At 29.6% G+C, this 106,994-nt stretch overlaps 8 protein-coding genes and 1 non-coding gene across 12 annotated transcripts; 4 read left to right on the top strand and 5 right to left on the bottom strand.

The window, feature by feature from the left end:
* Positions 1 to 3,171: 3,171 nt before the first annotated feature.
* On the bottom strand, positions 3,172 to 17,792 carry LOC113377079 (ribosome biogenesis protein BMS1 homolog). Of its 2 annotated transcripts, XM_026617263.1 has the most exons (13): positions 17,505 to 17,792; positions 16,877 to 17,424; positions 16,313 to 16,613; positions 16,053 to 16,223; positions 15,343 to 15,909; positions 15,067 to 15,269; positions 14,402 to 15,001; positions 5,570 to 5,619; positions 5,289 to 5,413; positions 4,738 to 4,908; positions 4,530 to 4,676; positions 3,790 to 3,965; positions 3,172 to 3,693 (listed from the first exon to the last, which is right to left on the bottom strand). In XM_026617263.1, exons 1-13 carry the CDS (start codon positions 17,551 to 17,553, stop codon positions 3,316 to 3,318), a joined length of 3,486 nt encoding a protein of 1,161 aa, XP_026473048.1. In that variant the 5' UTR covers positions 17,554 to 17,792; the 3' UTR covers positions 3,172 to 3,315. The 2 variants fall into 2 exon arrangements, with proteins under 2 accessions (XP_026473048.1, XP_026473047.1); XM_026617262.1 differs by lacking the exons at positions 3,172 to 3,693; positions 3,790 to 3,965; positions 4,530 to 4,676; ... (1 more) ...; positions 5,289 to 5,413; positions 5,570 to 5,619 and adding exons at positions 8,885 to 9,406; positions 9,503 to 9,678; positions 13,313 to 13,459; positions 13,521 to 13,691; positions 14,071 to 14,195 and having other exon boundaries at positions 14,352 to 15,001.
* A 192-nt stretch (positions 17,793 to 17,984) lies between these two features.
* LOC113376586 (pre-mRNA-processing factor 6) lies at positions 17,985 to 22,558 on the top strand. Its single transcript, XM_026616554.1, has 10 exons — positions 17,985 to 18,103; positions 18,188 to 18,332; positions 18,436 to 18,495; positions 18,572 to 18,698; positions 18,856 to 19,270; positions 19,383 to 20,221; positions 20,416 to 21,051; positions 21,704 to 21,988; positions 22,134 to 22,244; positions 22,310 to 22,558. The coding sequence occupies exons 2-10, from the start codon at positions 18,238 to 18,240 to the stop codon at positions 22,532 to 22,534; spliced, it is 2,793 nt and encodes a 930-aa protein (XP_026472339.1). The 5' UTR covers positions 17,985 to 18,103; positions 18,188 to 18,237; the 3' UTR covers positions 22,535 to 22,558.
* Positions 22,559 to 27,275: 4,717 nt separating this feature from the next.
* On the top strand, positions 27,276 to 29,910 carry LOC113375534 (trichohyalin-like). Its single transcript, XM_026615466.1, has 2 exons — positions 27,276 to 29,775; positions 29,891 to 29,910. The coding sequence occupies exons 1-2, from the start codon at positions 27,276 to 27,278 to the stop codon at positions 29,908 to 29,910; spliced, it is 2,520 nt and encodes an 839-aa protein (XP_026471251.1).
* Positions 29,911 to 32,546: 2,636 nt separating this feature from the next.
* LOC113376510 (centrosomal protein of 162 kDa) lies at positions 32,547 to 54,749 on the bottom strand. The gene is made up of 9 exons (XM_026616455.1): positions 54,180 to 54,749; positions 38,381 to 38,764; positions 37,228 to 37,341; positions 37,018 to 37,155; positions 36,769 to 36,907; positions 36,104 to 36,649; positions 34,086 to 34,240; positions 33,640 to 33,899; positions 32,547 to 33,025 (listed from the first exon to the last, which is right to left on the bottom strand). The coding sequence occupies exons 1-8, from the start codon at positions 54,687 to 54,689 to the stop codon at positions 33,723 to 33,725; spliced, it is 2,163 nt and encodes a 720-aa protein (XP_026472240.1). The 5' UTR covers positions 54,690 to 54,749; the 3' UTR covers positions 32,547 to 33,025; positions 33,640 to 33,722.
* Positions 54,750 to 55,230: 481 nt separating this feature from the next.
* On the top strand, positions 55,231 to 56,075 carry LOC113377439 (pre-mRNA-splicing factor Syf2). The gene has a single exon (XM_026617757.1). It carries the CDS (start codon positions 55,377 to 55,379, stop codon positions 56,073 to 56,075), a length of 699 nt encoding a protein of 232 aa, XP_026473542.1. The 5' UTR covers positions 55,231 to 55,376.
* A 221-nt stretch (positions 56,076 to 56,296) lies between these two features.
* LOC113377324 (TGF-beta-activated kinase 1 and MAP3K7-binding protein 2) lies at positions 56,297 to 77,145 on the bottom strand. 3 transcript variants are annotated; one of them, XM_026617599.1, is made up of 9 exons: positions 76,962 to 77,144; positions 62,911 to 63,126; positions 62,611 to 62,780; positions 62,240 to 62,461; positions 61,960 to 62,152; positions 59,472 to 59,696; positions 59,024 to 59,251; positions 56,656 to 56,703; positions 56,297 to 56,582 (listed from the first exon to the last, which is right to left on the bottom strand). In XM_026617599.1, exons 2-9 carry the CDS (start codon positions 63,095 to 63,097, stop codon positions 56,560 to 56,562), a joined length of 1,296 nt encoding a protein of 431 aa, XP_026473384.1. In that variant the 5' UTR covers positions 63,098 to 63,126; positions 76,962 to 77,144; the 3' UTR covers positions 56,297 to 56,559. The 3 variants fall into 3 exon arrangements, with proteins under 3 accessions (XP_026473384.1, XP_026473381.1, XP_026473383.1); XM_026617596.1 differs by lacking the exons at positions 56,297 to 56,582; positions 56,656 to 56,703 and having other exon boundaries at positions 58,690 to 59,251; positions 76,962 to 77,145; XM_026617598.1 differs by lacking the exons at positions 56,297 to 56,582; positions 56,656 to 56,703 and having other exon boundaries at positions 58,690 to 59,251; positions 76,995 to 77,145.
* A 1,285-nt stretch (positions 77,146 to 78,430) lies between these two features.
* LOC113375533 (brefeldin A-inhibited guanine nucleotide-exchange protein 3) lies at positions 78,431 to 88,364 on the bottom strand. The gene is made up of 23 exons (XM_026615465.1): positions 88,280 to 88,364; positions 87,994 to 88,127; positions 87,398 to 87,679; positions 87,170 to 87,265; positions 86,902 to 87,098; positions 86,650 to 86,829; positions 86,444 to 86,584; positions 86,022 to 86,201; positions 85,714 to 85,944; positions 85,230 to 85,557; positions 84,369 to 84,542; positions 84,032 to 84,170; positions 83,798 to 83,954; positions 83,320 to 83,494; positions 82,989 to 83,127; positions 82,731 to 82,917; positions 82,593 to 82,660; positions 82,378 to 82,520; positions 81,889 to 82,119; positions 81,640 to 81,813; positions 80,646 to 81,543; positions 79,018 to 80,516; positions 78,431 to 78,622 (listed from the first exon to the last, which is right to left on the bottom strand). Exons 1-23 carry the CDS (start codon positions 88,362 to 88,364, stop codon positions 78,431 to 78,433), a joined length of 6,030 nt encoding a protein of 2,009 aa, XP_026471250.1.
* A 3,969-nt stretch (positions 88,365 to 92,333) lies between these two features.
* Positions 92,334 to 104,443, bottom strand: LOC113375532 (protein pigeon). Its single transcript, XM_026615464.1, has 14 exons — positions 104,239 to 104,443; positions 103,406 to 103,837; positions 103,215 to 103,292; positions 102,941 to 103,128; positions 102,526 to 102,690; positions 102,213 to 102,369; positions 100,722 to 101,023; positions 100,403 to 100,579; positions 99,895 to 100,101; positions 98,931 to 99,071; positions 97,738 to 97,985; positions 96,817 to 97,031; positions 96,079 to 96,294; positions 92,334 to 92,533 (listed from the first exon to the last, which is right to left on the bottom strand). The coding sequence occupies exons 1-14, from the start codon at positions 104,300 to 104,302 to the stop codon at positions 92,391 to 92,393; spliced, it is 2,733 nt and encodes a 910-aa protein (XP_026471249.1). The 5' UTR covers positions 104,303 to 104,443; the 3' UTR covers positions 92,334 to 92,390.
* Positions 93,966 to 94,058, top strand: Trnai-uau. Its single transcript is given in 2 exon segments — positions 93,966 to 94,003; positions 94,023 to 94,058. It is a non-coding gene; the product is annotated as a tRNA-Ile (tRNA).
* Positions 104,444 to 106,994: the final 2,551 nt, after the last annotated feature.

Genomic DNA, 106,994 nt, shown 5'->3' with positions numbered 1-106,994 from the left:
AATGCAATCTAAATAAATGAGATTCGTGTCGCACAGTGTGTTAAGTTCATTCCGTTTATTTATTGTCTTATTGTTATAAATAGTTAAAAAAAGATCCATCTATAATTCTTCGTTTAAATAAGTTTTGTTCGAATTGTAGTACAGTCGGGCTAGAAAAGTCTATATTGTGTTTTAAAGTATTAATGTGGTCCGCAAGCATAGTTTTAAATTGTCTAGGATTTTTTGAATTGTTTTTAAGTTGTTGTAAACGTTTGATCAAGTTCTAGCTTCTTTCTTCTATACAATCTAGACAAATTATTTGACATAATTACTCACCCTGATTCTGCCATAAAATAATCTTGGAAAGCATAATATCAAGTAAATCTATGGACATAATTTTTTTAAAGCAATCGTAACCATAGATAAAAAAGCACGAAAATGTAAAGTACATCATTTGCATGCAACACGATAAGTTTGCACACGACTAACTAATAACTAAAGTTATTTCGACTCAGACTATTCAATTCTGATGATAATATAATAATAAAACATCTGGTATGTAAAATAAAAATATGTTAAATCTTTACTTTCTTTTTTTATGTTGATGTTATGCCCTCCAAAATTTTAGTCGTACATTTCAACATCAAAATAAACTGAATGAATGAATTCTTAATATATTATGTATTATGAAGTTATTCCAAGAAATCTTTAGAATATTTAAGCTTTAAATTTAAAAAATACAATCAAAAGGATGCAAGCGCATGTATACGCAACATTTGCAAGTTGGCCATTGATGACCATGGGAGTATTTTGAAGCGTACGTAATTAATAAGGTAACTCATAACATTGTTTTAATTGCAATGCTGATATAAATGAAAACTAAATATTATTAATGTTGAACATATTTAATTAAATGAAAAACCTATCCAGCAGGTGATTAATCACAAGAATAACAAAATTTAGAATCTGATAAACACATGAAGAAATTTCAAAAATATAAATATGAACATTCGACTTTAGTTAACAGTTATAGCAGCTGATGGAAGATTTATAAATTATATCGTTTTCTACAGTCATGATAGAATAGCAACTTTTAACTTGATTAAAAGCGATAAATCTTTACTCATTCAATTCGCAAAGACGCAATTTAAAAGTCCACGCTTTATTACGGGTTATGACACGTGAATAGATCTCCTTTATCATGTACTGAAAGCGTGATGTATAATCTAAGTAGCATGTTATTGAAAACAACAAAAATGCAGAAAATTAAAATTGTAACAATATTATAAAACGCGGTAAACTACGCACTTAGATTGCGTGGAGACCTATAGGTCAAAGGTCATTTATATATAGTAATTATAATTACTATATATAGTTTATATATATATATATATATATATATATATATATGTGTGTGTGTGTGCGTGTGTAACTTAAATATTTATTTGTTGGATGTTATACGCTTTCTTAGAAAAATCAGTCTTTCTAAAATAATAATTCAAAAGATATTCAAATCGTAAAACAGCGTAAAAAGTAAACATTAAAACCGGTAAATGAAACATTATATCATGCTATTAAAAATACACCTAAGTCTGTTTTTACACGGTCTTTTTGTACACGGTTTTGATATAACACGGTTTGAAAATTGAATATTTTTAATTTTTTTACACCAATTTATTCCATTTAGCACGATTTGAAATTTTATGTACCTAAATTTTTTTTGTCAAATTAAATTTTTGCGAAGTATGTTCATATCACAAAAAAGTATTTATGAAAGAAAAAAGTCTGAAACCATCGATAGTATCGATAGTTTGCAAACACTAGCTTAAAGATTTAAGTGAATTCCCCTTTAGCGCGTACAAACAATTTTTACTGGTCAAAGCAAATGTGAATAGCACTAATTTAATTTTTGTTCTTAAAAATTCTTGTTTTTCACCAATTTTAATAGGTTTTAGAGATTAGGAACAAATCACCCATTTTTGTATAAGATCAATGTCTTTTTTTACACGTTTTTTTTTTTACACGGATTCTTCTGGAACCAATCTCCGTGTAAAAACAGACTTAGGTGTATATAAATTATATATAGGAAATGTTTACTTTATTATCAATTTCAAGGTTTGCATTTCTGAAAGTAATAAAATAAATTTGAAAATTTTGCATATAATAATATCATAGTGAATTAAAATTTATTATTCCATAATAATTAAAATCTATATAGAATTATAAGTATCAATTAAAATAATAAAAACGATTAAATATTTACAATCTGTGAAAGATACGATGTTAAGATTCATAATAATGATTGTGAGTAAATGAGTGAATATAAAGTTCAAAGTACACAAATACGGAAGATTATCAAGAATTTTATCATTAAAATTCACGCTATGTCTAGAGTAGCACAAAATGTAAATAAACATTGCATAACTTACACAGTCATTCATTTAACTGATCTGGCAAAGCATTTAATATTTGATATAAGTGTTAATTCTCTTACACATCTATTTTGGAAATTTATTAAATCCCCAAAATTTGTGGTTTATTTATTTTTCTGATATAAAAACGATATCAAGCTTTATCCAAAAAAATGTCCTTTACTCCCATTTAGAAAACTGATAAATTTTACTGGTTGACTAGTTTCATTCAAAAAAGTTTCACTGTGATTGCATCTTTTGACTAATTTACCAATATATTCGAAACACAATTTTCAATTACCATTACAGAATTTAATTAAAATTCCTCTCAAATTTTCAAGCCCCTCCAATATCTGCAACACAGATAACACCATTTCTCTACCATTAAATTTAATTCTAAATAATACGCCCGTATGGTATATACCATGTATTTGAATAGATAAAGGTTATTTGATTTGGAACCGGTTACATGCTAATCTACATTGAAATTTTTTTGAACGAATACGCTCAATTAGGGAAGGAAACAGTTCATCCATTATACTACTGGTATGATATTTTATGTATCAAAAATGTTTTTTTTTTTTTATTAAACTGTTATTCATTTTTAATATTTTCTATTAACCGTAGCATATCTGACTAAATGCTAAATTGATAATTAGTAGTAAATGATTATTGGATTCATATGTCAGAATTAGCTGTTTTATTATAAATATATACAATTATTTATTCATATATTTAACTAAACAAATATAATATAAAAATGTTTCTATGATGTTAAGTATACATAATATAATAAATATAGCGCCTTCTCATAACATATAAAAGTCAACAAATTAAAACTCATGTGATAAATTGGTTTACCACTTTTAATTCATCCACTAATATACTATAATATCTTGGATTAAATTAAACTATATTACATGAATTACTTTCTTTTTCCTGTTTTTGTTGGTTCTTTTTGCTCCGCTTTGCTTAACTTTCTAAAAACTTGTTTCTTTAATTCCTTATGCCTGCGTAATTTTTGCATTTCCTCCATTTGCATTTCTTTTTGGTGTTTTTCCATTCTAGTGGACATTGCTTTCTTAAGAGTTTCTTGTTTGTGGTCATAAGATGTTTTGAGCATTTTCAGCATACTGTTAACCTTCTGTTCATGAGGACTATGAATAACAGCAATACGTTGTTTATCAATAGGCTTTTTGGGATCAATAGGACCACTCTTGGGCTTGTCACGGTATGGTAAAGCTTTTTGTAAACTTTTCGGTATTGACAATGGTTTAAAAACTTTTGGATCACGGTGAATTTCCTGATAATTAGTAAAAACAATTCATTATATGAACATGCCATGTAATAAATAAACTATAGAATTTGTGATAAAACTGGTGAATTGTATTATACAAACCTTATAAAGACTGTCTTCATTAGGCATATTTCTGATACCACGTTCCCTTTTCAATTGGCCAACTGTCTTCATGCCACTCCATGTATTTTTCTGACCAAGTGGCAACAATAAATTCACAATAGGACTATAAAATTGAGGAACATCAACTTTAAACCATGTTCGACAGAACACAATATCTGCAAGAAAAAATTTATATATAGATATAGAAATGTATATATGTAAATATATATATATATATATATATATATATACATATTGTATGATTCTGAATTTGATATATAATAAGATATTATTATTATATAATATATAATTTAATTATATAATTAATATAATTATTATATATATAATAAGATCAATTCAAATATTATTTATTTTTCTACAGAATAAATAATACATTTTTACTTTTTACTTTTTAACTAAACCTGATTTCCAAATAAAACCTGATATATGAATATGTGTGATTTTATTTGGAACCAAATATATGAATATATTAATATCTCCCTTCCGCTTTTTTGCTCTTGGTTTATAATACAAAAAGGCGGAAGGGAGATATTTTATTTTATATTTATATATTTTATATTTTTTAAATCCATATATGCTCCTGAATTTTTTGGTATTGCTTTAATTTGCATGGAAATAGTCATCGGCAAAATGAAAAGGACATTTGGTCCAATCTATAATATTAGTAATAAAATACATCTTTGGGTTAGTAATAAGTTAAACCTATTTATTATACTTACCACTGAGTTTTATTTTATCTTCAAATGTAGCTCGGAAGCATCCTTCAGGTTTATTTATAGCTTTCTTTATTTGTCCTCTAATTCCAGATACAGTTTTAATTTTAGCTCCTTCAAACTTTGCAACTTCTAAAGTGCTATTGAACATATCTGCAAAAAAAATTACATTACTTTGCTAATCTATTGGTGATATGTACTTTTTAATACATACCTTTTATAAATGCTGTTTTTTTTAAAAATTTCAGTGGTGTGCCTACTAATTTCAATTTTTTCATTATTTGAGTAGATTTATCCATTTCATTAACTGCACCAGTCGCAGCTATCCTAAATCCAACAGATTTTAATTCAGAATCGCTAGTGTAACTTTTCAATGCACAGAAACCTGAAAGAATGTATTAAATCTTTTTAACACATTTAAGTAAAAAAAATCCTGTAATATGTAAAATTAGCATGAAGTATTAAAATCAAATAAAGCACAATATACTGAAGTATCTTTATAAATATGCAGTTGTTAAATTACAACTCTAACAACTAGTGATATGCATTAATTCTAAATGTTAACTAGAAAACGGATATTTAAAATAGTGAAGATATACAAAAACAGTAACTTTATCTAAAAAAAAAAAAAAAAATTCTAAATTTTAATTAAGAAACTAGAGATACACTATTAAAAAATTTCGAATCAAAATAAAATCAATACATTTAAACATTAAAATAATTATTTACTAAGTTTATCAAAATTAATACCTATTATTTACAAACCTGTATTTAAAGGAGTAATTGGTCCCCAAAAATGCATATTGCAAGTAATGTAATTGGGAGTATACTTCAAATATCTATACCTCATATTATCTTCTATTTTTGAATAAATTGGCATAGTTTGAAACCTTGAAAATAACAATTACAATAGTATTCGACTACTAAATAAGTAATCAAATTATAATCAATTATAATTAATTAGTGCATAAATATTATAAATAATAGTTAAATGAAATCAAATAATAGTATCAAACAAATATATAAAGAGGAAGTTCTTAAATTACCTTCTCCACCCTAATGAAACAATTAGAGGATCAGCAGTTTTGAGGGTAGCCTTAAATCATCGATGTTTCTTCACCTTACAACTAACATATCCTACATTTTCTAGTCCCCCCCAGATATAATACACTTATGCCAGCGTTTTTTCCAATTTTCGAAGCACCCTTGATATTCACTTTTTGATATGTCCTTGAGCACTCTCAGCGATTTTCTTCAATCGAGGAAAACCGCCGTCCTTTCATGGGTCTCTTCAACTTTGGGAATAGGAAAAAGTCACACGGAGCCATATCTGGTGAATTTTTGCACTTTGCAACACTTTATTTCATTTTTTACGCAAAATTTAATACAAATTCTTTGACTTTTCAATTCTTCCATTGTAAAAATCGCCGAGCTCAGAAAAACACGTCGAACCTTAGCGACTACCACAGACAAAGTAAACAGTGAATATAGCTGAAAATTTCATCATACTTTAGGGGCATGTATACCAACACAATAAAAAAAAAATTTTGACAATCAGACACTCCAGACCCGCGAAATTTAATTATTAGTAATTCCGGGTACTTTTTGAACAGACCTCGTATATATATCTATGTTATTCGTAGACTGGTTGAAGATATAATGGAGAAAATATGAACGAATTGTGAAGTTTTATGAGAAATTTGGAAATGCTATCTAAATAAATGAGATTTGTGTCGCACAGTGTGTTAAGTTCATTCCGTTTATTTATTTTCTTATTGTTATAAATAGTTAAAAAAGATCCATCTATAATTCTTCGTTTAAATAAGTTTTGTTCGAATTGTAGTACAGTCGGGTTAGAAAAGTCTATATTGTGTTTTAAAGTATGTGGTCCGCAAGCATAGTTTTAAATTGTCTAGGATTTGTTGAATTATTTTTAAGTTGTTGTAAACGTTTAATCAAGTTCTAGCTTCTTTCTTCTATACAATCTAGACAAATTATTTGATATAATTACTCACCCTGATTCTGCCATAAAATAATCTTGGAAAGCATAATATCAAGTAAATCTATGGACATATTTTTTTTAAAGCAATCGTAACCATAGATAAAAAAGCACGAAAATGTAAAGTACATCATTTGCATGCAACACGATAAGTTCACTGTCAGTGATTGTAAATTAACAGTAATCGACTCAGACTATTCAATTCTGATGATAATGATGACATAGAATTGTATATCGAAACATCTGGTATGTAAAATAAAAATATATTAGATCTTTACTTTCTCTTTTATTTGATGTTATGCCCTCCAAAATTTTAGTCGTACATTTCAACATCAAAATAAACTGAATGAATGAATTCTTAATATATTATGTATTATGAAGTTATTGCAAGAAATCTTTAGAATATTTAAGCTTTAAATTTAAAAAATACAATCAAAAGGATGCAAGCGCATGTATACGCAATATTTGCAAGTTGGTCATTGATGACCATGGGAGTATTTTAAAGCGTACGTAATTAATTAAGTAACTCATAACATTGTTTTAATTACAATGCTGGTATAAATGAAAACTAAATATTATTAATGTTGAACATATTTAATTAAATGAAAAACCTATCCAGCAAGTGATTAATCACAAGAATAACAAAATTTAGAATCTGATAAACACATGAAGAAATTTCAAAAATATAAATATGAACATTCGACTTTAGTTAACAGTTATAGCAGCTGATGGAAGATTTATAAATTATATCGTTTTCTACAGTCATGATAGAATAGCAACTTTTAACTTGATTAAAAGCGATAAATCTTTACTCATTCAATTCGCAAAGACGCAATTTAAAAGTCCACGCTTTATTACGGGTTATGACACGTGAATAGATCTCCTTTATCATGTACTGAAAGCGTGATGTATAATCTAAGTAGCATGTTATTGAAAACAACAAAAATGCAGAAAATTAAAATTGTAACAATATTATAAAACGCGGTAAACTACGCACTTAGATTGCGTGGAGACCTAATTACTGTATATAGTTTATATATATATATATATATATATATATATATATATATATATGTGTGTGTGTATGTGTAACTTAAATATTTATTTGTTGGATGTTATACGCTTTCTTAGAAAAATCAGTCTTTCTAAAATAATAATCCAAATGATATTCAAATCGTAAAACAGCGTAAGAAGTAAACATTAAAACCGGTAAATGAAACATTATATCATGCTATTAAAAATATATAAATTATATATAGGAAATGTTTACATTATTATCAATTTCAAGGTTTGCATTTCTGAAAGTAATAAAATAAATTTGAAAATTTTGCATATAATAATATTATAGTAAATTAAAATTTATTATTCCATAATAATTAAAATCTATATAGAATTAAAAGTATCAATTAAAATAATAAAAACGATTAAATATTTACAATCTGTGAAAGATACGATGTTAAGATTCATAATAATGATTGTGAGTAAATGAGTAAATATAAAGTTCAAAGTACACAAATACGGAAGATTATCAAGAATTTTATCATTAAAATTCACGCTATGTCTAGAGTAGCACAAAATGTAAATAAACATTGCATAACTTACACAGTCATTCATTTAACTGATCTGGCAAAGCATTTAATATTTGATATAAGTGTTAATTCTCTTACACATCTATTTTGGAAATTTATTAAATTCCCAAAATTTGTGGTTTATTTATTTTTCTGATATAAAAACGATATCAAGCTTTATCCAAAAAAATGTCCTTTACTCCCATTTAGAAAACTGATAAATTTTACTGGTTGACTAGTTTCATTCAAAAAAGTTTCACTGTGATTGCATCTTTTGACTAATTTACCAATATATTCGAAACACAATTTTCAATTACCATTACAGAATTTAATTAAAATTCCTCTCAAATTTTCAAGCCCCTCCAATATCTGCAACACAGATAACACCATTTCTCTACCATTAAATTTAATTCTAAATAATACGCCCGTATGGTATATACCATGTATTTGAATAGATAAAGGTTATTTGATTTGGAACTGGTTACATGCTAATCTACATTGAAATTTTTTTGAACGAATACGCTCAATTAGGGAAGGAAACAGTTCATCCATTATACTACTGGTATGATATTTTATGTATCAGAAATTTTTTTTTTTTATTAAACTGTTATTCATTTTTAATATTTTCTATTAACCGTAGCATATCTGACTAAATGCTAAATTGATAATTAGTAGTAAATGATTATTGGATTCATATGTCAGAATTAGCTGTTTTATTATAAATATATACAATTATTTATTCATATATTTAACTAAACAAATATAATATAAAAATGTTTCTATGATGTTAAGTATACATAATATAATAAATATAGCGCCTTCTCATAACATATAAAAGTCAACAAATTAAAACTCATGTGATAAATTGGTTTACCACTTTTAATTCATCCACTAATATACTATAATATCTTGGATTAAATTAAACTATATTACATGAATTACTTTCTTTTTCCTGTTTTTGTTGGTTCTTTTTGCTCCGCTTTGCTTAACTTTCTAAAAACTTGTTTCTTTAATTCCTTATGCCTGCGTAATTTTTGCATTTCCTCCATTTGCATTTCTTTTTGGTGTTTTTCCATTCTAGTGGACATTGCTTTCTTAAGAGTTTCTTGTTTGTGGTCATAAGATGTTTTGAGCATTTTCAGCATACTGTTAACCTTCTGTTCATGAGGACTATGAATAACAGCAATACGTTGTTTATCAATAGGCTTTTTGGGATCAATAGGACCACTCTTGGGCTTGTCACGGTATGGTAAAGCTTTTTGTAAACTTTTCGGTATTGACAATGGTTTAAAAACTTTTGGATCACGGTGAATTTCCTGATAATTAGTAAAAACAATTCATTATATGAACATGCCATGTAATAAATAAACTATAGAATTTGTGATAAAACTGGTGAATTGTATTATACAAACCTTATAAAGACTGTCTTCATTAGGCATATTTCTGATACCACGTTCCCTTTTCAATTGGCCAACTGTCTTCATGCCACTCCATGTATTTTTCTGACCAAGTGGCAACAATAAATTCACAATAGGACTATAAAATTGAGGAACATCAACTTTAAACCATGTTCGACAGAACACAATATCTGCAAGAAAAAATTTATATATAGATATAGAAATGTATATATGTAAATATATATATATATATATATATATATATATATATATATATATATATATGTTTAATTTGAGTTTAATATTCGGGCGTAACATCAATAAAAATAGTATGAGTTTTTTTTTTTTTTTTTTTTTTTTAAATTTATTTATTTAAAATCCATACGTTTCGGCTAGCATCTTAGCCATCATTCAGTGGTAATCAAGTTAACTATAAAAATTGGAACTAAATAAATTATATGAAAGGAAATTTCATGGAAAAACAATAATAATAATAATAGTAATAAAACACTTACAATTTTGTATCCTAATATAGCATATGAAACCATTATTAATCCATGGTATGAGTATGTGCACATTGATAAGATATGTATTTTTTAACACAAACATCACAAATGGTAAAACACACTAATAATCATGATAACTTGACAAGTTGTCGAAACTATGTATTTACTCTTCGGAGTTTAGGATAGAAATGTCACAACTTTCTCAAAGTAGTTTTTAGCATGTGTTGATATTTTTTGGAAAATTTAAAAGGCGATGGGATTTTGTTATTTTTTAAGGAATTTTGACACGCTATTAAGAAACCACGTGTTCGTTTCGATAAGGGCCGTATTGTCATTGCGTTTATTTATGACTCTGTCGTTATGTAATTGTAAAAACAACCCCTCAGCGAATCTTCTTTTAATTGTATTCTCTTCAAAATGTAAAATTTTAGGGTTAAAAAAATCGATATTGTGATTTAAATTTTTAATATGCTCAGTTAACATTGTTTTAAATTGTTTGGGATTTTTTGAATTATTTTTGTGTTGATTAAGGCGTTTACTCAGGTTTTGGCTAGTTTCTCCAATATAAAAGAGTTCGCAATTAGAGCAATTAATTTGATATACTAAATTCCTGAGCCGGTCAAAATTGAACTTAGATTTCATTTGTGTAAAAATTGAACTAAGGGTTGCATCACAATTACACACCAACAGAATGCCACACTGTTGAAATAATTTTTTCCACGAGAAATATAAATCTTTTACGTACGGTAGGCAAATGACACCAGTATATGATTCTAAGTCTAAACGGTTTTTATGGTCTGTGAGGTCTTTTTGTTTGTTAAGAATGTAACTGCGTCTGTTATTTATGACAGAGTTGATTATGTTCGTAGGATATGAGTTGTTTTTCAGTGTGTTTATAACCAGGTCAATATTCGTGTCCCAGAAGTTTTTGTCAGATAGTAATATGGCGTGGTCTGTTAAATTTATTATTGTCGCTATTTTCATTTTAAGAGGGTGGTATGAGTGGTAATTTATGTATCGTCCGGAGCTAGTTGGTTTCTGGTACCAGTTAGTAATTAGTCGGTGGTCATTTGTACGTATTAGTCTGATGTCTAGAAAACTAATCGAATTCACTGTCTCTAATTCTACGGTAAACTGTAGTTTTTTATTAAAATTGTTAAAATTATCAGTAAATATGTTAATGTCTTCTTCCGGAATACAAGTAATGATATCGTCTACATATCGGTAATAAAAGATTTGTTTGTTATAATTATTAAAAATTTTGTTTTCTACTAATTGTAAGGAAATTTCTACTAAAGACGGAGATGCGGGAGATCCCATTGGGGTGCCAAAAATTTGGTAATAAAATGATCCATTAAATTCAAAATAGGTGTTAGAGACAATGAATTTGATGATTTCTCTAAACCAATGTAAAGATAATGTGGTGTGAAGGCTAATTTCACTCCATCCGACTAATTACTAACTGGTACCAGAAACCAACTAGCTCCGGACGATACATAAATTACCACTCATACCACCCTCTTAAAATGAAAATAGCGACAATAATAAATTTAACAGACCACGCCATATTACTATCTGACAAAAACTTCTGGGACACGAATATTGACCTGGTTATAAACACACTGAAAAACAACTCATATCCTACGAACATAATCAACTCTGTCATAAATAACAGACGCAGTTACATTCTTAACAAACAAAAAGACCTCACAGACCATAAAAACCGTTTAGACTTAGAATCATATACTGGTGTCATTTGCCTACCGTACGTAAAAGATTTATATTTCTCGTGGAAAAAATTATTTCAACAGTGTGGCATTCTGTTGGTGTGTAATTGTGATGCAACCCTTAGTTCAATTCTGTTGGTGTGTAATTGTGATGCAACCCTTAGTTCAATTTTTACACAAATGAAATCTAAGTTCAATTTTGACCGGCTCAGGAATTTAGTATATCAAATTAATTGCTCTAATTGCGAACTCTTTTATATTGGAGAAACTAGCCAAAACCTGAGTAAACGCCTTAATCAACACAAAAATAATTCAAAAAATCCCAAACAATTTAAAACAATGTTAACTGAGCATATTAAAAATTTAAATCACAATATCGATTTTTTTAACCCTAAAATTTTACATTTTGAAGAGAATACAATTAAAAGAAGATTCGCTGAGGGGTTGTTTTTACAATTACATAACGACAGAGTCATAAATAAACGCAATGACAATACGGCCCTTATCGAAACGAACACGTGGTTTCTTAATAGCGTGTCAAAATTCCTTAAAAAATAACAAAATCCCATCGCCTTTTAAATTTTCCAAAAAATATCAACACATGCTAAAAACTACTTTGAGAAAGTTGTGACATTTCTATCCTAAACTCCGAAGAGTAAATACATAGTTTCGACAACTTGTCAAGTTATCATGATTATTAGTGTGTTTTACCATTTGTGATGTTTGTGTTAAAAAATACATATCTTATCAATGTGCACATACTCATACCATGGATTAATAATGGTTTCATATGCTATATTAGGATACAAAATTGTAAGTGTTTTATTACTATTATTATTATTATTGTTTTTCCATGAAATTTCCTTTCATATAATTTATTTAGTTCCAATTTTTATAGTTAACTTGATTACCACTGAATGATGGCTAAGATGCTAGCCGAAACGTATGGATTTTAAATAAATAAATTTAAAAAAAAAAAAAAAAAAAAAAAACTCATACTATTTTTATTGATGTTACGCCCGAATATTAAACTCAAATTAAACATATATATCAACATCAAATTCAAGAATATTCAAAAATATATATATATATATATATATATACATATTGTATGATTCTGAATTTGATATATAATAAGATATTATTATTATATAATATATAATTTAATTATATAATTAATATAATTATTATATATATAATAAGATCAATTCAAATATTATTTATTTTTCTACAGAATAAATAATACATTTTTACTTTTTACTTTTTAACTAAACCTGATTTCCAAATAAAACCTGATATATGAATATGTGTGATTTTATTTGGAACCAAATATATGAATATATTAATATCTCCCTTCCGCTTTTTTGCTCTTGGTTTATAATACAAAAAGGCGGAAGGGAGATATTTTATTTTATATTTATATATTTTATATTTTTTAAATCCATATATGCTCCTGAATTTTTTGGTATTGCTTTAATTTGCATGGAAATAGTCATCGGCAAAATGAAAAGGACATTTGGTCCAATCTATAATATTAGTAATAAAATACATCTTTGGGTTAGTAATAAGTTAAACCTATTTATTATACTTACCACTGAGTTTTATTTTATCTTCAAATGTAGCTCGGAAGCATCCTTCAGGTTTATTTATAGCTTTCTTTATTTGTCCTCTAATTCCAGATACAGTTTTAATTTTAGCTCCTTCAAACTTTGCAACTTCTAAAGTGCTATTGAACATATCTGCAAAAAAAATTACATTACTTTGCTAATCTATTGGTGATATGTACTTTTTAATACATACCTTTTATAAATGCTGTTTTTTTAAAAATTTTCAGTGGTGTGCCTACTAATTTCAATTTTTTCATTATTTGAGTAGATTTATCCATTTCATTAACTGCACCAGTCGCAGCTATCCTAAATCCAACAGATTTTAATTCAGAATCGCTAGTGTAACTTTTCAATGCACAGAAACCTGAAAGAATGTATTAAATCTTTTTAACACATTTAAGTAAAAAAAATCCTGTAATATGTAAAATTAGCATGAAGTATTAAAATCAAATAAAGCACAATATACTGAAGTATCTTTATAAATATGCAGTTGTTAAATTACAACTCTAACAACTAGTGATATGCATTAATTCTAAATGTTAACTAGAAAACGGATATTTAAAATAGTGAAGATATACAAAAACAGTAACTTTATCTAAAAAAAAAAAAAAAATTCTAAATTTTAATTAAGAAACTAGAGATACACTATTAAAAAATTTCGAATCAAAATAAAATCAATACATTTAAACATTAAAATAATTATTTACTAAGTTTATCAAAATTAATACCTATTATTTACAAACCTGTATTTAAAGGAGTAATTGGTCCCCAAAAATGCATATTGCAAGTAATGTAATTGGGAGTATACTTCAAATATCTATACCTCATATTATCTTCTATTTTTGAATAAATTGGCATAGTTTGAAACCTTGAAAATAACAATTACAATAGTATTCGACTACTAAATAAGTAATCAAATTATAATCAATTATAATTAATTAGTGCATAAATATTATAAATAATAGTTAAATGAAATCAAATAATAGTATCAAACAAATATATAAAGAGGAAGTTCTTAAATTACCTTCTCCACCCTAATGAAACAATTAGAGGATCAGCAGTTTTGAGGGTAGCCTTAAACCATCGATGTTTCTTCACCTTACAACTAACATATCCTACATTTTCTTCAGCCATATTAAGTCCACCAATTAACACAGGATATGTGGGATCAAAATTTTCCACAAACTCACATGGAACGTTTTGAAAACCTAATCTTACATATAATCCTGCTCTGAAACCTTCTATCTGCAATCTCATGTCTTCATCCAAAGTTGCAAATTCTGATTTGTTTAATTCCGATTGCCTTAAAGCTTCTTCTTTCAGACTTTCATAGTAGCTATGATCACCTGTAATCTTTTCTGTATCTGGATTATCATATTCTGAATCAAATTTGGCTTTCAATTTTAATTTTTTGGCCAAGATCTCCGCTTTGGTCATATTAGTTTCTTCAATCCTGTTAGGTTTATGAACTTCATCATCCATGTCTTCATTTTCTACTGAATCATCTATTTTAGTTTCTTCGCCTATGTGTTTTGTTCCAGTTTCTAAATCTTCAAAGTCACCAAAGATTTCACTATCATCATCGCTAGCATCATCAAGTTTGAGTAGTTCTGAAGCATCTTCACTGGATTTCCATTTTCCAGTTACAAAACAATTTTGAACCAAATCTTTATTCTTGGAATAAGACATTCATATATAAATTTTAAGAAAATGTTTATAAATATATTTGCCAAATTTACCTCTAGCCAGTTTTGAACTTCATAGTGCCCAATATGATAAAATGAAGTATCAAAATTATCTTTATTATCTTTTTCACTATGATCTTTCCTTTGTTTATCAGTGACTTTGCGAAAAAGACCACCAAGTTCATCTTCAGAATTTTCATCAGCACTATTCTGCTTTCCATCATTGTCTTCTTTATTAAGTCGAGTGTTGAATATACCTATAGAAAATATTGTGGTCCATAAATATAAAATGATATATTGCAAAAAATTAGTAAATTTTGGAAAACCTACCATATACTAATTTCATTAGATTCTGTGATTTTGATTGCATTGATAAATGATCTTCCATGGCCCTTTTGGCAAGACCTTCCTTCCAATTCATTGTCATATCTTCATCATCAGATTCGCTTTCATCATCAGAGTCATTTTGATCCTCGTTTTTAGCAATGGTCCAGGGTTCATCATCAAATTCAGCCTTTTCCTGATCACTTTCGTCTAAGTTATCATCATCAGAATGTTGATTTTCATCTTCTGTATTATCATCACTGAGATCATCATCATCAGAAATTTCATCATCGTCATCACTACTGTTACCAGAATCATCTTCTTCATTATCTTGTGATGGTTTTCCATTCTCTTCATCTTCTGATGAAAGTTTTATTCTTTTGCTTTGATGTTCATCTTCATTTGTGTAATTGTTCTGAGCCTCAAAAAATTCAGAAGATTTAAGTAAATCACCATCACTAAATAACTTAAATTCAGTATTTTCAACTTGAACATCAAAAGCTTCTTTTTTCTCTATGAATGTTTTAACTAATTCTGTTTTTTCAGATGGTTGTTGCTTGTGCTGATGAGAACCTAGTTTAATATGCAATGATATTAAAAGAAAGTGAAAAGTATATTTCAATTAAACAATAAAATTTAAACAAAATAATTGATAATTACAAGAAAAAAATATGCTGACTTTTGTACTTATTTAGTTCATGAATAAAAGCTTTTACCTTGCAGTTCAATATAAACAGCATCTTTATCATAAACTATTCCTCCAACTCCAGACATAGGAGCATATAAAAGACGTTCTTTATCAACTAAACTGCGTTTCTTTTCTGCTGATGGTAGTGGACATGGATCAGGTAAGGAGCTAAGCTCATGAAGAGCCAAATCCCCCAAACCTAATTTTTAACAATATTATTACAGATATGTTATAATTACATTAATAACTAAACTAAATAAATGAATGAAGGCTATCAGAAATAAGCACCTGCTACATGAACCATATTATTTGGTTGCATAGGTGTGCCACGCACGTATCCATAGAGAACAATATCTCGATCACATTTTTTATTCAGCCGTATTTTTTCACTGTTAGTAATGTCTTCCATCCTATCAGCTAGCACGTATGAATGCGCACCTCGCCACGTTGTAGGTCTGAATTTCATGACAGATATAAAACGACCTAAATTTGTAATTTCATTTCGTAAATATTCTCCATGCAATATACCAGAAAGATAAAATAGTTTAGCTCCAGCATATATTTCTGTCCAAAATCTGTGCTTTAAAACCTAGATAAATAATATTTATGATATTATTGATATTGCAAAAAACAACAAAACAATCAACATTAATTGATCTGTTGTCTCATATATTCTAATATTTCTATTTTACATATCTATAGAAGTTTAGAAATATAAGCATAGTGCATTCTATCATTTAATACATTATTTTAAAAATAATAATTTTTATAATGATAGTATTATAAAAATTAAGATTTTGAAAGACAAACATAAAGCAGATCTGAATTAAGAAAAATTATTGATTAACATACCTTCTTTTGCCTTTTTAGCGTCTTAGCATTTTTTATCATATCTAAATGTGTAAGTACACCCATAATTTTTGGCATACCATGAACTTGACAAATATTTAAAAATTCAAAAATTTCCATCTCAAATCCAAAGCTCGCATCACAGAGCAATAATACCAAATCCGCACATTTGGCAATATCTATCATAGAATTTATATCATTGTTACATTCAATTAAAGTTATTCTCCGTTTTTTAGATGTTACCAATGTAATTGGCCCATTAATATTCGTAACAGTAGTTTTAGTGAAACTTTTGATTAGATTTTTAATGAGGGTTGTTTTTCCTACTTTTGGAGGACCGACAATTGCTATCAATACTGGTGGAGGTACATCAGGAGTTTTATCTACTGTTGGTATATGTTGCTTCTTTGTAACAATATCTTCTTTACGCCGAAATCTTCTTTCAGCTCGCACAGCCGAATTTATAGCAAAAGCTTTAGGATTTCTGTTTTTGTCATTTTTACCATCGGCATCAGGTTTATTACGCAACTTCTTTTTTACTGCTTTTCTCCCTAGAAAATTAAATCAGTATACAAAAAAATGAAATAAAAATTTTCTGTAAAATATTTTTAAATAATAAATCTTATAATACCTGAATGTGGATCCCTGTGGGCTTTCTTTTTATCTTCAGTATTTTCCATTTCCAGTCTTTATTTTTCTTCGAAGTATTTTTAAGATTTATTAACAATAATATTAGCAAGGCTTGGTCATATTTTAGGTTACCTAACCTAACTAGCACGTGTTTGTCAATATTATGATTATATATTACTTCGATTATGTTTCTATCTGATTTTAAAGAAACAAGCTATAATACTAATTAATGAAATAACAAGAAGTCATTTTTGTCACATAAAAAAAAGAAGAAAATAAATTTTTTCAATCATATTTATAGATCTTTATTTATGTAAAAACTCATAACCTGCCCCTAGCACATATGCAATCACTATTAGTGTGTTTGAATTTAGTATTAGTATTAGGTCGTTGAAAAATGTCCTCGTGCTGCCATTGTTGCGAAAATTCCCCTATCACTCTTTTTCAGGTTCTAAATTGACAGGTTCAAATTGCTGTTTATAATTTTTGTGGTTAAAAACGAATAGTAACAAAATATAAATAATTATGTATTGAGAATAAATATTGTTTGACGTGGGAGAAGTAATGAAAATCAGTTTAAAAATTATTGTCATTAGTTGTGTAAGAACTTAAATGAAAATTTATTTTTGTAATGAATTGAAGACAAAATATTTAATTTGTACGAAGTGATTATTTTGATTTCAGGTTGTATATTATGATAAATCAAGTTAGTTTTTAAATAACATTACATTAAAATGGCAAATACGGCACAAACATTGGCCAATCGCAATAAGAAGCACTTTATGGGAGTACCTGCACCTTTAGGTTATGTAGCTGGTGTAGGAAGAGGGTAATTTTTACTCAATTGTAGCTTAGATTTTATTTTTATTATCTTAATGTATTTTGGATGTTGTAGAGTAAACTAACATTTGAACTTATAACTTGCATTCTAGTGCCACTGGATTTACTACTAGATCTGATATTGGTCCAGCGAGAGATGCCAATGATGTTTCGTAAGTAATCACAAGACATTTTTTAAATTAAAATTGCTTTGCTTCTATAACATTAGATTTACATATGATTTTTTAGTGATGACCGGCATGCTCCGCCAGTAGGAAAAAAGAAGAAAAAAGATGAAGAGGAAGAGGACGATGAAGATTTAAATGACTCAAATTATGATGAATTTTCTGGCTACAGTGGTTCTCTATTCTCAAAGGTTTGAATTCAATACAAATTCATATAGAGAAAACCAAGCTAGAATAATGAGTGCTTGTGTCACTCAAATATAATAATATTCAAAACTATTACTGGAAACAGAATTCGGTTCATTAATGGTAATAGAGTTAATGTCCACCTCTTAATTTTTTTTTTAGGATCCATATGATAAAGATGATGCAGAAGCTGATGCAATTTATGAAGCTATAGATAAGCGCATGGATGAGAAAAGAAAAGAATATAGAGAAAAAAGGCTCAAAGAAGATTTGGAAAGATATCGGCAAGAAAGGCCAAAAATTCAGCAGCAATTTTCAGATTTGAAGAGAGATCTTATTGCAGTGTCTGAAGAAGAATGGGCAAATATACCAGAGGTTGGGGATGCAAGAAATCGCAAACAACGAAACCCTAGGGCAGAAAAATTTACTCCGTTACCTGACAGTGTTTTATCAAGAAATTTGGGAGGAGAATCTACTACAAGTATCGATCCTAGCTCAGGACTTAGTTCAATGATGCCCGGAACAAGCTCAGTTGGAATGTTGACTCCTACAGGGGATCTGGATTTAAGAAAAATTGGTAAAATAATATTTTTAATTAGCAATTGTAGCTATAATTATAGCATCCTCAATGATGACTAAAATTGAAGTTATATGCACAAACATTACTAAATCTAATTTTTCATTATTAGGACAAGCTAGAAATACTTTGATGAATGTTAAACTATCTCAAGTGTCAGATTCAGTGACAGGACAAACAGTTGTAGATCCTAAAGGATATTTAACTGATCTGCAATCAATGATACCAACGTATGGTGGCGATATTAATGACATCAAAAAAGCTCGTCTTCTTTTAAAAAGTGTTAGAGAAACAAATCCGAATCATCCTCCAGCTTGGGTAGCATCAGCAAGGTTAGAGGAGGTAACTGGAAAAGTTCAAGCTGCTAGAAATTTAATAATGAAAGGTTGTGAAGTGAATCCACTCTCAGAAGATCTATGGTTGGAGGCTGCACGATTACAACCACCTGATACTGCACGCGCTGTTATTGCTCAGGCAGCTAGGCATATTCCAGCATCCGTTCGTATTTGGATAAAGGCAGCTGATTTGGAAATAGAGACAAAAGCAAAACGTAGGGTTTACCGCAAAGCGTTAGAACACATTCCAAATTCTGTGAGACTTTGGAAAGCAGCAGTGGAATTAGAAAATCCAGAAGATGCTAGGATTTTATTATCACGTGCTGTGGAATGCTGTCCTACATCAGTGGAACTTTGGTTGGCATTAGCCAGATTAGAAACATATGAAAATGCTAGGAAAGTTCTGAATAAAGCTAGAGAAAATATTCCCACAGACCGACAGATCTGGACAACTGCTGCTAAATTGGAGGAAGCTAATGGTAATATTCATATGGTAGATAAAATTATTGAAAGAGCTATATCCTCCTTAACATCAAATGGTGTTGAAATAAATAGAGAACATTGGTTTAAAGAAGCTATTGAAGCTGAGAAATCTGGTGCAGTGCATTGTTGCCAGGTAAGCTATTAAATAATAAATTAATTTGATTTCTAGAATAAATTTTATATCTTGCCCTGTTTTTACATCAAAAATCATACTTCACTCATCAAAACATTTTGTACTACTGCCTATAAATCCTCTGCTATAAAATAATTTTTTGAAAGTTGATTGATTTTAAAGAAATAAACATAAATTGGTAATTTGAATTTAAGGCTATAACTAGAGCTATCATTGGAGTCGGTGTTGAAGAAGAAGATCGTAAGCACACTTGGATGGAAGATGCTGAGAATTGTGCACAACAAGGTGCATATGAATGCGCTCGTGCAGTTTATGCATATGCTTTATCAACATTTCCTTCAAAGAAAAGTATTTGGCTTCGAGCAGCTTACTTTGAAAAGTCTCACGGTACGCGTGAAACATTAGAGAGTCTTTTACAAAGGGCAGTTGCTCATTGTCCTCAATCAGAAGTACTCTGGTTAATGGGGGCTAAATCTAAGTGGTTGGCTGGTGATGTACCCGCTGCTAGGGGTATCTTATCACTTGCTTTTCAAGCAAATCCTAATTCTGAGGAAATTTGGTTGGCTGCTGTAAAATTGGAATCTGAAAATGAGGAATATGAAAGAGCAAGAAGATTGTTGGCCAAAGCTCGAGCTTCTGCTCCGACACCAAGAGTTATGATGAAAAGTGCCAAGTTGGAATGGGCACTTAATAATTTAGACATAGCAGTTCAATTATTGGGTGAAGCAATTCAGATATTTCCTGATTTTCCAAAATTATCCATGATGAAAGGACAGATTGAAGAGCAAAAAAATGACTTGCCTATGGCACATAGCACTTACACAAGCGCGGTATGTATATAACATTTAGTCAGAATATATTTTTTTTTCATTTCAATGTTTGGTTGAATGCTCAGGATATTGATAAGAGACCTTACACTTTGAATCTGAGTTCTTATTGTGGTTATTCTGGAGTACTTTTCGGCCTGCACTTTGTGGTCTTGGCGTAATGATACAGAATATTTATAAAAGTATATTTACTTGGTTTAGCTATAAATCTATTGAAATTATACATATATATTGGTGTTTAATGCAGTCATTTATGTGCTTTCTAGTCATATATTTGATGGTTTTATAAGCAGTGTACTCGAAATTAATAATTTATACTCTAATTTGATTTTCAATAATTTATTACATAGAATTTATACTCTAGTTTGATTTTAAATAATTTACATAGAATTAATTCACATCTGGTTCAAAATACTAATTGTAAGTTCTAGCAGTATTGCGGGATCACATAAAAGATATTTCATGTAAATAATTAAAAAATAAATAAAAGTTTAAACATTGTTCTGTGCATTTCAAGGAAAAACGAATTATTTTTATGAGGTCTAGATTTGTTATCATTGTACTTTTTGTTTTTCCCTATTGTAATAGTACTATGTTCATTAAAAAAAAAATCAATATTGCGGTTAGTTTATGGAAAATGTTATTGTTTTATTAGTTAAAAGTGAATCCAACCTCGGTTCCATTGTGGCTGCTACTATCTGGTTTAGAAGAGCGCAGAGGTGCTCTCACTAAAGCACGTTCTGTGTTAGAGAGAGCAAGATTTAGAAATCCAAAAAGTGCATTGTTGTGGCTGCAAGCAATCCGAGTAGAAAATAAAGCTGGTTTCAAAGATATGGCAGGAACTTTATTAGCAAAGGCTCTTCAGGAATGTCCCAATGATGGTGTATTGTGGGCTGAAGCAATTTTTATGGAACCTAGACCACAACGTAAAACAAAATCTGTAAGTTTATCTAGGCATACTTAATAATAATAAAATAAAGTGCAACTAAGTTTCGAATAATACAATAGATTTTTTTTTGAAGGTCAAGTAATCTTACTACATTTCATCTAAAATATTGGCTTTAAATAATATTATTTTATTGTAGGTGGACGCTTTGAAGAAATGTGAACACGATCCACACGTCCTGCTTGCTGTGTCAAAACTTTTTTGGAGTGAACATAAATTTCAAAAGGCTAGAGATTGGTTTAACAGAACTGTAATTATCAAATCATTAGTTAATCTTATTATTGTCATCATAAATAATACTATTTGTTATTTCAGGTTAAAATAGAACCAGATATTGGTGATTCATGGGCTTATTTTTATAAGTTTGAATTACAAAACGGAACACCAGAGCAACAAGAAGATGTTAAACAGCGGTGTATAGCTGCTGAACCTCACCATGGAGAAGTTTGGTGCAAGGTTTCTAAAAATATTCAAAATTGGTGTCTTGGAATTGAGCAAATACTTCTTTTAATTGTGAAAGATCTTCCAATACCGGTGTAAAAATGATTAATTATTGCTTTTAATATATATTTAATTGTATATATAAATATCATCTTTTTGTTTAGATGAATAAATTCTACTAACACTCTGAAATAATTTAGTAATAGATTTGTCTTATTTATGTATTTCAATTTGTTCAAAGAAATTGTAACAGTATTTTTATTTAGTGACAGACATCTAAATAAATTCTTTAGTAATGTTTTATAAATAAATTGCTTTCTTATTTTTATATTATATTTCATGATTTTATTTCATGTAAAAGCATTAAAAACAGTATTTTATAGAATCTAATTGCAAGTCAAATATGATTTTTACTAGGGTTTATACAAAAACCGACATTTTAGAAAACCGGTTTTCGAAGTTTAATTTTACTAAAAAACCGGTTTTAACCGGTTTTCGAATTTTATATAGAAAATAAATTTTTACTCGAATATTCAGTAAGTTATCCGAAAATTTAGTGTGATTTAGAGCAGTATTTGACTGAATTTTTGTATGGTTCAATTTTATAGATAGTAAACAAAATTATTTAAATTTTAATTAGTAGAACTAAATAATAATAGTTTATCTAGATTAAATAACTTTGAAAATAATTATTCGGTATTCATGCATCATTTTCGCATATAAGGATGAAAATATTTTTATGAAAGCGAAAGGAAAGTTTTCGAATAAATAAAAATTATACATTTTTAAATAAAAAAATTCGTTAAATTAAAAGAAAACAAAAAAATATTAGATACATGTTGATACATGCTGTGATACATAAATACTCTCATACTTGCGAGTAAATTATGCTTGATTGTTTTTAAAGCCTGATATTATAATTCTAATAAAGTTTTTTGTTCTTTAATTTGTGGCTTTAAGGTTTAAAACTCTTTTTTTTTAAGTTTGAGTAGAGGAAATTACTTCTTCAAGAAGAAGTCACACTGATTTAAATTAATGTATACACTATTATAAAAATCTAAATTAATATGAACAAAACCTTTCTGGGAACCATTGCAGACTGATAAGATATCAAATGATGTTGAACAGATATGATTTCAAGAATCAAAATGCTTTCATCTATATTTTATATTTGGCTATATTTGTCATTTTTCATTTATGCAGTAAAAACCGACTTTTTTCACTAAAAACCCGGTTTTCGAATTCCATAATTTTCGCCAAAAAAACGGTTTTTAAAACCGGTTTTTGAAAACCGACTAACCCTAATTTTTTCCTAAAAATGTAGGTTTGTTTCAGAACGCTCTATTGCATATTTATTATAAATAAATTGTTGAAATAGGAAAAAAATAAAAAATGTTCTTTGTTTGTATAACTTACTATTAGGAAAACTAAATATATGCATAGGTGTATTGTAACAATTGATATGGTTCTGGTGCCCTCTTTGGGGGCAATGCTGCTATATAGTACAATTTTAGCATTGCTTCCCCAAAACGAAAGGTTACCTTAGCACTCCGGTCGCCCGCTAAACTACCAGTAATTACCTGTGGGGGGTTAGTAGCTAACTATGCGAATAAGAACAAGATTACATTTATAAATAACTCTATTTAATACTTAAGAATGCATCATGTATGCATTTGTGGACATGATTGTACTTGCATAAAGTCATGTTACCTAAGTAAAATCTCTTATTCTTATATTATGGAATATATGTGGGAAAAATAGCTATAGCTTATGATTACATGATCTGACCTTAAGCTGGCCTGTCTTCTTGTGGCACCACACACACACACACAGCTAACACTAACGTATCCCATGGCGGTCGTCCATGGAATACTTCTCAGAAGGCGGTAACTTCTTAAGTGCCCCGGCCTCACAAAGCGTGTCTTCTCTGAATCCCAAAGAATTATAATTATTACGGAGTAATAATACGAAGAATATTACGGAGTAGTAGTATTGTACCCTAGGGTCGCTGTTCATTAGGCGATAATAATAATTAAACATAAATAATATTGATTATCGTTACAGTTTGTACATATAGTATATGTTGTACATGTATGTTTAAATATGCCGCATTTTGATGAAAACGATTGAACCGATTGCGATAATAACTGGATTGATTTGAATTTTTAATTAATGCGTGATTGAATTTTGGCGAAAACAGACAAAAATGTAACAGCCAATTTCCGGTAACTGGTAGCTATCCGGGCATATAGTTATGCTATATACTATATATTACCTAAAACAAAATATATGTTTTTTAAATTAAATTTTTAATAAAAATCATATGAATACATAACAAATACTAATGCAATATCAGGATATAGTTAAACCCAGTTTTTATTTAAAATGAATAAAAGAAATAATAAAAATTACCGGCAATGATACAAAATTTTTATATTACTTTTACACATTTTATTCGCAAAACTTGGATTATGATCCCATCGTAATTTACACAAAACAAAAATAAGGTCAGTACTTAAATAGAAGTTTAATTTTCAGCAACTTGACTCAATTTAAGAATTTAGACAAAATTAGGCAATGTCTTCCAGGTCTAAAAAATATAAAGATATCTTAGGATGTAAACTTTCCGACTTCCATTTCAATCTAAGGTTTTTCAGTTGAATTAATTAATAAATAATTCGAATTTACGAATGTATTCTCATAGATAGTAAAATCTGCATTGAAAAGTTGCAAAATCTTGTTTCTACAAATTAATTAATGATAATTTGAGTTAATGATATTGTATTTGATTTAGTTTTTAATATATATGATTTAACAGTCGGAGAAAAAATATATAATATAAATTATTTATTTATTTATTTATTTATTTATATATATATATATATATATATATATATATATATATAAATCATAATAAGTTATATCCAGTGGTGTGGTGCTAATATTTTTTTTGCCGGAACGCTAGAATTTAAAAACCGGTTCATAAACCGGTTCAAAAATCGGTTCTCATGTTTGCTCCGGTTCCGTTCGAAAAGGAAAGAAACAAAAATTATTACAAAACCCATTTTGTGCACATATATGTATGTTTATTACAATAATAGGAACATTTAATAAAAATTAGTTAAATGATAATTTATAAAATTCACTTATTAAATCATTTTCTGTATGTAGCGATTTTTTAAAAAACTTTTTTTGCCGGAACGCGTTCCGGCCCAAAAATGATTTGCCGGAACGACGTTCCGGTGCGTTCCGGCTCGACAACACCCCTGGTTATATCCCATTCTGGTATTAAAGGTAAAGAAATGACGAAACTATTAATTTGGCGAAGTAGATTTCGGAATGCGGCGTCCAGTTTTAAATTTATTTTAACATACAACGATTATATAATCAAATTGTAACTTTAAATAATAGAATAATGGTAAAAAGACTGAATGTGTCATTTGAAGCAAGAGGTCGTTATTACAGAAAAATCAATCTTTACCGAGATTAGATTGAAAATCATTTCGTTAAATATGAAGATTCAGTTTGGGAAAGTAAAAGTATTATTTTAGAATCAAGGGAATTGCTACCGCCGTATCTGCCACGGGGCCCCCAACGAGCGAAGCAAAAATTAATGATAACTTTACAAATAGAAAATATAGAAATACTAAATTCATAATCAGCTATGAATGATTTAATGAATATGTTTGTCAAAAAATGTAAAAAGAGTGTATATTAAATTTGAATTGTCTGTAAAGATTGAATTTTAGAAATAGATCAGATAGATAAATATTTTTTAAATTCTATGTATTGTGCATTTTTGTTAAAAATCCTTGCTCTTACTAAGGTCTCCTAAACAAATTTTCATACGATTCTAAAAAACTAATGAGAAAAAAAATGTTAGATAAAATCTATTTCAAGATATAATGCATTATGGCTAAATGTATGTTAAAGAGTTAAAAATGTCATTTTTTAAATGTTCTTTTACGAAGAAATGGCTCGACCGATTTTTGCCACTCAATCAGCACGATCTCCTATTCTAATCGATTTTTAATTTTGAATATTGGTTTAGAATTTTCAAATTAGAATTTTACAGTTTTGCAAAACTAATCAGCTTGAGTTCCTTAAAATAACTTTTAAAATTTTGAAATCGGTTCAGCCGTTTTTAAGAAAACGGCGACGAAAGTCGGTTGATATACAGATACATACTTTTTCCAAATTTGGTTATAAGAATGAATGAAAACTTCAATAAAACATCAAATTAGATTTTTTGTGAAAACATGAATTTTTATTTCAGGAAATTAAAACTATCTTATCTCAATTCAATTCACAATTATTATTACTAAATACATAAAGTTATATAGGCTGAAAAAAATGTAAATTTGATGTTATATATTTTAAGGACACGCATTTACGTCACCAAACTCCAATTTCATTCAGCTTGTAGTGTGTTCCATTGATAACGCTATTTTATAACACGGTTCATTGAATATTGCAATCAATCGTACTCAGCTGCACTTAATACGATTATAAATCGATTTAACTTACCCCAGTCTCGAAAACGCTTAGAATATGTCATCGTTTCGATTTAAGGGAATTCTAGTACGTTGTCATCAGATATATTCACAGTCTGAACTCTGCAGTCTGTAGATAACATGTACAACCCAACATTGGCAATTTCTGTGTGGGCAGATCTTGTTAAAGAAGGTGTAAAATAATTTTCCCGAAGTTGTATATAAAGCAGAAAATTGTTACCAAGTCTTCATACAGTGTTCATAAGTCCACGACGGAAGAGCAGATAGAACATTTAAAAGCAAATACAAAGTGAAATTTCAAAATATAGCATTTACAAATTATCAAAATGCGTTTATCGTATTGTGCTTCAACTATATTTCTCTACTTTTTTTTAATAAAATCTTCCATTTGTTTTTTGGCATACGGCAATTGTGACAACACGTTATCGATTTCTAATGGAAATTGTGATGAATTGGAGAAGGCTAAGACTGACTCTGAACTGATTTCTGCGGACAATGCATTTAAGAATAATGTGGGAATTTCTGAAACACGTGTTACTATGTCTCGTTATCATCTAGGTACAGAAAATAGCAGAATTTATAAGGAACGAAGTTCTCGCAGGTCAGAACGCAAAGCACGGTATTATTCGACTCAGGCCCACACCGGTCGCGACCAACGTGCTATTAACTCTGTCAGAATCATTCCCGATATAAAAGCGCGTTATGAAGAAAGTTTATTTAAACGTTCTTTACGCACGGGGCCAGGCCAACATTCAGACCAAGATTTTTTATCAAGGCGCAGAATGGAAGTAATGAGTAATGAAAGGCGAATGTTAGATGCTAGACGAAACCAGCAATTAACCAGACGCCAAGCCAATGAGATTAAGAACGAACGCCTGGAACAAACTGAAAATAATTTAGCACGGCAGAGAAGAGATGCTCAACGTTTATCATATCCTGCAGAAGGCTCTGGTAGCCTTAACGGCAACGAAAGAAATGCGAAGACTCATAACAGCATGGCTTTAAATTTGTCTGATAGAAAAGATAGTGAGTCAAATCGTTTAGTTCGGAACGAAATGAGAGACGCACGTATCGCAAATATTAGGCGAGCAGATACTCTACGCGAAGAAGATATTTCTTTACAATCTTTCTTTAGAAGATCCATATCCGCAGCGCGTTCTTCGATCGAAAGGGAGGATGTAGGCGAAAGACGATTGCAGAGCACAAATCGCAGTTTAATCTCTGTTAAGGACTATAGACTTCGAAGAATGGAAAATGAACGCGGTACAGTCACTCGACGAGCAAGAATAATTGACAATGTCAGAAAGACGCGCATAGACCATCAATCCTCTGAACGTAGTAAAGACATTCGCCAAAATAGACAAATCGCAACTAGAAGAACCGAAACGCAATTAGAATTGACAGTCCCTAATAATCGTATCTTTAATGACAACCGCCAATTTAATGAACGTCGTGTGATTAATAATAATAATAGGTTAGAATTGTTAGAAACGAGAATTCATGAACGACAGCTAACGGAAAGGCAAAGAATCGCTGCTAGACGAAATAATGCCGCAGCCACAGTTTATGATCAGAGAAGTGGCGAAAATAGACGTTATTTAAAGGATGGCAAAACTACAGAATCTCATAAAATTGAAAATTTCAATGAGGAAAGCTTAGTCCAAACAGATATGTCGCGACGTAATTCTATTAGGGGGTATAATACTGCAATGAATGTTCCGGAACGTATGTCTATACAAAATCGACGCAATTCTCGTTTGAACGACCAAGAAAACTTGACGTCGCGGCGTCGAATGCCCGATACAACCGGTGCAAATTATCGCAAAGTCATCAAATCTGAACAACAATATTTGAATCGGCATCGATTAGTGAATCCAGTAGGAGAGAGATTCGAACGACAAAAAGAAGAGCGACGAAGGAGTGAACGCGGAATAGTAAACGTAAGAAATGTTTGGGATTATAATGGGAGCCACCAATTGGAAACGCGTATGCTCTCTTCTGAACGTCGTTTGAATGAAAGAAAAGTTACTAATAAACCTCGTGTAGTTTCAAGTGAACGTACATTTGATGAACGTAGAATTTCTAACGATCTTCCAGTAAATGAAAGAATAATATATGAAAGACGAAGCATAAATGATCGTATAGATGCTCGTATGATCTCCAGAGAACGAAATTTAGACGTGAGCAGATCTATGGACAAACGTCGTATTGACACATTGTCCAATAATCGCCGCGAGAGGAGCGAGGCACGTATCGAAACGCAAACCGCTTCTAATGATCGTCGCTTGGATGAAAATATGCTTTTCAGGGAACGCCGCATGGCATTGAGCGAACGTAGCTTTGATGAACGTAGAGCAACCAAGGAAAGACAAATTAATGAACATATGCTTCCATTGACCTTAGGCAAAAAACGTGAAAATAAACACTGGTCCGCCAGTGAGCTACGCAGAGAGGAACGTAAGACTTTTGATCAACGTCGAGTTGCTGAAAAAGAGGTATTTGATGAAGACCGTTCCTCTATTAGTCGAAATACGGACAAGCGTGACACAAATACTGTACGAGGAATAAATACAAGGAAAATACCTTTGGATGCTTCTAATGAATATCGTATGAATAGACGTAAATCGACCACCGAGCGCAACGTGGTTGTAAGTGAACAACGTCGCCGATCTTCTAACGAACGTCTCGATGAACGTGGATTCGTAAAGGAGAGCCGCAAGAATGAACGAAGTTCTTTCAACGAACGTCGAACAAACGACCGTCAACCGACTACACGTCTAATTGACGCCAGGAAAATTCAAAATAATCAAGAACGTCGCTCTGATCGTGAAATTATCACTTCGAATCGTCGAGAAAAAGATACACGACGAATAGATGCCTTTGACAATATATTTAATATTCCTAACGAAAAAACTGTTAATTATGATTTCATTAATGGCAGGGCGCTGCAAATACTTCTGATTTTGATGATTTCAATGCATATGATATACAAAGCTATTGATGCTAAAACTGAAATAAGGTGAGAAAATGCAATAACAATAAAAATACTGTGAACTGTGATTTTCGATTTTCATACTATATTATTACTTTCAGGATAATTAAAATCAACTAATTAAAATTTATATTTGAAATTTCAGGTTGAAGAATGCTTTAGCTGCAGGAATACCGATGCTTAAACAAAAATTAATGTAAATTACATATTATTTTAGATAAAAGAAAACTGATGATGACGAACCCTGCTATGGAAATCTGTGAATTATAAAGATAAACTATGAAAATATTTGTAGAGATGTAAATATATATTTAATATTCAAATTCTATTATTAGCAGCTCTTTATAAAAAAAAATATTTATCTAGATGCATATGATATTTTTGATTGGAGATTGGGGAATTATATATATATATATATATATATATATATATGTGTGTGTGTACATATATACATAGATATGTATATATATATATATATATATATATATATATATATATATATATACATATATGTATGGTATACATGTATAAACATATATATATAAATAATGCAACTATGTAGTTTGAAAACATTGCTAAATTTTTCAATAATTAGACAAATATAATATATGTTTTAATTTTAAAAATATCTCTATGATGTACCTAGTTAAATATATATTAAATAAAGGAACTCTTATCAACAGATATTTTAATGTTTTCATTTTTAATCGAAATCATGTAATGATAAAAATTTAATAAAAGATTGGATTATACTATACAGTATAACGTTCTTAAGTTTGTGCCAATAATAACCTGCCCTATTCGCAAATGGAAAAATTATAAGGAAGTAGAAAATCTACAAGTAGCAGTATACATTTTTATTGGTCATTTATACACATAAATATTCATATAATTTCATGTAAAAACACAAGTTGTTTAGCTCGATATTATACTATTTATGCTAAACTATAGAAATGTAATAGATATTAATTAATAATATTTGGGAAATGGCTCAAGATACAAACACATATACTTTTTATTTTATGCATAAGTCACTGATTACTTATTTTAAATCAAATTTACTATTTAATGGTTATTGTCCTAAACACTTATATAAAAATTGTAATAAGGTGTTATATTATTTACTTATAATTGGAAAAATATATAAGCTCCTTTTGATTGATTATTGACAAAACCAACCGTTTATTTTGCAATAGAAGTAATCACAATAGCTATATTCACCTTAATCATATTATTTATTTTTAGATTAATCTAATGTAAAAGTTGGCGACATTTATATCAACATTTTATATCAGAAAATTATAAATTTCATATCTTTAGAAATTAACAATGTGGAAGCTACAAATATATCAATTAACGCACGTAAATGTTACAAAAGTAAAGAGCTTTTAAATTTTAAACAATTATTTTTTTCTAGAGAAAAATAACCGTTGAATAAAATAAATATTTGATAATAAAACATATTAAAAGTAAAAAATGTTTTGATAGACAATAAAACTAATCAAATACAAATAAAACAATATTTTTGAATTTTATTCATATGTAGGAACTGAGCAAATCTAAAGATAACTACATCATTTTAATTTAGATAAAAACAATAAGTACTATAATAAATTCATCATTATCATTAATAAAGTTCCAATTAAAATAGAATAATTTATTAATTTAAATTAGAATTAGAATAAATAATTGAGTTTGATTTATAGATAGGAATATAGATATACATACATACATGCATACATTCATATATATATATATATATATATATATATATATATATATATGCAGGGCCGGTCCTATCTTGGATGCGATGCATGCAAAAAATGCGGGCGCACGCCTTAGGTGGCGCCAAAACGAAATTCGGATATGAAATTTATAATATATGTAGTTTTTTCAATATCATTCAAAAAATATAAAACTTCTTTGCATATTTTACTTACCTTGGACGATATTTTTTAAACTTTAAAACAACAAACTGATACACGGTGGGAAAGTATAGATGAATACACACAATTCGGCTCTTAAAATAATTTAATATGAAGTACCAGTGTTATGTTTAATAATGTGAGCTAGATTTTTTTTGCTTTCTATGATTTGTTCAAAATAATAAAACGCATAAAATCCCCAAAATAAATAAGTAAAATGTTTCAAAACCCCAATATTTATTACCAATTCGTTAGAATTAAATGAAAATTTAAAAATATATTTGCAAGCAATAATGAACATACTGATATTTTTGGATGTCCGAAAAAGTTTGGATTGAAAACAAGAATTTCAAAATAGTTTTTTAGTGCCAGAACTATAGAAGACACTACTATTTGGTTATGAGCACCCGCAAATTGCCTTGATCTTCTAAATAATTTTAAAATCAATGTATTTTATGCGCAATTAGATTGTATCTAATTTTTTGTGTACTAAATGCAGGTTTATTACAAACGATTTACAAAAATTAACGTAAATGTTTATATAATTTCAAGGATACACTGTTCAAAAAGTTAAAATAATAGGGGGGGGGGCGCTAAAATAAAATTGGCATGCGGGCGCTGAGTACCCCAGGACCGGCCTTGTATATATGAATATGTACACATATATATGCATAGACACCTAGCTATTCATATATATATACACATTAGAAGTATACATGTATATACTGACATACGAGCATATATATACATATATCGGAATAGAGAGTCTCTGCACTATTTAATTGGTAAGAATATACGGCAAGTTATGGAATGAATTAACAGAGGACATTATCTATTAATAAGTATCTTAATCTATTCTATGCTTGGAGTAATGAATGCATAGTGAATGCACTTTGGACATAGCATATCAAAATATTAAATATTCCTACTTACCAGTTATATCACAAAAATATGACTAAATTCAATCAGCTGTAGTTTCTGATTTTGTTAATAATCGTTTTCTAACCTATTTATAGAGATGATCGTACATCAAACATCTCTATTCCTGTTGTTGTCACATGTTTATCCAATCTTTATCGTGTTTACCATTACTTAGTTTGGATACAAGAGTCTGCAGTGTTTTCTCGCGTTCGATCTGGCGTTTCTCAAGCGCAGAAACCTTTAATGCATTTTGAAAAATAATTTGCAGTTAAAAATTAGGTTTAAGTAATTAATTAAAAAATTTAAAAAATTGCCTGAAACGTAGTTTTTATTTTAACTTTCTGAAGAAGAAGTTAAATTTTCGTCATAAAATAAATTTTATGTTTTTGCGACGTTTCAAATCATTCTGAATAGTTTAGAAATCAAAATTCGAAAAATTATGGTTCGACGCGACAATCGGTCGATGCAATTATGATTACCAGACAAGTAATCTGGTGATTAGTTATCGGTAAAGAACGGCAGGGCTGAATATTCGTCAAACATTATAGACATACGAAAAGTGGTTGGATTTGGTATAGTGGGCTCTGCGTTTGGGCCATATAAGGTCTATACAATGCATGTCGTTTTTACTTATAAAATGATATAGTTGTTTTGATATTAAAAAATAAGACTTATTAAATATTTCCAAATATTATAAAATAGTTAAATTTTGTATTTTAACATAACTCTAATTGGATCAATCATTCTTAAAATATAATTGATATCAAATACGAATTTCGGTATATAAATAATAAAAATTCATGATTCAATAAGTAATAAAGTATTTATAATATATATAAATAAAGATAATACCTTAGTTTTGATTTGTCCCTTCAATGAAGAAATTGTGGAGTCTTTCTCGCGAATTTTATTGTGTAATGTGTGAATTGTCTTGTCTAGTTCAGTAATAAAGTATTTATAATATATATAAATAAAGATAATACCTTAGTTTTGATTTGTCCCTTCAATGAAGAAATTGTGGAGTCTTTCTCGCGAATTTTATTGTGTAATGTGTGAATTGTCTTGTCTAGTTCAGCTAATTCCCGTTCATGCGTATTCTGCAAAGCGTTCAGCTAAAAATACAATTATATATTAAAATATTTGTTGCTCAATATGCAATATATATATATATATATATATATTTAATATTGTATATTTAATAGCATTTCAAAATTAAAAAAAAAATATCATAAAAATAAAATATGATTTTTTTAAACGTGAAAAATAATAGACTTTTATGATTTTGTAATAGCACTTACATCTTGAAGTCGTTTTTCGACCAAGCTCTGATACTCCCGCTGAAGCATTTGCAAAGCACGATTTTGAATATGTTCGTTTTCATGTTTATCGGTGTCAGTGAACGATTGTGGATCATATTCTTTAGCTTTAGCTTGTCCTTGCATTTTAAGACTTGCTAAAATTTCGGTTTACTCATAATTAGTCATATTATCCTATGTTACTAAATATATCATTTAGTAACCACACCATGCATTTGCAGCTACCTATAGTCTATTGCTAATAAATACAAAGCTGTTAATAATTCATGCATATAAAAGAGTAATAGTTAACCTGAAAGTAGATTGCTGATATTACTGTAAAAATGCAAAAGCAGTACAATTATAAATTATTTAATCACTATAAATAAACATGGAAACTAAGTTCTTGGAAATATTAATAACTAGTCTGTTAAAATCTGAATTTAAACTAAATTAGTATTAAATTTTGTATATGTTTAAGTTAGATCGTGTAAAACTGATATTACATATCATTTTGAGAAAATTTGCATTATGAACCCGTTTTGTGCTAATGATATTTTGTTTAAAAATCCGTATTTAGATTAAAATTCATTAAAAACATTTGTACCAAAATTGTTGAGATGAAATAGTATTAAAAAAAATCTTACTTTAATAAATATTTTTTTATAAATATTATAACTAATAAAAATATTATAATTATTTGAGTGAACAAACTGTGTAAACTTAAGAAATTTATTAATTTGTATGACAAATATACATTTGAATTGATTCAGTTTAATAATTGTGTGTGTTATATACATATGCCTTTTTTAACTTTTCGTTGAAGTTTTCTCAAAAATGGCTAAGCTGATTTCAAAAATGTTTGACATTCTGAACAAAGATTAGCCGAGCAGTCCTTTTTTGTAATTAGCAAAAAAGCGTAAAAATTTTCGTCCACGTTTTAACCAAATATCCTGAATTGATTTTAAAAATTTAAAAACTGTACGTAATGTATTGGTCGGAATGGTGCAAATTAGTTTAATACAAAAATCAGCAGAGTCGTTTCATTATAAATAATTTTTAGAAGAAAAGAGTTGATTTGTATGAAACTTTTTTGAAGATAGAGATTATGGTCTTAAAGAATATACTAATAATAAGAATAGACTATACGAATTAGGGCCCAACGAAAAGTCGTTTAATTTAAAAAATTCGTCAAAGTTTGAAAAAATGAGAAGTGATTTAAAATTTTACCTTACGTTGACGATTTCTCGAAAACGGCCGTTCGATAAAACTCGACAAGCACTAGAGTCGTAACAATTAAATAAGGAAAAAAATGCAAAGTTTTTAGTTCAGTTTTCGTAAAAAAATCTCACCGATTTTAGAAATAAAAAACGTAAGAATGATACTAGTTGAGAATCGTACTGTTTGGTAATTAACAAAAGACGGTGTTGCAGTTTTTAAAAATACTGTTTGGTATTTACCCAATTTTTTTTGCGTTTTTGATGAAGCTAAACAATTACTTATGAATATTATAGTCCTACGAAGAGAAGTTAAAATATAAAAATCATTAAAATTTAAAATGATAGACTGCGTTTTTACAACATACAAGCTCGTGTTTGTGCACTATATACTATAATACTCAATTACTGATAGTATAAATTTGTTTAAAGCATATCACAAAAATTTTAAAACGTACTTCTTGGTTTTTAGAAAAAACTAAAATTTTATTTTCGAAATAAACAATTGAAAATTTTATCTAAATAGCAAATCTCAATTCTTATTGATTAAGTCTTATGCATAATGCGTATCTGGGAGTTTTTGCAACTTGCTTCAAGGCAAAATGGCACTTACACCTAGATATATTATACTTTACAATTCTATGACAAATACCATAATAAAAATTACTTATACTAATAAACTAAAAATCATGCTTTTATGCTGCAAAAATTTGTTTTTAATTTTATTTTCAAATATTCAAAAAATGTTCATAGCACTCATCCACAATTCATATCACATGCAAGGTATAAATCATAATAGTTTACCTTGGAGTCGTTTTACCATCTTTTTGTTCTCTTCAAGTTCCTTTAACGACTTACTGATAGTTTTTTCCTTAGCTGCGAGATCTTGTTTCAAACCTCTTATAGTCGCCAGTAAGTGTTGATCCTCCTTATTTGCTGCATGGGCAATGTTCTGTTTATTATTTTTTATGGGCTGCATCTTTTGTATAATTTTTGGAGTCTGTACCGCGACAGTCGTTTTCTTGGTCTTCGCCGTAAAATTCTGAGGTTTTGTAATAACGGTTTCAGTTTGTGTTTCCGTTTCCTTTGTCAGTTTGTTTGATGAAGCTTTATTATGCTCGTGTTGTAATTCCGAATTTATTTTTTGTAAATTGAAGACTTGCGATTCGAGATCGGCTATATGAGCTTCGTACTTAAATTGCATAGCATCAAATTTGCTCTGTACGCTCTGAAGCATGGTCTGGGATTGTGTGGTCTGAGTTTTGGATTGAGATTCTAATTTTTGAATTCTTTCTTCCAGTAGACGTCGAGCAGAATCATTAGCCGTAAGCGCAGGCGCCTTAGAAGCAACTAAAATTGTACATATTATTCTTTATACGATTTCTATCGATAAAATAGAAAAAGTGTGCAATTTAAACAATATTATTTAGTCGAAGGTATAAAACAATATAAGTTAAAGCTAAACTAACCAATAAGAGCTGATACGGAATCCGGATACTTCTTAGTTAAGATGCGTTCCATTTCTCTAATCTGTCTTTGTAAATCTGTAATGATTTTTGTTTGGTTCTCTTCAGAAGTTATCGACGCTTGTTTTACATCTCGTTCCTTCTACGAATAAAATTTGCAAAACATTATCTTATTAAGTTATTTTTACCAAATATAAAAAATTTAATTTTTAAAACAATATTTTTTTGCTTATAAGCAGATTAAATACATACCTGTAATTGATTTTGCAACATCGCATTAGCATCTCGTAGTTGATTTGAAATTTTCTTATATTTATATACCTCACTTTCAGCAGATTTTAATAAGGATTCTAATCTCGATACATCTACTTGTAAGTTATAGCATTTGGTCTAAAAAATATATACAATTTCTAAAAAACCTCCATTGAAATTGAAACACTTAATTGATTAGATCTGTCTCACCTCGAGTGCCGCATGATCACGAGTTAAGCTAGCAAAACTGACAGCAACTGAGTTATGTTGAATCTTGGCGGCCTGCAGTCGTTCTTCTAGTTCTTTCACATTTTCTTCAGATTTCTGCAAACATTATGTAAATAATTAAAAACATACAAAAATTATTGAGAAAACTTATTGTAATAATGCTTTTGTTTTTTTAAACACTATTAAAAATAGTTTAGCGAAAAACTAATACTATGCTAAAATATAATTTACGTCAGATAATAATTCTGTTCAATTAAAATTAGAATATATTTATTATTTTCCATATACAAGTTGCATTTAACACTAGGTTCACAGGAATTTCGACAATCAGCTATCTCTACGAAAACCGGCAAAATTGACGCAATGCGTATTTTCTTTAAAATAATCTATTAATTTATTTTATTAGGTTGAGCTGAACAGTACGAAGCTATAAGGCTTCGTGTAGAAATAAAATGTAAAAACTGTTAACATATCACGAAAAAATAAACATGTGAAACCAACAAGCTAAATATAGTTTTCAAACAATATTATTTGAATGTCTTTTATGACATTTAGCATGTGATTTTATTACAATTACATATAAAAATTACAGCTTCTCATTTTATTACACGATATGGCTATTTTTTCGAAATCCTAATACTTTACTGATCCGAAATATCGAGTTTCGAGTGGGGTTAATGATCTTTTTTATTAGCGATTCGATTGTATACAAAATAACATAATATAATCAAGTTTTGTGCATCTCAGACTACTCATTACTATTATATTTACTATATGAGGTCATAATATTTCAAATGAAACAAATATATGATCATTGTTTGCATAATCAGCCTACCCAGTCAATTTGACGGTTTCGGGTATACCACATATGAATATCAAAATTGAGTAAATTTATCTTCAATGCAAATATAATATCAATTAATAAAATTATGAATTTGCAAAACAAATTAGTTCAGATTAGTACTATGGTTTTTTAAAAATATCATTTCACAGTTTGAATTCCGCCAAATTGACGGGTACCGTAAATCTATTGTTAAGTGTGATCCCATATCAGTAGCATTCAATGATTGTTAAATCAAATATTTTTTCATGAATTTAAAAAAATGTTTGAAAATAACGTATTAAAATTCTATACCTTTAATTTTTTCTTATAATCATCGGTCTGAAAGTTAAGGTCTCCATCATAACTCATAGGAGATGTACAAGCGTGACAGTAGTTTGATGAATTCTTTTCCCTCGATGTTTTTTTCGTATATTTAGATTGAATAGACAAATGATCACCTATACTACGATCATTGTGTTGTTCCGGAGATGGCGCAAAATCGTTACCGTTAAACCTTTTATCAGCATATTCCGCTCTTGAACTAATTGGATTATCGATTTCCTCTACTGTACGCAGTAGTAATCTTCGCGCTTCTAATTCATCCACCTGCCCAGGCTGGTCATCGTTGTCTTCGGGCAAAGAAAATGCATCGCTTTCCGTATCAAAAGATTCATTGTTATATGTTGCAGAATTATTCTGAAAATAAAAGAGGACATTATTAATAAATATAATAAGGATGCGTCCATTAATTACGTGAGGCTTAAATGGGGAGGTGATTTCCACAATAAATCTCAAAATATCACGTGTTGAAGGGAAGGTTTAGTTTTTAAAGATTTATTTATTTATGAAGGGAAAGTAGTAGTGAGATATCATTACTGTATCTACTTTTTACCTAAATTAAACAAAAACCAAAATTTAAACAAAAATGAAGATTTTTTATGGTGTTAAAAAATTAAAAACACAAGCGGTGTTTGATGGTGGAGGAAGGTAAGCTGAAATATCTCCACATATCAAGAAGTGAAAGGAGGGGAGGGGTTTAAAAAATCCTTAGAAATCGATCACGTGATTAATGGACAAAACTTCTAGACAAACTAAATCTTGAAATAGTGGCCGCATTTAATAAGTATACACATTCGTAAATGTAAAAAAATTAAATATTTTTTAGTAATACATATTGATTAATGTTGTATTTTTTTCATTAAAATCTCAGTTAAATTTAAATCTTCATATAATATCCCAAGTCTTGTTTCACTTGCTGTTTTTATGATGGGAGCTCAAAATCTCCATCGAGTTGTGCTCAACGGGTCAAGTAACGGCAAAGACTAGTATCTTGCAATAAAGCGACTTTTTTCAAGTATTAATCCTTTAAATAATATAGCGAAATAAATTATTTCGATTGCACTATAAACAAAAATATATAACAAATTATTATATATCCAAAGAAAAGAGATATTTTAAAAAAATGAAGAATATATATAATAAAAATTAATAACTGAATATAAAAATAACTTCATTCGTTATTACTAGAAACTATTACATAATGACGAGGGATATCGATATTATATATTTTTATATTTTTTAAATACATATTTTAACGTTTTCTTCTATATTTAAAAATAATGGGGTTTAGAATTTTATACCAACGTTTTGAATCTAAAAATAAGAAAATCATAAATATCCACTTATCTATTAATTAAAAAAAAACTAAAGTAACAAAATTTAATACGCGCCCTTTTGATATACTACATTTACATAGTTTGTATTGTATTTCAATGTATTAATACAATTGAAGAAACTAAACTTAAAAATAATTATCGATTAAATAATATTGACAATATAATGCAATCAATGATAAAAAATTCTAACTTATTATTTATGTACAAACGCAAATAAATTAACAAAAATTTTAAAATGTTACTTAAATATATACAACTTGCCTACACTCGCAGTGAAAAAATTACATCTTATAAAAAATCAAAGACTTTTTATTTGACAATAAAAATGACAACATAGCAATGAAATCAATGCAATATTTGATTGCTGCACCTTATTTTTACGTTTACGTTCTGATAACGAATCATAAAGTTTAACGAATAAAATAATATGCAAGAAGATTCCCATGTAAACCAGTTTTTAATAGCACTTCTTAAACGTAGGAAAGAAAAACAAAGACGTAGTCATACTGCAAAGGTATTAATCGATATTTAATTTCAAAATATATTTATTACAATCACGTGGGTTTCCTGTCCATTTATTGGAATCACCTAAATACGTCATAAACTGTCAAACGAATCAAAAGAAAATAACATGACGTGATGGTTCGATATTATAAAGCGTCATTGTCTAGAGGCGAAAATCTAAATATTTATAACTTAACGAACCTTCCATTTTCTCTCTAAGAAGCAAATGTTAACATATAATCATATAAATATTCTTTGCACACTTTTATTAAAACATATTTTTTTACTCTCACTTTTATTTGTAAATTTTTTGCATTTGTTATAATTATTGCGTTTACAAATAAATTAAATGATATGATCAAATATTGAAAGCAAAGGTAAGTAAAAATAATAAAATGTGATCTTTAACGTTATTATAAGAAACGTTTGATATAAGTGCTCAAAATTGTTATAAGTCCATTTTCCACATATTCAGGCAAGGAATTAATTGAAATAACGAGTTACTTAATTTATGTAGTTAATTATGATTAAATAGAGAATTTAAATTTCCGGTTTACAGTTATAATAAAATATAACCATCGATCCTTTAAAGCCCGGAATTACATCAGTTCACAGAGTCACGGCACTGTCTATTCGGCCAGCATCCATTGTTTACACACTACCACAATGTATGAAGAGATCAGGCAGAAAGTATACGCAGCGCGTTGCCGGTCCAGTACCATAAAAAGTACCGATATTCCCGTACAAAGAACGATGAATCTTGACTACAACTGACTATATAAAACCATCCGGACACTCGGTCCGGTTTCAGTAAGCAACATGTCGCCGCGTTGTTCGCTATTATATTTAACGATCATCTCGTGTATTCTAGGGGCACTAGCTGCCCCCAGCGTATCGGACGAAGGAAAAGATAAAGTACATTATTTAGGGGCAACGGATGAACATCCAGTTATACCAAATTTACAGAAAAGTGATAATAGACAAGATTTACATAATGACAGCAAACCATCACACTTAGAGCCGGCTACAGAGGATGTTGCATTCGAGGACTCAGAAAAACAATTGGAAGCTTTTAAAGAAGCTTTCGAAGAGAATTCAGCTTTAGGCGCTTTGAAGAAAGTTCAAATAGTAGCAACGGACGAAGACACCGAAGTAGTAGAAGCTTTAAAAGAGCCTTCGGCTGTGGACCAACTTAAAATAGACCAAGGAATAGGCGATGTACAACCACGTGTTTACTATAGAGGAGCTCAACTGTGGAGAATCGCTTTCCACGATCAGAAGAGCAAAAATGCAGTCGCTATTCTGCACAGCACTTATTCAAATGGTAATTTATAAAATAAAATATTCTCGATTATACAAAATGTTTGTAACAGATTTCTCAGAATAGTTATCGCTTTCAATTTTGACCACGTTGAAAAATGCGAAACATACATAATTTTTTCATTAATTGATCGGTTGAAATTTTAGCGTCGCAATAATGAATTATTTGTTTGTGATTTTTGTAATCCAATTATGAAAATGGTTGTTCAATTAAAAAGTGTTATGTTTATATAATTACAATTCTTTGTGACCAAAAATTAATAGAAATAAATATCATGTAATCGTTTGAAGTTAAACTCACTTTATAATAAAATTATATCATTTTGAAAATAATTTGAATCGTTGGACGTTAGCTGGATATATAATAAAATATTTCATATGTAGAACTAAATAAGTTTTTCGTTTGATAAAGATAATTATGAAAGACATTATAAAATCTTAATAACACACGCAAAAGATGTCTAGTATAGCTCAAAAAATTTAAATATGCAAAGAACAGTTATTTATTGAAAAGATTGCACTGATAGAACCTAACGAGTTCTTAACGGTTTACTATTTAATACTCATATGCAAATGTACATAAGTCACAATATAGAAAAAAAACCTAGTTAATTGAAGTCTTACATATAACTGTACTTCAACAATAATAGAAATACAAATTTACTCTTCGCAGAATATATGAATATATATTTATATAAATATATATATATATATATATATATATATATATATATATGTAAACTTATATCTCAATATTTTGCACAATATTTTTGTAAAATATATATTATTACTCTAAAATGTGACTATTAACCAAGGCTCTGACCCACGATTCGAATAGTTTTTTTTAATTACACATCATTATTAGTTGATACTCTTATATTAAAGTTGATATAATTACTATATTATAAACACTAATAAATGTTCTTAATTAGATATATCCATGTGGGGCGGTAACGGAACCGCAATAGACGTTTTGCTGCGAGCACCGTCCGTAGACGTAGCGGCAAGACTACTGCAAGACGCTCAAGTTCCTTATGAGGTGGTCATAGAAGATCTTCAACAAGCAATAGATACAGAAAATCCACCAAGGGAAGATATAGAACATTTCCAAAACAGAAAAGGTAAAAAATAAAAATGCTATTAGAAAAACTGGCGATAGAGTTTAATGGGTCTTATTGTATACGTATTTGAAAAATAAATACTAAAAGTAATACAGGATCTGCCACATAACTTTTTATTTGTAAGCAAAAAAGCTAATTTTTTTTGTTAACCGGTCAGCCATTTGAATGAATTTATTTTCTACTATTAACCGTCAAGATTGTACTTTTCTAGCATTTTCAAAAAATAAAGTTAATTAGCAAACTTTGTATTACCTTGGCGAGAATTGATCACATTTTTAAACTAGTGGTGTGTATGGCATCGTGCCTTAAGGCAAATTGCTGGAACTTCCCATACCGTAACGAAATATGTTCGAGAAATATTAAATGTTTTCATATAGATTATTATAAATACTGTAACATTGTCTAATATTTATAAGAATTATATAAACTGAATTGCAAAGTTGAAAATATTTGTTTGAAGTATATTAGAACTTAAGTCAGAATTACAATTTAAATCTGAATTATTTTCGATATACAAAAAAAAAATTGAAAAAAAAATTTAATATTTTTTTTCCAAAAGCAATTATTCTGTTAAAATAAGCAGAAAGTTCTTTGAATCATTCAAATCGGACGCTTAGTTCTCTCAAAAACTGCCATTTTTTGCACATTTTGCTCTGTATCTTCGAAATAGCTGGGCCTGCCTTTGCCAAAAACTAATAACCACGTCTTCCAATCATTACTAATTGAATGTTTTTTAGATCATTCAAATCGGATGCTCCGTTCTCTCAAAAACTCGATTTATATTTTCTGCAGTGTTTGCTCTTTATCTCCGTAACGGCTGGTCCTGCCTATGGCAAAAACTAATCAGCACATCTCCCTATCAATAGGAATCGAATGTTTTTGAATCATTTAAATCGGTTGATCCGTAAGCCCGAAAACGTGGATGAAAAATTGTATCCATACATACATACATGCACACACACACATCAATTTTTTCTAAGGTATGCCAAAATGTTCAGAAACATTCAAAACGTCGAGAAATGCAAAAATTTTCAATTTCGATTTTTGGACGATTACAATAACTTACCTTACGGGAAGTTCAAAAATGTTATTTGGCGGCCCATGTATTACACTGGCGAGAATTGATCACATTTTGCTATTATTTCGGAAGAAATCTATTTTATTACATATGTTTATGAGAATAAAGTCGCGTGTTTTGAACATTATTTTCAGCAGTGTGCATTTTTCATACATTAGTGGTAAGATTTTCCATTTGCTTCAAACGTGTAACAAAAAAAAAGAAAAACCGTAGACTATAAATAATAAAAATAATAAATATATGTATATAATTAAGTGTACGCAATGTTTTCTTACATTGCCTTTTAATTTCTTGTATAAAGCATGGGTTACTAATCAACATTATATCCTTATTGCATGCAATAGGCCATCGGATGACATGGAAGGCATACCATAGAGTGGAGGACATGCACAGTTACCTGAATTATTTGGCAACGAGTTATCCTCAATTGTGCAGTGTGATGGACATTGGACAAAGCGTTCAAGGGCGCCCGCTACGTGTATTAAGGTCAGAATAATTCAGCCAAAATTGTAGTAAAGAACCGCATAAAAATCAAATATACCTACAGTGTCATTGATTCATAGACACGTCATCACTTTTAATGTAATGATTAAATTCTACTTTTCACTTGGAATATATTTGGTAAAGATATGAAGGTAGGCTTGTGCAAAGTATTATTTTCCACTATATCATTAGCATACTCTACGGCAAGATTTCGATAAGATGTTGGTTAACGCAGAATCGAAGAAAAATCGCTCCTCCCTGCCATAAATGGCACACCAGTGACTTTTTTAAAGTATATAAAAATGCATTCATGTTCAACAATTAGTTTAGAGTAATACGTTACGTAACAATGAAATATTTTACTTAGACATAAATATAATTAAACTACATGCATGCAGCATGTTGCTTCAAACCAAATTAAAAAAAACTCCGATATCGGAAACAATTGATCAATAAGGATCTAGAAAAGATCATAAGATCTAGAAAAGTAAGAATACACTATTGATTATAACAAAACATTTAAGCAAAATATAATGTCTCCAGGACACGTGGATGAAAAATTATATCTTGAGTAATTAATTACAGTCACACGAGTTCAATTAACAATAGTCTAACTGATCTTTATTAAACGCTAATCAAGACGATTTATAAGTGATACCTATCAAACGGTTTTTGAATAATCAGAATCAGCTCAAAATTATATGCGAAAACGTTGAGGTAAATATTTTCATTTCACTGTTTATTATTAGGAAACGGCTCGATCGATTATCACGAAAAACTAATAAACAAATAAGCATTATTGTATATTATCAATCCCTTAAGAGATGTTTTACGCATGAACTTGGGTGGTCTCTTTTTATAAATGTTACTATGGATCTGGAATTCCTCGTGTACAGTAATAATGTTGAGGTCTTTATCTTTATGTATGAGCCAATTTGGTACATATTTAGGAGCATTAGATTTGAAATTGGTGGAGCATTTTTTTGTGAAAACGTCAATGAAAGTAAAACAACATTTACATGAATATACACACATACGTTTTCAATTTTTAGGCCAAACGATTCTGAATGACTATACACGCCGATATTTATATTTCCCATAAAATTGGAAAATATAAATTTTCGGACGAAAACATAAATTTCTCCTTCGGCAATTTAATTAATTACTCGTGCGCGATAGTACGTGATGACCTTAAACAGTACTGGTCAAATTAGTATTAGACCGACGTGCACACGTACCCGCTATTTGGTCACGACGAAGAATACGTTTTATGAGACATTAGAATACATGAGGCGCCAATGGCATTATTAATTCAATGTTATCCTGCCAAGAAATTTTATCTATTCAATCGTTATTTTATTGAAATCAAAGGCCTAGTTTGTATAGTCAAAAGGTTTTACAAGAAAGAACTTATTGTTTCACAAGAATCAACCCACCATTCTTTCATGTGTGGCGATTATATTATATATAATCGCACACAGTAATTAAATTTTTATAATTGTTATGTGTGATTACACTAGGTATATAAGCTCGCAAAATAGTTAGATATAAATAGTAATGTGTGTATCTTGCAGCAATGCCCCCAAAAGGCTATTTTCGATCAAATCCGGGGCTAGGAAACCCACATTAATAAGCTCTGCTCCTTGGTTGGCTCGAAGAACGTTAACTCCTTAACTTACGATTTAGATTCGAAAATGTTGGGCCAAAGTTGTACAGTTTATAACAAAAATAAAAATAATTTCGTATTTGACAGTTTTGCATAAATAAATATTTTGTAATATGTACTTGCGATCACTGTACCGGCCCGATTATAGTACGCGGGCTCCGCTCGTCATTGTAAGTTAAGGGGTTAATAAAAAAATATTGATAATAATATAGACTATATCCTTGATTTTATAAAAAAATATTTACCTTAGAAATAATAAATCCATACAAACATATTTTTAAGAAATAACTTTCATTACAATTCTTAAATTCATATTTATATATTTACACTACATGGCTGGATGGCAAAATATAAGTGATTTTATTTTACATCGGGTCTGAGTTTTATACCCGGTCCATCGCGAATATTTTTCATTCGTTTTGATAAGCGATACCATTGGTTGCCATTTCAATGGTAGTCATATGGAGGGTTGCAATACTTGAAAAATAATCAACTTAATTCAATGGATTAGTATCTAAAATCGTGAATATTTTGCATATTTTCTAAAGTACTAATATTACAGGATATCGAATGGAAATCCAACGAATAAGGCAATTTGGATTGACGGTGGAATGCATGCTCGCGAATGGATCAGCCCGGCATCAGTAAGTTATATAATAAATACATTGGCGGAAGAATGGCAAGGTCAAACTCAAGAAATTCAAGATGTTGACTGGTAAGATTAAGTTCCATCTGTCATACAGTTATATTTACAATACTCTTCCCAATTATAGTAATAAAATAAAAAAAATCTAACATTAAGTTACACTGACCCAAAACAATTGAACCGCGTTTTAAGTAATTAAAAGAAGTAATTTAAGGTTATTTAAGCAACGAATGTAATAATCGTATAATGTGTTCATACTTCAAGACAATTAATATTCTTAATGTGAGAATGCGTGTAATATTTTTTAACACGATGCGATTATGATCTGCGATATTAGACACGAGGTGCAAAGATCTATGCTGATTAACGATTAATCTTGAAACTTGTAATAAACATATATCCTTAAATACAAAAATATATTATACCGAACATTTATAAGCATACCTTTATCTCGCCATCTTCTATATCAGATCTGCAAATGACGACTAATTAACAATTCGCAACATCAATATAATTACTTAACGTTATAAAAAAATTATGTATGTAGTCTTATTTGCTAATGATACAATATATGTGGATAACACCGCACGCTTAGGTTCTTCGCAAAGACTGACAAACTAAGTCATTCAATTTGATTCATATCTAAGGGTGAAAACAACGCGAAACCAAGTTTACACCATCAACCTGGGGATCGTTTCAATTATCCCCAAGGCGTCGGAAAAGCTCAACCTTTTCTTCCCCTCGAGTCCCAGACAGGAGTGTTCAAAACCTGCCAAGGTAATTTCTATAGCTACATCGGTGGAATTACAAGGAGCGCCGTTGTTACTAATAACGCGCCACCATGTGCGTGACTTAGCACGGATTGCAATTTACTTACTATTTATGTCGTTGAAAACACAATCCATATCCATATTAGGGGATGGAATGATCGTTATGTGTTTTTTATGTTGTTTTCATTACGATTAGGGTAATCGAGATAATATTTGATGTCAATAGCACTGCGTTTCAAGAGAAATTATATGGTATTCAAATTTTCATAAAGAAATTCAACAATATTATTTTTATCATTACATGAATTCTAATACATTGTAAACTACTGATGCAACCTATTAAATATTGAACAAACGATGAAATTTTTATAGAAAACAATAATTATTCTCTTATACCAAAGAAAAATAAAAAATAAAATAACATACAAAACTTAAGCAGATATTTTTTGTTTTTTAACTTCCCGTAGGGCAAGTTATTGTAATGGCCCGAAAATCGAAATTGAAAATTTTTACATTTCTCGACGTTTTGAAGATTTCTGAACATTTTGGCATACCTCAGAAAAAATGAATGTGTGTGTATGTATGTATGTATGGATACAAATTTCCAGTCACGTTTTCGGGCGCACGGATCAACCGATTTGAATGGTTCAAAAAACATTCGATTCCTATTGATAGGGAAGAGAGCTGATTAGTTTTTGGCAAAGGCAGGTCCAGCAGTTACGGAGATAAAGAGCAAAGAGTGCAGAAAATAAAAATCCAGTTTTTGAGAGAACGGAGCATCCGATTTGAATGTTCTAAAAAACATTCTGGGAGAAGTGTTTATCAGATTTGGGCAAAGGCAGGCCCAGCCATTTCGAAGATACGGAGCTAAATGTGCAAAAAATGGCAGTTTTTGAGAGAACTAAGCGCCCGATTTAAATGATTTAAAGAACTTTCTGCTTGTCTTAACAAAATAATTGATTTTGGAAAAAAAAAATTGTTTCAACTTTTTTTTCAATTTTTTTTTTCAAAAAAATTTTTTTTTGTATATCGAAAATAATTCAGATTTTATTTTTAATTCTGACTAATGTTCTAATATACTTTGAACAAATAATTTCAACTTTGCAATTCAGTTTATATAATTCTTATAAATATTAGACAATATTACAATATTAATAATAATCTATTTCAAAACATTCAGTATTCCTCGAATATTTCGTTACGGTACGGGAAGTTCCAGCAATTTGCCTTAAGGCACGATGCCATACACCCAATTAGTTTTTATTATTTTCAAAGCTTAACTATTCAAAAATATGTGTACGAAAGATTTTTTTTTAAATTTATCTGTTTCCTTCCTTTTGCAAAACTTTAAACGTATTCTTCTCAAAACTGGCTTTATCAAAACGATTTCTCGAGTTCTCCTAAACCGATTAAAATTTTCAGAGAATCTTCTTTATAGACTTCTCTCTGGTATACGTATACTAGTCTCATCCCCAAATTTCAAATTTTACTATTTTTAAAAAAATAGAGAAACTCAAAAAAGTCGTAAAAATGGTCTTTTTTTCAAACGGTCGTCATTTTGTCAATTTTTAAAACTTAAGTATATACCATAGCGACGTCATTCTAGATGAATAATCCTTTTCTTTTTTTTAATTCATTCGGATTTTTTATTCGGTCCCTTTTTTCAGAGTAACTTTTTGTCACAACTTTAAAAGATATCGACAAACAAATAACGCCATTCTGTTCACATCGGTGTGGACTATTTTATATTATGTTAGATCAATATTCAAAATTGCCAGATAAAAACAATTGCTAATTAATTATGAACGACTCGTAATCAAGTTTATATTGCAGGTATTTCTTGCCGTTGGCGAATCCGGACGGTTACGAGTATTCTCACACAACCGATCGTCTTTGGAGAAAAAACAGAAGTGGTAAAGGCCGTTGTGCAGGCATTGATCTTAATAGAAATTTCGGGTATGTTATGCATTATAAATATCGAGCGTTTTCCACTCAAATAATATTAACAGTTAATAAAATCGTTCCATGGAGACGTGAAACAAAATGTGAATTTAAATATCAAGGTTTTGATAACAATAATAATCGACGAATCAATAAAGGTGAAAAAAAGGCAGTTTAGAATATCCTCAGAAACAGCTTTGAGTTCAATGATTTATCTTTAGTGACTAAAAACCACACTTATAACTGTTCTTAACACGGAAATGAATACATAATTTTTTTTTTTGGAGAAAACTACTGAAAAACTTTTTTTCTTATATAAATAACATTCATCTCGTTTAAGCAATAAAAATAATTATTTTCCACCTCTGAAATGTTTCTGATTTAATATCAACAACAAACAAAAAACAAAAACTTAAAAAAACACTCGTCGCAATCGGAGCTCTTTCTGAGGACTTTCCAACTTTTAATAAAAACCTTTATTGAATCGTTAACAGGTGAAATTCTTATAATGTGAAACAATTCACAGGGAAAAAGCTTTTAAATAAATTAATCGAATATCTTAACAAAATATTGATTTACAATTTTCTCTCGTTTTGAAAATGTAATTTACTGCATAAAATAATGTGTGTTCACTATTTTTTATTTTAACAAAATAAACTTTGAAAATAAAATACTTTAATACATATAGTATGAATGGTACTTGGTACAACCTGACACAAGTGAGTTATTATGTAGCACTTACTTTCCTATATATATATATGAAATGCACGTGATAAATCATCACGTGCATTGCACACTTAAAATGCTTTCATGTCGGGGTAATTTTAATTGAATGCATAAGTAGCATAACAATTATGTTATAAACAAAATTATTTGGAAACTTAATGTACTAAATGAATGTAAAGAGTTGTTTTAAAATGCTTTAGAAGTAATATTAATTCTATTTGGATATTCGTTATTAGAGTTTGTTTTATTAGGCACTTCATTATTAAAAATGATCAAATTAGACATCATTTGTAATTCAATTCAACAGATATCGTTGGGGCGGCCAAGGAGCTTCAAGGCAGCCTTGTTCGGAAACTTATGCTGGCGCAAATGCATTCTCCGAGCCCGAAACTCGAGCCATACAAAACTTCATGGAGCGCAGTGCCGCTAATTTTAAGGCCTATGTCTCGTTTCACAGCTACGGGCAATACGTGCTTTACCCATGGGGATATGATCGAGTTGTCCCGCCAGATTATAAAGATTTAGAAAATGTTGGTCAAGCTATATCGAAGGTAAATTTAATAAAACAATGAGAAAAATCTATTCCTTATACCAAAAATATAAATTATTATCCACTAATTGAAGGACAGATTCAATTAATTGCAAACTAAATACATCTCAATATGAATCGTTCTTAAATGCCTTTAGAATTTGTCAAAGAAGTCATTCTATGCTATTTCAGATTTAGATCTTTTGTCCCGGATTGTACCGGGTTTCCGAAAAGTATAGGCTCAAGTTTAATAAAATTATCAACTATTCATCAAATATATGAAAATGATATATACACTATGTTACAAATGAGAAAATTGCAGAATACAAAATTTCAAAGATGCAAAGAGAGGTTAAATAGCCTCTTACGTTAATAATTTAGATCTTTCATATTCAATTTCACGAAAATTATCAGTTATTATGGCTAACTGGCACAAGCGCTTATTTTTTAACTTGATGAAGAGAATTGAACAGAGTGTTATACAAGAAACAAAAGTGAAAAAACTTATAGATAAAAAAAAACTAATTTTTATTGTATACTTAAATAGTATTTGCCATCAAGAGCTCCCCCCCTCCCCATCACCTATCCCAACGTCGCGGATTTAAGGGGGTATTCTATTTTTATTAATTTATTATTTATTATTTATTTAGTTTATTAATATTATTAAAATACAATACAAAAATTTAAAAAAAAAGTTGAAAATTGAAGAAACCGGCAGCTGATGAAGTGGGGGGTCTCAAAAAATTGGCACCTCAGTCTTGACATGATTTCAGCCCTCCTAGCCATCCGAAATAAAAGAAACAAAAAGATTATTAATCTACAATGATGTCGCAATCGCCCAAACTAGCGATGAGTAAAAAATTTTTTTTTACAAATTAGCGACTGTTTGAAAAAAAAGTGTCTTTTCTTACTGTTTTTTGAGTTTCTCGAATTTTTTAAAAATAGTAAAAATTGGAATTTGGGGATAATCCTAATTCGGGCTATAGATAGGTCTATAAACAAGACTCTCTGAACATTTCAAGTGAATCGGTCAAGTAGATCTCGAGAAATCGTGTCAACAGTACTGAAAAAGTCTGTTCTGTGAAAAACCCGTTTAAAGTTTTGCGTGAAGTTTTTTGCTGTCAAAGTCATAAAATGATGTTATACTTCCTTTATTTAATCTACCATTCCTGCTTCATGCATCGGACCTTCTTCTTCTTCAAAAAAAACTATTTTCTGCATTTCTCTCTTTAAATCGAGCAGTTCTAGCCTCGTTGGAGCGTTGAATGTACGTATTTCAGATCGTTCAATCCGGGCGTTGTCTCGTCTTACAGCAAATGAATGTGTTTCTGGCCCAATTTGCATTACCATAAGGGTCATCATTTATAAAATCGGAAAGAAACCTTCATTGAATATGCGAACAGAAATAAATGTTGCTTTTCAAATACCCGAGATCGGGAATGAATGTTTTGGCACAAAAATCCAAAGTTTCTGAACCTATACATCGAATTGATAATTCATCTGACGATAAACTGTCTTAAATTGGTCTAATGACTTCCTAATGCCTTTTGTCCGATTAGACCCTGCCAAACCAGTTCAGTAAAATGCCTATATCTACGAAAATAATTCAAATTTTCAAAAACCTTCTCTTACCCATATTCTTAGATAGTTAAACTTTGAAAATATGAAACAAAAAAAATCGATTTTTTTGAATTTCTACACTAGAATACCCCCTAAATTAAAAAATATGGTTACTTTAATTTAACGCATGAGCAATTTCTAATTCAAAATTTCAATAACTAAAATTATATTTAAAAACATTATTATTATGAAAAACGCGAAAATATTTTCATAAAGTAAAATTTAATTATAACTAAATATAGGCTATGCGAAGTGCAGGCGGTGGTTCATACAAAGTAGGTCCTTCCGGAACTACCTTATATCCAGCCAGTGGCGGATCAGATGACTGGGCCAAGGGTGTCATGAATATTAAATATTCCTACACCATAGAACTCCGGGATTCCGGGCACCACGGATTCATTTTGCCTGCCTCCATGATCGAGACCACAGGCAGCGAGGCTATGGCAGCTGTTACCACCTTAGCTATGGCACTGCATTCAAACGAACCGTGAAACAGATGTGGCGAAAACCGATGCTATCACTAGCCGATGGAAAATTCAATTGAAGATTATGTAAAATTCGTTCGTACATGACGTATACGAGATAAATACAAGTTTCACGCAACTTTAAGCCAAATCCGAAATAAACACATCAGTTACTTTCGATAGTTTTGAGGCCTATGCATCGTTCCATAGGTAAAGATGACTTGTATTTTATTTGGCATTATAGCACATACTAGTATACTGATTAGATAAGAGTATACAATTATATTAGCCTTATTTGTGCCCAAATGGTAACAATATTATATATAGCATTAAATTTTTACTGTTCGTACATAATTTCAGCCATAAACGCAAGACGTTTTAGAAAATTGTATCACTTTGTAAGTGCTACAGCAATGTCAGCGTAAAATTAATTTCGGCAAAACAGTGGACTATTATTAATATTATTATATTATTTTGCATCTATATGCAAAAATTCTGTGTAGACTTTAGCTTATAATTTTTAATTCATACAATCATTGCAAATATATATATATATATATATATATATGTATGTATATATGTGTGTGTGTACATTTATCTATTATAAATGAACTATTTATAATACTTAATTATTCCCTCACAAAATACATGCCAAAAATGATAAAAGCGTAATTAGGTGTATACATAGTTCAAAATTATTTTTCATACTGCAATATTCTTTAATACTTGATATTGTTATTTTATTATTTTTATTATTATAATATTGTACTTCATATATAATAATTAACTTTAGTTTTGATTTCATTTTAAATCCATTTTCATTGTTCAGCGTCATTAAATTAACACATTTATATTTAAGCACTTTATATTTTTAAATATTTATTATGCATAAACATAAAATATTCAAATGTATTTATGAATGCAATTTATGAAATAACGTACATATATAGAGGTAAAAACTATGTAATTTTCATAATATTAAGAAATAAATTAAATTAAAACAGTGATTATATGTTTTATAGTAATACCCTAGCATTTAAATGATTTATACGCAATTTGCAACAGTTTTACGATATAGTCCCATAAAACAAACCACATTCGTCAAAAATAATTAAATGTAACTACATATTTACAAATTGTTACTTGTATCTAAATAATGCATCAGCTAGCAAATTAAAGATACTTTACTGCCATTGCAGTTATGGTCATATTGTAAAAGTATTTCACTGAAACAATTGTAATTAAAAAAATAATTGATATACATATAAAATTGATACATAAGGTTCCAGTTTATATACTAAAAAAATTCATTAAATAATAGACAGTCTCTATCACCTTTAATGCTATCCCTAACAGGATTCGTTTCGCTCATAGAATAATAAGCTTCAGAAATGGGGGTTCGGTATTGATTAATTTTATTGATTGCGGATAGGAACCACATTATTCAACCGCCAACAGCCAAAATTTATTATATTGATCGAGTGCGATCGAAATAAGGACACTTTATGCAGACAGTCTTAAATCTAATATTTCTAACATGCACTAGTAAGTAGAGGCAGAAACTTACCATCGCATCTTCGTTTGCACAGTCATCCTCATTAAAGTTTGCTTTGCTGCAATTTTGATCACACTTTTGCTCGACCGATTGATTATTATTAATTTGCACAGATGTTTTCCTGGCAGACATTGAATTCGAAAGGCTTCTTGGTGAAAACGTTTGCTCCTGCAATTCCTCTTGAGTTTCACAATTTTCATCCATTAATCGTTGAGCTTCATTTATAATATCTTCAATGCTTCGATCGCCGGCGTCGTCGAAAACAGCACCTGAATGGGACGAGTCTCCGGAGAGTCTGTTAATTTCCTCTATCAAAGTTTTAAGATCAACTTCACTATTGTCACCCCCGGCCGAATTCAGGCACTTTCTTTCCAGATCTAGGAATTCTACTATTGAAGAATTTATTTCGACACTTGGAGATTCTACATTGTTAACTTTTGCGTGTTGTTTTTTAGGCAAGTTACTCATCTGTTCAGAATTTGATATTTCAATATCACTTCCAACAGATCCGGCAACACTCATTTTATTGCAATACACAAGTAAATAATATACACATTTACAAAATGTAACTTAATACGGTTTGAAACAAGTGAACATGTTATATGTAAACAAATTTTTACTGTTTGACATTAAACTGACAGTACAATGTGAAGTGTTCTGAGAAAGTACTCGGGTAACCAACAATAGGAAGCAAAAAAATTAATACGGACTGAATGCTTATCATAATATTTTGATTAAAATAATCAAACAATACCATTATATCAACATATAAAAATTTATATATATATATATATATATATATTATTGTATAATTTATCAAAAATAATTCATATTCTTTTCATTCAGATGAGAAGTAGTAAATTTTCATAACAATTTTTCGAATGGCTTCAATTATATGAAAACAAACAGTTATTAGAATTTATTTCATAATCGAAACTAGAACAACTTATTTGAAAGTAAATGACCAAAATCCTAAATAAAATATTCAAAAACAACCTTTATCCTATCTTGAATCTATAGTAATTTTATAATGTTGGTTGCTTGTTAAAACACAACCCAAAATGTCATCGCGACATTTCTGCTCGTGTTTTGTTTATTGATAATTTTTTTGTTTAATAAAAGACAAAATAATTCTAATTACTCTTTCCAGTCTAGTAATAAACATATTGATTTTGTGAACCACGCGGTACTAAGTTTGAAATTGACACAATGGATAAAGATCAACCGAAGGCTATTGCTGCCAAAACTTTTGCAGAAAGACAAGCTGAGCGTATGAAACGCCTAAAATCTTTACATTCAGCTCGAAATGAAGCGAGGACATTGAATTATAAGGAAGTCGTTGAAGAAGACGCCCGCAATAAATTGCCGAAAAATTGGGAAGCCAGAAAACGTCAAGCAGAATGGATGTTAGCAGATGAAGAAGCTAGAAAGCAAGCTGCTTCCAATGGGGAGGATTACGACAGAGTGAAATTACTAAGTATTTCGGCTACTGATGCTGAAATTCTTGAACGCAAGAAGAAAAAGAAAAATCCAGATGAAGGTTTTGCAGATTATGAACAGGCAACAGCACGACAATATAATAGGCTTATTAGAAATATGGGTCCCCGTGATATGGAGCGCTACAACGAACAAAAAGAAAAGTTAGGTGATGCTTTTTATGGGGGCCCGAATACTATTTTACAAGGGCTTCACAAGGACAGAAAAGATGCTATTGACAATATGGTTCAAGATTTAGAGAAACAAATTAGTAAGAGAGAGAAGTATTCTAGAAGAAGAACACACAATGATGACGCTGATATTGACTATATCAATGAAAGAAATGCCAAATTCAATGAAAAATTAAATAGATTTTATGGTGAATACACTGTCGAAACAAAGCAAAATTTAGAAAGAGGTACTGCTGTATAAAGTGAAATTATATATATATATATATATATATATATATATATATATATAATATGTTATAAAAACACAATATGTACATTATAAATTTACATGTGAATATATGATACCAAAATTTTTATTTACTGTTTTCATTAAATTATTACATGATACCAAAATTTTTATTTATTAAAATTATTAAAAATAGTCAATATATCGATATACTTTTTTTTTATTGATCTAGCACTCATGGAACTATAAGTATTTCACTCACATTAAGATTAGCAGATATGAATCATTTGTAGATTTTCAATATTACAAACACTTGTTACAAATTATTTAATTTTATTTGTCGTCACATTTACACTGAAAACATTTCCGCCTGTTGACTTTCTCATTTATATATTTAAATGTTTTTGTAAATTATATAGTTCCTAAACACAGTCTGCAGTAGATATAAATTTCAATCTACTAAAATATTGCTGTGACATTAGCACTGATATGTGGAGAATTACACAACCCAAGAACGAATAACTGTTAAGAAAAAATAAATTTTAGATAATCCATATATTCATAATTTAAAGTATATAAATTCAACAAAACTTACAATCATGTCCAGGTGTCACATGTATATGTATATCTTCACCAGCGGTAACTAAAATTAGAAAAAACAATTATTTCAATTACTATTTTAGTGTCAAATTTTCTTGAAACTGCTACATAGTAAGTTTCATATATTTTACTAAAAAAATATGCAGAAAATGATGGAATAATTTCATAAATTTTTTTTAAATATAGAAAGATATCAGGTATCACATAACATGATTAAACTTAAATAAAATAATCAAAGAACAAACAACACAATATTATTGTGTCAAAAAACATTTTTCTTTCGATTGACGATGGTAATCATGCCTGGTTATCAAGCCAGAACCTTAGTTTCAAGTACTATTTTAAGTTTTGGGAAACCTGATATTTAAATTTTTATAGATAACATATTTAGATGACTTAGATGTCAATCAAACATGATACACATCACTGCATTAATTTCATTTATTAGTGGCAAGAATGGGCACTGATGTCAGTCGAAATAAATGTTGTTATAATCCATTACAAAACTATAGTAAAAGTGGTTTGAAAATTGGAATATCATTGGATTATTTATTATTGACTGCATATATAATATACTGTAGAACCCCGTTAATACAATCATATGCCATTTCACACTTCCTTCATTTTGTGACGTTATGTCCTTACACCGCATAATACAATTTCTTGCTTAGGACATTGCATTGTATATAGAAAATTTGAAGAATCATACTTTTATCCAAATAAAAGAACAGATGAACCTATCTCTTCATCATATTCAACCATTACAAAAATGGGTTTCTAAATTTATAATAGGTCGTATGAGTATCTCTGATGAGCCACACTCAGGACGGCCCCTCTGTGTTTAGAACTACAGAAGTAATAAAAAAAAGTGCATGAAGTGTTGAAAAACCCAAGGTTGAAAATACATGATATAGCTGAAACCTGTATAATGTTAATTAAACGCGTGCAAAATATTTTACACAATCATCTGGGCATTTAAAAGCTGTGTAGATCTCGACCAAAAATTTCTTCGAAAAACCATTTTTACCGACAATTTGGCTTTATATAAGCGTCAATATATTAGTGTTGATAAAACTTGGAAACAAATGAGAAACAGAGGATTAGAAAAGAAGAACCAACTCAAAAGAAAGCAAAATTTTATCGGCATCAAAGTTATTTGCCGAGGTTTTTGGGATACAACAGGAATTATATTATAGAGAAGAATTATAGTATTATTATTATAGAGGAATAGATTTGGGAGTAATGACGCAGAAATCTACATTTAAATCAGGTATAACTAAATGTGAGCAATGTATGTGTCTCAAGAAAAACTGTTGTTACAAATAAAGCAAAAAGACATTAAATTATTTTTTTGGTCAGGTCATATATATATATATATATATATATATATATATATATATATATATACTACTATAAATCACAAAATAACTAACATTATTTAAATTTGGAAGCATGCATAAATTTAATTTTCAACAGCACAAGACTAAAAAATTAGTTCACTATTTTTTATTCACAATTATAATAGATAAGTATAAAAAAAAAACAAAAAAAAAACAAAACTTTGTTATATAAATAAAAAAATGTTACTTGAATATTCTATTTTAATAAAACATACTTGCACATATTTTTTTATATTATATAAATCAGTCTCCAAAAAGGGGACACAAGCTAATAGTATCCTATATGTTGTAGGCTTGTACATAACTACTGTAATGTATATACCCACTTAAATATACCATTGATAAACATATGATACCATTTACACAAACATACATATATATATATATATATATATATATATATATATATATATATATATAATATTTGGTAATACATATGTCAGTTGGATATTTATATTAAGTCTTATTCTCAAAAGGTAATAAATATAGAATTAATATATACTTTCAAATTGTGATTTGTGGTATAAGAGATCAACAATATTAAAATGGGACCTTATCACAATAGTTATACATATATGTAATCAAGTCAACTCATATAAGAATAAATATAAATCAAGTTGTGATGTCAAATAAGTGACTTAGCCAAGTAGTCTTATAATACAAATTCCATTAATAACAAAAATGTAGTAACACTGGTCAACAAATAATAACTAATAATGTACTTGTTATATCTTTAAAAAAATGCATTCAGTTCAGTTTCATGCAACAATCCACAATAGCAACAAACATATCAAACAAAATAAGCTCTTCAGCAACTTTGTTTTTACTGATCGGAGACACAGTTCAGGCTCGCCAAAGCGTTATTAATGCGAGAAACACTATCAGCAGCAACTGTTAATTTATCATTATTTTCTGGTGTCAAATGCGACAGATCTGACGATAAAGGTTTCACTGCCATAGTACCTCGTAAGATGCATGGCATCTCGCATTGCTCGCACTTGTTTAAAAGAGGATGATTTCTGAACGTACACAAATGACACGTCCAGGGTGTCGCCTCACTAATTCCCAATGGACGCGGCGGAGGAGGCCGAGGAGGCGGTTCGCGACGCCTGCGTCGCACGGATGGCATGTGTAATTGCTGTCCGGTGTAGATGTTTTGGTAAAACTCTTCGGATGTCTCGCATAAAGGAACTGATGAGATAAAATCTTTTAATCACGTAATATGATTTCTGTACCATTTATATATAGCAAAACAAAATTAACAAAAATATGTGAATATATTTAAGAGTATAACGCATAAAAATTGCCAAATAAATTTGCGCTCATAGACTTAAAAGTTCGAATCACCAAAAAATAGTAATTTATAATCAATTAACATATTATATGATTACATGCCTACTTATAAACTTACTGCGATCGCCTGTGTATTGGTCAACGCGTTGTGCCAGCACAACACATTGACTTTGCAAGGTCTGTATTTCTTGCTTAAGTATTAGTGCTCGACCTGGTCCTTGCGACACAGCAGGACCTTCTAACGCACATACTTCTCGCTGCATTGCACGCAGCCTGCTGCGTTCTGCTTCTAGTTCGCATTCTAAGCGATGCTTGCGCTCCAGTTGCCGTTTCACAGTGTTTGCTACAAAAAGAGCAATTTATCATCGTTATACAGAATTTCTTGCCTAATTAATTCTACCAGTTAATTTTATAATGAAGCATGATTGCACTATGTTATTGAAGAGCAAGATTTTTGATAGTAAAGAGCAAATAATGCATGAAAAATATACGACCGAATTCAATAATTATACTTTTCAATTCGATCATAATTTGTATTAATAATAAAACCTAAAAATTCATTAGTGCATTGTTTTACTTACTTACATTTGTGAGACATAACTTCGACATGGAATTACCACAACCAAATAATATAGCTCAATAAATTTAACATTATGGTTGTATAAAATTAATTCAATCGCGCACTAAGATGAAAAACATTTCAGGATTTTCACGGTCACAGGAAGATCAATAATAATAAGAATTGAAAATTAAAAAATCAAATTAATTGCATTTTATATCTTCAAAAAAAGAGTATAGCTTATTAAATTTAACAACAATAAATTTAATAATTCTATTCTTGAAAAAAAAATAGCAAAACGAGCAAAACCGGCGGAGCTTCAGCGGTTTAAAATATATATAACCAAGTTTGAACAAATAAATTTCGAATTATAATATAATTCCACAACAAATTTCTGATTTGCTTTCAATTTTATTATATTCATTTGCCGTCGACTCTTATGCAATCTCACATCACTCACGATAATCTTTATCATAACGATTTATAATGATTTAAATATTTATAATGTACATGAATGCAAGTAATACAATGATTTATTTGGTAATTACATTTGAACACGAGCTGATACATATACAAAATGAAATCACCCAAATGTTTAAGAGGCGACAATACAAACATGATTGCACCTTAACTTATCACTTATCAGTACAAACTCACGAACGCAGTCCGTTTGAACAAACAATACGCAAATACGTCGCCTATATTTTAATCGTATTCTCATTGTTGCGCGATGCAAATTTTAACGGGCGTCAATAATCGCGTACAGACGATAGCGGGGAAGGAGAGGTAACATTCACTAAATTACTAACCAACGAATGAGATACATATGCGTAAACAAATAATACAAATTGAGTACATGTATAAGATAATGATTTATTATTGCTTACAGTGATAGAAAACGAAAATTACAACCCAAACTAATTAAATCGTTACTACCAATAAATTTAAGTTTGCTGGCAAAAATATAAAATGATTCCTCAATTCACATCAGAAGTAGAATCTATTATTATAAAGGAAAAAATAAAACATTTTAAGTCAATATTGTTTTTAATGCGGACACATTCGTCTACATGGAATTCGAAATTAATTTTATTTGCATATTTATAAGTTCAAGCAAATAGTTCAAAAACCAAAAAGTCACCTATGTACAAAATTTGTGTATATATTATATATTTATATACAGAAACCATAAACTAGCATTAATAACAATACTCTAAAATATATTTGAGATAATCCTGACAATGCATGAATTTTTTAGTTCGATTTGGCAAGCATTGTAATAAAGAACGCGTTGATTATTAGTGATCACATTTTAAAATGATTGGAATGCTCAACAACAAAGTTAATCAACATAGTTTATTTAGTCTATTTGCTGGCTGCAAAAAGCATTGGCAAGAAGTTTTTGCTTTTACATTTTGATCAAGATTCCTTTAAGAGGAGATAGTTTTATTCACGATTCGCATGCAAGAATGTAGATAAGGTAACCCACTGATAAGGAATGTATTCACGTAAATATGAAATAATATCATACGACAATTTTTTAAATTTATTTTGAACGGCACTCAAAACTTAAGAATCGTAGAGGCTACTTGGCGCTTTTAGAAGCCTACCCAACGGTTGTCGTATCTCTATTTGATATACATATTACATTTATATTATTTGAATTTATCTATTAGTGATGATTTTTAATTTGATACAGCAATGCCAAAGAAAAGCTTAGGAATATATTAAATTTAAGTGAAACCGATGTCATTAATGGTTGACAACATGCTGTTCGAGGTTGGTATCGAACGAGCAACTTCTGGCTGGTGGAACATGAACAAACATCTAACCACTAAGCCACGGAGAAACCCATTCGACATTTTCATTGTTTATTTGGGCTCGATTAATAGTTCTATTTTTTCTATTTTTTTAATTATTAACGTTAATTGGCGAATATATGTATATATAATTTACATTGTATAATTGGCGTATGTATAAAGTTTTAAAACCTAAGAATCAGGTCGCTTATATTATTTACAAGTGAAATAGATCAGTAGTTCCTTACCCTGCTCAGGTGCTAAATCAGCTAGCACGTCCGGTAAAGATTCCGCTCGTGCGACTCTCGTTGGAGTGATAGGCGGTTCAGGTATTAGAGGTCCATAATAGCTCCGCGGGCGACGAGGCTGAGTCAAAAGGCTAGTCTGCGGACCAGAAGCTGACGATGGACTCACCGTTATATGCAATCGGCTTTGGAAACCCTACAAAAATATGAAAAGCTTTAAATATAATACAGCGCTTGAATATACCGGACTTTTCAAGCAGGTTTAGAAAAAGCTATAAAGCACCTGTACTTGCTGATGATGTGAAACAGGCTGCTGGTGCCGTGGCAACAAATTAGCAGCCGTCGCACCGCTCTGGTGATGTGCCGCTGCAGCAGGTTGGAGAGGCGAACCAACAGGAGTGCGAACCGTTACATTAACCGATGTTCGCAAAGGATTTCGCGAATGACCACTTGAACAATTTAAGTCCAGGGACAAATTTACAGGATATTGTTCTTCAATCGTTTCCTGCAAGTGCATATACTTATTAAAACATTTTATTCAAGAAAAAAATTGCATAGAGAATTTTTAGCAGATACAGAAGATAATGGAAATGATTGGCACAAAACGAAATAAAAATGGTTTTTAATATTTTAGAGTATATACAAAATTTTTACTTGTGCAATAGGTGGAAGCGGTAATGGCGGCGGTGGCGCATGACGGGACGGTCGCGAATGGGATGCAGGTGCAAAATGAAGTGTTGTTGGACGTTGCGGTGGCGAACTAGCCGGCGGATCCGGAGCTCTACGTAGCGCTTGTGCCGGATATGCCGCTTGTGTCATCTCTCCTGCAAATACCATACTGCTTATTTACTTTCCATTTTGGTGTAATATTTAATGAACTTTTATCTATTTAATTGGCTATGATTAGAAAAGATCAAATATAACGCTTATCGATTAACGAATTAATCGCTTTACCTGCGGCTCGTCGAAGTAGTTGCGTGCACAGCGTCCGGTCGTGACAGTGTGTGTTTGCGCAATCGCTGACCAATTTGTCGGGCAGCGCCGGAAACTGCTGCTTCAACTCATGAAATAATTGCATGACCGAGATGTTGGAGCAGTTGCAGCCGCCAGCCGAGCGATCAGCGCCGCCACGACCGGCCATGCTCGGCCATCATTACGGCCGAACGCCTCCTGAAAATTGTCAGTTGTCAGAAATACGTGGCTGATATATAAGCGGCGTTTGTCGCAACAGTTATTTAAAATTCACTTTTTTTAATTTATATATTCAACACCAAATAATATTAAATAAGACTTAATGAGAATAAGGTTTTTCGTTATACTTTCGCTATACTTTCATCAAGCAAAAATTACTTTTGAAAATAAATTTAGAGTAGTCTAGCATAACAAGAATATGAGAAACACGACGATGAGCATTTTGATGACATTTAATTTTTAATTTTCAATTTTCATATATAATAGTTGGCACTATATATTAATAGTACAATTTTGTTTTACCACTTTTACAATTAACAGGGCCTCGAACTTCGAAAAAAAAAACTGCGGAAGCACATCTAATATAACTATCATAGTTAACAAATATATTTTGATTTTAATATATTATCTCGCTTGAAAATCTCACTTAAGATTTTGATATATTCAGATCTGGGTATAATGGCTACTTTTCGAACGCACATAATAATATAATGGATTGTTATAGAAATATTTCATATTGTAATCATTGTATAATACGGCATTAGTATAATTAAGGATCGATATTTTTAGAATAACTACGCTGTACTATTATGAAGTTAATAGTTATTGTTTCATTTCATTTGCGATCTATTCAGTATTATTATCTTTTCATTCAATAACTTTATACGAAAAGTACTTTTATTTTTGTTACCATATCTATATAGCGTTATCATTTTCTATTCAACTATATTACGAAAAAACAATATACATTACAATGTGTGAAATTACTTTTTTTTAAGTTGCAATTATAAAGACACCGACATTTAATATTAATACACATTTCAGGCAACTCTAATTATAAGATAGATAACTATAAACAAATATAAATAAAAATTATATTCATAAAATTTTAAGTTGTATAACAATTATTTTGATATATAAATTTTTACAAGTGTTTATATATTGTTATGATCCCACGCGTTTAGATGACATACAATACATTATAATGTGATTATTAAAATAATATACATATTATATGTCGCAATAGTTTGTTTTCCGTAACAAATGGTGTGATAATAATATCATATTAAAGATTATTATGAGAACATTAAATTATGTTGCATGTCCTTTCTGGAAATATGAATCGACAAATCATATTTCCACTCATTCAAATCAATTATAGAACATTCCAGAGCAATTATTTTTTCCTTCATTTTCAAATACATTTACATTTTCCGAAAGTTGTCTGTCAATTGTGCAAACCCCCTCTTGATAACAAAAAAATTTGAAGTTCAGTGATGCTTTTTTTTGTTAACAATAATTAAATAGCAATCGGAAAATAAAAATTCTATAATCTATTGTACTGGTTGTTAGAATTCCAGTAATAGTACTTAAGGGATGCTCCTTTTTCAATCTTCTAATATCTGATGGTTCTAATATGGAAATTAATGTAGGGTTATTATGGTTGATGATCTTGTCGTAATGAATTCCGCTTCTGTTTTTCATGAATTTTCCCTTCATTTTTAAATCGATATGTAAAATTTGGTTAATAACATACCAATGAACATTTGCAATACACCTTAAAATTTATGACTATTTCCTTTGGATAGAAGAAATTCTTCATTTTTGGCGCAGCCCCACAACTTAACGCCATATGTCGATTCGGTTTTATTGTCGGTTTATAAAAGTAGAATTTTGTTTTCTAATCATAATGTAGATTTACCATTAATTAGCCAGAACAATGATTTAATTTTTCTTTCCATTTGTTTTGTTTTGCTGTTGATATGAGTAATCCAATTTAACTTGCTATCCAAGCGCATCCCTAAATATTTTACATTTACATTACAAGGTTTTTCGCAAATACCGGACGGAACAGTAGGTTCTTGTGGGTAAGAATTTGTCGGCACCCAACATATATGTTTGGGTGGCAGCGATTCCTAACGTTAACATTTTGGTGACGACGGTTTCTGGAAGTAATCCTCCAACTTTAAATGGAATTGCCAAATTATATGATTACGACAGTATTTTGGCATCTAAAACCAAAGTTATAACTAAGAAATCTCGAAACCTGCTGCTGAACTACATGATAACGGCAAGTTATGAACCTGATCAAGTGGAAGAAAATGCCTCCGAAGCTTTAGTTGCCGCCCCGTACAGTTCACCTAGCCCACAACTCGAAAACAAAAAAATAAATCTCCTGGACAAACTTGCAACGTATCAGAACACGAAAACCCTCTGGACAATTCAAGTTAGTAAAATTTTGTTTTCCCGTCATTTTTTTTTTGTTGAAAAAGTAATAGACAGATTATATGAATCTACCGTTATTACAATATCGCCTAAGAAAGCGATAGGTGAAAATGAGCGTTTTGGAACATTACATAAATAAGTTAACATAATTATTGATTTGTGTGAGTGCAAACACGATGATTTTCAAAAAAGATATGTAACATCATCTATTTCTTTTACGTTCTCGTGAGAAATGTATTACTATAATCATCACACTATTTGTTGCAGAAAATTAACTATTAACAAATAATATGCTAATGAATGATCAAATAATAATGTATGATCATAAATGCTTTCAGAATAAAACTTCGGAGATTAGTGCACTGATTATATTATATCATCAATTCTTCTATCACCATTTGATTATTTTAGTCAATAAAATTACACGATAAAGATTTCTAATGTTATAAAACTCTGTTGTGTAAAACAGAAATGATTATTCCACAAAAATAAATTTAAGACTATGGTAACATGTAAACTTTCTCTATTTGCATAAAATGAGAGGTAAAACGCATTTGAATGAATTAATCCGCGAAGAAACACATCTAATTTCAAGTATGTGAAAGTGGTATCATTTTCATTGATATTCAAAATGTGACGCATGGCTTTTGGCAAACCCAACGTTTAACGTGAAATGTAACTGTACTTTTCAGGAAATACCAAAATACTGTTAAAAAACAATGATGATTATGAATTTAAATAAATAATTATTTATTTTCAGATTCATATAAAAATGATTTACTTTCAGAATGTTGATATCTCTGTTAGAGAGAAATATTTTGCATAGAGTGATTACATCTATCATATCTCTCTATATCAATAGCTTAGTTATTGAGATAAACTTTATTTATATGTAAAGAAGGATAATTCATAAAGTATACCTAGCTCATCTTAAAAATTGTGCGATAGATAAAACATTGTAATTAAATAAAATATATAACAATAATAATTTAATTTCATAAAGAATACATGACTTCATGTGATGAAATGAAATTCTTACCATTATTAATAAATCCACATTAAAACGTCTTATTCAGTTGGTAAAACCAAATTGATTTGATTTGATTTGAAAACAAAACTTGGCTCAAATAACACTCAATCACAGTGATACAAACGAAATAGATAAATTGTTGTAAACCACTCACATTACCAAATCATCTATTAGGGAACACAAACGTAGGTAATTCGCGGTATGATGTCCAAAAGCAACTGTCACATGACACTTCGACAACACATTCATACGCGGCCTCTCTAAATACATTTATCGGCGAGATTCATTCAATGTCACGGTACGTCGCAACTGTCCGTGTCCGTGATCCTATGAAAAACGACGCGACATTTTCAAAATCGACTTTCTACATTCCTAGAACATAAGCGGTTTCTCTTTCTTCTTGGACAACAGATAGTTTTGAAGTTTTCAATTAAAACGAGTCGCATTCATTGAAACAAATAGAGATTCACGATTAGTACAGGCGCGTGGATCGCTTGAAACTGAAATCGCACTGCGCGAAAATTTTGTGAATTGTGATCCATTGCGTAACGGATAATATTACTTATCGCTTGCGGTAGTGATGGAAACAAGCTCAGTTGGCACATGCTCGAAATTCTTCTACAACATCGAATAAATGTTATTGTATTAAAAGGACTGTCATAAACAGAAAACATAATACGCAATTAAGTTCAATAGTTTGTCTGTATAAATTAATGCAAAAATTAAGGCAAATGATAAAACATATTCAAACAATTTTTAGCCTGATATACATTCAGAATCCTTTTATTCGAGACAGGAATATGGTTCGTACGTGCGAGCGAGAAATGTTTGAACTAATTGTGTGTAAAATGTACTAGCAAAAATCATGTCAGTTTTAGGTTTTTATGTTTTACTCGAAATTTTTCAATAATAAAATTTCCTAATATTTTACCATTTTACAATCCTGATTAAATTCGTCAACTTTTGATTAAACTTACTAGCACACTTTTTTTTAAAAGATGGCATCTCAAAGTCGATCAATTTAAAAAACATTAGTTAGCAACATGGTTAAATAAAAATCTTAATTGTGTTAATGTTTTTGATTGTGGTCCTAGAAATGTTATTCACGTTTACGGTTCCGAAGTTTGAATGAACAGTTAGTTAAAATTAACTACAATAACCGAAAAATAGTTATAATTCCACCGAAGCTCTAGCTTTCACTGAAAAGCTCATAAAAAATCATTTTTTTTAATTCTATACGTCGTTGAATGAATATGCTTCAAATTGGGGCATTATGTTGCTCCTCAATTTTTCCTTTTTATTATCTATGAATTATGTTGTTCTTTAGCACAATTTTAGTGTTTTTAATGAATTTTATGTTTTTGTGTTTTTCCTGGTTTGATTGATGGCACACCTCAATTTTTGAAACGTTTAATTAATAAAGAATTTGTCTTGTTAACATTCTTTTAATTCGACGATTGGGCTTTAAAAAACTATATATATATATATATATATATATATATATATATATAAATAAATTAATAATTTATTAAAGTCTTTGCAAATTAAACTTAAGTAGTATGTATCTATATTCTGAAATATTTGAAAAAATAAATATATATATATATATATATAGATAACAATAGATTAAATTACATGAGTAATGATATTTACTACAAATGTTAAAAATAATGTGAATAACACATATGTAATAAATTAACTTATGATTAGGCATTTTTATTTCCACTTGAAAAATTATATATAAAATAAGATATTTCAATAAGATTTAAAATTAATTTAAGTTCAAGTATATTGCAAAATGAACTTAACGCCGAAAACTGTTAATTAATGAAATAATCAAAGCTGATCAAATCAACGATTTAAATCGTGAAAGAATATAAAATTATATCTATCTATTATTTAAAAAAAGTTAAATTATATACCTCAATACTTGGAAAAAGTACGCCAATTAATGTTTCATTTCACCTTTGACTAACGATAAGGCTATTTCTCATATGACTTTTTTTTATTTAATGATTTAAATATGACAACGCACATTTCTCAAAATTAAGATGTTATTTAGCTAATTTGGCAAAAATTTGAAAATGAAATTTCTAGCATCTCTTGTGCATCTCTAATCTTCATGATTAGCAGAAATAACCGCACGCACATAAGCTGATCTGTAATTCTGATATAACTATAAAGAATTAAAATATAAATGAGTTGATTAGAACTTATAAACACGTCGTTTTATTCGACAATAAGACAATAATATAAAAATTATACAAATGCGAAAAGAAATCATTTTTATTGACCGATTGAAGCATGTACAATATGAAGCAGCATTAAACATCACCATGATCAAAGCTTAAAAAAAAACAAATATATTTAAAGTAGTGATTTCGGAAAGCACAAAGAACTTTTCAACATGTTTTGTAAATATGACTAGAATTGTAGACAAATTTGATAGAAATTATACAAATTTTGACGAAAGCAAGACCGGGAAGCTTCGAACGCTTTATTTACTAAATAATTATTTATAAAAGAATGCACAAGAAAAACGGAATCTACATTATTCTTTAATGATTTATTGGCCTTATTATAAGCAACTACATTAGCCAGCCATCAACAATTATACAATGCTTTTTTGAGGAAAAATTTGACTGAATTTGAATTTTATTGTTTTTTATAATTATATTCGTCTATATTTTTAATATTTTTTTATTAATATTATCGTATTTTAACAGCAATCAGAAACATACGTCCAATAAGCTGTTCTTCGACTTCTCCTGAAGTCGTATTTTAACCCAACGAATAATCCTTACTTTATTAGATCCACATGTATAATATTTCATTGAATTTATTGATACATGTGAAAATTATTAAAATATATTAATTATTTTTTTTAATTTTGTAAAATATTTTAATTTGTAAAATAAACCCGTGAACTGAAATAAAATATGTAGGAAAGCTAGGGGTTGTTGTAACAGATTCTTTAATATGATCCATTTATATTTGATTACTAATACGACTAACTTATTCTTATTATTATTCATTTTGGTCCACAATTTCCGGAAAAGGCTAAATTTTATTTATGTATGAAAATTGCTTGATTTTAATTGCATTAAAGATGAGCACATATACTAAATTTAATTCATACCCCCCTTTTCTTACCAAATATCACGTATATTGGTATTTTGGTAGGTACATAGAAAAAATAAAATTTTGGTTTGTTTTTTTAAATTTTGGATTTTTTTTTTAATTGAGGTAAAAACTTAATACAGGTTATATCTTACTAGACCCCTCCCCTTCCCCACGTGATAATTCGTGTTTTTCTGTCAAACCCCCTCCCCTTTATTAAGGCTCACGTGATTAACCCTAGAACGGTTTCTGCACGCCTCCGAGGCGTCCATTATGGAAATTTTGAAAAAACTAGTGGGGCGCATGGCATCGTGCCTTAAGGCAAATTGCTGGAACTTCCTGTACCGTATAAAAAATTACTATTTTTTTTAAAAACTATTAACATTTTTGAAAAAATTTTACTTCGAAAAAATTTGATTTTTGAGTAACTATAAATTTGACAAAAAACTACTTTTTTTTTGAAAAAAAAAATGTTTTCTCCATTTTGACATAATTTGGAAATTATGAACTTTTTTTCAAAGCAATCGTACTGCTTGAACTGCATAGAGACGAAATATCAAAGCGCGTAAGCGCCGCGTCGCCGTCTAACGGATAAAGATTGGTACGAAACCCATAGGAACGTTAAAAAAATATACTTATTGTTAAAATCTCTATAAAATATCTGATAATTTGATGTGCATATGTCTAATGATCATTTTTGACCGCCAAATGGCATTTTTTTTTACTTTTTTCATTAGATCTCCGAAACCGCTAGACCTGCTTTAATAAAAATCTGATCAATTTTTCATCTTGTCAATACAAGTAATATGTTTTTTAAATTATTAAAATTGGACGCTCCGTTCTCTTAAAAACTGAGTTACCATTTTTGGAACTTTTTGCCCCGTATCTTCGGAACAGCTAGACCTGCCTTCGTCAAAAACTAATCAGCACGTCTCCTTATCAATACGAATCGAATGTTTTTTGAATTATTAAAATCGGTTGATCGGTGTTCCCGAAATCGTCGACGAAAATTTGTATCCGCACACACATACACACACGCACACACACACATACATCCATTTTTTCTAAGGTATGCCAAAATATTCAGAAACCTGTAAAACGTAAAGATATATAAAAATTTTCATTTTCGATTTTTTTGCGATTACTATAACTTACCCTACGCTACGGGAAGATAATAAAGGCTATTATCTACTAAACCAGAGTTTTAAATTTTCTGAAATAACCTTTGATCATATCACAAAGCATACAATCACAAAAGACAGAAAAAAATCACTTGTTAAGCACAATTCCATTCTAGGGTTAATGAACGTCCCTTAAGCGATGTATTACCTTATATGTTAAGTAAGATAAATAATTAATAATTAATTAGTAATTATTAATGTAATTATAAATTACATTACTAATTATAAAATGTAATTGTTAATTACATGTTGTATATGGCAAAAACAAATGGGTCAATTTTTATTGTTATTTGATCAGTGCATCATATATTTTAGAATTAGTTTCATTTCATCATTATATAATATAATATTTCATATAATAATATAACATAATGTTTCATTTTTATTTACATATCAAATATATGAAAGCAATATGATAAGAAATGAAATACGAAAAGGTTTTTATTTCAAATTTATATATTCAACTGGTGTCATATTCTTGGCAATAATGTAACGTGATAAATTGATAAACAGATTACATTTAATATGTCACATATAGCAAGAAAATACATTTTGCGCATTCTTAACCGCATTCCTCACATCATATCATATAATAACCGCGGCAGCAATGCGGTCTTACGAAATGAGGAATTAAGTCTAATGACATTACAGTATTAAGATAAAATAATCTATTTTTACTTTTAAAGCATCTTACGTGAGATATTCATTTTTTCATTTATATAATAGTATTATAATGATAATATATTTCTTCCAGTTACAGTAATTGCTGGTTCTCGTGCTGCTATAAATATAGGTGGGAAACTAGGGGGTAACTAGTAACAGACGCTTTTCCATAGGATCTTCAACGATATTAAAATATTTTTTTGTCTCGATTAAACATGTAGCGCAATGAACATAACTTTGCAGGTCCGTCATTTTTTACATGTAATATAAAATTGATCTATCATAAAATTTTCTCATTATCGGTTTGCGTTATTATTACCGACAATTTTTAAATTGTATATATCTTATCTCATTTCAAATTTATCAAATTTTGATAATATGTAACAAATCTTGTGATTGCTAAATTGTATAAATAGTTATCTTGATCAATGGAAAAAAATCACATCTTGGATTAGTTGAAACAAAACCTTAGAGCTAGTTGTACCATACAAAAATTATATACATATTCATGTGAAGAATATTTGAAGAATTGAGTGGAATATATAGATTGTAAGATGCGAGCACATGCAAATTGTCATACAGGAGACATTATCTCTTTGATTTATATTAATTGTAGTTTACGTTGATTTATGATAAAAACTTATATTACAGGAGACTTTATATATTTTCTTTGAATTAATCATAGCTTGCGTTAATGTATGTAAATAATTATTTAGAAACAAGTCCATTTAAACATAAGTAGAGAATGAATTATCAGAAGTATCATTGTTTTTTTTCGTTATTGCCTAAGTCCCAAAAACGGGGTAAGTTTAACACCTCACTTTTTCTAGAAATGTATTAATTGTGAAATAATGAACAACATTTGTCGATATATTTTTATTTGAATCAATAGATGAATAGCTACAGCAATTATCCATTTTATTTCATATTCGACGAAATATAATCATTGTAAAAAAAATGTACAACAATCCCTTAGCTCCCCTACATTAATTCAGTTCACGGGTTTATTCTACAAAATTTAAGAATTTAATTAGTATATTTTAATTCTTTCTTAAGGGGGTATTCTAGTGTAGAAATTAAAAAAAAACGAATTTTTTTAAATTCATATTTTAAAGTTTAACTATCTAAGAATATGGGTTCGAGAAGGTTTTTGAATATTTGAATTATTTTCGGAGATATAGGCATTTTACTGACTCGGTCTCCAAACTGGTCCCTTGTCCAGTTTCTAATCGGACAAAAGGCATTAGGAAGTCATTAGACCAATTTAAGACAGTTTATCGTCAGATGAATTATAAATTTGATGTATAGGTTCAGAAACTCTAAAAATAAAAATAATGAATCTCTAAACTCGTTGATTTGGATTTTCGCGCCAAAACATATTCATTCCCGATCTCGGGTATTTGAAAAGCAACATTTATTGCTGTTTGCATATTCAATGAAGGTTTCTTTACGATTTTAAAAATGATGACCCTTATGAGAATGCAAATTGGGCCAGAAACTCATTCATTTGCTGTAAGACGAGACAACGCCCGGATTGAACGATCTGAAAAACATACATCCAACGCTTCAAAGAGAGAAATGCAGAAAATAGTTTTCTTGAAGTAGAAGAAGGTCCGATGCATGAAGCAGGAATGGCAGATTAAATAAAAGAAGTATAACATATCATTTTATGACTTTGACAGCAAAAAACTTCACGCAAAACTTTAAATGCGTTTTTCACAGAACAGACTTTTTCAGTACTGTTGACACGATTTCTCGAGTTTTACTCGACCGATTCACTTGAAATGTTCAGAGAGTCTTGTTTATAGACTCTATCTATAGCCCGAACCAGGATTATCCCCAAATTCCAATTTTTACTATTTTAAAAAAATTTGAGAAACTCAAAAAAATTTTTTTACTCATCGCTAGTTCGGGCGATTGCGACATCATTGTACATTAATAACAATATTTAGTAATAATCTTTTTATTTCTTTTATTTCGGATGGCTAGGAGAGCTGAAATCATGTCAAGACTAAGTGACATTGCCATGACAGTGCCATTTTTTTGAGACCCCCACCTCATCAGCTGCCAGTTTCTTCAATTTTCAACTTTTTTTAAATTTTTGTATTGTGTTTTAATAATATTAATAAACAAGTGGTAAAAAAATGGATAGTGAAAACATTCATTGCTTTCTTTTACGACATTTTAAAAATGACCTAAAATTCATCGCTCTACACTAGAATACCCCCTTAACTTAAGCATATATTATATACGTATCAAATGTAATAAATTCTATGAAATATTATACTTGTAGGTATAAGAAAGTAAGAATCGTTTTTGATAAAAAGCAAAAGCTATTTTCGAAATAAACAGTAAGAAATGTTAAACGAATAGCTAAATCTGAATTCTTATTTAGTCGAATATTTATACATATCGGGAAGCTTCTGCAACTTGCCTTAAGGTAAAATCCCACTTGCAACTACTTATTGCATACCGATATAGCTTAACATCTTGGCATTTCAGAATATAATTACAAATATAATCACAGTCAACTGGCTGATAAAAGATAAGAAACAGTATTATTAAACAAAATTCAACAATTAAACAAAAAAATTACAGAATTATTAAACAAAAACATAAACAGTATATGGTCCGTAGCTGCCCAATATTTTTTCTTATCTTTTATTACTCCATAGCTATGGAGTGTGACTTTCAAATAATCTTAGAAATGGTATTCTATTTCTATAATAGAAATTGCTACATGTTAATCTTATATATAAAAATGGAGCTCTCTTTCAAATGTCTTAGTATAACTCGAAAACGGCTAAACCGATTTGGCCAGTCTTAGTCTTGAAAAATTCGTGCCAATCCAGAGATTGTCGGAAAGGTAAGAAATTTTTTCAAAACCGAGTAGAAACTTTACATTTTTAATTTGAAATTTTTTGTAGAAGCGTAATTTGAATAAAACAATGGACGGTGACTAATACGTAAAATGTCAAACGTTTTTGACAGATGATGTTCAATTACTTTTAATTGGATGTTTTACGTAAATATTTACGACAATATAAGTCGAAAGACCAAAAAAGACTTGGATTGGATTATACCATGTTTTCTATAGAAAGTATAAAACCTCCAGTTTGATTGTATTGACAAAATATCGGTAATCTTTGAAAATCCATAATAAAAGTATTTTCTTCCGTTGGTAGTTTTTTAGCATTAGTTAAAAATATAATTATTTTGTAAAATACCTTTAAAATAAGACATTAAACGTGTTTGCCACCTGGCCGTTCCAAGTTACCCCGCCTATAGGGTAAAAAGGTGTAGATAACGAATTGTTGAAAGACATAAAAAAAATACATTTCTACAATGATAAAGTAGCTGCCCATTTTACTGAACGTAGTCACATAACTGTTCGTTAATTCATCGAACGTTACTTGAAACTTTTCAAAAAGCAGATCAAAGAAGAAATACTTAATTCATTTTCTATCTCTCCTCGCAAAAATTTGAAAATTTTGTATAAGCTCAGTAGTATTATTTACAATTATACACAAAATCCAAAATCCAAAAAGAATCTGAAAAAACTTGAAACGTAATCGAAAGAAGTTATTTGGATATAAAGTGACAGTGTTCTGATGAAAAATATATTATAAATTCAACTTGCAAAAACAAAAACGCTGGAAAAATAAATCGTTAATTATATAAATAAAGAACATATTTGGTTTGTTTGTCGTGCAATTTCAGTTCAGCAAAATTTCAACATCACCGCATAAACGCGAAAGTTATTCATATGTAAATTTATTTACCACTGGTTATTTCAAAATATAAAACTGAATTGTGACGCATTATAGTAAACAGAATTACAAGTTCTCATAAAAAAAACATTGATAGGATGCTAATTTGTAATGTAAATGTGAATCTCTACGTGCATTGAAATTTTTTGGAAAAAATATTAAGTTTCTACTAAAATATATTTATTACTAATAAATCCTCCAAAAGATTATCGGATAATTAATTATTATTATTACCTTTAAGTTTCAATCTATGATTAAACACAAAGATTTTTTTTGAACGTTCTCGACTCACACGTTAGAGGAATTCGGTTCGAATCTCCAGCAATACCAGAATTAAAAATATAAAATATTAAGTAAATTAAAAATTGTTAATTTGTAGAATACAAGAAAAAATTGTATTAGAAGTAAGAAGGAAAAAAGAAGTTTAGTTTAGCAGATGAGAAAAACATATTGAGAAACAAGAAGAAGAATGAAACTTGAATGGAATTGAAGAATGGAAGATTAGTATGTAAGAAGAGATAATATACGTATATGATGAATGTATAAGAAATATATATGTAAGAATTGTATAGAATTTGATGAAAAATAATATGAATAATGTAGGTGGCTAAAAATGCTGTAAAGCGGAGGCCAATAAAAAAAACCTTTGGTTACATAACAAGTGGAAAAAATTATGTAACAGTATATTCTAACTCATCCAAATTTAAAACAAAAATAAGACACATAACATCGATACTGAATTTCTAGTATTATATAGTAACAAAAACCAAAAGACTAATTGGGTCACGTGCCCCATAGAGCGGTCTATGACCCAACATATTGAACACGTTATCAAATTTCTCTAGATTCATATATGAAATACGAATTTCGAAACAAAGAGTGCTAGCAAAATATTGAAGAACTAGAAGTATTAAAATTAGCAATATATTACTAAATCCATGACCTCATTTTCCTCAGTGTTACAAAAGACTACCATTTGTGCACCTGATGTTCCATGATTGAGTGCAATTTTTTAATTCATATTGAAAAACTAAAATAGTTATTTAAGATTTTAGGGACTCATTATTAATCACTCAAGTGATACAATTGTGTTAAAAATTTACATACCATAACAAACAAGTCTCCTCGTTTCATTACTGGAACCCATTCTGTATTATAAAGGAATAAGAGCTTCATAATTATATCGAACTGAGTTGATAGTCAATATGTAGATCAAAATATGAACAAGCTTAATACAAAAATTGTATCAAAGTAAAAAATAAAGTATATAAAAAATCTAAATATACATATATAGAAGTGAATGAATTTAAAAATCTGTAAAAAATTTGTACTACCATCTTTATAATAGAAAGGGCAGTATCATTTAAAAACGTGTTCTTTAGATTAAACAATAAGTATCTATATCTGGGGATGTATAGGTGCACAAGCACGCTAACCAGTACCACAGGTGAGTCATGTTTTACATTTTGAAAGTACAAATACACGTTTCACAAAAGCCCTATAAAATACAGCAAACTATTCATATTAAAAAAAACCTACACATAAATAAATTAATAGACCGTACTAAAAATGAACCAAATCACAAAATTTAGACAAGCTATAACGTTTGAGATAAACGAGGAATTGATGAAATATAAATAACACATGAATCGAAACAATTTCAATAATTATATATGGCAAGAAAATTACTTAAATAAGTTAGATTTACTGTAAAGTGTGTTTATTACGTTGGTCCATAAAATTAAAATCGTATTGGAATGTGGTACAATTATGCACCTTGCAATAATCTATAAATACACATAAGAAATATGCGAACCATTTTACCTGTATCAAACGTTGTCCGACATGGATAAGTACCTGATAACACTTTTAATTTAGTTTTTACATTAATTTACACTTTAGTTTATGAACTGAAAAGAACTTTTCGAAGGTATTTTAGATAGTTTTCACCATTTTATGAAATGAATTAACTAGTTCCAATTATTCATTACCTATGAGTAACACAAGTCATAGATAACAAGTAATACTGTAATAATATTAGCAGAAACTAATAAATTAACTTAAAGTTATGGTCTTCTAAAAACCCTTTTACATATAATCACAATTCTTATGACATTCATAAAAATATTTATGTTTCGCGTCACTATTAACGTAAGCATATGTATAAATATACGAACAAACTACATGATTCACAATATAAATAAATTAGAAGTAAAAATAACATCCGCAAATAAATAAAACTATTTCACTTATTAAGCATTTGTGCAATGTTTCAATATGACAAATTTTATCTATTTTATAAACTGTCAGACATGTCAGGGATATGCGACACATGTGGTGATCTACATAACTAAACGTAGAATCGACCCAAAATATCGATTTGTATGAAGTTGTGGCGCGCAATTTGAATTTCGAATTGGAAATAGCATAGAGGTATTAGAACTGGTTATGATGAACAAAATATTATTTTTCAAAAGAAAATAATTAAACTAATAGTGCATGGCATCGTGCCTTAAGCACGAACATCGTGCCTTAAGCATTTCTGGAACTTTCCGTATCGTAATGCAATATTCGAGGAATATTAAATAATTTCCAATAGATTATTATAAAAGCTGTAATTTTCATTGTTCGTATTTTATAGACAAAATATAAAAGTTTATAAATTCGACAATGACTTTTATATATATTTACATAAAAAATAAATAAACAAAATTTTATCAAGCGTCGTTAGAATATATAGTTATATTTCTCAGAGTTATATAAACTGAATTGCAAAGTTAAAATTATTTATTTAAAGCATATAAGTGAGCTTTAGAATTTCAATCTTCAGAATTAAAATTAAAACCCGAATCATTTTCAATATTCAAAAAAAAATTTTTTTTTGCAAATTCAAACATTTTTTCCCCAAAAACTAATTGTTTAAACAAATTGTTTCAAAAAAATTTTTTTTAAATATTGAAAATGATTCGAGTTTTAATTTTAATTCTAAAGACTAAAATTCTACTTCTTCTTTACAAGCAAAATATTTTTTATCATTTTTTACACTTTGAGCTCTTTATCTCTGAAACGGTTGTGCCCGTCTTTGCCAAAAACTAATCACCACGTCTTTTGAAACGTGAAGATATGCAAAAATTTTCAATTTCGGTTTTCGGACGAGTACAGAAACTAGTAAATCAGCATTTGGAGTAAATATTACTAAAAATCACATTTGTATGCAAATCTATATATTTGCTAATAAATATTTGTAGGATAATAAAATATATTTCAATGATATAAATTTTATAAGAACTTAATTATTCTTCTGCTTGCCACAATGCATGTGCCAGGTTAATAATTGTTGGTTCGGAACTGCTTCTAGCTAGGGATTGTGCGCCTGGGGCCAAAACAAATCTTAGACAACTCAGCGGTAGGGACGGAAGCGAGAGAAGCAACTCCAGGACCGCTCGGACGCTTTGGGATTGAGCCGTCCTTTGAGCTTCTGCATCCTATATGGAAGAGAAAGAAATTCAATATCACGAATATTCAAGATATATTAAGCCTTAATCGATATCGGTTTGCAGATATATATTAATATTGATTAGCCTATTCAGCTCTTATATATAAAAGCATTTGAATGTAAGATATATATATATATATATATATATATATATATATATATATGTATAAATTAAATATCTTATAATATAGTAGAAATACAAACATAATCTACTTTCAGTGAATTTTATATATAACAGTTAAATAGGCTGATATATGCTTAAATATATAATGTAACTATTTTATTGTCAAGAAAGATGATTTTATTTTATCTAATTGCATTTTATTTTATCAATATTAAAGAGTATTTTAAAATAGCATGAACTAAAATAATGATAATGCACACCTTCTCAATGCTATGTACGCGCTGTTGCTCTATCTCAGGCGGTACAGGTTGGGGCGCTATAACTCCCAACCGCTCGTTGAAAGGATTCACTCTAACCGAGGATTGATTTACTGGGGTACTCACTTGTCCGATTGAATGTTTTTGTTTATATTGTTCCATCATACTATCAACTCGCTTTTGAACTTCATTATCCAGAATAGCTTGTGATCCAATTTCAGTTGAATTCTTTTGGTCAACCATATTATATTCGGCTGTGATATCTTTGCCGATAACTTTTTTCACAGGTTTGCCATACATGACATTTTCTGTAACCGATACTTCATCGCCATAATCGCTGCTGTCCGATAGTAGTGATTGCTGTCGCTTAATATCCGAACAACTTGAAGATTTTGTCGGACTGTGATCTTCGGAACGAATTTCTTCTAGAAAAACATCATCTTCTAATTCGATATTTGCTAAGTTTTCACTATTCTCTGACCCATCCGAAACTATGGAAAAATTATCTGCATCGGGTTTTTGTTGTTTACTAGCATATAAGTCGCAATATGAATTCCAGGTTTCTTTTAAATCCAATAAGTATCCAATGAAACACTCATATTTCAATTTTTGACTAACATCTGTATTACAACTCTCTAGAATATATTTTATATCTGATACATGCAGGTTATATTTTGCAATTCCAGACACACAAAGTTCTATTAAAGTGACCATTTTCACGATCCACGCTGCATTACTTTGCTTATATAAATTTGCAGAATGTTCCATATTTGAAACTTTTTGTAGCAAAAATTTCAATCCGGGTTTCGAATCAAAATCGAGGGCACGTTTGTATGATAATGCAAGACATTTTAACAGCAGTTCCATATGCTTCGGATTTAATTTATCTTTATATGATGTCAATATATTACCAGCACAATTTTCTATTAACACATTATCTAATATTGGCATGTTTGTACTACCATGCAAAATTATACTTGCAATGGCCTGTTGTAGCATCTGATGTGCTAGCAGACTCACAACAAAGTTTCTGTATGAAACACGTAATGTATACAATTCTGGATTCAAAGTTGATGCCAATTCCACTGGATATAGAAGAAATACGTAACTTCTGTCATCGAGAAACGAGTTAGCATTCCAATCGGCCGAAGAAGATTTACAATCGCGTTGATTTTCTAATAAAAGAACCTGTCTAGCAACAGCACTTAATCGTATATTATCTTCCAAAGTACAATCTTTTCTAGCCGCCACTTTAACAATAGCTGTATCACCGTAAAAGCTGTTTGAATGTTCATGAAACGCCATTGATAGCTGCCGCAATGGTCCGAGGGTAACATCACAAGCTCGGTGTAAGGCGACACACGCAATTTCCCATTGCGCAGGTGTCAAGAATAAGCCGGATGCTAACAATACATGCCTTATACAACTCACTCCTAATCTAGCAATACTTTCATGAGATTGCGTGGTACATTCTGTTAAAACTAAAAGCAGTTGTTTCAACGCTAAATTAATGAAATTCTCATAACCATGGTTTGTACTTATTACTTGATGAAATCTTTGATTATTTTCCGGCTCAAATTGCATTGTTTGCCGTCTAATTTGCCCAAATTTTAAGTTATCCACAGGTCTACGAATTACAGTACATTTTAATCTGTTAGCTGTGGCATCGACTTCGATGTGTTCTTCTCCAGTATCTTGAAGTCTATGTAAGTATTCTACTATTAAATCACTTGCCATTCCACAACATTGCTTAAAATTAACGGCCACGTTATCCCAACCTCTATGTACGCGACTAGTTTGTCTTAACCAATTCTGCATCATTGGTAGTAATAAATGATTTATGCAATATAAACCAAACTGAGGGCCGGGTATGTTCATTAAATTTCGAAGCAATTTAAACAGCGTTTCTAAAGCTTCTGGTTGAAGTGATTTTGGACAAATAATTGTAGCAGATGCAAGGCCTTCCAACATCAAAAACCATACTCTAAGTATCCCGCTAGGGTTATCCATATCAGATATGTTTGTAGATACTTCTGAGCTTGTTGCTAGAAGTTTATATGATTGTTCAACTTCATCTGAGGCAGTTTCAAAGTATTGAGCGTTCTGAACTATTGTTGGTATAGTTGGATCAACTGTTTGTGGTATGCTCTCTTCTTGAATTCTATGTGCGTAATTAAATACCGGACATTTCGGCATATTATACATATTTGCAAGAATACTTGCACAAGTTTCTAAATACTTCAAGGCTTCCACGCCGATATGTGTTTTCGAATCTTCAATTTCTTCCATGGAGCCTATATCGGTACATCGCACGTGAGTCAACAAACAAAGTATGCAATCTAACGCTGCATTTGCAAAAACTAAAGCATTATCTGTATTCAAGAAAACTCGGAAAATATCTAAAACATTATGTAAATGTTGCGCATTTCCTTTCGCTCCACGTAAAGTTCCAAACAAAGGCCTCCAGCCGGACTGAATCTCACAACTATGTGCTTCGACTGTTTCACACAGACACGATACGATTTGATCCTACAAAGATATAATTTAAAGACAATTCAATATGTAATATACAAAATCTAATTATAATGAATTTGTTTATCTGAAGAGTTTTCTACGAATCTTTACCTGCACATCTGAATCGCAAAGTTCTAAACTAAGGAGATTTTCAAACGGTTTAAGCAAAGCTTCATTAAAATGGAAATGCGGCAATTCAGTCTGCTCAGATAATAATGCTGTGACACAATCGTGAATGTAAGTAACAGCTCGGGAAGATATAGATCGATCCTTGTGACACGAAGCCTTAAAAAAATAAAAACATTAGCACTTCGATTATTTTTATACAAATATTATGGTATCAAAATAATAATTTTTTACCTCCATTAAATGAGGACCGACAACGGCCCATACTTTCATGGTATGTAAAAGAGGTCGTGAGCCTCGTACAATTTTTAATGTAACTGCTCCTACCCTGTGCAAAAGTAGGGTAGTTGGCTCATTGCGCAGTTGGCCGCTTGTTGAACTACTCCGTGCCAACCACCGCAACGCAGGCGGAAGAGTTACCGCAGATTTTGAACAATTAGATGAATCGTTTGATCTACTGAACAGCTATAAGGTCAAATAAAATATTTGAGATGTAATAATTAATTTGTGAAAATAAAAAACATGAAGTTTTGATAAAAAATCTCGTAATTATTGAAACGCCGTATTATTTTGTATAATATAAATTATGAAAATATTTATTATATTTTTGGCATTATACAATTAACGATTATTATTCATAAATGCATATTTTTTATATCAATATTTTCTGTGCATTATTATAGATTTCAATATTTTTTCTTTCTGATTCTGAAGCAAACCAACCTGTTCTCTAGAAGCATGACACAAACACCTCAAAAAGTCTATAAGAGCAGGCAATGTGAGTTTCAGAGCAGCATCATGAAATAAGGCATCAACTTGCTGCGAAAGTGAACATAACGCTCTAGCAGCTTCGTGCGGACGCAATGGTGCCTCTGGTGAAGACCCACAGCAGCCAGTCCCATCTGGTCCAAGAGCACCTGACAGTGGTACTCGGGTATACCCATTGTTACTTCCGCTACCATTACCACTACTTCCACCAGTTGATAGAAAGCTGTATACGTCTACACTGAAAATAGAAAATATATAAATTAGTACTTCTAAAAATTATAATTGCTAAACAGATTAGCTATATATACCAAGTTTCATCTTCTTCTCCAGCATGGTAAGAAGTGATAACACTTCGCTCTATTTGGGCGTTTTGTTGCAAAGGAACTGGCGGAGCTGGTCCAGTGAATATCACATGTTCTAATCGGCATACATGGCGGCAGGCCGCCAATATAGCGGGCCAACATAACGCGTTGTGTGAACCAAGTTCAAGTCCTCCTGGAAAGCGTAATCGTAAAACGATGTCATAATTTTGAAATATAAATAAATGTGTAAATGAATATTTTCACCTGTCAGAAGAACATCTAAAGACAATGCGTGATCCGTAGAAAGGGTAGTGGTTTTCTCATTACACACATTGTTACATAAAAGCGTTAAAATTGAACTAGATAGACGCTGTAATGCGAGGGTATTGCTGAGCGTAGCAACCTAAAAATAACATTCAATAACCTCGATATATATATATATATATATAAATATATATATATATATATATATATATATAAATATATATATATATATATATATATATATATATAAAGTGTGCATTCTAATATGTTTCAAAAAATAATTTATGAAGTAAGTATGTTTGAAATTGAATATAATGACTTATTAGTTTACCTTATGAAGTCCCTCCAAACTTGAAGAGATTAAGGATGCCTCGGCACGTTTCTTTTTCGCTCCATTTCTAATAAATTTTTTCAAGCGAGCAGTGCTGCTATGTGTTCCCTTAACCTGTCCCCCCAATGCTCGACTTAACACCGATACTAAAGAGTCCCAACAGCAAGTCAGTATTCTGAAAATAAAGCAACACTATATTTGTTAATGATTGTGAAGTACCTGTGAAGAATTGCTGTGCATTTTCCTTTAGCATGTGTAAAAAAGAATAATTACTCTTCAAAACGAGAGGATAAACGTTTTTGTATTCATTCTTGCAATATACTTATTAAGTAATATAATAAATATAATTTAGTAAAATCAGTTCTGAATTTTGATCAATTAGTCAAAAATTTATACTTGCAATTCACTTATTAAGTAATACAATAAATATAATTTAGTAAAATCAATTTTGAATTTTGATCAATTAGACAAAAGTTACCTTCTGGCTAATTTACATCCAGCAACCGCTTCTGGAGAAGGTTCTGGACGAACGTCAGACACAGCTTGCAGTTTTTGCCATTCAGAAAGCATTTGTGATGAACCAAGCCCTCCAAGATCAGTCAGCAAATCGACAAGCGCACAATGGCCATTCGCCACTACAACAACAAAAATCAGTTGATTAGGTACTAGTCAAAATCAATCAAAATCAAAATATTTAGTCGAGTCGACTCACATGGTATTATAGGCAACGGGCTATGTGCAATAACTTGTTGATAAAGTTCACATAGCCAAGCACCTGATAAATATACCAATACCCCGCTATTTTGAACTTCCTCAACAAATTGTGATTCCGTTAGAGGCACCGGGGGACTCTGTAAGAATTAAATACATTAGAAATAATATTTGAATATTCAGAGCAATAAAAAATTAAGAATTAAAAAATAGAGCAATGTTACGGCAAGACACCTGAACTAATAAATTAATTAATATTAATAAAATATTAAATCTTCGTGAATTTAAACGTGATTATATTTGAATTATTGTTAAATACTGCTACAAATAAGATTTACTTGCGCATCTGTTTGTGCATAGTGTCCAGCTCTGAGTAGTCGCAACCCTAGCAGCAACGCCGAATATGTGGCAAGATACACCCCATCTGCGTTCATTATAAGTTGGTCATTAGACGAAGAAGGGCCGGCGGCTCTGCAGCAACGAGAGGCATAATCTTGTAATGCTTCATCAACCTGTTAATAAAAAATAGTTATAAGTAAAATATGTAACATTAAGAATTAAAAAAAAGGTTATTGCATTTTTTATGCGTATATTTTAATAGTTCCATATATTATAATAATGCATGTAAATATCAATTTATATCAGGCATTAATCATTCGTATACGTTGAATGTAATTCTCAGACACAATTATATTGAGAATGAATAGAAATTAAGGTAATAGGGTAATGCGGAGCTTGAAGGTCCGCGGGTAAAAAAGGTCCATCACCAATATTTCAAATACAAGTAAAGTCAAGAATTTTTTAACAACAATATTTGAAAGTGAAAGGTAAAAGATGTATAACCAGCCATCACCTTGATCTTTATGACGTTACTATTGAGAGACAAAATACAATGAATAAAAATCCATGAAAAATTATTTTCTTTCGTTGTTAGTTCTTTTGGTTGTGAACATTATTGTTTAGTTTACGAAATCTTAAAGTAATTTTTATGTACACATTATTTAATTGTTTCATAAGATGTATTGTTACATCTTTCATAAGTTAGATTTAACTGTTTTTACCTCTATAAAAGCTTACACGTGGGTGGGGTAAGAAGGGCCAACCGAACCTTTACCCTGGCGAAAAAAATTTTGCTCTACTACTTTGTCAAAACCACTTAAATATAAAACATATTGAATTACAAGAATTTTGCAAATTACCTCGATAGACGTTCGTAATCTTAACAAACGCGGTACTAACTCTTCGCGTACGCGCTTTGCAAAATGCCTTGCATTTCCGCGATCCAGATCAGCATCTCCGCGACCTAAAGATGCTCGAGCTTGAGCAACATATGTATCCCATGGTGTTGGTGTTTGTTGCAGCGCCAGAATTGATCTGTTATCGGAATCATCTGGCTGTTCGTCTTCGGGTCCTTCAGTATCGCCAGATGTATCAGATCGCTCTTCATCTGGATTCCCACTGTCGCCGTCGCAATCTGAATCACTGCTCTCGGTGCCACCGTCGCAACGTAAGCCAGCGACTACATCTCTGTGGTGAGAAAAAGTAATCAGGATGCTATAGCAGTAAAGGCGTCAATATAATGTATAAATTGTTAGAAACATAATACATCTAAATTAAATTTTGAAAATAATAGTTTTATCTTATTAAAAAGTGCTTTTTAAGTATTAATTCAGAGTATCCAACCTGTACGGGGCCGGCAATCTGGCTAAACTTTGATAAACCAACGGGCCACGGTAATCTGAATCTTCTAACGTTGGATATTTTCGGTTTATGCTAACTGCTGCTTCAGAACACACACCCTGACCTTGAGTTAACTGTTGCAAACTGCCAAGCAAAGCCACAATGCATGCGACACCAGGAGTTAAAACAGTTTTCTCACCACATAAGGCGCATTCTTCAAGAGAATCCATAATACTATAAAAATATATAATTTCAAATTAGATATTATATATATATATATATATATATATATACGTATATATATAACTTACAGCCGAAGTATAGCCATATCGTCACCACACGATTGTTGCCCTTTGTGATGGGTTAAAACGGTCATATCCAGTAGACGCTCCGGGTCACGAAATAATTCGCGTACCCATCGTAAAGCTTCTGCTCGACACCGCGGCGGTGGATAAAGAAGTGCACGATGAAACAACGCTTCCAAAACCGGCCTATAATGCATTTATTTTTGACACATCTCATTTTTACATATATATTCAAATCTTTAAAGCTAAAAACATGCAAATATTAAATAAGTTGCATAACGGTTATTAGCGTATAAAATCAGGTATCAAAGACGATTTGAAGTATTCGGAACACAAATTATCACAACTGTGTTAAGCATGCAATTACCAATAAGTTATATATTAAAGATAAAAATAAATCCATAGAATGAATATTCAATTGAGCCAACCTTAGAGAACCTTCTCCCCCAACCAATCTGACCAACTGCCCTACGACTAAATAAACGCAGCGAGCGCTACCTGCTGACAATGTAGGCGCAGATCCGAGAACGCCAGAACCTCGTCCACTTTCTAATGTTTGTGCGTAATCTCTGGAAATTATTTGCATTATAGATAAATTAAAATAGATTTCCTGTTCAATATTCATCAGACAAACCTTGATACAAAGTGTTTATCAACACGAGGAGTGCCCAGGAATGCAACTAGAGCTGGACAAAATTTCTGCCACAGAAATGTTGTAAAATGCGCATTGCTCCTCACTACTGGCGGTAGAGCCGTTAGCAAACTTAATAAGCACTCTAATACGTATAATCGGCTTTCGCAAGGCTTTGGTGGGCTATAAAGGCAAATAAATTATAAACATTATACATGCCTTTCTAAAATTGTGTTTTAGTCGTTGAATATTTACACGTTTGATTCTTCCAAACGTGATATGAGAAACTGCATGACAGGTATTGCTTCGCTATAAACGGCAACAGCAGATGATGGTGTCCATGCGACGCCATCATTTTGAACATTATTATAAAATGTTTCTCCTCCGGTCGGTGGTAAACTAGCAAGTTTTGCTTTGCATTCTTCTGCTGAGCTACGACTTGCTCTGCTATGCTGCAAAATATACATTTCAGAAAAGGTAATCAAATATTAAAAAATATGATAACATTAATATTACAGCACACCTCTCTGACTCTGTCAAGTTCCCGCCATTCCTCATCTAAAAATCCACAAAACGCTCGTAATGTCTGTCCAGCTGCAGCTTGTGCCGCTGCCCTAACCTAAATATTGCAAAATGGTTCAATTATAGTAAATACTCATCTTAAATATTATAATCATCTCATGCTAAAAAATTATCTTTTTTAAATTTAGTAAAGTAATAAAAATAAATTGTTATTGAAAAAAATTCTTACGGCTCTGCAACCAGTCTCCCAGCATTCCCCACATCTTGCCAATAATTCGATGACTATCCTCCCGTTCAATGGGCATGCTGAAGGTGAGCACGCCATTGCCAAAAGCACACGCAACACATTGACGAGAGCATCTTGGGCGCTACTGTATTTTGCGCCTGCAGCGGAAGAAGCACCAGCCACAGCAGTCACGCTGCTTGTAGCTCGCAACATTTGCGAAGGAAGCCATAGAGAGTCATTCTCAGGTTCCAGTCCAGCATGAAATCGCTCATCGCGTATGATACGCTACAGAAAAATTATTAGTAGAACAGATTTATTGAATATTTGTCGCACTTATTTATGACTGATTATCAATTCACTTTTATTCAAATTCATAAACACACATCATGTTGATACCACACATTTTCCACGTAATTAAATGCGTGAATTAAAAACAAAACTTCCACAAGTGGAATGCCACCACAGATTTACATATTAATTATAAATGTGCTTAAAAAGTTCCTAACTTAATTTTAAAAAAATATTTCAAGCTTAATTTTTTTACAATGATTAAACTCATATTCATAGTGACAAAAACTGTAGATGAATTTAAAACCTACGTGTAATCCATTAAGGGCAAGTGATACTGCCTTAGATCTTTTACTTTCCAGTGCAAGCTGCAGGGCGTTCAAGCAACTTGCACGCAATTCATAAGAAGGATCCCTCACACTGCCATGCTGCCTGCATAGCATATCTACGAATCAAATCATAGTAAGAAAACTCCATATCATCAAATACAAAATAAATGACATCGCTTCTAAATATAAAATATTTATGTCATTTTTTATTAGGATTAAATTCTTAAGAATATATAAATTTGTTATTAAATTATTCATTAATGCTTACCATGTGCATCTTGTGCTGCTTTTCTTAGTGCAATCTGCTTATGTCCAGACGCCTCTTGCACAATATTTAGTAAAACATCCTCCATTCTGGCCTTATTGCGTTATACAATTATTTTTCTCAAAAAGTAAACCATAATTCATAAATACTATCGATGAATCATAAAAACAATACTAAGGATATTTATTTTCGTTCCGCCCATCTCTTGCTATTAAACTTCGAGTACAAACTGATGAACAGCATTGTCGGATGCACATTAAGAAAATTATTCTTTTAGTAAAACAACGTGTTATATAAAATTACAATAAACTATAGTAAAATCTAACTGTTGATTTTATTATCTGTTGGCTATATTACGCAAAGGCATAATGCTGTTTAAAAAAATAACCGGATACGCATGCGTTACCATATCGATTTTCCTTCATCGGGGCATTCTTTTAGTCGCAGTTTCCTAAGTTGACGTGCGTTCAACGATATTTACAGCTCTTCTATATAGCATATAAATTTATGAAATTTATTGAATGCACAATAAAAATTTCAATATTGACCAACAACAATAATAATAATACTTTTGAAAAATACAAGAGCTTTTTACTAAGTATAGTAATAATACAGATATTAAAAATATATTCAACCACGAGTGATAATTGCCATTGAATGTTGCATTCTTCTAAATATTTAATAACAATTTATATGCAATAACAATTATAGTTTGCATTTCTTTTTTAATCTACAATAATTTTGGTAATTTACCATCTAGAAAAAAAGTAACTTAAATGGAAATTTGAATATTTGTCTACATGAAAATATAGAAATACTTCAGTATAAACATCAAAATAACTTTTACTGTCTGAAACGACTTTATCGTCAAAAATATACACCACAAATAATCATTTAAACAAAGTTTATGAATGTAATATAACAATATATAATAAAACATTATTTTTCAAAGTAAAAACCTTGTAAAACCTTTTTTTTCTTATATTAAATTTTCTTTCACATTCTCTTTCGCATTTTGACTTAGTTAAGTTTTTTTTCATCTGTTTAATCTTCACCCGTAAAGGATAAGAAATGCATGTCACTACCGAACCCATAAATTTTGTCACAACCGTACCCAACGCATACTTTTAGAGACGAATCATGGTTATGATCGAGCTAAATTATATCTATGCAAAAAGTAATTGCTGATAGTACTAATGTTCAACCCATAACTTTACGAGCGCAAAATAACAAACAAAGTAATCTATCTGTATTCAAGTAACAGTTATTATAAAAGAAATCGAATAAAGAAACTTTTTTTGATTCTTTAAAAGCAATGCGCTCTACAGATCATAAATGAACTTGTTCAAACAAACATACTACATCTTTCTCCCTTTGAATCCTATCTCATAATCAGCTGTTATAACGATTCCTAATTTTTTATTGATGATTGAAAATATAAATTTATTTTGTTAATCTTCACTTTCCTATCATTATTCTATTATTATAATAGATTCTCTATTATAATTAGATTTTCTATTATATTAGATTTTATTTATATTAGATATTTTCTATTATAACTAGATTGAAAATATAAATATATTTTGTTACTCTTCACTTTTCTATCATTATTCTATTATTATAATAGATTCTCTATTATAATTAGATAATCTATTATAATTAGAAATATATCATTCAAATAGAAAGCTGGCTCTCAAAATTTTTCTTCTACAAAAATCAAAACAAAATTTTGACATCAAAATATTTTTTTAAAATTTCAGAAAATGATTAAGCCTTAAACTTTTAAATAAATGCACAAAATGAATCTCGATATAAAATACGAAATGCCAGATGATTGCGAGTGCGCTAAAAATCAGTCGAAGCCACCACCAGAATGTCCGATGGTTATAACGTATCCGAGAACGACAGAATATTATGAACCTAAATCTACGGCATATATTTATGACTGTAATTATAAATATCACTAATATTTATAACTAATTATAAATATCACTATACTTATACTAGTCTCAAAATTAAATTTAATTCAAAAACAATGTAATCGGTTATTTTTTCTCGTATCTTTATGTATAAAGATAGTTGGAAAATATCATTTCCAGCTCCTTGATGTTTAGAAGAAAATGCCACAGATGTGAAATGAAGAAAAAAAAATGTTGCAAATAGAAATTCAGTTATATAATCGCATTGAATAAATACTCGTAATATAAAATTTATCAATAAGTTCAAAGGGTCTATTTATTGCACCCTTATCTGTCGACACAAAGGTATTTATATTTTGGATGAATTTACAGATAATGAGACACTAAAAGAATCAGTTCCAAAAAAATATGTCTGCACACCTCCTGACACAAAGGACAACTTTTTTAGACCTCAGCCTCCACTGATAGATGCGTTTCCGCAATATAAACGTCCTATAGGATGCGATGTCTTGGCTTCTTATAACAGGTTTTAAATAAATAATTTGAGCTAAATTTGTATGAGTAAAAATCAATCAATAATTATTTGTTTTTTCGTAAGATACCTTAAATCGGTCTATTATAATATTTTTACAAAAAATTAATTATTTATAAATGACCTAGAATTATTTATAAATGTACTAGAGTTTATATATCAAACTAATAAAAACTACTTATATGTATGTTATTAGAAAGTTAAACAAAATTAGTTCTAACTTAGTTTTAACATCTTGCATTTATAGAGTATGTCCGGATATGGGCGACACTCAGTGTCTGGGCTTTTTAAATGAAAAAAGTACTGAAGCAACATGGGGAGAATTAAAAAAAGTTTTGCCTGTAAAAGAATGTAGACTTGTACACTTACCATCCAAGAGGTAATATATCGAATCTAGTTACAATATAACATTACATCATCTTTTTATTGATGTATAAAATTAGTATCTGTTTGTTTAGAAAAATTCATTTCAACGGTTATTTCATCAAAAGCTTCACACCTGAAACAGCTGAAGGATGGAAAAATCTAAAACCTAGAAAACTAATAAGAATAAAACAGAAAACAAAGTAAATAAAACATTGTGAAATTTTATTGCTTTGTTTTATATATTTTATTAAAATTGCTTCCCTCAACGACAAACCACCACAAATATTGTAAGTAATTTAACTAATAAACAAATATAACAATTAACATGCTACTTGTATAATTTTGAGTAATTTACTAACTTTCGATTGAACATTAAAAACCCTAGTAAATAAAAAATATTAATTCATATTAATTAATCACATTTGTTCAAATAATGTATGTGTCAATAATTTAAATAATTTAAAACGCATATTTTTCTTCGACCATTGTTACACATTTCTCGAAACAAACGACATAAGTAACTAAATAAAGTAATTAGAAATGTGAGCTCGATTTTTTCAAATTGAAAAAAATTCTTTGACTAAGCATAGTTTATATTGCACATTAGAATAAACCCACATTTACTAATGTTAAATCATATTTAACTAAATCAATAAATGTCTCAAAACTTAACAATTAATCAATAACAAAGTTCAACTAATATTATACAGTAATTGTTGAAACTGTCAAAGAATTTATGATTCCTTTTCAGAGAATTAACAAATTATTTAATAAATAAAATTATTATTAACAACAAATAAATAGAAATAACATTGTAGAAGCTAATATTATGAATCTTAATTATCTTGACTAGTAGTTTTATAATCATATCACTAAATTGTTCGAATATTATTTTAAATAACTTTCATAATGTAACCTAGCTAAATTTTGGCCTAACGTACTCACTCACAGATATTCTTTAACAATTTTCTAATGTCAAATATTGTATAAAACATTATTGCAACGATTTTTATTAATGGAAAGGTATATTAATTGTATTGTAAATTGCCGTTTGATTTTGGACAACAGTATGTCATAATTTTTCAAATATATTACAATAAAAACATCGATATTAAAAAAACACCCCAGAACTTATATACGTGCAAGAGCCCTAAGTAAATTATTGGAAGCATTATTGAATAATAGTTATTACCGTACTATAAACATAAGATTGTTATTTAAGAGTGTCATTCCAGCATTCTAAGAAATTCATGCATTTTCAAATTATTGATAGTTGAAACAAGCAAATATTAATGAATTACAAATATTGTTGTGTGGAAGTAATTGTTGCCTCGATTAGTAGATTGAAGTCCAGTTCATGCAAACTGGCCTTCGCGGTTAGTAAGTCAAGGAAAGTATCTAGCGGAGACAGACGCTCAGCCGAAGGAAATGCGTCCAGGCCTGATAATGAAAAGATTAATGCATTATTAATCACATGCCACACAGAAGATGAAAATAAACCGTAACCCATTTGAATAAAACTTAAATGCCCTAGGTACGAATGCTCAATCGTTGCATTTACGCAAAATTGTATTTTTTTGCAATATTGAGAATATATCATTTTTATAATATTGAACTGAATAATATAATAAAAACTAACTAAAATATATTTTGATCAAGTTATGAGCGCATGCGAATCTTCTTTTAAATTAAAATAAACAATAATAAAGTGTCGTTTTAGTAAAACCTATCAACATTCCGGCAAGTGTTTGTGTAACATGTGTGTGTGCGTGTTTGTTTTGTATGTCCGCATTTTTTTGTCCACGTTTTCGGGCGCACCGATCAACCGATTTGAATGGTTCAAAAAACATTCAATTCCTATTCATAAGGAGATGTGCTGAATAGTTTTTGACAATGGCAGATCCAACCGTTACGGAGATACGGGGCAAAGAGTGCAAAAAATACAAATCGTGTTTTTGAGTGAACGGAGTATCCGATTTGAATGATCTAAAAACATTCAATTTGTAATGATTAGTTTTTAGCGAAGGCAGGTCCAGCCATTTCGAAGATAAAGAGCTAAATGCGCAAAAAATGGCAGTTTTTGAGAGAACTAAGCGTCCGATTTAAATTATTCAAGGAACTTTCTGCTTATTTCAACAAAATAATTGCCTTTGGAAAAATTTTTTTTTGTTTCTATTTTTTTTTTTCAAAAAATTTTTTTTTCGAGAAATATTTTTTTTGTGTATCGAAAATAATTCAGATTTTAATTTTAATTCTGTTCTAGTATACTTTAAATAAATAATTTCAACTTTGCAATTCAGTTTATATAATTCTTATAAATATTAGTCAATATATTTATAATAGTATTTTACAGTATTTATAATAATCTATATGAACACATTTAATATTTTTCGAACATTTCGTTACGGTACGGGAAGTTCCAGCAATTTGCCTTAAGCACGATGCCATATACCACTTTTTGTATGTGTGTAATAAAATGTTGTAATATTTTTGTTTTTATATTTAATTTTACTTAGTTAACTTTGAAGTAGTATTTTGGTAATGTTAGATCCTATCTTCAACCTTTACATGGTTTTCTATAAAAAAATTTAATACTTTGCGTTGTGTTTTGATTAGGTGTATAATTAAATTAATTAGTAAATTTAAAAAATAATATGTAATAAATTCCTTTGTGGCTTTGAATGACTTTGATAAGGTCAATTCTTATCTACAACTCTAACATCGCATTGTATGAATCTTAGTAACGATGATTTTGATAACAAATAATTTAAATTACACTCCTATAAACAAATACAAATACGTCTGATATACTATACAAAAGGATCGACGTAGCATTGTGAATGAAACACCACTAACTCAAACCACGAACATCTCCCCAGTGGCGCAATTGGTTAGCGCACGGTACTTATAAGACAGTAAGTCGTGAGCGATGCCGGGGTTGTGAGTTCGAGCCTCACCTGGGGAAATATTTTTTTTCCATTTTTCTCATTCGAACGGTATAGCAAATTGTACAAACAACTATACTATTATAGAATAACTTTTATAATAAGTTTATGGTCGTTAATAATCTTAAGTATAATTTAATAAGCAGACATTTCGATATTATGTCCGACGACAATGACAATTACATACGAGGTCTGTTCAAAAAGTACCCGGAATTTTCGTTTTTTTAAAAAAATATTTATTTATTCGTCTACATTAATGTGGTCCCCTTCAAAGTAGTCCCCCCCAGATATAATACACTTATGCCAGCGTTTTTTCCAATTTTCGAAGCACCCTTGATATTCACTTTTTGATATGTCCTTGAGCACTCTCAGCGATTTTCTTCAATCGAGGAAAACCGCCGTCCTTTCATGGGTCTCTTCAACTTTGGGAATAGGAAAAAGTCACACGGAGCCATATCTGGTGAATTTTTGCACTTTGCAACACTTTATTTCATTTTTTACGCAAAATTTAATACAAATTCTTTGACTTTTCAATTCTTCCATTGTAAAAATCGCCGAGCTCAGAAAAACACGTCGAACCTTAGCGACTACCACAGACAAAGTAAACAGTGAATATAGCTGAAAATTTCATCATACTTTAGGGGCATGTATACCAACACAATAAAAAAAAAATTTTGACAATCAGACACTCCAGACCCGCGAAATTTAATTATTAGTAATTCCGGGTACTTTTTGAACACACCTCGTATATCAGCTAAGAGGGCGTCTGTTAATCACGTAAGGCTTTTAAGGTAAGGAAGAAGTTTTACAAAAAAAAAAAAAATCGCAAAATATTACGTAGGGAAGGAAGGGGTCATGTAAGATATCACGTGTATTTAATTTTTACATGAATATATGAAAAGGAATCTAAACATTTTTAAGAAAACCCAATCCTTTTTTTTAAAAAAATCAAAAACTTCACGATTTTTTCTCCTAGCTAAAAATACACGTGATGTTTGGTGGGGGGTAATTATAAAAATCACCACGTATCACCAAGGAAAGGGGAGGTCAAAAAATCTCTAAATCGGTCACATGATTAATGGACGCCTCCTAACGCCACAATGACGCGAATACCTCACTGTGTCATCAAAACCAACTTGAAAAAGTATTTTTTTCCGAAATGCAGTAGCGTCCGAATTTTCAGCAGGCAGTTTTGATTAGCATGATGCTTATTAATTATTAACTTTTAGAAGGAGAAGTTTATGTTTACGCCAGAAATTCTGTCTTGTTAATTTTACATTTTCTCGGCGTTTCAAGATATTTTGAATCGCTTGAGACCACAATAAAAAAAGGTATGTATTTGTGAATGTATACCGGGCAGATGTATATTAGTCGATTTTTGATCTTTTGTCGACGTTTTCTTTAAACCCGATTTTAAAAATTTTAAAACCATTTGATGAATCTCGAAAAGAAGTCCCGTTAGTCCCGAGACGGTTTTTTAGAATTAGCAGAAAAGTGCAAAAATTTTTTCTACGTTTTCAAAAAAATCCTGTACCAATTTTGAAAATGTAAAAACAGTTCGAAGAATATGATTTGAGAATCGTGCTTATTAATTTTTAGTAAAAAAAAAACGGCAAGCCGTTTCTTCGCAATTAAAAGTTCAATTCTGCGGTAACACAGCTGATAACATAGCGTTGTTATGGCAACGCCACCTTATCTTTCTTTCTGGGTAGTAAAATCAGTAAAAATGTCTATATAATTGCTGTACTGTCTCAATCAATCAATGAACAAACTAAAAAGCATTATTTCATAACATTTTGAAAGATTTTTTGTTTACCAAGGTATATCGTATACCCTGGCAAATAAAATATACCCCTTAATACTTAATTAGCTGAATATACTGTGTGTATAGTTTGCCATGTCCAATAAAACAAAACAAGAAAATATATACCATTAATGTATGTATTTTGCTATTAACGAAATGCATGAAATGATTTTAATTAATAATGCGAGGTCATGAAGTAAAATGCAATATTATCCGCAAAAAATCACATAACTTACCGGTCGTTTGCTTATTTTTCACAGTTTGGTTATGAGATGTATGCTTGAGGGGTCCGCCTGGTTCGCCAGATAATATATGCAAGGTGTGTTCTCTAGCCCGCAGCATCAAAGCAATAGGATGCGGCCAATTAGCGAGCAAACGTCGTGCCCTAGATCGCGGTAAGCAGTTAAGTAGAGCGAGTTTTCGTTTGATACCTTCAGTTGAATCATCGGTAACTGAGAATAGATGCACAGACAAAACATGTTATTGTACCAAGAAAATTAAACAAATTTTAACTTGGCATGTATCAAGAAAGTCTTGCACAAACTAGAATGAATAATATTCAAATTGCTTGTTTAATTTTGATTGAACCTTCCAGTAAGGTGATAATATTATTATTTACTAAAGTGGTCATACTTAATAACTTGCTTCCAGAATATATATATGTAATCTCTTTAAATTTATTATTTCGGTTAATTTATTATCCGGCTCTTCAATTCTTATGAAAAAATGAGTTTCAAAAACATAATTTCAACAACTTAAAAAATGAATGAAATATTTGTGAAAATAAAGTCAGCACTGTACAAAAATTTCGCATGCTAGTATATAGCATTACTATTTTTTTTGTTATTTTTAATTAAAAAAAATCTAAGAGAAACATTATTAAAGAATAAAATTAATTAATAATTACAAAGTTTAAATTTAAATAATAAGTAATAGATTCATAATTCCTTATTGTGATAATTAAAATGATGTACCTGCCATAATATACTTCATCACATCAACCTGTAGCTCGAAAACGTTTCTTCTAACATATTGCATAAAAGTATCAGAAGGTAACACATGATAACCTAGAAGGCAAAAAAATGAAGAGAATCCTTGGGGTAGTGGAAATGCTAATGTTTCAACTGCTTGCATATATCGCTCCAAAACTATGAACAACTCATAGCGCTTATTATCAGGAATGTGATCTCTGAAATAAAAAAGTAGAATTCATATTTGTAGAAATATAAACATCATCTGATAAAAATTGCAATATAGTAAGTATATTATGAGACTTGGAATAATAAAAATATGTTTAATATTAATGCATATCCAGTGATTTTCGATTTGTGGGGCGCGCTCTCTTAGAAAGACACAAAGCTGAGATAGAAAGACATACAGCTGTTGCCAAAAAATATTTTCTAATGCAAACCAAAATTGGTGTTAAGAATGCATTAATAAATAATTATTTTTTATGTATTTAATTACATAATATTGTATATTATTTTGTAGCTCGTTAAATAATTTATAATGTCAGTTAAGAATATATCACAGCAATTTTTTTCAAAAAGAAGAGGAGAACGAAGGCACAAAGAGGTTGGAAACCATTAGCTTAAGCAGATATTTTGGGTGTTAAGTTATTATTATGTATGAAGCAGGAGAAATCTAAGCAACTTTAAAACCTATTCTTGTCAACATTAATAGTGGCGAGATAAAGCTCATTGTCTTTCAGGTATTTGCTTGACTTGATTATTTGATAATCACTGAATAGAATTGACAATGGTAGTAAATTCAAAAACATTTAATTATAATTTAACAAAAATCTTTAGTTATTATTTGATTTTATAAATATTATAATCACTTGCAATATAAAAATATGTTCTAAGAGCAGAATCTTATTATAAGCATTTGATTACATTAATTGGAATCCTTTGAGCAAAGTTTTATGTGAATCTAATCCAACGATTCGACAAAGCATGAGGCAGAGGCGCCTAGATTGTTCAAGTTGTCCAGTCGCATAACGAGTAGCCACCGCATGGACGTGGCCAGCGCTCGCGTTGCCGGTGTTAGATGAAAACAATGCCCTGCCCACTGATGACTGTTGCAGCCAGCGAGCTCGGCCTGCAGAATGCTTTACCAAATGCATACTTAGTTCACGAAGATTCTACAATTAAAAAAGTATAAACATTATAAATTATTAAAATATTAAATAGCATTCAATAAAACTATATGATATAATATTGTATCAGTTTATAGCCAGAATACATAATCAAAGTTCTGACGGTTGACAAATTTCTTAGAATTCTTTTACATGTCATGTAAACCAAACGGAGTAGTACCGTCTGTATTTCTGCAAAAGGTTATAAACCTTACAAAGCAATATTTAATTTTTACAGACTAGTATAAGCAACACTACAGTAAATATCTACATAAATTTAAACGGCGCATGTGTAAATACCTTGAAGATAATATAATTTCATCACAAACTCAGTGTTTCATTCAGATTCAAGTTAATTAGTATTGAACGGTTACCATAAGTGATTAATTCATATATATAGTTTGCATTCAAAATCATTCACTAAAAGCAGCCAAGCCCCACCAGTGTTTATTATATATATTATGATAAGCAATTTTTAACTGTTTTAAACCAAAATTCAAATTAACTTCTTTTGTGTTTTTTCTACATTTAAGATCATTTTAAATGCATCATTAACAGAAAAAGTAAAATGCATCGATTTAAAAAATTTCATGAGCCATTTGATGATAGTTGGTCATGGATATATTGATTAATTTCGTGTAATGATTAGTATAGTTTATTCTCAAAACCGTTAGTATAGTTAAAGCATGAAATATTACCCATGTGTTCTCAAAAATGTTGTTTTCTTTTAAAAGAATAATATAAATTAAAAATTGCGTTTATTATTTATTAGTCTTATTGAAAACTTGTCAAATAGTTTCTTTGCAACCAAGAACACAACAATTTTTGTTTTTTCACTTTATTATCCAACTCATTTAAAAAAAAAATTCTAAAGTGTACAACATTAAATTTTCAGCAATATTTCTCACACTTGTAGTGTAGTGCAATATTGACCAAAACCAAAGTACTTACAACAGATATTACATGTTCCTGCTTGCTCGCTGTGCATGATTCCACTTCTTCAAAAGGAAGAGCATCAGGAGCTCGATTGAGGTCTGTGAGCGGACTAGCACAAGGTGACATAGGTGTTGTGCATCGAGATAATGCTTCAGGCTAAAAATAAAATATAATGGTGTATGACCAAGTAACAAATAAATAATGCTTATTATATTAATTCTTATGAAATTTAAAAATTGTTAAATAATCATATGCATCATATGCAATGCAAAACAAACATATTTTATTTTTAGCTATGGTAATGTTTTCCAAATATTCTTGAATCATATTGAAGATGACCACAAATAAATTATACAATAAATTGATCAATTTTGTTAGTAAAAAAATAGTTTCGAATTTTAACAGCTGTACATTAGTTAGTAACCTTTAAATTTATACAATCATTTGTTATAATATTTTTTAACCATCTATTGAATTTAATTTTACTCTATTCAAGTTAGCTTTGCATAAATTCTATGTTTTAAACTTTTTCTATTTTAGTTTTTCACATTTATTATGTTTATAGTGTATATATTTTGTTTATGATACTAATTGTTAATTTGTTTAGGTATATAAAATGTTAGTCCTAAAAATGTACTATATATAACAGTATCAATAAAAAATAACACTGTGCATAAGAAAAGCCATAACGCAACATTCTAAAATTTCATGCAAATATGTTGATCTACATGACCCGATGTAGTTATGTGCTAAGAATTTCAGAGTAAAAATATTCTTAATATAATATAAATGCAGAAACAAATCTATAAATTTTTGTTTCTTATGTAAAGTTCATTATCAATGAAAAAATCCTTTCAAACTTAAATTTGATAGACCTTATATCAAGAAATTTCTGCATAATTGTTCTTAGCACATGTTAAAAGCATTATTGTGTTTAATATTTTTTAATAGAATTTGAAACTAAAAATTACTCTTTTACCTGATAACACACAAGTGAAACCAAAAGCTTATCAGCCACTTGACTAGATTGAAATCTAGGTTTGCTTTGTGTTTGACGCTCTAATAAATCCCATAATTTAGTCCACATATCCGAGCAATATGGTTGCAAGCGCTGTGTAGGTGATAACAAAGCCATTCCAGAACTGTACAATAACTCATGAGAGACTCCAACTGATAGATTTGACACCTAAAATAATTTGATTGCTTATAATAATTAGAAAATATATTAAAGTTTGAAATTCAGGTTAATGTTATTAATTTCTGATAATAGTAAAAAATCTTAGTAAATGCAAAAGATCTTCGCTAATCATAATAAAACAAAAACAAAATCATCGTAATTATATGCATTACTTCAGACATATTTAAAACTTGAAATGGGCATTAATTATTCTGTTAATTTCAAATGTTAATAAAAAAAATCTATATATATATACTAATATAAATAGTATTAGTATAGATGTACTAATCAATAAATTGAAAATAATTACCTTTGATGTAACTGGTTTTCTATTATTTAGTGTAGTGACAGGTAATAAATGTAGAAGAGGTCCGGCCTCTTGTGTCATACTACGATCAACTGATGCAAATGCACTTCCTAGTAAAAATTCTTGTAGTAACTGACTCACAGCCAAATCCAGAGGACAAGACATAATTATGTTCATCAGCTGAAAAATTTAATTTTACTAACTCTAATAAAATTTATTGAAAATAATTTCATAAAATATGAGAAAAATTGATGTAATAGTTATATATAATAATGTCTTTAATCAACAAATTGTACAAAATTGTCATCAAATAAATAATTACCTCAAAAACAGCATCCATATTATATTCATGCACTAAAAAATAATGTAAAATTGCAGTTCTATTATCCAATGAACTATCACTCTTAAATGCATTAATCAGTAGATCTGATTCCACTTTCAACGGCACAATGTCTAATGTAACCGCATCTAATGCCAAATCAGGTTGTCCAATCATTGGTATCAGATGAGAAGTGACTCGGTCAGTGCAGGGTCCAGCCACAATATGAGCTGATGGTGTATGTCGAATTCCAATATCCAGAATATGGGTGAATAAGCCAGGAACTAATATCATTAAATGATGGTCTATAAAAATAATGAAAACACTTGTAAATCATAACACAGTTTTAAATGAATATATTAGCAAGTATCTCCTGATAACTGATATATATATATATATATATATATATATATATATATATGTGTGTGTGCGTGTGTGTGTGTTATTTGAAACAAACAATATAATTCTTTCGAAGATCAATAATTTAAGTATTTACATCCTCACATATAAAAACCACACGCACACACATCCTTACAGTCTTCAAGTAGCGCACGTGTGACTTAGAATCAGTTCATTACAAACAGCCAATCTCATAACATCGAGAGAATCATATTGTTTGTTTTAAATAACAAACTTAAAAAAGACATGTGAGGATGTAAATACTTAAATTATTGATCTTCAAGAGAATTATATTGTTTGTTTTAAATAACAAACTTAAAAAAGACATAATATAGAAATTTTGATTTACAAAATTTGCCTATTCGGCTAAAAAGAAACTCATAAATTCATTTTTTGATAAAATCTTTTTTAGTGAAAAAGTGCTAGCATATATTCAATCATACAGGTAATTAATTCAATTTTTTCATTAACTTTTTCTTAAAACTTTCCAAAACTTTCAAATTTTTTATCATTTTTAATATCCTGTTATATAATCCACTCATTTATTTTTTATCTTTTTCATTTTGATCATATTATCATATTTCTGAACATTATTTATTCAACTATTTTATTAATTAAAAAATCCATCTTCTTTTCTTAAACATATTGTTTGCTTAAATCTTATCAAGATCATGTTCCTTGACAGATGTCCTGAAGATGGAACGTACCTAGTTCCGAAACGTCGACAGTAAATAAATAAAGAAATAGTTTATTAAAAAACTTTTTTTGTTTTGTATTACTTTTTGGATTCTCGTTCGAAACTCTACAATATATATATATATATATATATATATATATATATATATATATATGTATATATATATATATATATATATTTGTATAATATTGAATTTTACGTTGATATTATATATATGTATTAGATAGGTTTAAAGATCGAGCTTCAAATCAATAAATATATGCACTAATCTGCTAGTAATAACAAACTTATAGCTAATGTAAGCCATGCCACAAAAATTACGAAACTAACTAATTTTCCGCATGTGTTCATTTATATAACTTTAAACCAATTATTGATAATTTATCCCGAATTCATACCTCCATGAAATGCAAATGTTAATCTTAAAGTTCTTGCTTTCTCCCACGATAACTTTGGAACTACACAGTGAACAACACAGCCATGATGTAAAACTGTGACAGAATATGCAAAATGTACCATGCTATCTACATCAACTTCTGATGTTGACATAGAAGGCTAAAATATAATTTGTTGATTATGAAAACAAAATTTATTTTTATTTTTTGGTATCCATTTTAATTTTCAAAGAGTTAAATTTTTAAATACAATCATATGTTTAAAATATCAAGTATAATATAAGTGCTTAATTCCATATACATACAATATTCTTACCTTATAAACATAATGATGGCAAATGCACAGCATTCCTGAAGATTCTTCAGTTAAAATTAATAAATCTAATGAACAGTCATGAACTCTTAAAGGTATACAGTCATCTTCGTAAATATTACAACTAGGCGATACAGAACAATTGGGGAGACTTAGAGGAATATTTAACTAGAAAAAACATAACCAATAAAAATATTAATTAATAAATGTGATAGTAATTTGCTATAAGTCGGTATCATCATATAACAAACATTAGTTCATTAAACTTGAAGTTTCTTGATGTAAGCACTAAGAAACATTAGCATAAATTTATAAATCCTTATATTGTAAAAGAAAAATATGAAAATGGTTTTCTAGAATATTTGCCTATCTAAAAGTAAAATTTTCATTCCATATTTATAATTATAAAATAACTTACTACTGTTTCGTGAGGCAATTCATCATGAAATTGTAAAGCAGATAATGTGGGCTTATTAGCAGTTTGCTCAACCTTTTCTGAAAACAAATCATCTATTGGTGCTAGAGCTTTTCGAAAATGAATATAGAATAATGTTTGCAATTTTGGATCCCATTGAGCCCATGTAAATGACTGGCAAACTGCTTCACCTGCATAATATTTAGTATTAATGTTAGAAAAATAAATGTAAAAGTACAAGTTTATAATTATAGAGTACTAAACTTAAGAAACAAACCTGAAATTGTTTCTCTTTTTAAGCAGCATTCGCTAGCATCACAGTTCATATCACACGTAAGTGTATAAATAAAACTAGCTAAAATCATAAAGACAATTAATTAATTATTTGACAAAAATAAATAATTATTATATTGAAATAAACATAGCATTACAGAAAAGTATATAATATGAAAATATTTGTGTGCATACCTTGCTGATGTATTAATATTAATAATCTATCTTTGTTCGAATGATTATTTTTTTTATAAAGAAACTGTACCATAGTTTGAGCTGTTTGCTTTTTGCCAAAATCATATGGTTTAACTATCGATCCATTAGTATTAATTTCAACAACATATGGACAGTAAAATAACTGATCATTTTCATTTTCTTCACAATCTTCTTCTTTGGTAACAAATGCAACTAAAGTTTTCGATTCATTCACAGATGCTTGAATAATATTACGCTTTGTATTAAATGAATAGATCTTCTTTAACCTTTGACTAATTTTTCCATGAGAGATGTACAGTCCTAAGTGGCTTTGCTCTTTATTTTCTTTATCTAATGTTATCCAAGTTAATACTATGCTGCCGTCTTTTTCATTTCCTAGTACTCTCCATTCTTGTGCGTTCTCTGTTGAACCTAAATTAGTTACAAAATTCTTTATTTTAAGAACACATAATAAAGTTAATAGCAGTAAGAATTAATTTACATTTTAAATTGAGCATTTTGAAACAATAATGTAGAAAATATACCAAGAGCGAATTAGAATTTAAAAAATACAAAATTTTGAAATATTTACTATTTCATAAATAGTGCAATGAATCACATAAATTTTGTTAATGTTACACAAAGCAAAGAAATCTGTAAGACTGAATAATGAAAAAATAATGAAATTATAAACAATTAGAAATTTATTATATTTGCAAATTAATTGACCGTAAAATGGGAGCAAACGTAATTAGAAATTTACGAATTATAAATATTTATATAACAAAAAACTATATAAAATTTGTATATAATTTTATATCATGATTACTTACCATTTCCGTTCTGTAAAGCTAATATACTGCAGAGTCTGGTTGCCAAATTGTCTGGTTTCGACATTGTCAATTAAAGATTTGAAAATCCTTTTTTACAAGTTTTCATAGGAATTGCCAAATAAATATTATCATATTTTCATAGTCTTAAATTACAACTAACATGATGCTTGATTTAAGATAAAAAGTAAATAAAAATTCCTTATTAATTTAGTTGTGGAAACATTATTAATCATAGTAAAATTTAAATTTAAAACATCTCATTATTATCCATCATTTCCACTGTTTTTTGTTCATAACCTCAGAAAACTTTGACATTAGAAAGAGCAACAGAAGATCAATAACAAAAATAAACTTCGTGGTGCAATTCGCGCAGGCGCAATTCTTGTGGTACTTGGTGGTACGTAATTTTTTTTATTAACTTAAGTTATAGTAATCGCAAACAAATCGAAAATGACAATTTTTATATATCTATACGTTTCAGAGGTTTCTGAACATTTTGGCTTACCTTAGAAAAAAATGATTGATTGATGTGTGAGAGAGGGTGTGTGCGGATACAAATTTTCGTCGACGATTTCGGTTCAACCGATCTCAATTATTCAATAAACAATCAATTCCTATCAATAAGGAGAGGTGCTGATTAGTTTTTGGCAAAAAAGTCTTTTATTCAAAAATTTAAAATTTCTCAAAAATCTAATTTTTTCAAAGTTTAAAACAAATTTAATCCTTTTTGAAAAATTTAATTTCTGGTACGGGAAGTTCTAGCAATTTGCACGATGCACCACTAGTTTTTTTATATTTTTAAGTAAATTTTAGGAGTTTGGAATTAATTCGTAGCTTTTTTTGTAATTTTTTGTGATTTATTATGAGAGCATAATTATGATATTCTCTAGGGTAATTACAGTACCGTTATTTAAAGTATTGTTCACATTGGACAATAGAAGTGTTTGGCAACTTTTACTTTTCTTCTCTGGTAAAATTTTCAATTTTGAACCGTGCATACCACTCTCTGCTCAGCAAGAGCATGTTCGCCCAAATACGATGACTTTCCGCGGCACTTTTCTTTATATTTAAAATAGTGAAATAACACTCCCCACAAAAACGACTTTTCTATCACAAACATCGAAATGTTTGATACTACATAACAATTGCTACGGACATAATTACAAAATCATATGCACTGGTAAAGATGCGCTATGTCAGTAGCTTTCAAGAGAACATTTACGCTTGCATGTGCAGCTATAAATAGTTGGCTAATGCATTCCTAAAACTCCACGAATTAATTTTACCACCTAACATATATTATACTGAAGTGTCTCTTATGAGAGATTATACAAAATATCTGTACATTGTATATCTTATTGTCATTCTTATATGACCAATACGACAACTTCTACATTATTATACCATTCATTCTATTATTCAATCATGCTTTTATTAATTCCCGTAGTTTTTTTTATATATTTTTACGTTTCGTCATCGACTTTGAGAACGCTGACCAACCGATTCGAATTATTAAAAAAATATTTGATTCCTATTGATAAAGAGACGTGCTGATTAGTTTTCGGCAAAGGCAGGTGCAGCTGAAGATACGGTGCAAAAAGAGCAAAAAATGGGTACTCAATTTTTGAGAAAACGGAGCATCCGATTTGAATGATTCAAAAAAAATTTATTTGTATTGACGAAATGAAGAACTGATGAAATTTTTAGTAAGGTCTAGCGGTCTAACAGGTCTAACGGTTTTGGAGTTTATATAATTCTTATAAATATTAAACAATGTTATAATATTTATAAAAATCTATATGGAAACATTTAATATTCCTCCAGCTATCCAGCTATGCCCACGAAAGGCAAAAAATTGGCATCATTCTTCCTGATCGGCTTGACCGACCGGAGATCAAACTATCAAACCCGGAAAAACAACGGAACTGGTTGGTGCTAACCTACTTTCGTGCCGATTGGGTGGGCTTTCATTCATAGTTCTAATTTATTTATCTCATTTTTAAATTTATGCTTCTACCAAATTGATCTTTTCTGGGGGTCTGTAGAAAGCTGTGCATTGTACCTATATATAATATTTCCTTATTTATGGCTATTATTGAAATAAACTCCTTTAACACATTATATTATTTTATTAAATATTGAGTACATTTTTCGAAAGTATAATATAAATATATTATACTGTTAGTTAAAAGATTATAGTTTTATTTGAACATTTAATTTGTGAACAATTTGTACGTTCTACAAGGCTTTTCCAATCAATGATTTTTTGACGAATGCATGCGAGTAATAACAAAATTATTGAAAAATATGTGAAATGTAAACTTTATAGCCTCCAAAAGAAATTGTTTAAAAGGTTTAAACAAAGTTCCTTAAATATAAACAAGGATTCAACAACATATGGTAGAAGTTGCAGTTTTACAAAACTACATGCTTTAACCCGAATTATTGTTCATCATAAGTGTAAAAATTAAAATTGGATTGTTTTTTATATTTCGCTTATTGCAAACTTGGAAAACGCTGCCTTATAAAAATAAGTGAGAATATATTATCAAATATGATATTAAAATATTTATATATTAACTGCTAACAGATTACAAAAAATCATTAGTTATTATAAATTGCTTATTATTTACAATACTTTTCTAAGTTTCAAATATTAACAGTTAATATTTAATCATTTCAAATGTAAAGTGAAACATAAAAGTTGAGCTTTTGAATGAGAATGATAGTGAAAAAGATTTTGTTCAGTATTAAAA

This window comes from Ctenocephalides felis, unplaced genomic scaffold, assembly GCF_003426905.1.
Source record: "Ctenocephalides felis isolate EL2017-DRISC unplaced genomic scaffold, ASM342690v1 CF-g0.4_SCAFFOLD_01886, whole genome shotgun sequence".
Lineage (NCBI taxonomy): Eukaryota > Metazoa > Arthropoda > Insecta > Siphonaptera > Pulicidae > Ctenocephalides > Ctenocephalides felis.
This window is presented reverse-complemented; position numbering and strand designations above follow the sequence as displayed.

What these genes read in the sequence shown, in the direction of transcription:
- LOC113377079 (XM_026617263.1), bottom strand. Translation starts at nt 17,553, where the DNA reads ATGGAAAATACTGAAGATAAAAAGAAAGCCCACAGGGATCCACATTCA. An exon ending in CCACAGGGATCCACATTCAG is followed by an intron (nt 17,425 to 17,504) that starts GTATTATAAGAT and finishes TTAATTTTCTAG; the next exon opens with GGAGAAAAGCAGTAAAAAAG. An exon ending in GTTTCATTAGGGTGGAGAAG is followed by an intron (nt 5,414 to 5,569) that starts GTAATTTAAGAA and finishes GTTATTTTCAAG; the next exon opens with GTTTCAAACTATGCCAATTT.
- LOC113376586 (XM_026616554.1), top strand. Translation starts at nt 18,238, where the DNA reads ATGGCAAATACGGCACAAACATTGGCCAATCGCAATAAGAAGCACTTT. An exon ending in AGAGATGCCAATGATGTTTC is followed by an intron (nt 18,496 to 18,571) that starts GTAAGTAATCAC and finishes ATGATTTTTTAG; the next exon opens with TGATGACCGGCATGCTCCGC. An exon ending in GTGCAGTGCATTGTTGCCAG is followed by an intron (nt 20,222 to 20,415) that starts GTAAGCTATTAA and finishes TTTGAATTTAAG; the next exon opens with GCTATAACTAGAGCTATCAT.
- LOC113375534 (XM_026615466.1), top strand. Translation starts at nt 27,276, where the DNA reads ATGCGTTTATCGTATTGTGCTTCAACTATATTTCTCTACTTTTTTTTA. An exon ending in TCAAGAACGTCGCTCTGATC is followed by an intron (nt 29,776 to 29,890) that starts GTGAAATTATCA and finishes CATTAATGGCAG; the next exon opens with GGCGCTGCAAATACTTCTGA.
- LOC113376510 (XM_026616455.1), bottom strand. Translation starts at nt 54,689, where the DNA reads ATGAGTGTTGCCGGATCTGTTGGAAGTGATATTGAAATATCAAATTCT. An exon ending in TTCCGTATCAGCTCTTATTG is followed by an intron (nt 36,650 to 36,768) that starts GTTAGTTTAGCT and finishes GTACAATTTTAG; the next exon opens with TTGCTTCTAAGGCGCCTGCG. An exon ending in TCGAAAAACGACTTCAAGAT is followed by an intron (nt 33,900 to 34,085) that starts GTAAGTGCTATT and finishes TTGTATTTTTAG; the next exon opens with CTGAACGCTTTGCAGAATAC.
- LOC113377439 (XM_026617757.1), top strand. Translation starts at nt 55,377, where the DNA reads ATGGATAAAGATCAACCGAAGGCTATTGCTGCCAAAACTTTTGCAGAA.
- LOC113377324 (XM_026617596.1), bottom strand. Translation starts at nt 63,097, where the DNA reads ATGGCCGGTCGTGGCGGCGCTGATCGCTCGGCTGGCGGCTGCAACTGC. An exon ending in CGCTTCCACCTATTGCACAA is followed by an intron (nt 62,462 to 62,610) that starts GTAAAAATTTTG and finishes ATGCACTTGCAG; the next exon opens with GAAACGATTGAAGAACAATA. An exon ending in TGATTTAGCACCTGAGCAGG is followed by an intron (nt 59,697 to 61,959) that starts GTAAGGAACTAC and finishes CTCTTTTTGTAG; the next exon opens with CAAACACTGTGAAACGGCAA.
- LOC113375533 (XM_026615465.1), bottom strand. Translation starts at nt 88,364, where the DNA reads ATGGAGGATGTTTTACTAAATATTGTGCAAGAGGCGTCTGGACATAAG. An exon ending in TTGCCCTTAATGGATTACAC is followed by an intron (nt 87,680 to 87,993) that starts GTAGGTTTTAAA and finishes ATTTTTCTGTAG; the next exon opens with CGTATCATACGCGATGAGCG. An exon ending in GGATGTAAATTAGCCAGAAG is followed by an intron (nt 83,495 to 83,797) that starts GTAACTTTTGTC and finishes CTTTATTTTCAG; the next exon opens with AATACTGACTTGCTGTTGGG.
- LOC113375532 (XM_026615464.1), bottom strand. Translation starts at nt 104,302, where the DNA reads ATGTCGAAACCAGACAATTTGGCAACCAGACTCTGCAGTATATTAGCT. An exon ending in AATATTAATACATCAGCAAG is followed by an intron (nt 103,293 to 103,405) that starts GTATGCACACAA and finishes TTATGATTTTAG; the next exon opens with CTAGTTTTATTTATACACTT. An exon ending in GATGAAGTATATTATGGCAG is followed by an intron (nt 96,295 to 96,816) that starts GTACATCATTTT and finishes ATCTATTCTCAG; the next exon opens with TTACCGATGATTCAACTGAA.